Source organism: Musca domestica, unplaced genomic scaffold (assembly GCF_030504385.1).
Source record: "Musca domestica strain aabys unplaced genomic scaffold, Musca_domestica.polishedcontigs.V.1.1 10, whole genome shotgun sequence".
NCBI lineage: Eukaryota > Metazoa > Arthropoda > Insecta > Diptera > Muscidae > Musca > Musca domestica.
This window is the reverse complement of record NW_026712115.1, coordinates 6,172,061-6,303,508: the sequence shown is the minus strand read 5'-3', so window position 1 is coordinate 6,303,508 and position 131,448 is coordinate 6,172,061. Positions and strand designations below refer to the sequence as shown.

Below are 131,448 nucleotides of genomic sequence, written 5' to 3'. Positions count from 1 at the left end.
AAAACAAGTAAGCAAAGGCTACAGTCGAGCGGGGCCGATACCAATATTTCCCAAAGACCTATAATTTCTTAGAAGTGGCAAAAGATTAACATTTATTATTGGTTTTTGACTGAAACGCATCTATATGAGATACAGACATTTGACTATATTCGTTAACGAAATAGTCAGAAGTGCGTCTTTCCTGTATTTGTGAATTCTCGAAAAAGTCTCTGGAATGGACATTTTCGTATTTTGTCTACAAAAGTTGGCAAACTATTTCACACATTGAATATTTTTGGATGGCCATCCAAAACTGTTTGGCTTTTGCAATGTCCGGTAACCCCCTTTCAAATGAGAGTGATGATCGGGCGATAATTACGACCTGCAGACAATTTTGCAGTTTTTTGGTCCATTTCAACCCCTAAATATATGGCGATCATCTCCAAAAAGAGTAGGCTTCTATTCTGACCCTCATCTTATCCCCATGCAAAATTTCGTAAGGATCGGACCATAAATGCGATCTGTATATGATATTCTGATGTCAGAACTACTTAGTTTTGTTAGCTGTAGAAATATTATCAAATGTTTTATTCAAAATGAAAATATGCCAAAAATATGACAAAATTGAAAAAATATGAGAAAATGTTACAAAATCAATATTTTCATCTTTAGAGAGATATTTTTATGCGATTTTTTCAGACGTTTTTTCTTTCCTGCCAAGAGGCCATTCTGAATTAATGAGAACTGTCGAAATCAGTTCAGCCGTTCTCGACATATATGAGATCTTTCAAGCATATCTTCTTTGATAGACATATATGTCGCACATATTTTGCTATATATCCGATTTGTTGGATGTTAACATCAATGTAAAAATCAGAAGTAACCCTGTCATGGCTTTGTGATTTCGCCGGGATTTAAAATATTCGCGGTTTAATGAAAAATGTTGAATTTTTTTAACACAAAATATATGGTCTATTTTACCCGCTAAATATTATCCGATGGTCTATAATTGCGACCTGTATAGCTACTGCAAAATCCGACATTTTTTCAGTATTTGGTCCATTTCAACCCCTAAACATTTGGCGATCATCTCAAAAAGAAATAGGGTTCTATTCTGGCCCAACCCCGACCTCCATTCCAAATTTCGTGAAGATCGGGCCATAATTGCGACCTGCAGAGTGATTACAAATTAACATGGACAGACGGACAGACGGACGGACGGACATACATAGCTAGATCGACTCAGCTCGGCGAGCTAAGATGATCCATATATACTTTCCTATGTGGGAAACCAATATTTCGTGGTGTTACATAATTTTTGGCCCAATCAAACTTATAATACCCCCAACACATAGTGTTGTAGGGTATAAAAAAAATGGTTAAAATGTAAAATATACTTGAAGTCAGGTTGTACCTTTATACGGGGGTTATGAGCGATTTAAGGTATTTTGAAGTTTAGGAAGAATTTCTAGAATGATATAAATCCTTTTCTTACTAAATGTCCAATTCGCTCTACTATTTTTGCATCCTTTATATTCGGTATTTCACTGAGTGCAGTCCCAATGAATTTTGCATTTTGAGTTCTCATTGGACGGATTATTGTCATATGAAAGAAGTAGGTCCACGTTTCGAAATGGGCCCCAAAATGCTTTATCGGTCATTTTTCTTTGTTTAAATGTGTTCGCATTTCGCCATTTTACCTCAAATTGCGCACTCATTCAAAAAAAAGAAAAACAAATTGAAAAAAATCTTCAACTGGTTCGTTGATTTTTTACAGCAAATGTTTAAAGGTAATTACGAAGTTTGTCTATAGAATGTTGTATAATTTTGAAATTCGAATCCATTGAATTTTTTTTTTTCTATTTTTTCTCGATTTTAGAATTTTTGCAATGAGGTAGTCTCTTTTCGTTTTGATTTTTAGCGATTTTGTAAAAGTAATTATCCTTGGTGCAACCGCGTTAAATTATTTCGACATCATATATTCAGTTTCGCCACCACATGATTCCGTACTACACTTCTATATAACCCGCTTGCATTTTTAGTTCTCAAGTAATCGTGACAATTAAACAATGTTAATTGAATTGAAAAAATATTGATTTTTTTTCGTCCATAGCTTATCCTCTTCTGAAATGATTTTATTCGTGCAGTTTCACTTACCCAATAAATGCATAAAATGTATAAATACCAGTTTTGTCCGTTGCCGCTTTTAACTCCCCAAAAGACTACATATCATATTAAATGTTCTACACTACAAATGTTCATTTGAAAATAGTAAGTCAAAATGAAAAGAAATCATGCAAAATAAAACATTACTATTGTACATTTTATTTTCTGCCAAGTGACAATTCCGAATTTATTTATTTATTTTATGAATCGTTAAAATCAGATCAGCGGTTCTTGAATTATTAGTAACTTGAGTTAGTAACTATAACAACTTTCTTCTAGATTATATTTGGCGATTATCCCAAAATTTTGGGTATATTCGTCAACGAAATCAGCATAAACCAGTAAAGAAAGTCTTAAAGTCGGGCGGGGCCGACTTTATGATACCCTACACCACTTTGCTAATTTAGTAGAGCTCCACATAACAATTAAAAGTTTTTTATGGGAGAATTTAATCATACACGCTATGATTATAATTATAATTTAAAGTTCAAAGGACTAAATATGCCGAAGCATTTGTATCTTTTAAATTCGGAATTGTATTGCCCATTTGGTGCACAATTAACTTGAAATCGGATAAAGATATATATGTGAGCTATATACAAATCTGAACCGATCTCGATTAAATTTGGCAAAGATATTTCTTAGCTGTATTTGATATATTTCCCTGAATATCTTTGTTACGGAGTGCATATTACGGTTGTGGGTAACAAATATAACAAATCGGATGAATAATATATATGGAAGCTATAGCTATATCTGAACCGATCTTCACCAAATTTGACATACTAGCTTCTAGACTCAATTCGGTCGTAAATGCCAAATTCCATCCCATTTGGACCAATATTAGACGTTTGGTGCACAATAAAAAGTAAATCGGACGAAGTTATTTATGGGAGCTATATCCAAATCTGAACCGACCTCGATAAAATTTAGCAAATGTATTTCTGAGCTGTATTTGATATATTTCCCCAAATATTGTTGTTGCATAGTGCATATTACGGCGGCGGTGGACAAAAATAACAAATCGGATGAACAATATATATGGGAGCTATAGCTATATCTGAAATGATTTCGATCAAATTTGGCATAAATATTTTCAGGCCTAATTTGGGTGTATGTGCAAAATTCCATAAGATTCGGACTGATATTACACTTTTGGTGCACAATAAAAGGCAAATCGGACGAAGATATATATGGGAGCTATATCTTATCTCCAATTTCAATAGGGCTCGTCCTTGGGCCAAACAAAAGATCTTTGCACAATTTCATCTGGATCGGACAATAAATGCGACCAGTACTTTGTTTACAAAAACACATGGACAGACGGATGGACGGACATGCATAAATCGACTTAGAATGTGATTCTATGCAGATCATCAAAAGGAACTATGGGTCTATCTCGTTTCCTTCTGCCTGTTACAAACAAATGCACAAAGACATAATACCCTGACCACCTTGTGGTGTAGGGTATAAAAAACCAGAAGTTAGCCTTTTGTGTATTTTGGATTATTTTCAGCGTTTCTGTTGGTATTTTTTCACACAAAAGTTGTGGTCCGCAATACCCGCTGTCCTAAACTCAAATTTCATGCGAGATTTCGTGTCCGTTGGTTTTTATTTCTGACCTTTATAGCGGTTGCAAAATTAGGAACATTTTTAGTTGCTGGTCCATTTCAACCCCTAAATATATTGCGGACATCTTTAAAAACAATAGGACTAGCCATTCTGAGCTATATATCCGCTGAGCTATATATCCGCTGAGCTATATATCGCTATATATATCCGATATATTTACTATCGGCATCTACGTAACTGTCAGAATTGACCTTCTCGTCCATTTGTGATTTCGCCGGGATTTAAAATATTCGCGATTTAATAGAAAATTTGAATTTTATTTAACACAAATGTTATGGTCTATTTCCCACTAAATATTATCCGATGACCATCCAAATTGGAAGGCTTCTGTCCAGCCCTGAACTCTAGCCCCACGCTAACTTCCGCGTCGATTATCGGTCAAAAATTAGATATAGCTCCCATATATATCTTTGTCCGATTTGCCTTTTATTGTGCACCAAACGTGTGTTATCAACCCGAATGGTATGGAATTCAGCACGTGCGATCAGATTGGACCTGAAAATAAATATGCCAAATTTTATCGAAATCAGTTCAGATTTAGCTATAGCTCCCATATATATTTCATCCGTTATTTTTTTCCTCCGCAGTCGTAATATGTAACAACAATATTTGGGGAAATATATCAAATACAGCTCAGAAATACATTTGCTAAATTTTATCGAGGTCGGTTCAGATTTGGATATAGCTCCCATATATAATTTCGTCTGATTTACCTTTTTTGCACCAAACGTCTAATATTTGTCCAAATGGGATAGAATTTGGCGCTTACGAGTGGGTTGAAATTTGGCACTTATTGAGTCTAGTAGCTAGTATGTCAAATTTGATGAAGATCGGTTCAGATATAGCTATAGCTCCCATATATACCGTTCATCCGATTTGTTATATTTGTTACCCACAGCCGTAGTATGCACTCCATAACAACGATATTCAGGGAAATATATCAAATACAGCTAAGAAATATCTTTTTTTTACTGGTTTTTTGTGGTTAAAATCATCCGATACGTAAAATTCGCCAGCTGTGGTAGTAGTGTTACAAACTACAAATACGAAATTTCTTACAATTGCATTGGAAAATTTGACTAAAATTAAATAAATATCGAACATTAGGGTATTTAGATGGAGTGCTACAGAAAAACAACTGACGTATATAGACAACTTTCTGCCTAACACAAAATTTGAAACAATTCTCTTTGAAAATGAGACTTCAATCACCAAAATGATGAATATTGGGAGGTATATTTCTGTGGATGCTATACGAAATGGTGGATCGATATATCACATTTTTTGGCAGTTTTCATTTTGCAGACAACTTTATCTTTAAAATTACAGAATTTAAGTTTTACTATTCGCCAGCAAAGATCAATGTAAAAAACTGACCTCTCTATATGTAACCGTGTCTTACCCAGTTCTTATCTTGTAACGTTGGAAAAAGATTAAACAGATCTTACTTTACTGCAAAATAAATGGCTCAAACTATATTTTCTGTCGTTTATATCAAGGAAACTAAAGGAAAACGAAAAGAAGATGCTTCTGCAAACTTAAAATGCATTCTCAGATGATGACCACACCCCTTCTTCTATATTCTTACATACATGCATATGTATGACCAAATGAAGGAGGCATAACTTCGGCCCCTTACCATCTCCACATGATGTGGTTGACCTTCACGTTTGCCACCGGTCTCCACCAGTTTATTCACCCTAAAACACACCTTTACAGTTATAATTGAACTTGAAGAATCGCATTCAACTCGAATCGAAGCAACGTCTAAGATGAAGTTTGGCAACTGGATATGCCTCTTGTTGTGACTGCTTCGCAATGTCTTCCTGTTACACACGGGGTAAATAGTTTATAAATGCTTTCTGCTGGCGTGGATTTTACAAATCAAACATTCCGGTTCTGTTACTCTTGACCAATGAAAAATTATCTCCCTATAGAGAGTAACAAAAATATATAAAGACTTCAGAACCAAAAAGGACTTGCAGTTTATTTTGTAAATCCCAAGGAAACGGTTGAAGTTATCAAAAATGAAGTTCACTGTGAGTTTCAAGTTTCATATGCATCGTGTAAAATTTGTAAGGTTTAAAATTGTTATTCCTCTTGCAGATAATCGTATTTGTGTGCCTTTTGGCCTTTGCATTGGCCGGACACTATGAGAGCCATGGTCATCATGAAGATCACGGTCGTCACGATTACGGCCACGGTCACATTGATGACCATGGTCATGGTCATGAAAGTCATGGCCACCATGATGATCACGATGAACATCAAAATCAACATCAAGACGATCATGACGAACATGGACATCATGACTTCCACGGTCATCATGACGATCATGAACATCATGAGGTTCAAGGCCACGAATATGATCATGTCCATTTCGATGATCATGGCCATCACAAGGAGCATGTGGGTGATCTTAAGAAGTATGTTCGCGTCAGTCCAGTGGTTGATAAGAAGAAAGTTGATGTTGGTGCCGACAAACATGATTACCACGGCAAACACGGAAAACAAGCCTAGATGTCATCCACGCGGAGATGTCACCCACCGAGATTGATCTGATTCATATTTGACATTCAATTTATTTGTGATCTGAATAAAACAAAATGTAATGATCACAGACAATTTGTAAAGCTTATTAACATTTCTGGGTAGATAAAGGATAAAGAAGCTTATTTCTCGATAAAAAAAAATGTTGGATGGTGTGAGGTTCAGGATCAGATTGGGAGCATTTTGTTTCAAGGGTTTAAAATAGACCAAAATATTATTCGAAATGATGATTATTCGTAAAGAGGAGCAATTAGGTACAGCATTTGATTTTGTTATGCAGTAGATATGGGGAAATTCCCTAGGGGCATCTTCATTCTACTCAAAAGGGTTTCAGATCTGAAGAAACTTGTTGTACGATATCAAATGGTCGGTCGCGCCCGACTAGAGCCTTTGCTTACTTGTTTATTATTATTACTACTGTTATTACTAGGTTTAATGAAATGAAGTTGCTTACCAATTTCTCCTCTTGCCAACCTTTTATTTCATCGCTTCGTTGTGGCCCACCCTGTGCATGTGCAAATGTGACTTATTTCAAACTTTATGCAAATGAAGAATTTTATTGTTTTAACATGCATAATCGTGTCATAGCTTTGTTAGCAGTTATATATTCCTACTTATTGTCAACATGCCAATATTTTATTATCGTTTTTGCTGTTCAATATAATATGGAATTATGGCTTTAATGAATTAAACTGCATCTTCAAATAATCTGCATTTATAACAATACTAAGAATATGAAATCTGGCATTAATGTTTTTCAATAAAAAAAATGTACAAAGTACTAGCAAAATCAGGCGCACCTCACATCCGCAACTAAATTTAACTTGTTCTAAATGGTAATAGCGATTAATGTGTTTCATATTGAAGCTTATTAGATACAATCATATGTGAGGTAGGACTTCAAAATAAATAATAACAAATGTAACAAGTGCTTCTGTTAAAACGTCTTATTTCTTTTTTCAAAATTGGGAAAAATAAATGGAACGTTAACAATTTCATGTTAAAATTTTGCTTTATTCATTAGTGTTGAAATATCAGTGAGGTGCCATATATAGCGTTGTACTTTTATGAGGAAAATCCATCTGGTGCGATTTGGCCGATAAATTCCATATTCACATCAGATCTCTAGTTTAGAGAGATATTTAGATATACCAAGTTTGATAAGCATCGCTGACAAGTTATGAGAGATAACAAGTAAAAAACCAGTAAGTTCGGCCGGGCCGAACATTGAATACCCTGCACCATTTGGGACGAATTAGGAAATTTTCCAAAAAATAAAATCTATTGAAAATTCTGTTAAAATCTTCAAAATACCTAATTTCGAAAGGTGCCGATATATGGGGGGATATACGATATTGTGGACCTATATAGACAAATCTATGTCTGGTACTCACAAGCAACTCCTTGTGTGGACTTTCAGATAATATATTGGGAAATGTGGCTAAAATCATCAAAATACAATATCGTGGATCTATATATACAACTCTCTTTCAGGAAGTAAAGTACCCACAAAGAACTCCTTGTGTAGAATTTTTCCGTTGAAAAATGTGTCTAAAATAATCAAAATACCGAATATCGGGGGAATACCGTTATATGGGGGCTATACGATATCGTGGAGCTATATAGATAATTCTCTTCCAAGGGATAAAGCACCCACAAGGAACTCCTTGTGTGGACTATTAGACAATTCCGTTGAAAATGTGGCTAAAATCATCAAAATACCGAATACCGGGGGTTACCGTTATATGGGGGCTATCGATATCGTGGACCGATATAGCCCATCTTCGAACTTGACCTGCCTGCAAACAAAAGGGAGTTCTGTGCAAAATCTTAATTCGTTTAGGCTATAGCGTGATTACAACAGGGTCTAAAATGATTATTTCGATGAGTTACAAAATGAATGACGAACTTAATATACCCACCATACTATGTATGGTGGAGGGTATAAAAATACTGAAAATTGCGACAATTTGTGGGGGAGGTACCAGAAGAGGCAGGCCGATATCTATCATCTTCATACCAAGTCTTGTGTTAGTATAAATATTGGAATGCGCAAAGTTTAGAAGTAATGAGACGCTTGTTTAGAATTGAATGAGCAGTCTGGTTGTTCAAAATTGTAACCCCTTCACTTCTGTGGTAAAAATATTTGGATGTGTGATATTTAAATAGAATCAGATGCTTATTTCGCATTTTGAGAGGTTTGTTATTTAAATGTAAGGTACCAGAAGATCACACCAGTAAAATCATTTAGATGTGTGCAATTTAAAGAGAATCGGATGCTTATACCGGTTTTATGAGCGTTTTGTTATTCAAAATTTTGACAGCTTTGCAGGGAGGTATCAAAAGGCGTGGGCCGATATCTGTCATCATCAAACCAGATCTTGTGTCAGTATAAATATTGGAATGTGTGAAGTTTAGAATGAATCGGACGTTTCTTTCGCATTTTATGAGAGATAAATTTATTCAACATTCTGACACTTTGTTTGGGAGGGTCCACAAGGAGCACACCGATGTGTCCCCATCATCTTGAGTTGGTAGAACTATTAGAGAGTGCCAAGTTTTAAATTAATCGGATTTTAATTCCGCCCTTTATAAGCGTCGTGGTTATTCAAAATTTTGAGCCGTTGTGGGGGAGTTACCGGAAGGAGTAGTCCGATATAGTTCATCTTCATACCAGATCATGTGTTGATAAAAATGTTGAGATGCGCGAAACTTGAAGACAATCGCAACCTTTCAGACGTCATGAGAGTCATAATGATTCAATATGTTGACCCTTTGTGGGAAAGTTACTTTATGGAGTGTAAATTGACCACTGTAAAAAAAATATTGGGATATGCAAAATATGAGCAAAATCGAATGATCCTTTCTCTCTCTATGACATAAATTATTTTCTTCGGAAATTGTAAGGTAGTCCTAACACACATATTAGTACAATTTTATCAACTTAATATATTTCGTTTGGAAGCTAGAGTGATTTAGACAGATGGACAGAGAGATCGACGGACTGTCATCGCTGAATTTACAAAGAATTTTGTGGTGATATATACCTTCTGAGGTCTAAAATGTACATTTCGATGTGTTAAAAGGTGGAGGGTACACAAGGTAGGAATTACTTAGTAACTTTAAAAACAAATTATTAAAAATTATACCGTTATCCCATACATTTTTTAATTACTATTTTGCAAATCATATATTCGCAGAATAAAAATTGGTCTCTGCCAACTCATATTTTGTAATAAACATTCCCTTATTATCCTATCATAACTTATATGTTTTCAAATTGCCAATTTCGAAAATGAAACAAGTAAAAAAACATTAAGTTCGGCCGGGCCAAACTTTTAATACCCTCCACCTTAGGGTAAAAGAAACATTAGAAGAAATGTGGCAAAAACCATTAAAATGCCGAATATCCGGAGGTACCGTTATATGGGGGCTATACCAAATCATGGACCCATACATGCAATGTTTCGCCACCGAAGCTGGAACCCATTATGACCAACAAATACCAATTTTCAGACAAATCCGTGAAAAAATGTGGCAAAAACCATCAAAATACCGAATATCGGGAGGTACCGTTATATGGGGGCTATACCAAATCATGGACCCATACATGCAATGTTTCGCCACCGAAGCTGGAACCCATTATGACCAACAAATACCAATTTTCAGACAAATCCGTGAAAAAATGTGGCAAAAACCATCAAAATACCGAATATCGGGAGGTACCGTTATATGGGGGCTATACCAAATCATGGACCCATACATGCAATGTTTCGCCACCGGAGCTGGAAACCATTATGACCCACAAATACCAATTTTTAGATAAATCCGTGAATAAATGTGGCAAAAAAACTAAAATATCGAATATCGGGAGGTACCTTTATATGGGGGCTATACCACAACGTGGACCTATACATGCAATGTTTTGCCACACGCTCAGGGACCCGTTATACCAAATACCAATTTTCAGACAAATCCGTGAAAAAATGTGGCATAAATCATCGAAATACCGAATATCGGGAGGTACCGTTATATGGGGACTATACCAGAACGTGGACCGATATATCTCATTTTCAATACCAACCATCCTAGACACAATGCAAATAGCTCTGCCAAATTTTGGCGCTCTACGTCAAATAATGTGGGCTGTATCGTGATTTCAACAGACAGACAGACAGACGGACATCGTTAAATCGACTTAGAATTTTATGCTGATTATGAATATATATACTTTATGGGGTCTAAGACGAATATTTAAGAATGTTACAAACGGAATGACAAAGTTAATATACCCTCCTTTCCAAGGTGGAGGGTATAAAAAAACATTTAAATTTGCTACTTGAGATTTTCCATTATTTATTCATTTATTTATTGTTCAACATTTGGGTGATAACCGTGTTCATCAGCGGTATAGGTGACCTTGATGTGTTTACCATCCTTGGAAACATATTCGTATTCACCCTTGACGAGCCAATTGTCCTTATCTTGCAAGTGACCTTCTTGTTCGGCACGGATGTGGTTGGTCAATTCGAGGGCATATTTGAAATCTTCGGCATTGACTTCGGAGAATTCCTTGACAACTTCAGCTTCTTCGTTGGCATAGGCGAAAGCCAAAAGGCAGGCAAGGAGGACAATCTGGAATTAAAAAGAAAAACAATAGATTAGTATATTTTCCTTCTATCAAGGCCTTTTAATCTCAATACTCACAGCGAATTTCATTTTGTTATGTTTGATGATCACAAAACTAACTGATAATTATCGACTTTCTGTATTCCCTTTTTATATGCTGCCTAATTTCGAAATTTGTTTTCTAGTAGCAGCGATGATATATTTTGTTGCTTCTCCGTTAGCTTCTAGTTTAACAAGAATTAACGAACAAATCGGAAACTCATCAAAGCAAAGTGATAATTTCATAAGTAAATTGCATATTCATTTGAAATTCTAAATTTGCAAAATTATTGATATATGGGCAAATAGGGGCGTATATTTTAAACTTTTGAATTGACAAATTTTGTTTCCAAAATGCATACACAATTTGCATTGTGGGAGAGATAAGTTTTAATATATGTTAGACCCTAATTTTACGGTTATGTCCTCCCCCAGACGGTATATGTTTATAGGGGCTATACCAAAACGTGGACCTACTTGCCCCATTTTCCGTACCAAAAGTCCAAACGAAATGAAGTAGGATGATCAAATTGTACACAAATGTATTTGAATAAAACTCATAAATGAATGCAATACGTTCAATATTCGTTGGAATTTGACGCTCATCCGGTTTTCATACACTGCCAATCAATCTCATTTGATTTCCACATAAGCACCATCTGCGATATGGGGTTAAAACCCTGAAACACCCTTTGCTGTTCATCCGATTTCAGAGTTCACCACCCTTTTATAGGGGAGGTTATAAAGGTATGTTGTCCATCTCGTATCTGACCTAAGTCTGATATAAATATGCCACATTTGGGCTTTATCAACTACTTCATTCACCTTTAAATGAGAAATGCAATAATACTTGGAAAAATTAAGATATGTGCGTGAGATATCAGATATAGCGGACCAAAGTATTCCACTTCACCCAATACAGAAAACTATTAAAAAAGCAGTAAGTTCGTCCGGACCGAACTTTGAATACCCTCCACCATTTGGAACGAATTTGGAAATTCTCAAAAACAATAAAACCCGTTAAAAATTTTGTTAAAATCTTAAAAACTCCAAATGCAGCTGTTACGTTAGGTTTTATACGACGGCATGGACCTGCATCGGTAACTTTTGTCATAAGCCAATACAATATTCAAATGCGAAACTTGAAAAAACATCTGTGAATAATGTCGTTAAAATCATCAAAATACCGAATAACGGCAAGTGCCGTTATATGTACCTGGACAGACAAACGAAGGTGCACATTTTCAGCTGACCTCTTTGGCAAGTAAACACGATCATTTTGTTTGTTTACAAACTGCTGGACAACAAATGTTTTCTCATCGGAGAAAACCGAATTCGGCAGTTCACCACTTTCGGCCAAGCGAAGCAACACTTTAGCTCTTTTGAGTCTATTTTCTTTCTTTTACGGTGTAAGTTCTTGCACTTTTTTGAATTTCAATGGCTTTACCCCGAGCTCATTTTTCAATATTTGCCGAATGGAATATTGCGATATGTTCAACTCACGAGCCATTTTTCGGCCACTGCGACGGGGGATTCGATTAAGTCGCTTCTTTACTTTTCGAACCATTTCTGCTGATGTTGCTGCTTTCTTCCGTCCACTTCCTTGACGTCGGGCTACGCTTCCAGTATCACGGTAACGGGCGATGGTACGAGACACAAAAGATTTATTCTCATTTTAAATGCTGGAGTGCTCTAAGGTTAGCCACTTGTGGTTGTCCAGCCAAATATAAAGAAATAATACAATATCAGGCTTGAATTCCATCACGAATAACTTTTTTTCTGGAAAATTCTCACCAAAATGCTTTTATACGCTTGTAAAAAATATAATGAGCTGTCACTGGACTAATTTTAACAGCTCTCGGATGAGTGGCTTTGAAATGACAGCAGTCTGAAGTTAGTTGCAATTTTTTCATCTCATTCATCTCTCTATGTTTTGAGGGGTTACAAACGGAAAGACAAATGTAATATACCCTCCATACTATAGTGGGAGGTTCAAAATCTAATATTTATTTCCATGTTAATTCGAACAATTGATCAACATTTTAACCATTTGTGGGTAGGTACCAGAAGGAGTGAGCAGATGAATTCTATGTCCGTGTCAGATCTCATGTTACCTAGTTTTAAAAGAATCACTGAATTGTTTCGCAAATTATAAGAGATATAAATATTTAAAATTGTGAGCCTTTGTGGTTGGACTAATATCTATCATCTTCAATTTGAAGGGAATCCGATACTTTCTTCGCATAAATAAGCGTTTTGACCATTCAAAACTTTGACCTCTTGTGGGGGAGGTTCCAGAAAGAGTGGACCGATATATTTCATCTTCATACCAGGTCTTATGTTACTAGAAATATTGGGATGTGCCCAGTTTGAATGCTCATTTTCCTTTTTAAGAGCTTTATAGTTATTCAAAATTTTTGACAAAATTTTGGTGGAGTGGTCTGATATATGTCATCATCACACCTAATTATGTGATGATAAAAATATTGTATGAAATTTATAAAATTAAAAAAGGATACAAATTATAAAATATATAATTATTCAAAATGTTCGCCCTTTGTGGAGGAGGCACCAGAAGGAGTGGTCTGATATATTTCATGTGTGAATGTGTGAAATTATTCTCTTCAAATTTCATTTTCTGATTCTCATTTCGCAAATTATAATAAACTAGCTGAAGCCGGTGCGCTTCGCTACACCTTTTCCTTTTATATGCCTTCAAAATTTGATAAACGAATATAAGTTGGCTTAAAAAATAACACAAACTCAAAAATTAAAAAAAATCGTAATACTGTAATGCGTAAATAAACAAATAGCTCGGTCTACCAACGTGGAAAATGACAGGAACAGCTGACCATGAGAAATGCAGGAACACGTCAAATTTAGTCCGCATACACGAAGGGTTGGTCCTTCGGATTTATTAATTTCATAGCAAATGCCATGCGTGCAGGAATCTACATCTACATGCTTCCCCGTAATTATCGTATCCTCAAATTAATTGTTGTGTAGTTTTATACTGTTAGCCTAATACCATTGTAAAGGCGTTGTGGGTCAATGCTTCTTAATAAAATCGTATCCCCAATCTGAACCAATTTCAATATAATTTGACAAAATTTACTTTTACAGCAAATTCCGTTACACCTTAAATATTTCATTGAAATTAGTGCGTCAATTATACTTGAAATGGGTCGAAAATATATATTTGGATATATATATCCAAATCTTAACCGATTTCCAATTAATTGGTCAAATTTATTATCGTCCGAAAATATATATGGGATCTATATCCAAATCTGAACCGATTTCAATACAATTTCAAAAATGTATTTGTGAACCAAATTTAGGCACTCATGTCAAATTTCATTGGAGTCGGACATATGCGTACTAAATGATACTAAATTGAGTAGTGGGGGTAGTGATAGGGCTGGAATGCCAAAATTTGATATTGATGTCACTGTTGCTTTCTATGGCTTACATATGGAGGCGTTATCCTCCCAGGAAAGCTTCAAAATGGAAGATCTTAAATACTTTTTGGTGTAAAAGGTAACTTGTGTCCTATTGCTCCTTCGAAAAAAGGAAAGGAAATAGATAAACAAATAGATAACAAGTCAAAAAGCTGTAAGTTCGGCCGGGCCGAACTTTTAATACCCTCCACCATTTGGTACAAATTTGGCAATTTCCAAAAAAAAAAAAAAAAAACCGTTAAAAATTCTGTTAAAATCTTAAAAATACCGAATGCTTATACGACGACGTAGGCCTGCATAGGCAACTTTTGTCATAAATTAGTACAATATTTAAATGCGAAACTTGAAGAAAAATCTGTTTATAATGTAGCTAAAATCGTCAAAATACCGAATATGGGGGGTACCGTTATATGGGGGCTATACGAAGACGTGGACCTGCACAGACAATTTTCTGGCATGGGCTGAAGTATCCATTACGAACTTCACATACGAAATTTGAAACAATCCCTGTAAATAATGTCGCTAAAATCATTAAAATACCGAATATCGGGGGTACCGTTATATGGGGGCTATATGAAGACGTGGACCTACATGGCTCATTCTTTGACTTTGGATGAAGTATCCATTACGAACTTCAAATACCAAATTTGAAACGATTCCGGTAAACAATGTCGCTAAAATCATCAAAATACCGAATATCGGGGGGTACCGCTATATGGGGGCTATATGAAGACGTGGACCTACATGGCTCATTTTTTGATTTAGGATGTAGTATCCATTACGAACTTCAAATACCAAATTTGAAACGATTTCGGTAAACAATGTCGCTAAAATCATCAAAAAACCGAATATCGGGGGTACCGTTATATGGGGGCTACAGGAAGACGTGGACCTGCACAGATAATTTTCTGTCTTAGGCTGTAGCATCCATTGCAAACTTCAAATGCCAAATTTGAAATAATTCCGGTGAATAATGTCGCTAAAATCATCAAAATACCGAATATCGGGAGGTACCGTTATATGGGGGCTATATGATAACTTGGACCTACATGGCCCATTTACGAACTTAACCTGCCTACTGGGAAAAAATACATGTGTGCAAAATTTTAGCCTTCTATCTCAATTTGTTCGAAAGATAGCGTGATTACAACAGACAGACAGACAGACAGACGGACAGACAGACAGACAAACAGACAGACACACAGACAGACAGACGGACATGGCTAAATCGTCTTAGAATTTTACGCTGATCAAGAATATATATACTTTGTTGGGTCTGACATGAATATATCGAGGAGTTACAAACGGAATGACAAAATTAATATACCCTCCATAGTATGGTGGAGGGTATAAAAACTGTCAAACGTATCGTGTTTTGTGCATCAAATACATGAAATCGGCCGAAAATATATATGTGAGCTTTTCCAAATCTATAACGATTTCAATATAATTTGAGTAATCTATTTTCAAAACTTCTACACACATTCCAAATTTCATTGGAATTGCATCCTGTTTCATCCTATTCTGTGTTTAAGTCAGATGCAGCCTAGAAGCACCTCAGCCAAATTTTATCAAGATCGGTTCAGATAGCTCCCATATATATCTTCAGCCGATTTAGGGCTAATTGTGCACCACATGACCAATATCAGCCCAAAAGTCCTGAATTTTGGTATATCCGACCCAATTCAGTCTAAAAGCTAATACAACGAATTCGGAGAAAATTGGTTCAGATATAGCTATAGCTCCCATGTATATGTTTCATCCGATTTGGGGTTTAAGGTCCCTCATAAGCGTAAAATGCACTTCACAAGAATGATGTTTGGTATAAAATATCAGATACAGCTCAAAAATACCTCTGCCGAATCGTATCAAGATCGATGCAGATTTGGATGTAGTGAAAATCAGTTGAGATAAAGCTATAGCTCCCATATATATGTTTCATCCGATTTTGTGTTTAAGCCCCTCACATTCGTAATATGCATTCGACAACAATGATATTTGGTACCAGATATCTTATAGATTAGATTAGATAAGATTTGGATATAGGATATAATTGGTCCCTTTGAAACCAAACTATAACTGATCCAAATGTTGATTGGTGATATGTTCTACTTCAGAAAATTCTTTTGTTACGGGAGCTCTACTACATACGCATAGTGGTGTATGGTATATATAGTTTGCCCCTCCCGACTTTTGACTTTTCCTTACTGGTTTCTTGTTATATATTAACACTGCCATAGATTCCACCCAAATTAATTTTTAGGGTCAATATTTTTGTCATGTGCAAAAACAGTCCATTTTATCAAAAAATATTATATCTGAAAAATATAACCATCATTTTCGCGCTACAAAATAGTAACCATTTGTTTCAGTTGTGTTAAATGTTTGCAACATTTGGCAGCAACATATGTTTCATGTAATTTGACATCTAAGCAATCAAAGTGATATTTGGTACAAGCGTTCAAATACCGCGTGGAAATATATTTGCTCAATTTTGCAGAAATGAACTCAGATTTATATACAACTCCCGCTTGTACCGGATGCAGCTTGAATTTTGAAATGTTGTATTGGAGAACAGATAGTGTTTGGAATCTGAAATTTGTTTCATGCGGAGGTGGTTTCGGACTACTAATTGTAATTTTAGTTGATCTAATCTTACTAAATTTATTGTTGGGTGAAGAAATAGAGCGGAAACTCGATGTCAATGTTGGTGTCTGTGATTTAGAGAAGAAGATGGTTATGGAATATTTACTATAATTGCACTAAATGGTACTAAATTTGATAATGAGAAGAATTTCAAAGATGAAATCCTGAAATTTAATATGAGGGTCACTTTTGGTGATTTAGGTTGATATATGGAGATTATTTGGAAAGTGCGTACTATAGATGTTGGAAAGGTACTGCTAGTGAATTTGGTATTGGGTCTAGAGATAGAGCTGGAATCCTGAAATTTAATATGAATGTGATTGTTGGTGTCTTCAGTTTAGAAAAGGAGCTACTTTTGGAAATGTGTACTACAATTGTGCGGAAAATGCTGAATAGTATTGGTATTAGGTGCAGGGATAGAGCTGAGACCGTAATATAACTATTTTTAAGTCTGACATCAAATGGGCAATTGGGTGATATTCAGGTCTATGTTAGTATCTGAAGTTGAAATTAGAAGGTGGTCTTGCAAATGCGTACTATTATTGATGAAAAGTACAAAATGCTACTAATTTTGGATCTCTGATAGTATCTTGGATAGAGAGATATAGATGGTTTTGGATATGCGTACTAAATGTTACTAAATTGAGTAGTGGGGGAAGTGATAGGGCTGGAATGCCAAAATTTGATATTGATGTCACTGTTGATTTCTAGGGCTTACATATGGAGGCGTTATCCTCCCAGGAAAGCTTCAAAATGGAAGATCTTAAATACTTTTTGGTGTAAAAGGTAACTTGTGTCCTATTGCTCCTTATTGAACAAAAGATAAAACCATGAAGGTCTGAAAATTTAGTAGGTTATATGATTAAAAACTTTTATCAAACTGGTCGAATTGTGCATTTTGAGTATTAAAAATAGTAAAGAAAGTCTTGAATTCTGGCGGGGCCGACTTTATGATACCCTACACCACTATGCTAATTTAGCAGAGCTGCGCATAACAATTAAAAGTTTTTATGGGAGAATTCAATCATACACGCTATGATTATAATTATAATTTAAAGTTCAAAAGACTAAATATGCCGAAGCATTTGTATTTTTTAAATTCGGACTTGTATTGCCCATTTGATATATATATGGGAGCTATATCCAAATCTGAACCGATCTTGATAAAATTTGGCAAAGATATTTCTGAGCTGTATTTCATATATTTCCTTGACTGCATATTACGGCTGTGTGTAACAAATATAACAAATTGGATGAACAATATATATGGGAGCTATAGCTATATCTGAACCGATCTTCACCAAATTTGACATACTAGCTTCTAGACTCAAAGTGCCAAATTTCATCCCATTTGGACAAATATTAGTTTGGTGCACAATAAAAGGTAAATCGGACGAAGTTATATATGGAAGATATATCCATATCCGAACCGATCTCGATAAAATTTAGCAAATATATATCTGAGCTGTATCTATATATATAAAAATCAATTGTTGTTTGTTGGTAACGGAATCAGTTGAAAACGGCTGGACCAAATTGCATAATTTTTTGTAAAAACTTTTGTCATACCCCGAGTTAAAGAAAAAAATATTGACCACGCCCACTTTTGCGCCCACAATTTTGATTTATCTAAAATCCTTATATTTGCCGATATAGAGGAGATATCGGTTTGAAAATTATTGTACGAGATACTGTTGACTATCCATCCCCCTCTAAGTATTTATTTGTTTGTTTGTTTGTTTGTTTGTAATTTATGGACTCGAAAACCGCTGAATAGATTTTCCTGAAATTTTTCATATATACTGCAACATCGCCTGAAAGTAACATAGGCTATATACATTTTTGAATTTCCACTTGGAACTGGAGATATAGCATCAGAACCGGAGGTACCTCCCAAAAATTTAGATTTTATATGCACATATCTATTGATTGGTTGAAGATACAGTCTCCAAATTTGGAATACGTAACGGAATTTGGAACAAAAATAAGTTTGCCAAATTATATTGAAATCGGTTCAGATTTGGATATAGCTCCCATATATATTTTCGGCCGATTTCAAGCATTTGATGCACCAAACACGCTATGTATCCCCAATTTCAATGAAATTTGAAACGTGTGATAGATTTTATCTAAAAAATTGATTTCCCAAATTATATTGAAATCGGTTCAGATTTGGATATAGCTCCCATATACATTTTCGGCCGATTTCATTTATTTGGTGGACCAAACACGATATGTATTTCCAATTGTAATGAAATTTAAAATAAGTAACGGAATTGGGAGCCAAAATGAATTTGTCAAATTAAATTGAAATCGGTTCAGATTTGGATATAGCTCCAATATATATTTTCGACCGATTTCATGTATTTGATGCACCAAACACGCTATGTATCTCTAATTTCAATGAAATTTGGAATGTGTAGCGGAAATTAAAACAAATATACATTTGTGAGATTATATTAAAATCGGTTCAGATTTGGATATAGCTCTCATATATATTTTCGACCGATTCATGTATTTTATGCACCATACACGTTATGTATGTTCGATTCCAAAGGAATTTTGAATATGTAACGGGATTTGGATTTGAAGATAAATTAGTCAAATTATATTAAAATCGGTTCAGATTTGGATATAGCTCCCATATATATTTCCCGCCGATTTCACATATTTGTTGCACAAAACACGATACGTATTTCCGATTCCAATGAAATTCGGCATGAGTGGTTAAATTTGGTACAAAAATAAATTTGACAAATTATATTCAAATTTGATTATAGCTCCCATATTTATATACTCAGCCGATTTCACATATTTTAATGCACCCAAAGCGAGAGAAATCTGGCACCAGAAAAAAATTCCAAATTATATTGAAATTAGTTGAGGTTTGGGTGTAGCTAACATATATATTTCGGCCGATTTCATACATGTTATGCACCAAACACGATATATATGACCGATTCCAATGAAATTCAGAATGTGTGGCGGAATTTGGTTACAATAATAAATGTGACAAATTAATTGGAAATTAGTTAAAATTGGGATATAGCTCCCATATATATATTCTCGGCCGATTTCACATATTAGACGCACCAATTTCAATGAAATATGAAAGGTGTGGCGGAATTTGGTGTAAAAGTAATTTTTTTTTAAACTATATATAAATCGGATCAGATTGGGATGTGATTTTAATAAGAACCATTGACCCACAACGCCTTAGGCTAACACTAAAAAACAACACAACAATTAATTTGAAATACGCTTATTACGGCGAAGTATGTTGCTATCTCGAATTCACTAATTGCAATAGAAATGCCACTCAACTTTAAAAAATTGCAGTTTGCTGCACTCTTGGTATTTGCTATGAAATAAATCCGTGTATGTTACTGCTTTTCTAATGGTTTGGTTTACTTACGCATTAAAGTAGTGCAATATTTTTTTTTAATTTTTAAATTTGTTTTTTTTTTTAACCAACATATATTCGTAAAAATTTTTTGAATGCATATAAAATCAAAAGGGGTAGCGAAGCGCACCGGGTTCAGCTAGTTATATATAAAATTTAAGATCCGCTGGACTGATTTTAACGATTCATACAAATTCGGAATTTTCTTCTCTCCGAAAAGGATAATATCCAAAAAATCGCGTAAAAATGTGATATATTAACATTTTCATTTTGACTTTTGAAATGTACAATAGTAATGTTTTAATTTGCATGATTTTTTTCCATTTTGACTTACTTTTTTCTAATGTACATTTGTAGTGTTTTTTATATTTTATTTTTGAATTCAAATATTAATACCAATTTATTTAATTGACTTGATTTCTTGGGAAATGAAATTGATTGCGAGTTACATGGAAGTGTAGTACCGAATTATGTGGTGTCAAAACGGAATAGATGATGACAAACAATATAAGGATCTTTAATAATTTGCTGTAAAAATCCAGCGAAAATATTGAAGATTTTTTCAATGTGTTATTCTTTTTTTGTCAATTTTTTTTTCAATTTGTATTATCTAATTGAATCCAGTAAATTTTTTGTGAACAAAAAAAGGAATAATTTTTCACTATATACAATTTTCAAAAAAAAAAAAAAAAAATGAAATAAGTGTGAAATACGATGTTAACTGAAATACGGTGTCAGCTGGAAGATGCGAACACATTTGAACAAACAAAAATTACCGAAAAAACCTAATGGGGCTCATTTCAAAGCCTGGAACTACTTCTTTCCTGTCACAATAATCCGTCCAATGTACAATCAGAAAAATACCAAATATAAAGGGTGGAAAATAGTAGAGCGAATGGGACTCTTAGTAAGAAAAGGATTTCTATCCTTCCAGAAAATCTTCCCAAACATTCAAAATGCCTTAAATCGCTTCTGCAGGTCATGATATCGATCATAACTCACGGATAAGGGTACAACCCGATTTCATATTTATAAAACCATCGTATGATTTAAGCTATTTTTGGTGTCATGGCATCTTTGTTTCTAAGGAGGTAGAGAACCTCTTCGCATAAAGTTTGAAATTTTCAGAGTAGGGCCTATTTTGATCTTGACCACATTCATTAATTGATTTGGCTAAAAATTGTAGTTATGCTACTCTGGGGTAGGGAACCATCATACAGATAATTGCCACATAGGAATTTATTCAAGTAAAGTATCCCCAAGTCCACTTTCACATCTAATGTGTGGTCACAAAAGAAAATTTTGTTTTCTATTGAATTTGTAACCCCCAAGAGAATATTGGTTGGGCCACGTTTTGGTATAACTCTTATTTAAATGTATCCCTGATTTCAGCTGTGACCGTGGTCTTGGCCACGTTTTTCAACCGATTTGGCCATTATTTGCTGTATTTAGGCTACTTTGTGAGTAGAGAACCATCTTACAGCAAAATGTCAATATACGTAAATATTTTGGTACAGTCCCCATATAGTACCCAGGCTCGCCGATCTATAGCGATGTTTACCGATTGGCGGACAACAATGCGGGTATTGTTTAATCGTCATTGAATTTTACTATGAACAAGAACATAGACTTTTTGGGGATTCTAATGCGCAATTTGAGGTGCTATGGTAATGTGTATAAAAGCGTAATTAACTTTGACTATTCAGAAATTATTTTGCCCTCCTTCCATAGTTATTTATTTCTATTTAGTCGAATCAATATTTATATTAAAATTTGTTCACCTTTATGAGCTAGATTTGTGAAATATTATGCTATGCAAAATTTGCATTAAAGACTAAAACTACGGGCCGGCAACGCGGACCGGGCCAGCTAGTTTGATATATTTCCCCAAAGATTGTTGTTACAGAGTGCATATTATGGCTGCGGAGGACTAAAATAACAAATTGGATGAACAATATATATTGGAGCTATAGCTATATCTGAACCGATTTCGATTAAATTTGGCAAAATTCCATATTGGGGCTGATATAACACGTTTGCACGGACGGATGGACAGATGGACGGATATGGATAAATCGACTCAGTATGTTTCTATGCAGATCATCAAAAGGAACTATGGGTCTATCTGGTTTCATTTTGCCTTTTACAAACAAATGCACAAAGACATAATACCCTGTCCACCTTGTAGTATATATAAATACCTAACACAAACTGTTAGAACGAATCAAAAATTTTAAGGTAGATTTTTCGATGATGAAGTATAGGGTACTTGCTAGTAACTAGTTAGGGAAAATCTATGTCTGAACATATTTTAATAAAATTTTACAGAGCCATTTCTAGAGGTTATATGATGTTTGATACAGAAATGCATTGATACTGGGAGCATATTACAGCTTTCAGATAGCTTTCGACTGGCAATGGCTGGAACACCGCATTTGACCACATTCGATGATTTGGTCAATAAACGGCCGAGGATATGTATCGTAGATACAGTGTGAAATGAAAAACTGCAACAAACTTCAGACTGCTGTCATTGTCCGACAGACGTTAAAATTATTCCAGTGACAGATCATTATATTATTTACAAGCGTACAATGGCATTATAGTGAGAATTTTCCAGAAATAAAGTTATTCGTGATGAGCTTCAAGGCTTTAAAACCAGAAGTGGCTATCGTTAGAGCACTCCAGCATTTAAATAAGAATAAATCTTTTGTGTCTCGTACCATCGCTAGTTACCATGATACTGGTAGCGTAGCCCGACGTCGAGGAAGTGGACGGAAAAAACAGCAACTTTAGCACAAATGGTTCGAAAAGTAAAGAAGCGACTTGATCGAAACCCGCGTCGCAGTGGCCGGAAAATGGCTCGGCAAATATTAAAAAATGAGCTCGTGCTAGAGCCATTGAAATTCCAAAAAGTGCACGAACTTACACCGCAACAGAAAGAAAATAGACTCGAAAGAGCTAAAGCGTTGCTTCTCTTGGCAGAAAGCGGTGAACTGCCGAATTTGGTTTTCTTCGATGAGAAAACATTAGTTGTCCAGTTTGTAAACAAAAAAAAAATGCTCGTGTTTTCTTGCCAAAGAGTTCAGCAGAAAATGTGCGCCGGCCATAACAGCCGATGGTCGCTCTCCGCTCATATTAATCGACCGTGACATCAGAATAAATGCCGAATATAATTGCGAAAATATTCTGGAGGGCGTATTAAAGCCTTGGGCACGCAAACTCTATTTAACTGTACCATCGAGTATATAACTCTTTAGTGATTTTAGCCACATTTTCAAAGTAAGTATTTCAAAGTTGGTATTTTAAATTTGCAATATATGCCGATCACTTGTCTATATAGATCCTTTTTTTTGGGGGGGGAAAAATGATCGAAAGACTCTGACTACCTGCTTGCGCAAGGTGTGCGAGACTTTAGCACGCTAAAATAACCCCTTTATTCTGACCCACAATCCCAACGGTACCCCCGTACAAGCATTTCGTCGTGTAGGGTGGGAATGTTTTAAACAACACTGTTATTTCTCACATTTTTTGTCGTATATTCTTTTTTACGAAGCTCAATAATTACTTTCTTCACATATTCACAGATATGATCCCAGTTCTCCAAAGAGATCAGCATTAGGTTAAAGGATGCGCGGTTGTGAAAAACAACCACTCCACTCGGAGACCTTTTAGTCCATTGTGTTATCTGTGTTGAGATCAGCATTAACTCTATTATATTATCTATTTTATTACATGCCGCTCTCTATCTCTCTCTCAGTTGTTCTACACAGCTAATACAAGATGTATATATAGATCCTATCGATCGTCACATTTTAGCGTCTTCTTAGTTCCTTTAAGTTTTTCGTAAAGGGGTTTTATAACATAAATGCTTTTTTTTTAAATATTTAATTATTTAAGGGAAAATCCAATTTTTTTAAAAATGAACTTATTCGTCCCCTTTATTAATTTATTTCAGGTTTTATGGGGCAAAACTGCTACTTGATGCACCGAACTCCACAAAATAACTGGAAAGAAATCAAAATCTTGGGATTACAATTAAGATCTGTAAATCATATTTGGATTTTGTAAAATCCAAAACCTGTTCCCTTTCTTTTTTTGTGATTTACAGCACTTGTTAACTGAATCAAGTATGTGCGATGTCAACTTGATGAGAAAGCTGAAATAACTTGAAAAATATTGGGCTCAATTCACATTTATATATAAAACAAATCTATCACAGAAATATGTTAACTAAAGCAGTTGTTGACACTCCGACTCCAGAATCGATTGAAACCCGAATCTGGCAACAAAAGCTTGGAAAACTACTAAATTAAAAAAATGATCAGCCCAACGAAAACAATACAAAAACCAGTCAGTTTCCCGACAGATATGTCTACATGAAAAGCTTTTGGAAATTGTTAACAAATTCATAAAATTTTTTGCTGAAGTCTTTGAAACCCTTTATAATTTTTAACAGGATTACCCGAAAACCAAAAATGAAGGAAAACCTTATTTAAAAAAAGTTTTTAAGTAGAAGGCCTTGATAAAATTAATATTTAGTCGGAAAGTCTAGGAAATATTTAAAACAAGTAAACAAAGGCTATAGTCGTCCTATATAAAACAAATCTATCAAAAGCTATAGTCGTGCGGGGCCGACCATGTGATACCCTACAACACTACAATATGCTTTTGAAATTATGTCATAGAGCACTGCCCAGTTATTACCCTTTGCATTTTGACCAGGGACATTTGTCCAATATTTACGCACTCCGTCGTGTTGTTAGTTGTTGTGGTCCATTTTACAGCTACGTGTAATCCAATGGTCATGCAAAATGATAGAATTCTTCGATGTTCTTAACTCTCTTCTCAGCCGTGTCGATTGGCTTCAATTGTGTGATCAGGATTTTTTTTCTGTTTTTGGTTCATTTGAACTCCTAAATATTTTGCGAACATTACCAAAAGCAATAGATCCCTCTGGGTCTCCAAACTTAGACTCATATATATGATTTGCTTCTATACGATATTTGGCTATATTGTGTATTGTGTATATCGCCTTTTAGTAATGTTGGTATTTTTTCACACAAAAGTAGTGGTCTATTCTACTCGCTGTCCTAAACTCTAACTTCATGCGAGATTTCGTGTCCTTTGGATTCTATTTGTGACCTTTATAATGGCTGCAAAAGGAGGAATATTTTTAGTTAGCATTTTAGCTAACATCCCCTTCCTTTGCTTATATACATTGTATATATTTCGCTATATATATCCTATATATTTACTATCGGAACTTATCCGTCCCCTTGGAAGGCTTCTGCCCTTAAGCTCTAGCCCCATGCTAATTTCCGCGTCGATTGGTAAATAATTGCGACCTGTAGAGCAAATGCAAAATCAGGAAATTTTTCAGTTTTTGGTCCATTTCGACCCCTAAATATTACTCGATCACCTCCAAAAGAAATATTGTTCTATTCTGGTATTAACCCCACCTCCATTCTAAATTTCGTGAAGATCGGGACATAATTGCGACCTGTAGAGTGATTACAAATTAACATGGACAGACGGACGGACGGACATACATAGCTAGATCGACTCAGCTCGGCGAGATAGGAAGCAAAGACATAGAAGTGTAAAGATGGGACAAGACAGAGTCAAGATATGGCAACCCTGTGAAAATACCTCTGTTGTTATGATATCGTAACAACATAGTTAGCAATGTTAAGCGATTAAAACCGCTTGGGCAATATGCAATTAACTGGAAAAGTCTATGGAGTAAAATTTTGAAACCCAATTTTTGGATTTTTCAAATTTTTCATTTTTTTGCTATAAATGTGTTTTTTACATTAACATGGTCCTGCCATGAGCTGTTATTCTGGATAGTACAGACACAAACCATTTGCTAAAAATGCATTTTGTCTAGTCTTTACCATTTTAGGTCTTTGCTTATAATACCCCCAACACATAGTGTTGTAGGGTATAAAAAGATTCTTACTTAAGAAGCATTTAAATAACTCCAAAAAACTTGGAAAGAATTCTTTAAAAAAAAGTAATTTTATTTGCAAGAATCCAGCCACCCAAAAACTAAGAAAATCGTATCAGACTCGCTCTACGAATAGGAAATATTAAAAATGATGACCTGCACAATTTATTCTGGAGAGATTTCTCTCCAAAGCACTACTAAAAAAGACAATATCAATTTAAATGATTTTCTTTTTTATTTTTTTTTTTTGAAAATTTATTGTTCAACATTAGGGTGGTAACCGTGTTCATCGGCGGTGTAGGTAACCTTAACGTGTTTGCCCTCCTTGGAGACATATTCGTATTCACCCTTGACGAGCCAGTTGTCCTTATCTTGCAAATGACCTTCCTGTTCGGCACGGATGTGGTTGGTCAATTCGACGCCATATTTGAAATCTTCAGGATTGACTTCGGAGTATTCCTTGACAACTTCAGCTTCTTCGTTGGCATAAGCGAAAGCCAAAAGGCAGGCAAAGAGGACAATCTGAGAGATGAAAAATTAAGAAAGATGTCAAGTTAGATGTGCCGGACAAACTAGAATAATATATTAATTGTGAAAAGATTCTTACAGTGAATTTCATTTTGTATTGAATTGAGTTTAGCTACTGAGAAAGAATTACTGATTCACAATGGATAATGTTCTTTTATATGATTTTGTATTTCGGCTCAGTATAACATTTCGAATGTTTGGCTATAACATCTGGTCGAACAAGAATAGTAGCAGTCGGGTAGTTGTAGTTCCAGCCAGTTTTTGAAATTTAGGCAAATTTTATTCCCAATAAGCTGTCTGCAGAGATATTCCTTTTGCGGCTACTATAAATAATAATTAACTCGATTCTCCTCCACAGAAAAACTTGCCAAACAATGGGAATTTCACAAAGGCACCACCCAATGTCTATCATCGAGTTAATTAATTGGCGCTAGAATGCATTTAATTTGATTATATATTTCTGGAAGCAGGATGAAATTTATGACTATTTTATGTTAAAACGATTTGGGTGAATATGTTTGTTGTGAGATTATATAATAGATTGAAATTAATTTATGAGAAAAAAAAAATGGATCTTCCAATCGCAGTTATATCAGAATCATATTAACACTTTATGTACCCACTTTAAAACATGGAAGGGTAAAACAATTCGTCGGTGTGATGCCCAAGTGTTTCATAAGCAATTCGAATTTAGGGTTACAGTATATTTCAATGCAGGTCCATTTGTACCTGCTGATATAAGCTATTTCGCCAGTCATGGCCATAAACTAATTTTTATACCAAATTCCACCACACTTTCGGAATTTCATTGACATATATTGTGTTTGGTGCACAAAATACATGAAATCAGCCGAAATATATATGGGAGCTACATCCAAACCTTAACCGATTTGAATATATTTTGTCAAATTTATTTTTGTACCAAATACTGCCACACATTCCTAATTTCATTACAATCGTACATACAGGGTGATACAAAACACTGCAAAAAGTCAAACGTCATAATTTTTAATTTGTTTTTTAATTTTATTTAATGAAAGCAAAAATGTGGAAATAGCATCAAATTTTAGAATACTTTAAGATTTATTCAAACTGGTCACCTTTGGCACGAATTATGGCCTTTAAACGGCCAATGAAACCTTTATATGCTACCCGAATGTTGCTCTGCGGTATTTTGGCCCATTCACGGCGAAGCGCTTGCTTGAGGTGATCGACACTTTGGTGTTTTTTAGTGCCAACCTTTCTTTCCAAAATAGTCCAAAATGGCCATTGCTGGTTGGAAATGAAGCGAGGAACCTCATTTTGTAACCATTCTTGGGTGGCGCGTGCTGAGTGCGATGGTGCTGAGTCCTGTTGAAATGTCCAAGGTCTGCGGCCAAAATGTGTGCGTGCCCAAGGCTTTAATACACCCTCCAGAATATTTTTGCGATAATATTCGGCATTTATTCTTATTTATTCGGCAGTTCACCACTTTCGGCCAAGCGAAGCAACACTTTAGCTCTTTGAGGCTATTTGCTTTCTGTTGCGGTGTAAGTTCTTCCACTTTTTGGAATATCAATGGCTCTACCCCGAACTCATTTTTCAATATTTGCCGAATGGAATATTGTTATATGTTCGGCTGACGAGCCATTTTTTGTCCACTGCGAAGTGGTTTTCGATCAAGTCGCTTCTTTACGTTTCGAACCATTTCTGCTGATGTTGCGGTTTTCTTCCTCCCACTTCCTTGACGTCGGGCAACGCTACCAGTATTACGGTAACGAGCGATGGTACGAGACGCAAAAGATTTATTTATGCTTGAGTGCTCTAACGATAGCCACTTGTGGTTTTCCCGTCAAATATAAAGAAATCACACTATCACGCTTGAATTCCACCACAAATAACTTTCTTTTTTTTTGGAAAATTCGCACCAAAATGAGAGATTCTGTCCAAAACCAAATTTTATATTACATTCATGCATCGACTCGAAAAAAGGCCTAGAAAAATGTAATAACAAATGTAGGAAATATTTAAGAGTTTCTTGGCAATATTGATGGGAATATTTTTGTGGTGCATAATGGAAATAAATATTTTATTTTGTTTTTATTATTGTATAGATTTTATTATTATATATGGAATTTACTTAAAGTGTAGAATTAGCTTACTTAATAAAGATTATTTTGCGATGTAAACCTAAAAAACGGATACACGTGTCATTTATTTTAACCATACTTTAATTATTTAACTTTCTTGTAAATATTGAAACAATTGCATTTTGTCGCAACTTTTCCCTTCCCTCACACGAAACCTTTAGTTACAATAACTTATTGGAGCAACCAACTATAGGATAATGACTTTATCCTCGTTTACGGCACAACGTCTTAAGACATTTACTATTTTATTGAATTTTAATGATAATTTGTTTGTTGGGTCATCCGAAACGTGTTCGAAATATATAGGCATTGTAATTTCAAAGAAACGAAAATAAATATTATCTTATTAAATTCATAGTTAATAATAGCAATTGCATTTAATTTTAACCGGTTGGCCAATGGAATGGAATGGAAGTATAAAAGCTTGTGGCAGATATAACAGACATCAGTTATCTTGATACACTCCACGATAATAGAAAGACTTCGAAACAATCTTCAGTCATCTATGGCTCCATCATCTAAACATACAATAATTCTTGGTTATTTTTGGGTGCAGACATTCGTTGGCCAAAATATGTAGAAGAAGTCTTAATGCATATAATGGACCGCACCGATCTACCTTCCACTGAATCTATTTTTTAGCCTCCACCTTGGAAAGGAGGGTATATTAAATTTGTTATTCCCTTTTTAAAACCTCTTAATATTCGTCGTATACCCCATAAAGTATACATTATCATGGTCAGCATAAAATTGTAAGTCGATTTAACGGTTTCAGTCTGTCTGTCTGTCCGTCCGCCTGTTGAAATCATGATGCAGTTCACATTAACTGACGTAGAGCTTTTAAATTTGGCTCAATAGTTGGTATTGTGCATGGTTGGTATTGAAAATGAGATATGTCGTTCCATGATTTCGTATAGCCCCCATAATGATGATTTTAGTCACATTTGTTCACGGAATTGTTCCAAATAAGTTATTGTTTGTTCCACATCCGTTTGTAGAACACTTTCTGTTTAGGTCCACGTACTCCTGTAACGTCCATATAAGAGTACCTCCGATGTTCGATATTTTGATGATTTTATAACTGGTTCTAATTCTGGCGGCTGAATATAGTGTATTGTTCCACTTTTTACTATAGTCTTATATAAGGGTACTTTCCGATATTCGGTATTTTTCATTTCTAATAATCATCTTTGATCAGGAACTAAAAATATACGATATCTAAAAAGCATCAGTATTTCATTAAATCGCTTTAGCGAATTGAAACGTGTAATATCAGCCCGAATAGTATGGAATTTTGCACATACAACCAAATTAGGCCTGAGAATAAGTATGCCAAATTTGATCGAAATCGGTTCAGATATAGCTATAGCTCCCATATATATTGTTCATCCGATTTGTTATTTTTGTCCTCCGCAGCCGTAATATACACTCTGTAATAACAATATTTGGGGAAATATATCAAATGCAACTCAGAAATACCATTTCTAAATTTTATCGAGATCGGTTCAGATATAGCTATAGCTCCCATATATATTGTTCATCCGATTTGTTGTATTTGTTACCTACAGCTGTAGTATGCATGAAATATATCAAATAGAGCTCAGAAATATCTTTGCCAAATTTTATCGAGATCGGTTCAGATTTCAATATAGTTCCCATATATATCTTTATCCGATTTCAAATTAATTTTGCACCAAATGGGCAATACAAGTCCGAATTTTAAAGATTTTTTTACGGATTTTATTTTATTTTTTTTTTTTTGGAAAATTGCCAAAATTGTTCCAAATGGTGGACGGTATTCAAAGATCGGCCCGGCCGAACTTACTGCTTCTTTACTTGTATCATTTTTATACCCTACACCACAAGGTGGTCAGGGTGTTATGTCTTTGTGCATTTGTTTGTAACAGGCAAAGGGAAATGAGATAGACCCATAGTTCCTTTTGTTGATTTGCATAGAATCACTTTCTGAGTTGATTTATGCATGTCAGTCCGTCTGTCCGTCCGTCCGTCCGCCTGTCCATGTATTCTTGTGAACAAAATGCAGGTCGCATTTATTATCCGATTGAGATGAAATTTTGCAAACAAAATTTGTTTGACCCAAGGACGAACCCTATTGAAATTGGAGATAATCGGTAAAAATTTAGATATAGCTCCCATATATATCTTTGTCCGATTTGCCTTTTATTGTGCACCAAACGTGTAATATCAGTTCGAATAGTATGGAATTTCGCATGTACGATCAGATTGGACCTCAAAATAAGTATACCAAATTTCATTGAAATCGGTTCAGATATAGCTATAGCTCCCATATATATTGTTCATCCGATTTGTTATTTTTGTCCTCCGCAGGCGTAATATGCACTCTGTAACAACAATATTTGAGGAAATTTATCAAATATAGCTCAGAAATACATTTGCTAAATTTTATCGAGATCCGTTCAGATTTGGATATAGCTCCCACATATAACTTCGTCCGATTTACATTGGATTGTGCACCAAACGTCTAATATTTGCCCAAATTGGATGAAATTTGGCACTTACGACCGAATTGAGTCTAGAAGCTAGTATGTCAAATTTAGTGAAGATCGGTTCAGATATAGCTATAGCTCCCATATATACTGTTCATTCGATTTGTCATATTTGTTACCCACAGCCGTAATATGCACTCCGTAACAGGGTAATATATCAAATAGAGCTCAGAAATATCTTTGCCAAATTTTATCGAGATCGGTTCCGATTTGGATATAGTTCCCATATATATTTTTATCCGATTTCAAATTAATTTCGCACCAAATGGGCAATACAAGTCCGAATTTAAAAGATACAAATGCTTCGGAATATTTAGTCCTTTGCATTTTAAATTATAATTATAGTCATAGCGTGTATGATTGAATTCTCCCATAAAAACTTTTAATTATTAAGTGGAGCTCAACTAAATTAGCAAAGTGGTGTAGGGTATCATAAAATCGGCCCCGAGTCGATTAATCGGGTCGATTAAAACTCCTGTACCTACTCTGATATTGGCCGCCAAACCAATTATTATTTAAAGACATTTTCAGGTAATTTTCTAAAAAATTGATGTACTAATTTATTAACAGACAATATGCTACATTCTTATTCGGAATGTTCTACTTTGGGATGGTAACCGTAGTCATCGGCGGTGTAGGTCACTTTGACGTGTTTGCCATCCTTGGTGACGAATTCAAATTCACCCTTGACCAACCAGGTCTTCTCACCCTCCAAATGGCCTTCTTGGAAAGCACGGATTTTGTTGGTCAATTCGTAGCCATATTTAAAGTCCTCCTTGTTGACTTCACGGAATTCTTTGACAACATCAGCTTCTTCGTTGGCGAAGGCAACGGCGAAAAGGCAGGCAAGGAGAACAATCTGTAGAACAATTGGTTATTAAAATTTTATTTAGAAAGTGTTTCTCCACCCAATACTCACGGAGAATTTCATTTTGATTCTAGTTTGGTTCTCAAGTGAAATTTGAACTGATTAATCTAAAACTGAAATCTGAATTTATATGGGAAATTCGTGGAGTAGTTCAAATCTGAAAGTGATAGCGAAACCGGAATGTGAAATTTGATTTAGTATGTCGGTAACAGTTATTTTTGGAATAGTTTTCTAGTTTTTAATTAGGTTCTGTAGTAAATGCACATGTGTCTGTCATGTTTTGTCAATTCTTGCGTGCACTTGCATTCCAATATCTATTTATGAAATCCTTACTAAAACCAGGAAATTCCTATTGAGAGAAATGTTTCGTTTTCAAACAAGGTTAGTTGATTAATTTATGGTAAGGTATGCTATGTTACATATCGATTACTATACATATTTTGAAAATCTGTGATTTAAACCGTAATTTTGAAATATATTGCATCAAATTTCCGTACCTCACTTCATGGACGTAGTGAAGCCCTGTTGTCATTTATCATACGAAGAGAATATCCGTATTGAACAGTAAATTGGGTAACAAGTAAAGAAAATCTTAAAAAAAATAATAGTACTGGGATGTAATATTCGAGTCAGTTCTATTTTTGCAAGTAAAATCGGTTAGTAAAAAGTCTGAAAAAGCTAACGGTGTCGTTAAGTGTGAGCGGTTGTTATTTATTGCGAATTTCAAAATTCAAACAATTCTGTTGAAAACTGTAGCTACAATCACTAAAATACCAAATATGCCGAGTTACCGCTAGATGGAGGAGTAAAAAATCATGGATATATTCCGGCATATTCTCTCACAGAAGATAGAACCCATGGCGAACTCTACATACGAATTTTAAACGATTTCGCTAAATATTAAGACTTTAAATTAGCTGAATATAGAATATCGATTGGTATCGTTATAGTTGTCGTTTCATAAGCCCCACGGACATAATCCCCATTCCATTATGGGGTTATGGCCAAAAAAGGAAATAATTCCCATAATCTTCGTAAAAATCGGCCATAATCCCCAGAAACAGCGGACATAAACCCCAAAACGGCAAAGTAATTTTTTTCGTGGGGGAAATACCCGGTTGCACGGTTAGTCGATCCGAAAGTTCGGATACAAAATTCGGTTCTAGAAAATTGATATGTACAAAATGTATCATCCTTTCAAGGTACGATTTTCAAGCTTATGAAAATGCCTATCCAACAACTGGTCATACGATGGTTGTTTGAACCGGTTCCGGAGCAGTAAAAAAATGATTAATTTTGTATCTGGACTTTTTGAAAACTCCCTAAAAACGAAAATGGACCTATTATTGGGAATCAAGATCTACCTACTACATTATAGCCTATACCCCTGCTTTCCAAAATGGTGCAAAATGTGCTGATATCTCTTGTAGTTTTGAACATATCAGTTTTGTAGAATTGCATAAAATGCGAATTTGGTATACGAACTTTCGGGTCGAATAACCCCATATATCCCCCACGACAAAAATAACTATGCAGTTAAGCATGTTAAAACCAGTAGGGAAAGGTCGAACGTTGGACGGGGTCGACTATATGATACCCTAATCCACTATGCGTATTCTGAAGATCTCCCGTAACAAAAAAGTTTATGACTTCGATAAGGGTAATATTAAACAATTAAAAGCCATTAAGTTCGGCCGGGCCAAACTTTTAATAGGGGAAACGAAACATTAGAACCCATTGTGACCCACAAATACAAATTTTTAGACATATTCGTGGCAAAAATCATCAAAATACCGAATATCGGGAGGTACTATTATATGGGGGCTATGCCAAATCGTGGACCTTTACATGCAATGTTTCGCCACCACCATACAATATTCCACCACACGAACTAGGACCTATTATGACCTACAAATACCAATTTTAAGACAAATCCGTGAAATCATCAAAATACCGAATATCGGGAGGCACCGTTATATGGGGACTATACCAAAACGTGGACCGATATGTCAATATAAAGAGTTTTATCTAATTTGAGCTCACCTTACATAAATGGTGAAAAATAACCGTAAAATCGGATGAAGATGTATATCGAAGCTATATAAAAATCTCGATAAAATTTGGCACAGGTATTTTCGAACTGTATCTGATGTCTAGTATCAAATATGATTGTTGTGGAGTACATATTACGCATGTGAGGGACTTTAGCATCAAATCGGATGAAACGTATGTATGGGAGCTTTTTACGAAATTTGATGTATTTGCTTCTAGACTGAATTTGATCGGATGTGCCAAAAATTAGTTCTTTTGGACTGAAATTGGCCATTTGGTACACAATTAACCCGAAATCGGTTGAAGATATGGGAGATATATCTAAATTCGAACCGATTTTCACCAGTTTCAATAGGGTTCGTCCTTGGGCCAAACAAATGTTGTTTGGAAAATTTCATCTCAATCGACCTGCATTTTGTTTACAATAATACATGGACAGATCCTCAAAAGTAACTATGAGTCTACCTCGCTTTCTTTTCCATGTTGCAAACAAATGCACAAAGACGTAATACCCGACACTATGTGGTGTAGGGTATAAATACCTACGTAATTTATTTTCTTTTTAAGTTCAGGTCAATCCGAGCATAGGCCATAAACTCAACTTAAGCTTTATTTTCTTCTGAGGATTATGTTTGTAAAATTTTCGGACTTAACCAACAGCAGACAGTCATACTTTTCATGGGGATTATGTCCGGCCAGTTTGTGGGCCCAAAACATCCTTGGAAAGAACTGTCCATATAGGTCCAAGTATATAAAGTTTAATTGGATGATTTTTTCAACGAAATTTTCTAAACGTTGGCATTTGGAGTTTGCAATGTGATCTACCGTTTCTGGAAGATAACATTCCATATGTTTTAGCCGATGAAAATTTCAATCTTCTCAAAGTCATACCATGCGCTTTATTGCAGTGATTTTTGGCCCGAAAACATAAAAAAATATCTGCATCAAATTTGGTTTAAAGCGATTTAGTTTAAGACATGACATTCATACGTTAGTCCAATTTTTAATTTACACCGTTCTAAAGCCGTAACACGCTATCAACAACGATCATATTTTGCATCATTTACTTCATATAAATTCCGAATATAAACGTTAGTACATTATGATTAGCTGTACTATGCATCTTGGAGTTGGGTAATATAAAGTCAGCCCCGAACATCCTTTCTTTACTTGTTAAATTCAATTTTGTATCTGGCATATGCAATTTCTTATTTTCATACAAATGAAATATTATGTATAGCGGAGCATTCATCCTTATGCATATTGATGGTTTTGCCACAATGTTATACCCTCCACCATACTATGGAGGGTATATTAATTTTGTCATTCCGTTTGTAACTCCTCGAAATATTCATGTCAGACCCAACAAAGTATATATATTCTTGATCAGCGTAAAATTCTAAGACGATTTAGCCATGTCCGTCTGTCTGTCTGTCTGTCCGTCTGTCTGTCTGTCTGTTGTAATCACGCTATCTTTCGAACAAATTGAGATAGAAGGCTAAAATTTTGCACACATGTATTTTTTCCCAGTAGGCAGGTTAAGTTCGTAAATGGGCCATGTAGGTCCAAGTTATCATATAGCCCCCATATAACGGTACCTCCCGATATTCGGTATTTTGATGATTTTAGCGACATTATTCACCGGAATTATTTCAAATTTGGCATTAGAAGTTTGTAATGGATGCTACAGCCTAAGACAGAAAATTATCTGTGCAGGTCCACGTCTTCCTGTAGCCCCCATATAACGGTACCCCCGATATTCGGTTTTTTGATGATTTTAGCGACATTGTTTACCGAAATCGTTTCAAATTTGGTATTTGAAGTTCGTAATGGATACTACATCCTAAATCAAAAAATGAGCCATGTAGGTCCACGTCTTCATATAGCCCCCATATAACGGTACCCCCCGATATTTGGTATTTTGATGATTTTAGCGACATTGTTTACCGGAATCGTTTCAAATTTGGTATTTGAAGTTCGTAATGGATACTTCATCCAAAGTCAAAGAATGAGCCATGTAGGTCGACGTCTTCATATAGCCTCCATATAACGGTACCCCCGATATTCGGTACTTTAATGATTTTAGCGACATTATTTACAGGGATTGTTTCAAATTTCGTATGTGAAGTTCGTAATGGATACTTCAGCCCATGCCAGAAAATTATCTGTGCAGGTCCACGTCTTCGTATAGCCCCCATATAACGGTACCCCCCATATTCGGTATTTTGACGATTTTAGCTACATTATAAACAGATTTTTCTTCAAGTTTCGCATTTAAATATTGTAATAATTTATGACAAAAGTTGCCTATGCAAGCCCACGTCGTCGTATAAGCATTCGGTATTTTTAAGATTTTAACAGAGTTTTTAACGGTTTTTTTTTGGAAATTGCCAAATTTGTACCAAATGGTGGAGGGTATTAAAAGTTCGGCCCGGCCGAACTTACAGCTTTTTTACTTGTTTTGCACTCAAAGCATACTTTCGAAAAATGGAGGTAAAAATTTAGATTTAGCAATGGTATTGTTATTGCTACATGCAAATAAATTTAATTTTCCAAAAATTCTTATTTACCATGGAGATGTTACATAATTCTCTATTAAATGTATTTAATGTATGTATACATACTGATTTACTTGTTTGTGTTGTCTGCACTGTGTTTCATTAAAATATAAACATTATGACTCATATATTGAATGCGATTTAAATATATTTCAAATTTATGTTCGCCCGCCCACACAGTGTTTGTAGACAGTTTATGTATTTGCATTATGCATTTTTTAAAAAACCACAATCAGTTTGCTTCAAAATCATAATTGGAAGCGCAAAACTTGTTATCTAAACTATTTTTAAGCTCTAACAAACTATTGAAAATTTTAAATAAATGCCCATAAACATATCGTATTTTCTTATTGCATTTGATTAATAATTGCTGTATCATAATTATGCCATTCATACAGGGTGAGATGAAAAAACTGCAACTGCAAGATGAAAAAACTGCAAAACAAAATGATCGTGTTTACTTGGCAAAAAGGTCAGCTTTCGGTTGGCCACCAGAACTCAAGCGCCGGCCATGGTGATGGTGTAGGCCGCCATAACAGCCGATGGTCGCTCTCCGCTCGCATTAATCGGCCGTGGCATCAGAATAAATGCCGAATATTATCGCGAAAATATTCTGGATGGTTTATTAAAGCCTTGATCATGCAAACATCGGACATTCCAACAGGACTAAGCACCATCGCACTCAGCACGTGCCACTCAAGTATCGTTACAAAATGAGGTTCCTCGTTTCATTTCCAGCGGACAATGGTCACCAAATACCAATCCGTTGGAATATTGTGTCTGGAGTATTTTGGAAAGCAAGGTTGGCACTAAAAATACCCAAGTGTCGAATGGGCCAAAATACGGTAGTGCAAAATTCGGGCAGCGTGTGATGGTTTCATTGGCCGTTTGAAGTCTATAATTCGTGCCAAAGGTGACCAATTCGAAAAAATCTAAACTTATTCTAAAACTTGATGCCATTTCCGACATTTTTGCTTTCGTTCAATAAAATTAATAAAATCCAATTTCAGTGGCTTTACTACGAGCTCATTTTCAATATTTGCCCAATGGAATATTTCGATATGTTCAGCGATATGTTTTCGGCCACTGCGACGTGGGTTTCAATCAAGTCGCTTCTTTACTTTTCGAACCATTTCTGCTGATGTTGCTGTTTTCTTCCGTCCACTTCCTTGACGTCGGGCTACGCTACCAGTATCACGGTAACGAGCGATGGTACGAGACACAAAAGATTTATTTACATTTAAATGCTAGAGTGCCTTAACGATAGCTACTTTCGTTTTTCCAGCCAAATATAAAACAATCACACTATCACGCTTAAATTCCATCACGAATAACTTTTTTCTGAAAAGTTCTCAAACAAAATATTGAGGTGTCACTGGAAAAATTCTAACAGCTGGCGGACCAGTGGCTTAGAAATGACAGCAGTCTGAAGTTGGTTGCAGTTTTTTCATCTCACTCTGTAGGTTCGATTATAATAATTGGAAATTTTCAAATGAATGAATTTTGGAAATAAAATCCTTAAAAAAAGCTGTTACAATTAAAAAAAAAAATACCGAATATAGCCGTTATATTAGGGTCTATACGACGTGGACCTACATAGGCATTGTTTGTCATTCGAAACTTGAAATAAACGGTGAATAATTTAGATAAAATCATCAAAATATCCTATATGTGGAAGTACCGTTATATGGGGGCTATACGAAGACTTGCACAAACAATTTTCTGTCATAGGCTGTAGTATCCATTACGAACTTCAAATACCAAATTTGAAACAATTCGAATATCGGGAGGTACCGTTATATGGGGGCGTTTTCATGGCCCATTTATGAACTTAACCCGCCTACTGGGAAAAATAAACATGTGTGCAAAATTCTAGCTTTCTATCTCAATTCGTTCGAAAGATAGCGTGATTACAACAGACGGAGAGACAGACAGACGGATATCGCTAAATCGACTTAGAATTTTACGCTGATCAAGAATATATATACTTTGTTTGGCCTGACATGAGTATTTCGATGAGTTACAAACGGAATGACAAAGTTAATATACCCTCCATAGTATGGTGGAGGGTATAAAGAAACCCTTGCAAAATTAATTGATACAGATTTTGATATAAGACCTATATCTTTACTTGAATTCAAGTAGATTGCTCGTCTTGTGTAAAATTAGCCTGAATGGAATGAATTTAATAATAATGACGTAATATTGATTTTCAGTACAATATGTAAGAATCAGCCGGGAAATACTCTTGTAAAATTTTAACGACATCGGTTCTTATGTAGTTCTATCCCCCATGTATATCTTCGTTCACGAAATGTGTAACATTAGCGCAAATGGTATGAGATTTAGCTATAGCTCCCATTTTTATGTTTCATACTATTTTATAACTAAGTTCTTCAAATCCGTATTATACACTTAATAACAAGGATTTTCCTTACAAGATGTAAGGTTTCTTTGCCGAGTTTTGTCGAGATCCGTTCAGTTGTTCCACACGGATTTATTTTGAAGTATTCTCAAAGTCACAACATTCTTCCCGTAGCATTGATATTTGATTGGAATTTATTTAACTCTTGAAATAGTTTTATATTTGCGAACGCGATCATAAATGCTACTGAGTTGTCTGGAACATATGACATCATGGTAGATATCGCTATGAAATCATTATTCCTGTATCTTTGATTACACAACTACTCTCTTCCTCTCTCTCTACAACAACAATATAATTAGTGTTATATAAAACATGAAGCGAATCTTCCAAACTACTTTTTATGTCCCATTCCCACTAACCCATTAACACAGAATTGCCATACTAAATCAAATTATATTTGTACTGAACGAATTCCAGTTTGTGTTTTCAAAAACTAGAACTACAAAATAATGTCTTCGTATAAATACGGATTGCATTGTTACCAAAAAACAGTTCAGTTTAAGAAATCCACAAAAACTAAACATTTAGAACAAAATGAAATTCACCGTAAGTGTAGTGAAGGAAACGATTTTTCAAAAACATGTCTTATAAAAAATCTTATATTTGCAGATTGTTCTCCTTGCCTGCCTGTTCGCCGTTGCCTTCGCCAACGAAGAAGCCGATGTCGTTAAGGAATTCCGTGAAGTCAACAAGGAAGACTTCAAATATGGCTACGAATTGACAAACAAAATCCGTGCTTTCCAAGAAGGTCATTTGGAGGATGAAAAAACCTGGATTGTCAAGGGTGAATACGAGTTCGTCACCAAGGATGGCAAACACGTCAAAGTGACCTACACCGCCGATGACTACGGTTACCATCCCAAAGTAGAACATTCCGAATAAATTAGTAAACCAATATTTATTTATTAATTCATTTGCCGTAGAAATTGTTATAATATAACATTGAGAAATAAACATTACACAATTTATTGTGTTTAAATATTAAGAAATAATTTCGACGTTATAAATTTTTTAAAATCACAGGGTTAATGATTGAAAAAATATCAAAGAAAGGAGTGGAAAAAGGTGAAAAGAATAAAATGAACTTTTTATACACTTAACGTATATTTTCATTAAGGCTTCCAGAAATCATAACATTATCTCTATAGATATGACTAGCACTTGATTTTACATTCATTCAAAATTGATATGCGAATATTTGTTTGTTAAAAAAAAAAAAACAATTTAAAAAAAATTTAAAAAATGTAATTTTTGTAATACTTTAATGCGTAAACAAACAAAAAGCTCGATCTCCAAACGCATGAACATGCCAGGAACAGCTGACCATGAACATGACAAATTTAGTTTTCTTTCGGATTTATTAATTTCATAGCAAATGCCAAGCGTGCAAGAAACTGCAATCTTTTGAAGTTGAGTGGTATTTCTATTGCCATTAGTGAATTCGAGGTAACAACATACTTTCCCATAATAAGCGTATCTCAATTAAATTCTTGTGTAGATTTTTTAGGTCAGGGTATTATGTCTTTGTGCATTTGTTTGTAACAGGCAAAAGGAAACATGATAGACCCATAGTTACTTTTGATGATCTGCATAGAATCACATTCTGAGTCGATTTATACATGTCCGTCCGTCCGTATGTCCATGTATTTTTGTAAACAAAGTACAGTTCGCATTTATTGGGCTATCCAGATGAAATTTTGCACAAATCATTTGTTTGGCCCAAGGACGAACCCTATTGAAATTGGAGATAATCGGTAAAAATTTAGATATAGCTCCCATATATATCTTCGTCCGATTTGCCGTTTATTGTGCACCAAACGTGTAATATCAGTCCGAATAGTATGAAAATTTGCAAGTACGATCAGATTGGACCTGAAAATAAGTATGCCAAATTTGATCGAAATCGGTTCAGATATAGCTATAGCTCCTATATATATTGTTCTTCCGATTTGTTATTTTTGTCCTCCACAGCCGTAATATGCACTCTGTAACAACAATATTTGGGGAAATATATTAAATACAGCTCAGAAATACATTTGCTAAATTTGATAGAGATCGGTTCAGATTTGGATATAGCTCCCATATATAACTTCGTCCGATTTACCTTGATTGTGAACCAAACGTCTAATATTTGCCCAAATGGGATGATATTTTCCACTTACGACCGAATTTGGTCTAGAAGCTAGTATGTCAAATTTGGTGAAGATCGGTTCAGATATTCCTATAGCTCCCATATACTGTTAATCCGATTTGTTATATTTGTTACCCACAGCCGTAATATGCACTCCGTAACAACGATATTCACGGAAATATATCAAATACAGCTCAGTTTGCATTTGGATATAGGTTCCATATATATATATTTATATATATATATATATTTATCCGATTTCAAATTAATTGTGCACCAAATGGGCAATACAATTCCGAATTTAAAAGATACAAATGCTTCGGCATATTTAGTCATTTGAACTTTAAATTATAATTATAATCATAACGTGTATGATTGAATTCTCCCCTTAAAACTTTTAGTTGCTATGCGGAGCTCAACTAATTTAGCAAAGTGGTGTAGGGTATCATAAAGTCGGCCCGCCCGACTTTAAGACTTTCTTTACTGGTTTACTGTTAGCCTAATGTGGGTCAATGCTTCTCAATAAAATCATATTACAATCTGAACCAATTTAAATATAATTTGACACAATTTTTTTCACGCCAAATTCCGTCAATCCTTCCATATATCATTGACATTGGAGATACATACCGTGTTGGGTGCATCAAATGTGAGAAATCTGCCGAGAATACATATATGTAGCTATATCCAAATCTTAACTGATTTCTTATTAACTTTTCAAATTTATTATTGTAACCAAATGCCGCCCCACATTCTGAATTTTATTGGAATCGGACATACATATCGTGTTTGATATGTATACAATAGTATGGAGGGCAATTAAGTTTGTCATTCCGTTTGTAACACCTCGAAATATACATTTTAGACCCCGCAAAGTGTATATATTCTTGATCAGCATAAAATTCTATGTCGCTTTAGCAATCTGCGTTTGACTATCAGTCTGTCCTTCTGTGAAAATCCTCTAGATTCCGAATGAAGTAAGTTGTTAAAAAATTACTCAAATGTGTATTATGTCTGCAGGACTTTTGGTATTGAAAATGGACCATGTAGGTCCACGTCTTCGTATAGTCCCCATATATGGGTACCTCCCGATATGTGGTATTTTGGTGATTAAAGCGACATTATTTACCGGAATTGTTTCAAAATTGGTGTTTGAAGTTCGTAATAGATACTACAGCATAAGACAGAAAATGGGCCATGTAGGTTCACGTCTTGGTATAGCCCACACATAACGGTACCCCTGATATTCGGTATTTTGATGATTTTAGCGACATTTACCCGAATTGTTTCCAATTCGGTATTTGAAGTTCGTAATAGATACTACAGCATAAGAGAGAAAATGGGCCATATAGGTTCACGTCTTGGTATAGCCCCCATATAACGGTTCCTCCCGATATTGGGTATTTTGACGATTTTAGCGACATAATTTACCGGAATTGTTTCAAATTCCGCATTTGAAGTTCGTAATTGATACTACAGCCTATGCCAGAAAATTGTCTGTGCAGGTTCACGTTTTATAACCCCCATGGTACCTCCCCATATTTGGTATTTTGATGATTTTAGCTACAGTTTAAACAGATTTTTTTCAAGCTTCGAATTTGAATATTGTAATAGCTTATGACAAAAGGTGCCTATGCAGGTGCACGTCGTCGTATATACCCTAATATAAGACTACATTCGGTGTTTTAAAGATTTTAACAGGATTTTTAACGGATTTTATTTCTTTTGAAAATTGCCAAATTTGTACCAAATGGTGGGGTATTCAAAGTTTGCCCCGGCAGAACTTACAGCTTTTTTGATTTATTTATTTACTAGCTGGCCCGGTCCGCGTTGCCGGCCCGTAGTTTTAGTCTTTAATGCAAATTTTGCATAGCATAATATTTTACAAATCTACCTCATAAAGGTGAACAAATTTTAATATAAATATTGATTCGACGAAGTGGAAATAAATAACTATGGAAGGAGGGCAAAATAATTTCTGAATAGTCAAAGTTAATTACGCTTTTACACCCATTACCATAGCACATCAAATTGCGCATGAGAGTCCCCAAAAAGTATATTTTCTTGTTCATAGTAAAATTCAATGACGATTAAAAAATACCCGCGTTGTTGTCCGCCAATCGGTAAACATCACTATAGATCGGCAGGCCTGAGGACTATATGGGGACTGTACCAAAATATTTACGTATGTTGACATTTTTCTGTAAGATGGTTCTCTACTCAAAAAGTATCCTAAATACAGCAAATAATGGCCAAATCAGTTGAAAAGCGTGGCCAAGACCACGGTCACAGCTGAAATCAGGGATACATTTATATAAGGGTTATACCAAAACGTGGCCCAGTCAATATTCTCTTGGGGTTACAAATTCAATAGAAAACAAAATTTTCTTTTCTGACCACCAATTAGATGTGAAAGTGGACTTGGGGATACTCCAATGTGGGGACTTTACTTAAATAAATTCCTATGTGGCAATTATCTGTATGATGGTTCCCTACCCCAGGGGCATAAATACAATTTTTAGCCAAATCAATTAATGAATGTGGTCAAGACCAAAATGGGCCCTACTCTGAAAATTTCAAACTTTATGCGAAGAGGTTCTCTACCTCCTTAGAAACAAAGATGCCAAATAATGGCCAAAATATTAAAAAAGTGACCAAGTCACCAAAAATAGCTTAAATCATACGATGGTTATATAAATATGAAATCGGGTTGTACCCTTATACGTGAGTTATGATCATGACCTGCAAAAAAAATTATGATCATGACCTGCAAAAGCCATTTAAGGTATCTTAAAGTTTGGGAAGAATTTCTGGAAGGATAGAAATCCTTTTCTTACTAAGAATCCCATTCGCTCTACTATTTTCCACCCTTTATATTTGGTATTTTTCTGATTGTACATTGGACGGATTATTGTGACAGGAAATAAGTAGTTCCACGCTTTGAAATGAGCCCCATTAGGCTTTTTCGGTCATTTTTGTTTGTTTAAATGTGTTCGCATCTTCCAGCTGAACCACGATGTAGGCCCTGGAGTTGAAAGGTAGATGTCAGTTAACATCGTATTTCCCACTCATTTCATTTTTTTGTGAAAATTTGTATATAGTGAAAAATTATTCTTTATTTTGTTCACAAAAAAATTTACTGAATTCAATTGGATAATACAAATTGAAAAAAATGACAAAAGAAGAATAACACATTGAAAAAATCTTCAACTTGTTCGCTGATTTTTTACAGCAAATGTTTAAAGATCCTTATATAGTTTGTCAATAGAATGTACTTCTATTTTAAAATTCGATTCCATTAAATTATTTCGACATCATCTATTCCGTTTCGCCATCACATAATTTGGTACTACATTTCCATGTAACTCGCCATCAATTTCATTTCTCAAGAAATCAAGTCAATTAAATAATTTGGTATTAATATTTGAATTCAAAAATAAAAAATAAAAAACACTACAAATGTACATTAGAAAAAAGTAAGTCAAAATGGAAAAAATCATGCAAAATAAAACATTACTATTGTACATTTCAAAAGTCAAAATGAAAATGTTAAAATATCACATTTTTACGCGATTTTTTTTGGATATTATCCTTTTCGGAGAGGAGACAATTACGAATTTGTATGAATCGTTAAAATCAGTCCAGCGGTTCTTAAGTTAAAAGCGTAGTAACTAACACAACTTTCTTTTATATATATAAGACTAGCTGGCCCGGTCCGCGTTGCCGGCCCTTACTTTTAGTCTTTAATGCATATTTTTTTAAGCATTATAGAATTACTAGCTGGCCCGGTCCGCGTTGCCGGCCCTTACTTTTAGTCTTTAATGCATATTTTTTTAAGCATTATAGAATTATGAAAGCGGCACAATTTTTATTATAAGTAAAATAACTCCATAGTAATTTCTAAATAGAAATAAACATTCATGGGAAAAATTATAATAGATAATAATCTACCGTCGGTTTTAGATATTTTGAATAGCCTGATCTTATTTTTCAGCCTAAGGCTATAATTGAGTGTTAAAAACCTGTATGATATAGAACTTCCCCATGTGAAAACTCAGCTAAATTTTTGGTATTGAATTTCCAATGTTAAGAATACCGTGCTGCGTGGTATTTAGTTTTGTCCACCTCATAATTGAGGGCGGAATGATTTCAAAATAGTCAAAGATAATTGCTTTTTTACACCCATTACCGTGAAATATTAATTAATTTATTTTTGTCATTTAAATTGTGAGTTGGAGAACCCATAAAGTCCATATTTTTCATCATAGTATAATTCAATAACGAACAAAAAAATTAATATTCGTGATATTTTCATGTTTCTGCCACAATTTGATATTTCGGAGTTTATGGCATGTAAATGTTAATCCCACATCTACGTTCCCAACCAATATTCTCTTGGGAGTTTCAAATTCTATAGTATATCAAATTTTCTTTTCTGACCAAACATTGGTTAGGAAAGCGGATTTGTGGGTACACTAATGTGAGAACTATACTCGAATAAATGCCTATGTGGACAATTATCCGAGGGACGATTCTCTACCCCAGAGTTGCCTAAATACAATTTTTTAGCCAAATCAATTGATGAATGTGGTCAAGTCCAAGATGGACTCTACTCCGAAAATTGAAAATATTATGAGAAGAGGTTTTTTACACCCTTAGAAACAAAGATGCCAAATAAAGGCCTAAAGATGAAAAAAATGTCGAAGACCCCGAACATGGCTTAAATTATATGATGGTTATACCAAAACATGATCATATTTTGCGAGGATGGTTTCTTATCAAATTAAAATGAGTGTGAGAAAAATGTGGTTAAAATGTAAACAATACTTGAAATAGGGTTGTACCCTTATCCGGGGGTCATATATCATGACCTGCAAAAGCGATTTAAGACATCTTGAAAGTTTAGGAACAATTTCTTTCTTTTTTCCTAAATGTCCAATTCGCTCTACCATTTTGCACCCTTTATATTCGGTATTTCACTGACTGCAGTTCCAATGAATTGCATTTTGAGTTCTCATTGGGCGGATTATTGCCATATGAAAGATGTAGGACCACGTAGGTCACTCATTTTATTTTAAATATTATTCATTCAGATTTCAAGGCAAAAATGTTCACTTCAATATAGTATGTCAAATTGAAAAAAATCACACCAAAAAGAAATTTGTTATTAATATTTTTATTGGATACCATTCCAAAATTGTATGAATTGTCAAGCCGTTCTTTAGTTATACCTTATGTAATTTTTTCCCCGTTTTGAGAATTTTTGCAATGAGATCTCTTTTTTCAAGATTTTTAGAAATTTTGACTTAAATTTGGTGTGACCGCGTTAAATTATTTCGATAATATCTATTTCGTTTCGCCACCACATAATTTGGTACTACACTTCAATGTAACCCGGCTTCTATTTCAGTTCTCAAGAAATCGAGTCAAAATAAATTGGTATTAATATTCGAATCAAAAAGAAAAAAAAAATATTATAAAAAACACTACAAATGTACATTCGAAAAAAGTAAGTCAAAATAGAAAAAAAAACATACAAAATAAAACATTACGATTGTACATTTCAGAAGTCAAAATGAAAATGTTAATATATCGCATTTTTACGCGATTTTTTTGAATATTATCCTTTTCGGAAAAGAGACAATTCAGAATTTGTATGAATCGTTAAAATCGGATCAGCGGTTCTTGAGTTATAAGCGTAGTAACTAACACAACTTACATTTATATATATAGATTTAATTATTTTTTTTTTTTTGTACCGAATTTTATTTTTTTTTTGTGTGTCGGAATTTCATTGGAATCGGACATACATATCGCGTTGTGTGGATCAAATAAACCAAATCGATCGCAAATATAAATAGGAGCTATATCCAAATCTGAGCAGAGTTGAATGTAATTTGACAAATTTATTTTTGTAACAAATTTCGTCACTCATGCCGATTTTCATTGGAATCGGAATGTTTGGTGCATCAAATATTTGAAATAGGCCAAAAATATATATATGGGAGCTATATCCAAATCTGAACCGATTTAAATATAATTTGGCGAATTTATTTTTGTTCCACATTCCGTTATGCATTCCAATTTTGGAAAATCTGTGCAGCGGTTTTCGAGTCCATAAATTACAAACAAACAAACATACGAACATTTCCCTCTTTAATAGATATAGTAGATATGTGGTACGAAACAATTTCTACCGGAAGGCAACTAAATGTTGAATATTAAAATGAAACTCCAGTTGTTTGAACTTTTTTATTATTATATATTATTATTTTAGGTTATCTAAAATACACATATGAAAATTCATTTCGATCGAGATTTGTTCAATATTGAACGCAATAATTTATCGAAGAGTAAGATTTAGCCTCCATCAACAGATATGTTTCAACCGGTTTCAAATTTGAGTTTTGCCTTGTTAAGGCGAAGATCATATGTTTTATGATTTAAGTGTTTGTTTTCTCTTTCGAGACGAGCTTAATGATCTGAAATTTGCAGTGAAAAGGAATTTAGTTCGTACTGTATAAACGGTTAAAATGGATATGATTTAGTAATATTGGTGTAGAGTTTAACATTTTTGGAACAACCCGACGTTTGTTCTTTTCTTACTGGTTACATGCAAAAGGTTCTATATATATCTTTATTGTGCACAAAATTTTTTTATATAAGTCCGAATTGAAATATTAGGGCTGGAAGAAAGTGTGCAAATTAGTTGAAAATCAGTTCAGGTATAGCTATAGGTCGCATATATGTGTTTCATAAGATTTTGTATTTGAGTCCCTCGCTCCTTTCTTTACTGGTTATGTTATGTTTTTGCTCTTCCCTTTTTCATACAAAGGAAATACATTGATCGTCTTCGTTAGCTACAGCGAGTTACTGCTATTAATACGATATGAGCATCCTGAAATGTTCATGCTAGCAGTTTTTACTAGCAACTATTGGCTTTAATTTTAAATAATCATATTAATTTTTAGCAAAACTTGATTCAACAATTCTTAATTTTATTGCACAAAAACAAATTTGCACTAACCCATTAACATACTAAATCACATTTATTAATGTCTAACTAGTTTTTCCTATCAATAACTAGAACAACAATATACAAATTTCTCCATATAAATACCGGATGCTTTCACAGGAAAGACAGTTAAGTTCTGGAAACATAATCAAACTAAACGCATATTCAAAAAAATGAAATTCACCGTAAGTATTTCAAAATCGAAATTGCTCTTTAAATTCTAATTTGTTAATAAAAACAATATTTTTTCCAGATTGTTCTCCTTGCCTGCCTGTTCGCCGTTGCCTTTGCCAACGAAGAAGCCGATGTCGTTAAGGAATTCCGTGAAGTCAACAAGGAAGACTTCAAATACGGCTATGAATTGACCAACAAAATCCGTGCTTTCCAAGAAGGTCATTTGGAGGATGAAAAAACCTGGATTGTCAAGGGTGAATACGAGTTCGTCACCAAGGATGGCAAACACGTCAAAGTGACCTACACCGCCGATGACTACGGTTACCATCCCAAAGTAGAACATTCCGAATAAATTAGTAAATGTTTATTAACTTATTAGGATAATTAAATTGTTATAATATAACAATTATAAATAAATATAAAAATGGCTCGTAAGCTGAACATATCGCACTATTCCATTCGGCAAATATTGAAAAATGAGCTCGGGGTAAGGCCATTGAAATTCCGAAAAGTTCAAGAACTTACACCGCAGCAGAAAGAAAATATGAGCTAAAAAGTTGCTTCGCTTGGACGAAAGTTGTGGACTGCCGACTTTTGTTTTATCCGATGAGAAAACGTTCATTGTCCAGCAGTTTGTAAACAAACAAAATGATCGTGTTTACTTGCCAAAGAGGTCAGATGAAAATGTGCATCCTCAGTTGGCCACCAGAACTCAAGCTCCGACCATGGTGATGGTGTATCGCGAAAATATTCTGACTTAAAGCATTGGGCACGCAAACATTTTGCCGCAGACCTTGGACATTCCAACAGGACTCAGCACCATCGCACTCAGCACGCGCCACCCAAGAATGGTTACAAAATAAGGTTCCTCGGTTCATTTCCAGCGCACAATGGCCACCAAAATCTCCGGATACCAACCGTTGGGCTATTGTGTCTGGAGTATTTTGGCAAGCAAGCAAGCGCTTCTCCGGGGAATGGGCCAAAATACCGAAGAGCAACAATTGTAATGTTCAATAGTTATGTCATGTTTAAAATTGAATTATTTATTTTTCGAGTTCTATATAAAAAAAAAACAACCGTTGAAACTATGATTGTATTAGAAGATGTTAAAGTCCGTAAATTTTATATATGTTTAAAAGCGACGGTGGGAGCCATTTAATTTAGCTAGCAGTCGGGTATGGGGTGGGTTCTTGTCCTTCTAAACACAAGGAATACAATCAGCACATAAACAAATTATTTTATCAGACTCCCGAGGTAAAAACTGTGTTCTAACACATCAGACTAATTATTGAAGCTACGTTAGAAAATGGCAACATCCATGCAAAAAATAAAACCCCATTTGGATGTATATAAAAAAAAGTATCAATCACAACAACTCAATGTAAGCTATTTGGATCTGGTGTTATTGATCCACAGGCCTCTGTACCCTATCCCTTCCATGATCTTTTGGCCGTTTACTGTTAAATAAAAGATCCCATGCATAATTATGTTAATAACATTTCCAATCCTTACATTCCCCTTTAGAAATAAATGCCTTAAGCGTTCATGTTAAAATTCATGTAGATACAGAGTTTATTTCAGGGTTCTGTTAATGTATAAACTGGTTTCAAGAATATCGGTATGATTCGAACATCATACATGTTGCAATGCTTAACATCAAATATTATAATGTATATATATGTATATGCACTAATCTAACATAACTAAGCGAAAAATATTGATGCCCTTTGCTTAAGACATATTAGGGAACTTTTTGTATTTCATAATATAATTGCTTTCTTATATGCTAATATGCGTAATTATTTGGTAGTATATTATAATTTTCATCTATTTATGGGTTTGTATTATTTTTGTGGTGACAAAGAAAGTCAAATTGTCTAATACTTAATTATTTCTGCATTTTTTTAAGTACTTTAATTAAGAAGCGGGGCAAACAATTTTAGGCTGATAAACAAAATAAGTTTTAACACAATTTAGGTATGGATTACCTTTTGATTAAGTTTCTTTAAGGTAGCAATGAAATTATTTTAAAAATTATTTCTAATCAATTATCAAGCGAAATTATAAAGTATATCTCAGTTATATATCAATATTCATATATTGAGCAAAAACTCCACTTACCAAAATATTGTTGAGGGTTCTGCTGTCGACAAGGCCTTGTAGATCAGGATAGCTCAGCAATTTGAGGTTATGCATTAAACGTGATGTAACCTTTAAAATTATAATGAACGTAGTTGATAATGTTGCTGAAATATATGGGTATAATTTAGCTTGAATTCACAGAATTGTGATTTTTTTACATGTTGATTTTCTTTTCAAAGCTCCCAACGAAATTTTAGCTAAAATTGTTGCCGTTACTAAAACTAAATGTCACTGCTTCCACGACTTAGAGAGCAGTTTTGCGCTTGAAGATAGGATGACGTACAAATTGGTGATAAGAACCTCTGATTTTGATAATGATGGAGAAATATTCAAGGTAGCCAAGGAATAGTTCAGATGGTGGGTGAATTTAGACAATGATGAATCATGGACAGCAAGCTGGTGTTTTCATCTTTTTGAAGCGGGAGAGGATATCACGTTCTTATTGCCCAACTGTCTCCGATAATCTTGGAGAAACAAGGTTAGCTTAGGAACTACTTCTTTGTTCAGGCCACAATTCTTGGACGTAAAGTATAACGTTTTGAGCTGGTGACGTCTTTTATGCAAATTTCCTTTACTTATCGCAATTAAATTCAATTGTTTGAGATAACTTTTTCAATATTAAAATTTGTTAACACTTTACGTCACAATGTTTTTTTTTTTTTTTATATCAAAACGAATATCGACCAAAGTTTTCTGCGTGATTGTAGTGAACAGCTCAGGAGTAAAAAATGTAAAAAGAAAGATTTGCCAATGTTTAATGTATACGAAGCCGTTCTTGATCAAAGCAGACAAAATTCACCACTCATTTCAGATGAAGCTCTCGTACTACAAATTGATCTTAGCTACAAAAATAACATTACATTCCTCTTGCTACCCCTTCTACCTAATAAAAAGTGATGATATGCATTAGGCTGTTTTATGGATTAGCAGACAATCAGGTTTTTGGTTGTTGCTTGTAACATACAAAATGAGGCGATGGAATATTGGTATTGATCGACTAGTTTTTACCCCTGCGGTGCCCTTCTATTCTTTGATTATAAATTTTTATCGAGTTATTCGTGACTTTCCATAGATTCACCTTGCAATGTGGAAGGAGTTTTAATAATCTTATACTTAATCGATTTATAGTTCGTACAAATTTCTTATAAAATGTTGCGGTAAGAAGTTTACTGATGCAATTTTGTACGTAACTTTTGCAAGATGAAAGGCTAGATGTTCTTGATTCAAGCAATGAAATAGCGAACTGATTCTGCGTTTCTCATTTAAAAACCAAAAAAAAAAATAAATAAATAAAAAAAATAACCAAGATAAATCATTTTGCTTGAGGTAGGAATCGAACCGGGAACTTCTGAAGCCTGCGTCCGACGGCTATGCTCTAGGCTATACAGGTCTGTTAGTGGGTGGGCATAACTTATTAGTGATTACCTTTGTTTACATTCACACAGTCTTAACTCATAGGTTTAGTTTGCATATTCATCCATGCGGATTTCACCACTGACAAAAGAGGGGCAAAGACAAAATATGTGTAACAGCACGAATATGTCTGTCGGTTAATAACAGCGTCACAACTAATAACAGCTTTACAAGCTGTTACAAGAATGATACAGTGGGAACTCTATATTACAAACCTGGTAATATTCATAAATTTATGAAAATATTAACAGGAGATACATGTTATTAGGTCCTAATATCTTTGCCGTGATAGGTGCCTGTAGCCGTAGATTCTATATCCTGAAGTTTGTAGTAGTTATTTCCAATTTTGGATAGCACTTTAGCTTTAATGAACACTGGTGCTAACTTGGCGTTAAAATGATTTATAGCATTACTCTGGGCAAAGTTCCGACGATAAACAATTTGTCCCTCATTATAAGTTGTTGGTCTGGTTCTAAGATCGTAGTGCCTTTTATTGATATCATGGCCAACTAAGATGTTCTTCCTGATTTCTTTTCGTAGTAGTGCCAACTGGTCTTCCCTATTTAAAGATATAGTAGGTTCGTCTAACAGATTTACATTTCTCAACAACTTATATGAATCGCCATGGGTAATCATATGAAACCCAAAAGCGGCAAAATATGGGGAGCATTTAATAGTGCTGTGTAGTGAATTTCTTAGGGCGCAACTTATGGAGCTTATATGCTCGTCCCACATTTTATGGTCACTTTTCAGGTATGAACGAATGCCTGCAATAATAGAACGATTCACTCTTTCCGACGCGTTGGCTTGTGGTGAGTATAATGCAGTATACACATGCGTTATACCAAGTTTGGTAAGGAAAGAGTTGAAATCGTTCGATTTAAATTGGGAGCCATTGTCACTCACAATATATTCGGGCACCCCGAAAACATGAAAAATGTCTTTGAGTAGGAATTCTTGAATGGGCTTCGATGCAAACTTTTTCAACGGACATAACCAATGAAATTTGGTAAGATGGTCCAAAACTATTAACAAGCCAATGTAACCACTCTTTGACCTTGGGTATGGACCTAGGATATCCACATACATCCGTTGGAATGGTCGTACAATTCCTACAGGTTTTCCCATTTCCGGACGAAGGATAGTATTTGGGTGTTTGGACCCTTTGCATACTTCGCACTGCTCTACATATTTTCGGACGTCGGACACTAAACCAGGCCAGTAAAAATTACGCCGAATCAGATCGACGGTCTTACCCATTCCGCCATGGGCAGTGATTGGTGAAATATGCGCTCTAGAAATAACTGATTTTCTTAAATTAAGAGGTACCCACAATTTCCAAGATTTTTCTTCTTGTGAAGGGTCTCCAGAGTAGTGATCCGTTCTGATATAAATAAATTTATCCAAAATTTTAAGATCCGGATATTTTTGTATATTTTCATTAATTTTAGTTTTTAGATTAATATAGTCTGGATCATCAAAACAACTAGAAGATAAATCTATTTCTGGTTCCACCGATTCCACGTTAGATATCTCTTCAATTGGTATTCTCGACAATGCATCAGGCACTATATGATCCTTCCCTTTACGGTGGCTAATCGTAAAAGAATAGGGTTGTAATTTGAATACCCAACGGGCTAGCCTCCCAGTAAGATCGGACTGTTTCATAAGCCACTGAAGAGAAGCATGGTCAGTTACAACTTCAAACTCCTGCAACTCTAAGTAGCAACGGAACCGTTTTATAGCCTCAATTGCCGCTAAACACTCTCTCTCAGTAACGCTGTAGTTACGTTGAGAGGTATTTAATTTTTTTGACATGAAGGCAATGGGCCTTTCCTGTCCTTCATCGTCGATTTGGACCAGCACCGCTCCGATCCCAAAGTCAGAAGCGTCGCAATGTAAATAGAACTTTTTATGAAAATCGGGATTGGCTAGGACTGGGGCGGTGGTCAGCCGCTTCTTGACCTCATCAAAAGCCGCTTGAGCCTCCTTTGTCCAATTAAACTTTCTTTTTGAAGACAAAGTCTCTGTGATTGGAAAGGTCAATGTTGAGAAGTTTTCAATAAAACGCCTGTACCACCCAGCCAAACCTAAGAAACCTCGCACTTGTTTAATTGTTTTGGGTATGGGCCAATTTGTAATGGAGAGTACTTTATCTGGGTCAGTTTGTATACCCCCATGACCGATTACATACCCAAGGTATTTCACCTGGGTTACGCAAAATTGGCATTTATCGATATTGAGGGTTAGATTTGCCTTTCTAAACTCTTCAGCGATACGAACCATAATGGAGATGTGGGTAGGGAAGTCTTCAGATATGATTATCAAGTCGTCGAGATATCCAAAGACGCAATTCTTAAGGTCTGGCGGTATGATTCCATAAGACGGCACATTGTTTGTGGCGCGTTGCACAGACCAAAAGGCATTACGACAAACTGATACAACGGACGACCTGGTATCGTGAATGCCGTTAGGGCCTTCGATGTTTCTGACAAGCCTATTTGCCAATATGCGTCCTTCAAGTCCAATTTAGTTATAATATTGGCTTTGGGGAGGCGAGCAAAAATACCTTCGATGCTTGGTAGGGGGTAAGCATCTTTCTTTGTGGCTTGATTGAGACGTCTAGCATCCAAACAAAGCCGAACCTTATTTGGCTTCAGAACGAGACGCATCGGGGAGGACCATGAAGAAGATGCCGGTTCTATGACCCCTAGGGCCAACATCCGGTCAATCTCTTGAAACATCAGTTTCTCCACTGCGGGAGAAACTGGATAGAACCGTTGTTTAACTGGTCGAGAGTCTCCTACGTCAATATCGTGCTCTATCAGTTTAGTTCTTCCCAATCCTTGTTCAGAAAAATCGGGGAATAATTTTATAATGGCTCTTAACTGAGTGATTTGGGTAGATGTTAAGGGATATTTTACATTGTCATTATCGTTAATGGTACTTAGGTTGTCGAATTCTGAGTTGAATGCAATATTAGTGGCAGCAATTGTGGGGTTTGAAAGTATATCACCCTCCGATATGAATGCTGAATGGAAAACGTCGGCGGCTAAATTAAAGGCTTTCCAAAAATCTAGTCCTAAAATTACTCTTTGAGTAATTTTTGGAACTATTAGGAATTTTAAACGTTTTGTCTGATCTCGAAATGAGACCTCTACTTCTAGAAATCCGAGTGTTTGTTGGACAGTACCATCGGCTGTTTTAACGAACGATTTTGTGGGAAAAAATTGCTTAAAATTGGAAAAGTCAGTCAATGCTAGATTAGAACCAATACAGGATATATTGGCCCCTGTATCCAATAATCCGTATTCAGAAAAGTTCAAAAAAGTAATGAAAGCATAATACCTTTTGTCCTTGGAGTTATGTGTTATAGAAGAAATTACACATTTACGAGCTTCTTTACGTTTTTTATAATATTTTCTCAACCTGAGGGTTGATCTTTTAGGCCGTTTTTGTAATAGCTCACAAACTCCAAATAACTGCGTTCTTTTAAGAGCATATTCTTTCCATCTTTCATGATAAGGTTTAATAGGATATAACCTTTTAAGGACACCTGGGTTATCATCAGACTGACGAGGTAGTATTTCAACAGGACGAGTTATATTAGGAGTTACTGCATTTACAGGGAGTGCATCTGAGAGGGTTATTGACGATTCTGGGGGGGATTTTGACTCAATAAGTTTTTTGAAGTAGATAATTTTCTGTTTGCACAACGAGAACATTGAGGCTTGTAAACATTTTTTGTGCCGCAGCCATAGCAAAATATAGTGCGATCTCGCAAGCAATCGTCCCAAAAATGTCCAACCTCATCACAATTCCAGCATTTGGGTATGTTATTGTTGTGGCTGATAGCATGGATATTAGAATCTGTGTTCGATTCTGTAGTTATATCTGCCGGATTTTCGATATCCGCGATATTTCTACGAAAACCAGCATTAGCGGGATAATTTGTTTTATTTGGTATATTTTTACGATAATGTTCATCAGAAAAAAGCTTTTCACGTTTTTGAACCAAATTGCGTAGATGAGCAATGGTAAATACGGGAACATAAATGAGTTCATGGCGTATTTCTGGCCTCAAATTTCTCAACAGTATTTCCACCAATTCCTCTTCGGGCATTGGCTGCGAAAGTCTATCTACTAGCGTACTTACAGCATCGTAGAACATTTCAAATGTCTCTCCAGGTTTCATTTTCCTCGATCGAATTTCTTCCTTAATATCAAAACTCGATCTCATATCCTTGTATTGACATTTAAGAGCGGCACAGAAGGAATCCCAATGAATGGAGTCCACCTGTTTGTGGTATCTCCAATACCATTCTCTTGCCTTGCCAGTCAATAACACTGGAAGATTCTTGCAAATAATCTTAAAATTATTGTCGAGTTGTTCAGCAGTCAACGATTTTATTCTATATAGGAATTCGTCTACTGTGAGGCCTGAACTAGAACCGTCAAATTTGACATTCCAGTTTTGCACTATGGCTGTAATTTTTTCCGGACGCCAATTGGAGTCTGTATTATTGTGAATGGATACGTGTGAGGGGTTTCCTACAAGCGAAGGGGTTTCCTGACTTCTTCCGGGACATTGGGTATTTGGTTGCTGTGAATTTGACGATATTATTGGACCATTGGGTTGAGAATTTGATGATAAATTCAAATTCGCCAGAATTTTAGATATATTGCTCTCTATCATACTATTAATTCGAGAGTAATCAATTTCTATAGTATTTTGAACAGGTTGTTCTATTATGGTTTTGTTGTGTGAAGAAGAATAATCTCTCGGAGGTAATGGAGAACTTGGTATTCCAATGTCCAGCAAACTACGGTCATTCGAACAAGGCGTATTTCCCTGATTATTGAGGATGTTAGCAGATAAGGTTTTACTTATACTTCTTGTGTTTGGTCGGAAAGATAATGCTCCACGAATCTTTCCTCGTTTAGGCGGATTACGTGGTTTTTTAATAGGTTCATCTTGGTGGTTCTCGAATAAAGCATTTTCACTTTGATTGTATTTTCTTAAATCTGAAAGTTCGCATGGAATTTTGCAATGTGGACACTTCGAAGAGGAGGATAGCGATTGTTCCACACATTGCCGATGAAAAATATGATCACAAGTGGAAATAATATAACATTCTTGTGATTCATATAATAAAACTTGATCACAAATCGTACACTGATCTTCATTTGATGTGAAATTGAGGGACTGGGCTCCAAGCTCAGTAGCTACCGATGTAGGCGGAGTTCTCTGTGTCATTTTTCTGACTATAGGTTTATAACCACAAACGATTTTAAGTTTTTGACAGTATTGATTTATATTAGAGTAAAACTGACGTGTTTAATAAAAAACGTTGGGTGAATTGTTTTTTTTTTTTTTTTTTTTTTTTTTTTTTTTTATGAAAAAAAAAAATCACATTGGGGAATTTAGAGAGATGGAAATGTGTGACATTGAGTGGCCATTGAGATTGATATAATACAAAACTGGGCTATTGTATAGATATTTGTTTTTTTGGTAGAAAATAAGCTGCGCTCGTAAACCAGAATTATTTCTTCACCGCCTGAATTCTAGGGACTTTACAAGGCATCTGGGTGCTCTAATAAAGTGGTTCCACCAGAACCCAGGGAACTGATACCTAAACAAGCTACAATTTATGTTACTACTATGTATATTTAGTTGAGAAAATAAGTGAAGAAATGTTTCCAACTTCGAGCTATAATCATATAACAATATCTCGGTCATATATTCCGAAACCATCAGAATATTGAAAATCCAGAGATGGTTATATAAATATTCTCAAAATGTTGGGGTATTTCCCCAGATTTTTCCAAAAATTATTTAAATGAAATTTAAAAAAAAAAATTAATAATTTTGAAGCAAAAATATGCTGGAAATTTCCAACGAATTCTTGCCCCACGTTGGGCGCCAATTTATGTAATGTTCAATAGTTATGTCATGTTTAAAATTGAATTATTTATTTTTCGAGTTCTATATAAAAAAAAAACAACCGTTGAAACTATGATTGTATTAGAAGATGTTAAAGTCCGTAAATTTTATATATGTTTAAAAGCGACGGTGGGAGCCATTTAATTTAGCTAGCAGTCGGGTATGGGGTGGGTTCTTGTCCTTCTAAACACAAGGAATACAATCAGCACATAAACAAATTATTTTATCAGACTCCCGAGGTAAAAACTGTGTTCTAACACATCAGACTAATTATTGAAGCTACGTTAGAAAATGGCAACATCCATGCAAAAAATAAAACCCCATTTGGATGTATATAAAAAAAGTATCAATCACAACAACTCAATGTAAGCTATTTGGATCTGGTGTTATTGATCCACAGGCCTCTGTACCCTATCCCTTCCATGATCTTTTGGCCGTTTACTGTTAAATAAAAGATCCCATGCATAATTATGTTAATAACATTTCCAATCCTTACATTCCCCTTTAGAAATAAATGCCTTAAGCGTTCATGTTAAAATTCATGTAGATACAGAGTTTATTTCAGGGTTCTGTTAATGTATAAACTGGTTTCAAGAATATCGGTATGATTCGAACATCATACATGTTGCAATGCTTAACATCAAATATTATAATGTATATATATGTATATGCACTAATCTAACATAACTAAGCGAAAAATATTGATGCCCTTTGCTTAAGACATATTAGGGAACTTTTTGTATTTCATAATATAATTGCTTTCTTATATGCTAATATGCGTAATTATTTGGTAGTATATTATAATTTTCATCTATTTATGGGTTTGTATTATTTTTGTGGTGACAAAGAAAGTCAAATTGTCTAATACTTAATTATTTCTGCATTTTTTTAAGTACTTTAATTAAGAAGCGGGGCAAACAATTTTAGGCTGATAAACAAAATAAGTTTTAACACAATTTAGGTATGGATTACCTTTTGATTAAGTTTCTTTAAGGTAGCAATGAAATTAATTTAAAAATTATTTCTAATCAATTATCAAGCGAAATTATAAAGTATATCTCAGTTATTTATCAATATTCATATATTGAGCAAAAACTCCACTTACCAAAATATTGTTGAGGGTTCTGCTGTCGACAAGGCCTTGTAGATCAGGATAGCTCAGCAATTTGAGGTTATGCATTAAACGTGATGTAACCTTTAAAATTATAATGAACGTAGTTGATAATGTTGCTGAAATATATGGGTATAATTTAGCTTGAATTCACAGAATTGTGATTTTTTTACATGTTGATTTTCTTTTCAAAGCTCCCAACGAAATTTTAGCTAAAATTGTTGCCGTTACTAAAACTAAATGTCACTGCTTCCACGACTTAGAGAGCAGTTTTGCGCTTGAAGATAGGATGACGTACAAATTGGTGATAAGAACCTCTGATTTTGATAATGATGGAGAAATATTCAATGATGAATCATGGACAGCAAGCTGGTGTTTTCATCTTTTTGAAGCGGGAGAGGATATCACGTTCTTATTGCCCAACTGTCTCCGATAATCTTGGAGAAACAAGGTTAGCTTAGGAACTACTTCTTTGTTCAGGCCACAATTCTTGGACGTAAAGTATAACGTTTTGAGCTGGTGACGTCTTTTATGCAAATTTCCTTTACTTATCGCAATTAAATTCAATTGTTTGAGATAACTTTTTCAATATTAAAATTTGTTAACACTTTACGTCACAATGTTTTTTTTTTTTTTTTTTTATATCAAAACGAATATCGACCAAAGTTTTCTGCGTGATTGTAGTGAACAGCTCAGGAGTAAAAAATGTAAAAAGAAAGATTTGCCAATGTTTAATGTATACGAAGCCGTTCTTGATCAATGCAGACAAAATTCACCACTCATTTCAGATGAAGCTCTCGTACTACAAATTGATCTTAGCTACAAAAATAACATTACATTCCTCTTGCTACCCCTTCTACCTAATAAAAAGTGATGATATGCATTAGGCTGTTTTATGGATTAGCAGACAATCAGGTTTTTGGTTGTTGCTTGTAACATACAAAAATGAGGCGATGGAATATTGGTATTGATCGACTAGTTTTTACCCCTGCGGTGCCCTTCTATTCTTTGATTATAAATTTTTATCGAGTTATTCGTGACTTTCCATAGATTCACCTTGCAATGTGGAAGGAGTTTTAATAATCTTATACTTAATCGATTTATAGTTCGTACAAATTTCTTATAAAATGTTGCGGTAAGAAGTTTACTGATGCAATTTTGTACGTAACTTTTGCAAGATGAAAGGCTAGATGTTCTTGATTCAAGCAATGAAATAGCGAACTGATTCTGCGTTTCTCATTTAAAAACCAAAAAAAAAAAAAATAAATAAATAAAAAAAATAACCAAGATAAATAATTTTGCTTGAGGTAGGAATCGAACCGGGAACTTCTGAAGCCTGCGTCCGACGGCTATGCTCTAGGCTATACAGGTCTGTTAGTGGGTGGGCATAACTTATTAGTGATTACCTTTGTTTACATTCACACAGTCTTAACTCATAGGTTTAGTTTGCATATTCATCCATGCGGATTTCACCACTGACAAAAGAGGGGCAAAGACAAAATATGTGTAACAGCACGAATATGTCTGTCGGTTAATAACAGCGTCACAACTAATAACAGCTTTACAAGCTGTTACAAGAATGATACAGTGGGAACTCTATATTACACAATCGGGCAGGGTGTGACGGTTTCATTGGCCGTTTGAAGGCCATAATTCGTGCCAAAGGTGACTAATTCGAAACTTATTCTAAAATTTGATGCTATATTCTACCTTTTTTGCTTTCATTCAATAAAATTTTAAAAAGAAATGTAAAAATTATGGCTTTTGATTTTGTTGCAGTTTTTTATCTAACCCTGTATTCACTGAAGTGGTAAACTGCATTAAAATATAATGAAATAAAAAACGTGTTAGGTTCGGCAGGGACAAAGAAAAGTCCCCATTTTCAAATTTTCACTAGAATTGTGTTCTATCATTGAAAATATGAATTTAAAGTCACTGAAGTTGAAAGAACTAAGGACTAAGAGATTCAAAGTTACTAAAATTACAGCTAGAGAAGGTTTGTATTGAAACGTAGCCTTACTGTTTTATTATAGCAAATTTCCAATCCCATTGGATTGAAATAAGGCTCGTCTGGTCGGAGAGTGTTAGGAGATAACATTATATTATACATGTACCTAAACGAGAACGTGACCGATCATCTCCAAAAGCAAGAGGCCCCTCTGTATCTCCAACTTTAGACTCATCTATATGATTTGCTTTTCTACGATATTTCACTATATTTGTCAATTAAATCAGCATAAAAATCCCGAAATTCGCCGTTTGTGTATTTCGGATATCGCCTGAAAGTAATGCTGGATTTTTTCACACAAAGGTAGTGGTCCATTCTACCCGCTGCCCTAAACTCTAATTTAATGCGAGATTTCGTGTCCTTTCGTTTCTATTTGTGACCTTTATAACGGCTACAAAATCAGGAACATTTTAGTTGTTGGGCCATTGCAATACCTGAATATATTGCGGACATCTTCGAAAGCAATAGGGCTAGTCCTCCTGATCTTAACCCTGCTCTTGTAAAAATTTTCGTTTGGATCGGGCGATAATTGCAATCTATATATAATAACCCCAACCTGTGTTGTAAGGTAAAAAAATACTACAAAATATATACACTCCAATATTATAAATCAAATTGAAAAATTCGCATGCGATAAAAAATATGAAAAAATAAAAAAAATATCACAAAATAATACAAAATCTATATTAATATCATTATTGGCTTCATCTGGCGGACATATATAGCTAGATCGACTCAGCTCGGCGAGATAGGAAGATCCATATATACTTTCCAATGCGGAAAACCAATATTTCGAGGTGTTACATAATGTTTAACCCAATCAAACTTATAATACCCCCAACACATAGTGTAGTAGGGTATAAAAACAGAATCCGTTGGAGTTGGAGTTTAAAATCTTAAAAATTCCGAATATAGGGAAGTAACGTTATTCTGGGGTCTATACGAAGACAGACTGTAGTGCCCATTATGCACCTCAATTTTGAAACATATCCCATGAATAATGTCGCTTAAATCATAAAAATACCGAATATAAGGAGGTTCCGTTACATTGGGGCAATACGATGACTTGGGCCTGCATATACAATTTTCCGGCATAGACTGGACCCATTACGAACTTAAAATACCGTGAAAAATTAAAAACTAAAAGTTAAAATCATACAAATACCCAATATGGGGAGGTACCATTTTATGGGGGCTATATGAAGATCTGGACCTGCAAAAACCATTTTCTGTCACAGGTTGTAGCACCTAATACGAACTTTAAATACGAAAGTTAAAGTAATGCTGCCGAATAATGTCACTAAAATCATTAAAATACTGGATATAGGGAGGTACCATTATATATGGGCTGTATAAAGACGTGGACTCTGCAATTTTCTGTTATGATCTGCAATACCCATTAGGAACTTCCAATACAATTCCGGTAAACAATGTCGCTAAAGTCATCAAAATACCGAATTTTTGGAGGTACATATATATGGGGGCTATAACTAAACGTGGATTTTATAGCCTAGTTATCAGCCTATTTAAGTTTCATCGGAAGCTAGAGTGATTATATATTTCGAGGTGTTACAAACGAAATGACAAACTTAATATAACCATACCATAGTACCCGACACCATAGTTCCTGGCTTTTCACGAATCGTTTACCCTATAGATCCTATAGAATCCTCGATTGCCTATGTTTACGCGCGTATTAATAAAAGATGTTGCCGGCTTGGATGTTGGTTGAGTACTAATTTTATTTAAAAAATATTGTCCTTAAGAGCTACATATGTTATTCGAACTTAGCCTAATGCAACCTAATAATAATTCTTATCTCTTCTTTCTTAATCCAGTGATCTTCTCTACCTACTGTGTGCATAGATAAGTGCGTGCGTGGGTCACAACCTTTATTATCATAAAACTTATCGTATGCACCAGTGTACATGATCAATGAAGGTTACACATATGGATTTAATGGCTGGGAAACTCACATATGGATTTAATGGCTGGGAAACTCACATATGGATTTAATGACTTCTTGGAAATTGATAACATTGAAAATTCTATCTTAAGTACATAAAATTCATAGCAAATAAGCAATAACATTTATGACAGATCTACATTACAATTTATTATCTAAGACACTTAATTATTTTATTACTTCTTCTAAGCTAGACAAGATAAAAGAAAGATTCATGTTCATATTTTTATGAACATTCTCCCGGCCGGCAGATACTTTATTTAAACATTCGGCCTTCCTTGGAACTGAATTGCTGCTATCCGTCTCCTTATTATAATTTTCCTTATAAACTGAGTTAGCAATATTATAACTACTATGGTAACTAAAATAAATGACATGTGACCAGACCAATTATGAAATTCTAAACCTCTTAAATTTAGTTTCTGCTTCTTCAAATCGTCCACGAGCGTCTTTAGCTGGCTGATCTCATTGTGATGTTTCACCAATACGTTTCCAAGGGGTTTTATGGCTTCTTTGTCGGCTTCACTGACGTCCTTTAAAAGAATAGAGTGAAATTGAGTTGACATTTCATTTCTTACCCGATGGACCGCCACTAGAGTCACTTTGTCAATTCTAGCCGTGCAATCTGTATCAAGGGCTAGAATACCTTGTTGTGGAAGTTCTATGATGGATTGCTGCTTTTCGGAACACTTAATATGGGCCGTTGCATTCTTAAACGTCTTAAAAAGCCAATTTCCCTTTTGCCTCAGCTGTATCCAATAGGGACTGTTTTCAACTTCATCGTACGTGCAGTTTATCTCGATGCGCGGCCTCAGGGGTGACAGTTCGCAATTGTTGGTCGACGCATCTCGCCAGGGAAAATTTTCTTCGCATACAATCTCATCTCCCAATGTGTTTTTACATTCGTTCAACATGACTTGTGTCAGATAGTGGAACGAATCCAATTCAAAATTGTACACGATGTATGGCGACCTTATCCTTGCTATCAATACCGCACCGTCATGTTCAAATGGAATCGGGATTACTCTATAGAACTGCGATGACTGTCTGTTGAAAAGAGGTATCTTCAAGTCGATCACCAATTGTGTGCCGATATACATTCCACGTCCCCTCATCAAATGTAAAACCTCCTTAAGTTCTGTACCAGAAGATTTTCCGGGTAAAACATATTTCGTGGGCAGCTCATTTCGAATTTTAAATATTTCCGACTGCAATTTCTCCGGACTTATGAGCACAGGGTGTATATGACCATTATTAATGTCCAGTAACAGGTTAATGACTTCCTTTAGCACCTCGTCACATTCGTCTATGTATTCATGGATTTCTTTAGTTATAATAAAGAAACGAATAGATTCTCTATAAACGAAGTAATTTTCGTTCATGGTGGCGGTTATGTTATCAATTTTGCACTTTATCTCCACAAAGTGCGAATTGACTTCCTCCGTTGTTCTTTTTAGCAGATTGACCGTGGAATCAACTATCGATGTCTGCTTTTTTGACAATTCTTTTAAGTCGTACTGGTTGGCTAACAGATTTCTCATATTATTTTCCATCGCCACACGATCATCGTCGTCCATCACACCAAATGCCCAATGTTGAAAAGACCCTATGAACTTCAATGGGGCTCCTCTTCTTTGCCGTTTATCATCCCTCATGAAAAGCCGATTATTCGCCTTGATTTTGTTTACTTTATATTCCATATTGTTTATTACCGACCAGCACTGGTCTTCAAATGTTTGGAGCCTTGGACATATTTCTTTAGAGGCGTTGAGCAATGTGGATGCAAGATCCAGTGTTTCTAAGTACGTTTTCATTTCAAAATATACAATCATGTTCCATGAAGACGAGGCCATGTGGATTTGAGAGATTGGATCAAGATATATTGCCGTCGAACTATTTAATTCTTTTACTGATGAGGCCTTAGTCGTCATAATCAGACAAAGATTTATCATCATAGTCCATATCACAAAGGAATTTGCTGTTAATCTTGGTAACTTCTTTGTTGAGTTCACTTCGACCTCCTTTTTCTGCGTATCTTCTACCTTTTCCTCTTCAGGTCTCTCATCTTCGTGCTCTAATGGGCATAATTTATGTACTGGTCTTTTTATTTCTCCATTTTGTGTTTTCAACGTTACTACTCTCACTATTCCATCTTTGCCCGGTTGTACCTCAGTCACTCTCGCCAATGGCCAACGAGCTGGGTGAGTCTCTTCATTTCTGATCAGCACGATCTGTCCCACTTCCAGATTGCGATCTTCTTTTCTCCATTTTGGGCGATTTTGCAAAGTAGTCAAATATTCTTCTTTCCACTTTCTCCAAAAGTGGGTTTTTATTCGTAGCAGCAGTTTCCACCTGCTCACACATGCTAAACTTCCTTCATCGATCTTCGCCGGAGCTTCTAATAAAGGGCGTCCAACTATGAAATGCCCTGGCGTTAAGGTGTCGATATAGTCTGTGCCGCTTCCAAGATCATGCAACGGCCTTGAGTTTAAAACTGCTTCAATTTGAGCTAGAACCGTGCTTATCTCTTCATACGTTAATTTTATCTCGCCAATGATTCTTTTAAGATGGTATTTCATTGACTTAACTGCAGCTTCCCAAATTCCTCCGAAGTGAGGAGCTGCCGGGGGGATAAAATGCCATTTTATTTGTTCATTCTCCAGAATTGGCGCTAACGTATTGTTGCTTTTTATCGCCTCTATATAATCTTTATCTAGCTGCCTTGATGCCCCGACAAAGTTCGTTCCGTTGTCGGAATATAAATCGCTTGATTTTCCTCTCCTTGCGAAGAATCTTCTCAGCGCTGCTAAAAATGCTTCTGCCGTAAGCTCGCTAACTGCCTCTAAATGCACCGCTTTCGTCACCATGCACACAAATACTGCTACGTAACCCTTCATAGACTTGGTTCCTCTCGTTTTCGAACATCGTATTTGAAACGGACCCGCGTAGTCTATTCCGCAATGTTTAAAGGGTTGACTTATATTCACTCTACTCATTGGTAGATTTCCCATTAACTGATTTCGTACTTCTCCCCTATAGCGCGTACATCGTGGACAGCACCTGACGCAGAGTTTTATTCTATTTTTGGCTCCGATTATCCAATATTTGCGCCTTAAAACATTTTCCATCAGCCGATTTCCTCCATGCAATGTTTCCATATGAGCTCTCCTTATAATATTCGCAGCTAATCGTGATTTTTGAATCAGTATTGGATGTTTTTCGTTATAGGTTAGCTCTGACCAACCCAGTCTTCCTCCTACTCGCATAACCCCATATTCGTCGAGCTGCGGATGCAATGATGCTATATTGCTTCGATGATTTATTGCTCCTGAAGTTTTTAGCTGACTAATTTCCGCCGGCCATTCAATTTCTTGGTGCATTTTGATTAAAGCAATTTCGGCCTCTTCTATTTCTTCCGCAGTTAAGTGCTCACCTTTTACCTTATTTCCTCTCAGTTTTTTAATAAATCGTAGAATATAAGCCATGACTCGTAACTGCTTTTTAAATGATGACAACTTCATAAGTTGGTCATAGACGCTTTTTTCTACTGCCGCAATTTTTGTCGTTGCTGCCACTACTGTCGGATTTAACTTGGGCCATTCATTTTCATTTTTTATCAGCCATTCCGGCCCTTTCCACCATAATTGACAGTTGGCCAAAATCTCAGGAGCAACGCCTCTGGAGCCTAAGTCAGCTGGATTTTCTTTTGATCTTTTCTCTTCGCAGCCACGATTGCAATTTGAGAATCCACTTTTAGATAAACTACTGCCGCATATGCCTTTTCGGACGCATCAGCAAACCCGTGTAGCTCTACTCCACTGACTGGTGCTATTTGAAACCATCTTGGTATCTTCACGTTCTTTATTACGTGGAGACTATACGCAAATTTCTTCCAGTCATCACTCAATTTTCCATCCAACGGTATATCCCAATCTAATTGCTGGATCCATAACTGCTGAATAAATAGTTTTGCTGTTATGGTTACTGGTGTCAGCCAACCCAGTGGATCAAATATTTTCGCTAGACTTGATAACGCCATTCGTTTGGTCACCTTGTCTTCCTGTTTTACTTCCATACTGAATGTAAAGCAATCCATCAGTGGACTCCATTGCAATCCTAGCGTTTTCAAGCAGTTATCTTCTTGAATTTGCAATACTTCATTTTCTTCAGCCCGATTTACAGCTCTCAATATATCCGAAGAATTTGCTATCCATTTTCTTAAATGGAACCCATACATTTCCAGTTGTTGAGCTATATTCTCTTGTACTTCCATACATTCTAGTTTTGAATTCGCTCCTGTAAGTAAATCGTCCATGTATAAATCTTCTTTTATTCTTTTGGCTATATCTTGATTCTCGCATCGATTTGCAATTTCTATCAGCGTCCTTACAGCCAAAAACGGTGCTGATGCGGTGCCATATGTCACTGTGGTGAGTTTGAATTGTTGCACTGGCTCGCTCTTGTTATTTCTCCACAGGACATATTGGTATTCTTGATCTTCTTTGTCTATGTTTATTTGTCTAAACATTTTTTCTACATCGGCTGATATGACAAATCTCCAAGTTCTCCATTTGGTAATAATATCAAATATGTCCTTTTGCAACTTTGGACCTGTATGCATAATGTCATTCAGCGACTTTCCATTTGATGTTTTCGACGATGCATCAAACACCACTCTTACTTTTGTGGTTAAGCTGGTTTCACGTATCACTGCTTGATGCGGCATATAATATTTTCCTTGTTTTCTCTCTTCTACTTTCACCATGTGTTTAGTTGTAATTAGATCATCTATTGTTTTTATGTATTCTGCTTTCAATTTCGGACATCCTTCTAATCTTTTCTCTAGACTTAAAAATCTCGCCATTGCTCTTTTATATGATTCTCCCAAACGTCTGTCTTCAGCAAATGGCAATCGCACTACAAATCTTCCCGCTTGATCGACTCGTGTTGTTTCCTCATATAGTTTTAGACAGTAATCATCTTCTGCTATCGTTTCTTCATCTTCAATCTCTTCTATTTCCCAAAACCGTTCTATTGTCGTCGTCGCAGCTGATCTCACGTTATTTCCTCCGGATTTCATCTGAATTATTCCGGAAAGAATCCATCCTAGTTTTGTATTTTGTGCCACTATCTTCTCTTCATGGCGAACACCTTCTTCCAATATTTGTTGGAAAATGTCCGCGCCAATTACCAGATCGATTCTTTCGGAATTATAAAAATTTGGATCTGCTAGAGTTATGTTTTTCCATTTCTCCAAGTCGTAATGGAAATTGTTGTCAGGATGAGCTGATGCTAATTTCGGCAAGACTAGTGCTTCCGTTATAATTTTATTGTTGCTGAAAAATCTCGGCCTTATCTTCAGCAATACTTTAGATTTCGCAACGCCCACCATGGTATCTCCTAGACCTCGTAATCTCACCTCAGTCCTTGATCTTGGTAATTGTAGCAACTGCGCCGCATCTTCGGATACAGAAGTTATCTGTGATCCTTGATCTATCAAGGCTCTTAAAGTGATATATTCTCCATACCAAGATTTGACTCGAACTTGAGCTGTAGCAAGAAGAACATTTGTTGTTGCATGTGTGGTCATGGATTTTGTGTTGCTTGTTTTTTCCAAGTGGACTAATGTGTTATGCTGTAATCCACACTTCTGGCATTTGGAATCACTCAGGCATCTTTTGTCTTTCGAGTGCTTAATACATCTGAGGCACATTTGGGCTGCTTTCACCCAACTAAATCTATCGTTTGCCGGTTGTGCCGCAAATTTTCTACAAGCCACAACTTCATGTCCAATCAGCTTACAAAACCTGCATTGCCTCTTTTCCAACCCTCCGGATTTATCTTGATTTTTATACGTTGCTGAAACAGCATATTTTTTGCTCGTTGATGCTTCCAAGGCCTGGTATTGCTGTTCTAAGAAGTCCATTACATCTTCAAGTTTTTGGATCTCCTTTGATTTTTTGACGTTCTGCTCATATTGAATGAGTCCATCTTTATCCAATTTCCTTATTATTATTCTGGCTATTATAGGGTCCGCATGTTCCAACGGTATACCCATTGCTCTCAACGCGTGTATGCTTTCGTTAACGCTATCTACCAAATTTCGTATGCTTGCTGCAGATAGACTGTTTATATTCGGGTGATCCAAAATTTTATCAATCAATTTCGTGAATAAAATTCGTTTGTTGTCATAGCGTTTTTCTAATAGTTCCCACGCTGCTTTGTAGTTTGCGTTGGTCACTTGCAAATGTTGCACCAAACGAAACGCCTCTCCTCTCAGATTAGTTTTGAGGTAGTATAACTTTTGTACCTCGGATAGTTGAGCGTTCCTATCAACCAATTTCTTAAATAAATCGTGGAAGGAACTCCATTCCTCCATATTTCCATTGAAACATGGAATCTGTATTCTTTTTAACTCCACTGCCTGAGATTCTTCTTTTAGGCCACCTATCTTTAAAATAATATTATTTATTTTCGTATTCATTTTCCTTTCAATATCTTCCAATTCATCATCCACTTCCTCCATTCCATGTTCTGTTGTTAATTCTAAATGTAGCCGTTTTATGTCGTCGAATTGCTTTTCCCATGAAACCTTCATATTTTCCAGAGCATATTTACTTACTCCTGAAATATCTTCTTCTATGGAGTCTGAAAGCTTCAGGATCTTTCTTCTGAATTGGGAAAGCACTGCATTTTTCTTATCACTGCTAGCATGAGTGGTTACAATGGTTAGTTTTCCATCTCCTTCTTCGCCTCCTTTATTATTTCCATATGGATGTTGAAACTGCAGCATCTGCCTCATTTGCTCTTGTATAGATTTCTGCATTTGTTCCTGTTGTATCTTCATTTGCTCTTGTTGTTTTTGCCATTGTTCCTGCTGCAATTTGAACTGGCTTAGCATACTCTCCTGTAACGCTCGAAATTGTTGCTCCATTGCCTCATTGTTATTCTCGGTGTTCTTTACTGCCCCAAGATTTTCGAGCGCTTCTACTTTCCGACGGCCCTGTTCCACTATTCCCATCTCTGGCTTTTCGGGTTCATCTTTAATTTTTTGTATTAGCTCCTTGCATTCTTTGTAATAGCTCTCAATTCTGCCCCATATGTTCTCTTTAAAATATGGCTCATCTTTTTGTTCATATAATTCTAATTTCGCTTGATTTGTCCTAGCTTCCTGCATTTTGTTCTCCAGCGACTTTGAATTTGCTTCTAAAGCAACCTTCCTAGTCGTTCCCGATTTCAGCTTCTCTGAAATCTCTAATATTTCCTTGAGGATTTGATTTTGGGTTTTATATAAGGTATATCTTTCTGCTGACATTTTTATTTGCTTCTTTGGATTAATAATTGGTTTACTTTAATATTTGCCTTTAGGCCTCTCGGTTTTCTTAAATTTATTTCGTCTTAAAGTCTTTTTGACTAATTTCTCTTTCTACAGTTTATTATTCTTTAATAGTTTTACCTTTATTGATTTAAGCTCTTCTGTTTCCAATTTTCCGCTATATTCTGTATATATTCTAATTTCTTAGCCTCTTTGGCTTTTTAATTTTATGATTTTTTTTTTACTATAATATTTTTTTTTCTATTGGATAATATCCTTGTTTCTTAATTCGTCACTATTTTCTGTTTTTTTTTTTTTTGTATAATATTCTTTTCACTGTAACTTTCACAATTATTTTTTCAAATAGAATTCTTTCTTAAATTATATATATATATTTTTTTTTTGACAATATTCTTTTCAATGTGGCTTTCACAATTATTTTTTCAAATAGAATTCTTTCTTAAATTAGATTTTTTTTGATGTGCACACTTTTCCGGTCACTGATTCTTTTTTCTCTTTCGAAGGTCCACTGTTTACGCGCGTATTAATAAAAGATGTTGCCGGCTTGGATGTTGGTTGAGTACTAATTTTATTTAAAAAATATTGTCCTTAAGAGCTACATATGTTATTCGAACTTAGCCTAATGCAACCTAATAATAATTCTTATCTCTTCTTTCTTAATCCAGTGATCTTCTCTACCTACTGTGTGCATAGAAAAGTGCGTGCGTGGGTCACAACCTTTATTATCATAAAACTTATCGTATGCACCAGTGTACATGATCAATGAAGGTTACACATATGGATTTAATGGCTGGGAAACTCACATATGGATTTAATGGCTGGGAAACTCACATATGGATTTAATGACTTCTTGGAAATTGATAACATTGAAAATTCTATCTTAAGTACATAAAATTCATAGCAAATAAGCAATAACATTTATGACAGATCTACATTACAATTTATTATCTAAGACACTTAATTATTTTATTACTTCTTCTAAGCTAGACAAGATAAAAGAAAGATTCATGTTCATATTTTTATGAACAGCCTACGTGATATCGTTAATGTTAAATTCCCAATTATAATTTCAACAACACTGCTTTGAATTCCCGAACATCTCCGAAGTCCATTCGCCATCCCATATCCCAAATTCATCTTATCATGTTTCTACATGAGTAGATTGTAATTTGTTTTAGTAAAAATCAATAAAACGTCCGATTTTTACCTCCAGGAACGGGATAAATCTACACTTCTTATTTCAAAACGTTAAGTGGGTCCTTATGGAGATCCTGTGAGAGAAAACCACGTTACATTTTATACCAAATATTACATATCTAACACTATGCCTTCCTCAAATACCAAATTCAGTATTTTTCATGTTCTTAGTACGTTTACAAATAGCCACCCGCAAATCTCAAACCTACACACTAACAGGGAACCTTATGCCGAATTTCAAAGTTATTAAGCACAATAAGGTACTTTTCCTGTTCTTGTTTTTCGAATTTTCAAAAAAGGTTTATTTAAAAAAACCTTTGGTACATCTATCCTACATCCTCTTTGGATGTGCGTTTGTGGATTTCTTATGATTGTTCTTGCTCAAATTCAACGAAGTTTCAACAGAACAATATCTTCCGTCACACCACAATAGACACTTAGATTCTAGTTCAGCTTTTCATGTAATTTCTTTCAAAATAAATAAATTGCAAATTTCATTTCGTCCCAAAGGAGAAAAAACATATATTTAACCTATGTTTGTTTTAAATCTATCCCATGTCTCAAGTTTTAAGATAGGATCTCGTTGCCACACCTTTTTCTATGCCATTATTTCTTTCTCTAATGGATGACCCATATTGGATTTGAAATATTATTCGGATTTCCGTTTTTTAAATTATTTAAAACCTGATTTTTTTCAGATTTCAAAGCATAAACCAACTGCAGCAACTCATTAACATACTAAATCACAATTATTATTACCGAACTAGTTTTTGATATTAATAATAAGAACAACTACAAAACTTCTTCATATAAATGCATGCTGCAATCCTAAGCAAGTCAGTTAAGTTCTGGAGACATAATCAAACTAAACCCTAGATCAAAATGAAATTCACTGTGAGTATTCGTTGTCCTCCTTAAATATGAAACTAACAACACAAAATATTTTCTAGATTGTTCTCCTTGCCTGCCTTTTCGCTATTGCTTTCGCCAATGAGGAAGCCGATGTCATCAAAGAATTCCGTGAAGTTAACAAGGAAGATTTCAAATATGGCTACGAATTGACCAACAAAATCCGTGCCTTCCAAGAAGGTCATTTGGAGGGTGAGAAGACCTGGTTGGTCAAGGGTGAATACGAATTCGTCACCAAGGATGGCAAACACGTCAAAGTGACTTACACCGCCGACGACTACGGTTATCATCCCAAAGTAGAACATTCTGAATAATATAGTTCAATTTCGCTTTAGTTATATAAATATTTAATTGTTATTATATAACAAATAAAAAATAGAACAGTGTTTGGCTTGCTTGTTTGGGATACCATAGTATTTTGTTGTTGCAAAAATCGTCAGGCAAAATCCCATTATTGTTGTTTTTATAAAAACAACGTTTGTTTATGAGTGGAGAACGATAGTAATGTTTACCAGGGGGTAACGCAGGGAATACCTAGGTTTCGGAAAGAGCCACCAATCCTCATCAGTTCCCTATTCTCCCCAGAAGTTATTTTAAAAAAATAACTTCTATGACAAAAAACATTTTTTACCCATGTGACGAGATCGTAAGCTCAATAGAAGAGGAACAAAAGAATTATATAAAACTAAAATTCTTTTGGAAAATCTTCTAAATCTTACAATCGCACTTATAAACATTTACATCTTTCTCCACTTGTTATGCTTTCGTTCCACCTGAACGAAGTAACATAACCATGTAAGTTTGTTTTGTCTGTTACAACAAAAACCCCTTCGTCGACCGTGCCTGTGTCTATTAATAGAACAGTGTTTGGCTTGCTTGTTTGGGATACCATAGTATTTTGTTGTTGCAAAAATCGTCAGGCAAAATCCCATTATTGTTGTTTTTATAAAAACAACGTTTGTTTATGAGTTGAGAACGATAGTAATGTTTACCAGGGGGTAAGGCAGGGAATACCTAGGTTTCGGAAAGAGCCACCAATCCTCATCAATTCCCTATTCTCTTGCCTGACGATTTTTGCAACAACAAAATACTATGGTATCCCAAACAAGCAAGCCATTGTAAAAAAAATGATTATTCAGCATTTCGGAGACAACGCCACACTTTCCAGATAATGCCAACCGAGAGGGTGTTAGTAGTCTTGGGAAACCTGTAACATTTGCCGGTAAACAATTAAAAATATTATATTACTAGCTGGCCCGGTCCGCGTTGCCGGCCCGTAGTTTTTGTTTATTATGCATATTTTTAAAAGCATAATTATTCACAGATATGACTGATATAACTGTTCACGTACTGGTAGATTAAAAGTGTTTTAAAATATCTGTACCCATTTATAAGCCGTGGACTTCAATGTTTAAACCGTGTGCTTCAAATGTGTGGATGTGCTATACAAATCTATTAAAATGTGTATATGAATCTTATCCCCATGTAAGGGATCAAATTAATTTTTAGTATGGTTAAAATCGTAGCAAAATTTTACAGTCAAATGAGAAGCAATTTGGAATTTACTGTATTTTGTACACCTCATAATTGAGGGCTAAATGATTTAAGAATAGGCAAAGTAAATTACTTTTTTAACCCCATTAGCACCTTGGATTGTGCATTAGAGTCCTCATAAGTCCCCCTAACCATGTCGGTCTGTTTGTCCGCCAAAAGGTGGACTTGAGGGGATACTATTGCATGGAGAAAATTCTAAAATTTGTGAATATGTTGACATTTTTGTGTAAGATTTTTACCCCCCGAATACACATTTTTAGCCAAATCCTTTGAAATATGGTAAAATCAGGAGGTACATTTATATAGGCACTACTCCGAAACATCGACCTACTTTGAAAACTTTCTTCTACCCCTTATAATCCAATATGGCAAATAGAGGCCAACTCAAAATTATAGGTATTTCACACCCATTACCGTAAGATGGGAATTTTTTTATTTTCCATTTAAATTGTAAATTGGAGACCCCATAAAGTCCATATTTTTCATCATAGTATAATTCAATGTCGATTCAACAAATATTCGGTCCCGTACTACTTTCTTATATTTGTAATTTGTTCATGTTCCCACAATTTATTTCATATAGATGTACATTCCAAATCTACGTTCCCAACCAATATTCTCTTGTGAGTTGCAAATTCAATAGAATACAAAATTTTCCTTTCTGACCACACATTAGGTGTGAAAGTGGAATTGGGGATACTCCAATGTGGAGACTTTACTTAAATAATTCCTATGTGGCAATTATCTGTATGATGATTCCCTTCCCCAGGGTAGCATAACAAATTTGTTTAGCCAAATCAATTGATGAATGTGTTCAAGACCAATATGGGCCCTACTCTAAAAATTTCAAATTTTATGCGAAGAGGTTCTGTACCCCCTTAGACACAAAGATGCCTAATAAGGGCCAAAAAATAAAAAGGGACTAAGACCCCAAAAATAGCTTGAATCATACGATGGTTATCTATATATATAAAAGGAAGTTGTGTTAGTTACTACGCTTATAACTTAAGAACCGCTGGACAGATTTTAACGATTCAAACAAATTCGGAATTGTCTCTTTTCCGAAAAGGATAATATCCCAAAAAATCGCGTAAAAATGTGATATATTAACATTTTCATTTTGACTTTTGAATTGTACAATAGTAATGTTTTATTTTGCATGATTTTTTTCAATTTTGACTTACTTTTTTCTAATGTACATTTGTAGTGTTTTTTATATTTCATTTTTGAATTCGAATATTAATACAAATAAATTGATATTGACTTGATTTCTTGAGAACTGAAATTGATGGCGGGTTACATGGAAGTGTAGTACCGAATTATGCGGTGGCGAAACGGAATAGAGGATATCGAAATAATTAAACGCGGTCACACCAAAGTTAAAAGATAATTACTTTTTCAAAATCGCTAAAAACTCACGAAAAAAAGATCTCATTGCACAAATTTTGAAATCGGGGAAAATCGAAAAAAAAAATTTCAATGAAATCGAATTTTAAAATAATAGTACATTCTATTGACAAACTTTGTAAGGATCTTTAAGCAGTTGTTGTAAAAAATCAGGTAACAAGTTGAAGATTTTTACAATTTGTTATTATTCTTTTGTCAATTTTTTTTCAATTTGTATTATCATATTGAATTCAGTTGATTTTTTTTGAACAAAATAAAGAATAATTTTTCACTATATACAATTTTTCACCAAAATAAGTGCGAAATAAGATATAAACTGACATCTACCTTTCAACTCCAGGGCCTATATCGTGGTTCAGCTGGAAGATGCGGACACATTTAAATAATCAAAAATGACCGAAAAAGCCAAATGGGCCTCATCTCAAAGCGTGAACATACCTTTTTTATGTGACAATAAGCCGTCCAATGAGAGATCAAAATGCAAAATTCTTTGGGAGTACAATCAGGAAAATACCAAATATAAAAGGTGCAAAATAGTAGAGCGAATGGGACTTTTATTAAGAAAAGGATTTCTATCCTCCCAGAAATTTTTCCCAAACATTCAAGATACCTTAAATCGCTTTTGCAGGTCATGATATAGATCATAACTCACCGATAAGGGTACAACCCGATTTTATATATATATAACCATCGTATGATTCAAGCTATTTTTGGGGTCTTAGTCCCTTTTTATTTTTTGGCCCTTATTAGGCATCTTTGTGTCTAAGGGGGTACAGAACCTCTTCGCATAAAATTTGAAATTTTTAGAGTAGGGCCCATATTGGTCTTGAACACATTCATCAATTGATTTGGCTAAACAAATTTGTTATGCTACCCTGGGGAAGGGAATCATCATACAGATAATTGCCACATAGGAATTATTTAAGTAAAGTCTCCACATTGGAGTATCCCCAATTCCACTTTCACACCTAATGTGTGGTCAGAAAGGAAAATTTTGTATTCTATTGAATTTGCAACTCACAAGAGAATATTGGTTGGGAACGTAGATTTGGAATGTACATCTATATGAAATAAATTGTGGGAACATGAACAAATTACAAATATAAGAAAGTAGTACGGGACCGAATATTTGTTGAATCGACATTGAATTATACTATGATGAAAAATATGGACTTTATGGGGTCTCCAATTTACAATTTAAATGGAAAATAAAAAAATTCCCATCTTACGGTAATGGGTGTGAAATACCTATAATTTTGAGTTGGCCTCTATTTGCCATATTGGATTATAAGGGGTAGAAGAAAGTTTTCAAAGTAGGTCGATGTTTCGGAGTAGTGCCTATATAAATGTACCTCCTGATTTTACCATATTTCAAAGGATTTGGCTAAAAATGTGTATTCGGGGGGTAAAAATCTTACACAAAAATGTCAACATATTCACAAATTTTAGAATTTTCTCCATGCAATAGTATCCCCTCAAGTCCACCTTTTGGCGGACAAACAGACCGACATGGTTAGGGGGACTTATGAGGACTCTAATGCACAATCCAAGGTGCTAATGGGGTTAAAAAAGTAATTTACTTTGCCTATTCTTAAATCATTTAGCCCTCAATTATGAGGTGTACAAAATACAGTAAATTCCAAATTGCTTCTCATTTGACTGTAAAATTTTGCTACGATTTTAACCATACTAAAAATTAATTTGATCCCTTACATGGGGATAAGATTCATATACACATTTTAATAGATTTGTATAGCACATCCACACATTTGAAGCACACGGTTTAAACATTGAAGTCCACGGCTTATAAATGGGTACAGATATTTTAAAACACTTTTAATCTACCAGTACGTGAACAGTTATATCAGTCATATCTGTGAATAATTATGCTTTTAAAAATATGCATAATAAACAAAAACTACGGGCCGGCAACGCGGACCGGGCCAGCTAGTATATATATAAAATCGGGTTGTACCCTTATCGGTGAGTTATGATCTATATCATGACCTGCAAAAGCGATTTAAGGTATCTTGAATGTTTGGGAAAAATTTCTGGGAGGATAGAAATCCTTTTCTTAATAAAAGTCCCATTCGCTCTACTATTTTGCACCTTTTATATTTGGTATTTTCCTGATTGTACTCCCAAAGAATTTTGCATTTTGATCTCTCATTGGACGGCTTATTGTCACATAAAAAAGGTATGTTCACGCTTTGAGATGAGGCCCATTTGGCTTTTTCGGTCATTTTTGATTATTTAAATGTGTCCGCATCTTCCAGCTGAACCACGATATAGGCCCTGGAGTTGAAAGGTAGATGTCAGTTTATATCTTATTTCGCACTTATTTTGGTGAAAAATTGTATATAGTGAAAAATTATTCTTTATTTTGTTCAAAAAAAATCAACTGAATTCAATATGATAATACAAATTGAAAAAAAATTGACAAAAGAATAATAACAAATTGTAAAAATCTTCAACTTGTTACCTGATTTTTTACAACAACTGCTTAAAGATCCTTACAAAGTTTGTCAATAGAATGTACTATTATTTTAAAATTCGATTTCATTGAAATTTTTTTTTTCGATTTTCCCCGATTTCAAAATTTGTGCAATGAGATCTTTTTTTCGTGAGTTTTTAGCGATTTTGAAAAAGTAATTATCTTTTAACTTTGGTGTGACCGCGTTTAATTATTTCGATATCCTCTATTCCGTTTCGCCACCGCATAATTCGGTACTACACTTCCATGTAACCCGCCATCAATTTCAGTTCTCAAGAAATCAAGTCAATATCAATTTATTTGTATTAATATTCGAATTCAAAAATGAAATATAAAAAACACTACAAATGTACATTAGAAAAAAGTAAGTCAAAATTGAAAAAAATCATGCAAAATAAAACATTACTATTGTACAATTCAAAAGTCAAAATGAAAATGTTAATATATCACATTTTTACGCGATTTTTTGGGATATTATCCTTTTCGGAAAAGAGACAATTCCGAATTTGTTTGAATCGTTAAAATCTGTCCAGCGGTTCTTAAGTTATAAGCGTAGTAACTAACACAACTTCCTTTTATATATATAGATATCAGCTAAACTACATAAAACTAAACAACACAAAAATTAAGTCTGGCAACAGTTTTCCTTACTAATTACGTAGGATAGAGTTTTTTTATACCTTCCACCATAGTATGGAGGGTATATTCAATTTTTCATTCCATTTGTAACATCTGGAAATATACATTTTAGACCCCAAAAAGTATAAATATTCTTGGTCAGCATAAAATTCTATGTCGATTTAGCGACGTCCGTCCGTCTGTGGAAATCACTCTAGCATCCGAACGACATAAAGTAGGTTGAAAAAATTTTACTTACATATATATTATGTCGGCAAGACTTTTGGTATTGAAAACGACCATGTAGGTCCACGTAGTGGTATAGCCCCATATAACGGTACCCCCAGATATTAGTTACTTTGATGATTTTAACGACATTATTCCCTGGATTTTTTTCAAATTTGGCATTTGAAGTTCGTAGTGGAAACTACAGGCTTTGACAGGAAATTGTCTGTGCAGGTCCACGTCTTCGTATGGCCCCAATATAACAGTACCTCCCCATATTCGGTATTTTGATGATTTTAGCGACATTATTCACCGGAATTGTTTCAAATTTGGTGTTTGAAGTTCGTAGTGGAAACTACAGGCTTTGACAGGAAATTGTCTGTGCAGGTCCACGTCTTCGTATAGCCCCCATATAACGTTACCTCCCGATATTCGGTATTTTGATGATTTTAGCGACATTATTCACCGGAATTGTTTCAAATTTGGTGTTTGAAGTTCGTAGTGGAAACTACAGGCTTTGACAGGAAATTGTCTGTGCAGGTCCACGTCTTCGTATAGCCCCCATATAACGTTACCTCCCGATATTCGGTATTTTGATGATTTTAGCGACATTATTCACCGGAATTGTTTCAAATTTGGTGTTTGAAGTTCGTAGTGGAAACTACAGGCTTTGACAGGAAATTGTCTGTGCAGGTCCACGTCTTCGTATAGCCCCCATATAACGATACCACCCGATATTCGGTATTTTGATGATTTTAGCGACATTATTCACCGGAATTGTTTCAAATTTGGTGTTTGAAGTTCGTAGTGGAAACTACAGACTTTGACAGGAAATTGTCTGTGCAGGTCCACGTCTTCGTATAGCCCCCATATAACGTTACCTCCCGATATTCGGTATTTTGATGATTTTTTTTCTTCTTCTGTCATAGGCTGTAGTATTCATTACGAACTTCAAATACCAAATTTGAAACATTCCCGGTGAATAATGTCGTTTAAATCACTAAAATACTGAAAAAAGGGCGGTACCATTATATGGGGGCTATACCAAAACGTGGACCTACATGACCTATTTTCAATACCAAAAGTTCTGCAGACATAATATACATTTGAGTAAAATTTTATATACCTACATCATTTCATTCGGAGGGTATAAAAAGTTGGACAATGCCAACAACACACGGTATTCCCAAGCGGTCCTCCATCTAAAAACTAACCGCGCCCGACGCTACTAATTTCTAAACTAATTTCCACCTTTACTCGTTACTGGCTAAAACTAAACCAGTAAAGGAAGTCCTAAAGTCGGGCGGGGCCGACTAATTTAGTAGAGCTCCGCATAGTTTTTATGAGAGAATTCAATCATACAAAGTTCAAAGGACTAAATATGTCGAAGCATTTGTATCCTTTATATTCGGACTTGTATTGCCCATTCGGTGCAAAATTAATTTGATTAATCAGATAAAGATAATGATAATTAATCAGATAAAGATATAAATGGGAGCTATATCCAAATCTGAACCTATCGCGATAAAATTCGGCAAATATATTTCTGATATTGATATATTACCCTGGCTGTGGGTAACAAATACAACAAATCGGATGAACAATATATATGGGAGCTATAGCTATATCTGAACCTATCTTCACCAAATTAGGCGTACTACTTTCTAGACTCAATTCGGTCGTATGTGCCAAATTCCATCCCATTTGGGCAAATATTAGACGTTTGATGCACAATAAATAGTAAATCGGACGAAGTTATATATGGGTGCTATATCCGAATCTGAATCGATCTCGATAAAATTTAGCAAATATTTTTCTGAGCTGCATTTGATATATTTCCCCAAATATTGTTGTTACAGAGTGCATATTACGGCTGCGGAGGACAAAATTCCATACTATTCGGGCTGATATTACACGTTTGGTGCACAATAAAAGGTAAATCGGACGAAGATATATATGGGAGCTATATCTAAAATTTTACCGATTATCTCCAATTTCAATAGGGCTCGTCCTTGGGCCAAACAAATGTTGTTTGGAAAATTTCATCTCAATCGGTTAATAAATGCGACCTGCATTTTGTTCACAAGAATACATGCATGTCAGTCCATGCATAAATCAATTCTGACTGACATGCATAAATGATTCCATGAAGATCCTCAAAAGTAACTATGGGTCTATCTCGCTTCCTTCTCCATGTTATAAACAAATGCACCAAGACATAATACCCTTACCACTATGTGGTGTAGGGTATAAAAAATATTATATTTTGTAATATGTGGAATTTTTGACATCTGGAAGTTGTGCTGAATTGTGCTCATCTAGCACAATTTTTCGTCTATACATAAAGAATTTACACCTTTACTCGTTACTCGATAAAAATTAAAATAAATTCTATATACATGTAAAAATAGAGCTGGAATTATGTGCCTTGGTATTCGGGTCATTGTGTGTGTTGATAGGGGCAACATGTATTAATTTTAATCAAAGCAAACTTTCTTTAACGTTGGTTGTAAAACTAATTTAAGATTATTCTTGGAATACAGTTGAAAGCATTCCAGCATGGTAAAGTTCTGAAGTTGCGTTTATAAATATGCAGGCCAAAGATATTCTCTTACGACTGATGGAATAAGTCATTCCAACGCCTGAGGTCCTTCAAACTCCAACTCTTTCAAGAATATGCATTCTTGAAGTCATAAAAATCGAAATGTATATAATGAGGTCTGCCTGTTGAAATAGAAATAGAGCCACAGCTCCGAACGAACTTTAGGATTTTCGACGTTTTAAGGCACAAATTCGCACTTAATCAGATGAAGGCTCCGATCAGAAAAATTCTATCTCCAAACTTAAATTTTTTTATACAGATCCAGTATTTGTTACATCTTTACATAACGGTACCCCCTATTTTCGGTATTTTAACGGCATCTGCTTCAACTTCCAACAAATGTGGTGAACATTCGGTATTTAAGTAATTAGAAGGTCTCGTTTATGATTTTGCTAAAATTTTCTAGCCGAAGTAGATAGATCCGACAAAACCATAAGTCCAAATTGGGGATATTTGAAAAATTCAATCGCATTTTCAGCTGGGTGTACTAGAATTCAGTATTCTTACAGGTTTTGACATATTGCCAAACAAATTTTAGATATTTTTTTTTTGAAAATTGACTTTTCAATGATTTAAAGGGTGGAGGATGTAAAAAAAATGTACCGGCCAAAAAAGTAACAAAATGCTCAAAACACTATATTAAAGGCGTGATTGACCAATACGTTTTCGATGGAGATTCTGCAATTTATCCTCCAATTTGCCTAATTACAGACTGCTGTCATTTCCAAGCCACTCGCCCGACAGCTGTTAAAATTATTCCAATGACAGCTTATTATATTGTTTACAAGCGTACAAAAGCATTTTGGAGAGAATTTTCCAGAAAAAAGTTATTCGTGATGGTATTTAAGCGTGATAGTGTGATTTCTTTACATTTGGCTGTTAAACCACAAGTGGCTATCGTTAGAGTGCTCCAGCATTTAAATGTGAATAAATCTTTTGTGTCTCGTAACATCGCTCGTTACCGCGATACTGGTAGCGTAACCCGACGTCAAGGAAGTGGACGAAAAACAGCAACATCAGCAGAAATAGTTTGAAAAGTTCGAAACCCGCATTGTCCTGCAATTTGTAAACAAACACCTTCGGTTGGCCACCAGTACTCAAGCGCCGGCCATGGTGATGGTGTGGCCGCAGACCTTTTACATTCCAACAGGACTCAGCACCATCGTACTCAACACGCGCCACCCAAGAATGGTTACATAATGGAGTTCCCCGCTTCATTTCCAGCGCACAATGGCCACGATAATCTCCAGAAACCAATCCGTTGAACTATTGTGTGTGAAGTATTTGGAGTTTGGCACTAAAAAATACCCAAGTGTCGATCACCTCAAGCAGCGCTTTGCCGGGAATGGTTCAATATACCGCAGGGCAACATTCGGGCAGCATGTGACGGTTTCATTGGCGGTTTTAAGGCTATAATTCGTGCCAAAGGTGACCAATTCGAACAAATCTAAACGTATTCTAAAATTTGATACTATTTCCGACATTTTTTGCTTTCATTCAATAAAATGTAAAAATTATGTTGAAGTTTTTTTACCTCACACTGTATGCGTGTTGACCTGGGCTAAACAAAAAATCATGCCAATTATACCATGCTCGCAAATGCCTAGGACCAATTTATATATGTTTCAATTCTTGCTATTGTTATTTATTTGTTATATAATAACAATTAAATATTTATATAACTACTTAAACAAAATTCAACTAAATTACTCAGAATGTTCTACTTTGGGATGATAACCGTAGTCGTCGGCGGTGTAAGTCACTTTGACGTGTTTGCCATCCTTGGTGACGAATTCGTATTCACCCTTGACCAACCAGGTCTTTTCACCCTCCAAATGACCTTCTTGGAAGGCACGGATTTTGTTGGTCAATTCGTAGCCATATTTGAAATCTTCTTTGTTAACTTCACGGAATTCTTTGATGACATCGGCTTCTTCGTTGGCGAAGGCAACGGCGAAAAGGCAAGCAAGGAGAACAATCTAAGAAATATTCTTCATATTAATACAATTCCATATTAATTGAGGACAAAGAATACTCACAGTGAATTTCATTTTGATTTTGGGTTAACTTTAATTATGTTTCCAGAACTGAAGTGACTTTCCTAGGATGGCAGCATGCATTTATATGGAGAAATCTTTTAGTTGATCTAATTAATAATGATACGAAAAACTAGTTCGGCAATAATAATTGTGATTTAGTATTCTAATGGGTTAGTGCACATTCGCTAAACAAGTTTAGTACAAAAATAACAATTTTTTAGTGCTTAACTCAGGCCATTAGTTTTTAGAATATCCTACAAACTTTTGAAACGGAAATCCGATTAATAATTCTTATTCAAAAATCACAATATCTCTCTAATTTGAGCCATAACTTAAAGTGTGATTTTTTGCTAGAGATCGCATTTGTTATTGATGTATTCAAGATTGTGGCCAATCCAAAATCTCACATAAATTTATATAAAAAAAAACTATAACATGAAAGAGGAGAGCAACAGACTGACTCATCCAAAAGTCAATAAAGGTAAAAAAGAAAGAATTTACCGTCTTTCTGAAATTCCTATTTGTCATATAACATTATTATCAGCTTTCTGATATGATTTAAAGGTCGGCGTACTTCCTCGATGTACCTGGTCCATATCTTCTCCGTCAATATTACAAATATTGTTACATGAATTTTCCTCAAATTTAACAAGTAAGCTAACACAAAAGTCGAATGGGTGGGCCATTTTATACCCCATAACACTATAATTTACGAATTCCCCAAGATATTGGGATGCGTAATTGGACTACCCAAAAGATAATTCTAAATATCAGGTTTGGTTCTTAAGGGATTACAAATAATGTAATAAATTCCTGTTTTAAGGCCATTATTACAATACTCCGTTCGAATATGACCAGTGGCAGAAGACAATGCCAAATTCAATGACAATTGCATTATATAGGTTGAGATAAAAAACTGCAACAAAGTCAAGAGCCATAATTTTCACATTTCATTTCTAATTTTATTGAATTAAAGCAAAAAATGTGGAAAAAAACTTCAAATTTTAGAATAAGTTTAGATTTGTTCGAATTGGTCACCTTTGGCACGAAATATGAATGAAACCGTCACATGTTGCTCTGCGGTATTTTGGCCCATTCCCGGCGAAGCGCTTGCTTGAGGTGATCGACACTTTGGTGTTTTTTAGTGCCAACCTTGCTTCAGACATAATAGTCCAACGGATTGGTATCCGGAGATTTTGGTGGCCATTGTGCGCTGGAAATGAAGCGAGAAACTCCATTTTGTGTGGCGCGTGCTGAGTGCAATGGTGCTGAGTACCGTTGGAATGTCCAAGGTTTGCGGCCAAAATGTTTGCGTGCTCAAGGCTTTAGTACACCCTCTAGAATATTTTCGCGACAATCGGCTGTTATGGCGGCCCACACCATCACCATGGCCTGTGCTTGAGTTCCAGTGGCCAACCAAAGGTGCACATTTTCATCTGACCTCTTTGGCAAGTAAACGCGATAATTTTGTTTGTTTACAAACCTCTGGAGACCGAATGTTTTCTCATCGGAGAAAACCAAATTCGGCAGTTCACCGCTTTCGGCCAAGAGAAGCAACTCTATTTTCTTTCTGTTGCGGTGTAGGTTCTTGCACTTTTTGGAATTTCAATGGCTTTACCCCGAACTCATTTTTCAATATTAGCCGAATGGAATATTGCGATATGCTCAGCTCACGAGATATTTTTGGGCCACTGCGATGCGGGTTTCGATCAAGTCTCTTCTTTACTTTTCGAACCATTTCTGCTTATGTTGCTGATATATCCCACCCACTTTCTTGACGTTGGGGTACGCTACGAGCGATGGTACAAGACACAAAAGACTTATTCACAGTTAAATAGTGGAGTGATCTAACAATAACCCCATGAGGTTTTTCAGCCAAATATAAAGTAATCACATTATCATGCTTGAATTCCATCACGAATAACTTTTTTTCTGGAAAATTCTCACCAAAATGCCTTTGTACGCTTGTAAACAATATAATGAGCTGTCACTGGAATAATTTTAATAGTTGTGGCTTGAAAATGATAGCAGTCTGAAGTTGGTTGCAGTTTTTATACCCTACACCACATAGTGGTAAGGGTATTATGTCTTTGTGCATTTGTTTGTAACATGGAGAAGGAAACGAGATAGACCCATAGTTACTTTTGAAAACCTTCATAGAATCACTTTCTGAGTCGATTTATGCATGTCAGTCCGTCCGTCCGTCCGTCTGTCCATGTATTTTTGTGAACAAAATGCAGGTCGCATTTATTATTCGATTGAGATGAAATTTTCCAAACAATATTTTTTTGGCCCAAGGACGAACCCTATTGAAATTGGTGAGAATCGGATCAAATTTAGATATAGCTCCCATATATATCTTCATCCGATTTCGGGTTAAATGTGCACCAAATGTCCACTATCAGTCCAAATTACCTGAATTTTGGCACACCCAACCGAGTTCGGCCTAGAAGCAAGTATATCAAATTTGGAGAAAATCGGTTCAGATATAGCTATAGCTCCCATATATATCTTTCATCCGATTTGATCTTTAAGTCCCTCTCATTCCTACTATGCACTCCACAACCGTGATATTTGGTACCAGGTATTAGATGGAGCACAGAAATAGCTGTTTTAAATTTTATCGAAATCGGTTCAGATTTGGATATAGCTCCCATATATATCTTCATCCGATTTCGGGTTAATTGACCACCAAATGGCCAATATCAGCCCAAATCACCTGAATTTTCGTACATAAGACCGAATTCAGTCTAGAAGCTAATACGTAAAATTTGGAGAACCCCGGTTCAGAGATAGCTATAGAATTAGATAGAATTAGATAGATTTTGATTTTGTACCAAATATCTCATAGAGCTCTGAAATGCACTGTATAAACCTTTTTACGAGAGCTCTACTAAATATGCATAGTGGTGTAGGGTATCATATAGTCGGCCCCGCCCGACTTTTGAGCTTTCCTTACTGGTTTCATCTCACCCTGTACAGGTCGCAATTATAACTCATGACGCGGAATTTTGCATGGAGTTAGAGTTTATTGAACGGTCATCGGACAATATTTAGCGGGTAAAATATGTAAAAATACGAAAACTTTCTTTTAAATTGCGAATATTTTTTAACCCGGCCATATCACAAATACTTTAAAGAATCACTTCTGACCATTTCAGTAATGCTGATAGCCAAAATATCGGATATATAGGAAATTGGTACAATATATGTAAAAGAAATAGATCTTTATTTATTCGGCTTATAAGCTAAAAACCGCTAGACTGATTTCAAAATGCTCGGAATGGTCTCTTGCCAGAAAAGGATAAAATCTAAGAAAATCGCGTAAAATATGATAATAAAAAAGTGAAGATATTTTGTTAAATTATTTAAATTTCTGTCATATCTATGGCATGCCATTTTTTCAATTTGACTTAAAATTTTGTAAGTTTTCTAAAGTTTTTCTATACCCTGCAACACTATGTCTTGAGGATATTTTCGTCCAATCCTCATGAAATTTGGGATGGGTGTAGTGTAAGGGTTCAAAAGCTTTTTCTGATATTGCAGTCGATCTACAGGTCACAATTGAAAATAAATCGTCGGTATTTTGCATGAGAAGAGAGTTAAGGACAGGACAGAAGTCTGGCATTTTGAATGACCATTGGACTATATTTAGCTGCAAAGTGGACCACTGTTTTGACTGTTACTGTTTTGAATACCTAACAACACACTCTATGACCCTTAGCTTTTTTGCCGTAAATATTCGGCAAATGCCACTGGTCAAAAAGCTAAGTTTCATAGAGAACTATGACATCATTTCAAAAACAAAATCGTCCTTAATGGATTTAGAAATAAGGGGGCTTCCAACATATTGTAGTGTTGTAGGGTCACACATGGTCGGCCCCGGACCATAGCCGTTGGTTATTGTTTTTGTATTTGACATGTATAAATGAGTGTTTTTATGTTTTGAATATCTTCCATTTTATTAAAAAAAGTTCGTGCGTTAAAAAAGCAAACGCTAACTACAAACTAAACAAGTTAAAAAGCAGTAAGTTCAGCCGGGCCGAACTTTAATACCCTCCACCATTTGCAACGAATTTGGAACTTTTCAAAAAATAAAATCCTTAAAAAAATCTGTTAACATTTTAAAAATACCGAATATAGCCGTTATATTGAGGTGTATACGATGTAGGCCTAGATAGGCATTGTTTGTCATAAGCCATTACCATATTCAAATTCGAAACTTGAAATAAACGGTGAATAATGTAGCTAAAATCATCAAAATATCGTAGGAGGTGCCTTTAAATTGGAGCTGTGCGAAGACCTGGACCAGCATAGACAATTTTCTGTCATAGGCTGTAGCATCCATTACGAACTTCAAATACCACATCTCAAACAATTTCGGTGGGTATTGTACCTAAAATCGTCAAAATACCGAATATAGGGAGGTACTGATGGGGCCTATACGAAGACCTGGACCGGCACAGACAATTTTCTGTCACAGACTGTAGTTCCCATAACGAACTTCAAATACCAATTTTTAAACAATTCCGGTGAATAATGTCACTAAAATCATCAAAATACCGAATATAGGGAGATGCCGTTATATGGGGGCTATACGAAGACGTGGACCTGCACAGACAATTTTCTGTCTTAGGGTGTAGTATCCATTTTGAACTTCAAATAACACATTTTAAATTACTTCCGGGAAAAAGGTCGCTAAAATCGTCAAAATATCGAATATCGGGAGGTACCGTTATATGGGCTATATGAAAACGTGGACCTACATGGCCCATTCTCGAAAAAACTAAACATGTGTGCAAAATTTTAGCCATCTATCTCAATTTATTCGAAAGATAGCGTGATTACAACAGACAGACAGACAGACGGACATGGCTAAATCGTCTTAGAATTTTACGCTGATCAAGAATATATATACTTTGTTGGGTCTGACATGAGTATTTCGAGGAGTTACAAACGGAATGACAAAGTTAATATACCCTCCATAGTATGGTGGAGGGTATAAAAATAGTTGTTGATATTTGAGTAGATATTAAGGTTAGCTTAAGTTAGGTTGAAAAGAGGGGCGAAACAATTGTCACATATCCTGGTATACATAGACTAGGAAGTTTTTGAAAGAAGGCGTGAGTTTACAGTGTACTTAATTTAAAATTCAGTTGCCTTAACAAAATTCCTTAACTGTTTTATTCCATTTACCATGATCTCATTTAGATCTAGTATGGAGTCGTTCGAATTAGTATATGATATTTGCATACGCTGGGCATTGACTGAGAAAATGTTATAAAGTTTCATAATTTTCCCCCCACGCTGTTATCTGCACATCCTATCTTGTACAGATGATCTTGTAGGCCCAGGTGAGCCGTAAGGATTCGTGTTACCCCTCTAATCTCTTTCTTACCTATTAATAAAAGATTCTAATTTTTTGTCTCGTTGGGGTCGCCCCATAGGATTTTTGTTTTTTCCCCACGGCTTCGTTACCTGCAATTCTCGCATGACCTGGTACCCATATAAAACGTACTGGGCGTGTTGAGAATATATACCTGGATTTACTGTTTTGGTTGTTATAGCTTTTATAGCTATCCTACTGGACACCCGGACCTCTGTTTGAAGAAACGTAGTATGATCGGGCAAGCGGAAAGAGATTACGATATATGGTTATTCACGATATATTGTTATTCGCTCTCCCGCACTTAGCCATCTGTGAAACAACTTTTTCCAGTCGGCATTTTTAATAGGAATCCGTCGATCCACGAGTCTCTGGTGGAAATTAATGTTTCACGGAGGCAGCTACAATTGTTTCAGGTATCCAGTCCGATACAATTTTTCCGTTGTTACCTGAAAAAATGCCTACGATGGTCGCTTTATAAGTATCTGAATATCTATTGGGTGAACATATAAAATTATCCAAGCACTAGTTGGCGTTGTCCTCATTGCACCGCAGATATTTAAGCAGTACATTCGTTTGATTTTCTTTAATATTTTCGAATTACATTTTTTATCCAGAAAAGGTCTAATTACACTTTTGAATAGGCAGTGTGCCATCCTTGGATTGACACCCCATTTTGAGCCTACATCCATGTTACACGTTGCCCAGCATCTATGAGCTTTATTTGCTATTTCATGGATGAAGTCTCTCCAAATAATTTCCTATGTAGAATCACACCCAGATATTTAACCTTGTTGGAAATGTTGATTGTCTTGTTCAGGAAGTAATCGAAATCTCCCAGTTAAGACCTCCTGATCTGGCCATGTTGTATGCAAGTTTCAGACCAGACTCAGCCCTTCTGAACAACAAGTTTGGGTTCATTCCCCTCAGAAGAATTAATACGTCGCCTGCATAGTAGGCTGTTTAAATCCTTCGTCGGTTAAGATCTTTAAAAGGCTGTTTATGGTAGTAACCCACAGGAGAGGAGAAAAAATACCTCCCTGTGGCGTTCCAAACAACTCTGTCTTTATATTTACAAAAACAAAATTTATGCTATGTTCGGTTTAAAAATTTATTTCTGTCCTGATATCTCCTCTATTCTGGCTCTGCTTCTGACTCCAAGTTCAAAATGGAACCGACCTATATTGGTGGGCTCCATAGCGAAATGGAAATTAGGTGACTAGGTTTGGCCGGGCAGTTGAAGAGGCTCAGCGTGTTATGTGGACCTTTACGAAACGCTGGGCAGGTGTTCTGCTCACTGTTCAAACCTTTTTCCTGACAATGTGATTCTTATATGCACAAGATGAGAATCCGTAGTTTCTCGTCTTCCAGTAAAAAAAACACGGCGTTTTAAAGCAATTAGTCAAACTTTTTGTATTGGCTTGCGTTGACTTTAGCCAAACAAAAAATGGAGACCAATGTTTTGTGCTAATAATTGAAATTTAAAATTATTATACAATTTCTGCTATGTTTATTTATTTGTTATATAATAACAATTAAATATTTATGTAACTAAATAAAATTCAACTTAATTATTCAGAATGTTCTACTTTGGGATGATAACCGTAGTCATCGGCGGTGTAAGTCACTTTGACGTGTTTACCATCCTTGGTGACGAATTCGTATTCACCCTTGACCAACCAGGTCTTCTCACCCTCCAAATGACCTTCTTGGAAGGCACGGATTTTGTTGGTCAATTCGTAGCCATATTTGAAATCTTCCTTGTTAACTTCACGGAATTCTTTTATGACATCGGCTTCTTCGTTGGCGAAGGCAACGGCGAAAAGGCAGGCAAGGAGAACAATCTAGAAAATACGCTTAATATTCATAAAATTTCATTTAAGAAGGACTTTTATTCACACAACACTCACAGTGAATTTCATTTTGATTTTAGGTTTAGTTTGAGGATCTTTGTAGAACTTAACTGACTTTCCTAAGATTGCAGCATGCATTTATATGGAGAAATTTTTTAGTTGTTCTAATAATATGAAAAACTAGTTCGTCAATAATATTTGTGATTAAATATGTTAATGGGTTAGTTCGAATTCGCTTATGAAATAAAACTAGGGAGTGTTGAATAAGTTTTAAAATAAAAAATACTATTTTTATTTTTTAGTTTTGAGAACAAACTACAAACATTAAGAGACGGAAATTCAAATAATATTTCTAATTTAAATATCACAACATCACTTTAATTTGAGTCATAAATTAAGATGTGACATTCGTGCTAGGAAAAAGAAATGCCGTATATTTCAAGATTGTGGGTAATCCAAAAAAACACATTAAACTTTTTGAGAGAAATAATCCCATGAAACAGGATTCCGCAGACTGACTCATCCAAGTTCAGTCGAAACGGTTGAACCTATATAACTTGAAAGCCATTGGGGCGGGAAGAGGTGAGATTAGTTCATATTATACCATCCACCATACATACATGGAGGGTAATTGTCTGAGAATCTACACTAGAAGTTGCTTCTGAGTACTTTACCCCCTATAAGAGAATTGCCTATATAGATCCACGATATAGTATATACCCCACATAACGGTACATCCCGATATTTGGTATTTTGATGATTGTAACCATATTTTCCTATAGAATTGTCTGAAAATCCACAGAAGAAGTTCCTTGTGAGAACTTAACTTTATCCATATAGGTCCATGAAATTGTATAGCCCCCATAGAGCGGTACCCCCGATATTCGGTATTTTGATGATTTTAGCGACACGGAATTCTTTCAAACTTTGTATTTAGAGTTTGAAGCTCGTAATGGGTACAAAAAAATATGCCAGGCAATTATCCATGCAGGTCCTTGTCTTCGTATAGCCCACATATAACTGTACCTCCCTTATCCTGTATTTGAAGTTCGCAATCGATACTACGGCCTATGACAAAAATTGCTCATGCAGGTCAATGTCTTCATATATCCCCATATAACAGTTTTCATTTAAGTGGTATTTTTCGACGGATTTTTTTGACATTATTCAATATCCTTCAAAATGGTGGAGGGTATTAAAAGTTCGGCCAGGCCGAAACTTAACTGATTTTTATACCCTACTACACTATGTGTTGGGGGTATTATAAGTTTGATTGGGTTAAACATTATGTAACACCTCGAAATATTGGTTTTCCGCATTGGAAAGTATATATGGATCTTCCTATCTCGCCGAGCTGAGTCGATCTAGCTATAAATGTCCGTCCGTCTGTCCTTCTGTCCGTGTTCATTTGTAATTACGTACATGTCGCAATTACGGTCCGATCCTCACAAAATTGAAAATGGAGGTGGGGCAATGTTCAGAGTAGAAGCCTGTTGTTTCTGGAGATGATCGCAAAATATTTAAGCGTTGAAATGGAGCAAAAACTGAAAATTTTCCTGAATTTTCAGTTGCTTTACAGGTCGCGGAACTTAGCATGGGGCTAGAGCTTAGGGCTGGGCAGAAGTCTTTCAATTTTAATGGTCATCGGGTAATATTTAGTGGGTGAAATAGACTATAACATAGTCAAATTTTCCATTGAATCTCGAATATTTTAAATCCAAACGAAATCACAAATAGACGAAAAGGTCAATTCTGACCGTTACGTAGATGCCGATAGTAAAGATATCGGATATATATAGCGAAATATATACAATATGTATATACAAAGGAAGGGGATGTTAGCTAGAATGCTTATATCTCGAAAATGGCTGGACCGATTTTGACAAATTTTGTAAATTCAGAATGCCCTCGTGTCATAAAAGAATAAAATCTAACAGAATCGCATAAGAAGATGCCAATTATTATGTTAATATTGATTTTGCAGTATTTTGTGACATTTTTTTATTTTTTCGTATTTTATATAGCAGGCGATTTTTTATATTTGACTTATAGCCTGTTCACCAAACTTATTTTTCTTCCAATTGTAGGGCAAATGGCAGACAAATAGAATTTTTGGTTACCGTACGTTAATAAACAAAAAGAGCTTTTTTCTATAAATTTTGGTTCACCTAACTCCAACACAAACAAACCGAAATGCCAAAGTAGACAATCAAAAAATATCGACCGTTCATTCGGAAAATTTGAGCAAAGTAAAATATTGTGTTTGAAAATTGATATTTCATACAAAAGGTATGGTCCATTTCATCCGCTGTGCTGTGTCGACCCCAATAGGTTCGCTTCTTCCGTGGTCTCAACTCTAACCCCACGCAAAATTAGGCGCAAACTGACCTGAAAGACTACAAAATCGGAAAAATCTCTTGTTGGTCCATTGCAAGTCCTAAAGGTATTTATTCTGACCCTAACCCTGACTCAACGCCTAATTTCGAGAGGTTTGCGTCATAATTGTGACGTGTAGCGTGACTACAAATAAAAAAGTGACAGACGGACACACATACCTAAATCGACCTAGCTCGGAAATATAGGTAGATACATATGTAAAATCGTGGGTCTAGAACTAATATTTCGAGGTTTGTGGCGGATTAGGTTGATATTTCCGCCACCCCCATTTACACTTTTATTTGAAATGGAAAATCCAAACCGGCACCCGGATTTAATCCCCACGTTCTCAATCCCCATTGCAATTATGGGGATTATGACCTTTTTTCTGTGATAATCCCCATAATCCAAATAATAAAGTATGACCGTTTGCTGTGTGGACTACGTACAAAAATAATTAATTTTAGAAATCTTTGATTCGCGATAAACATATCCAGAGGGAAAGTCCTGGACATACCCATTATTATGGGAGTTATGTCCGCTAATTTCCAAAAAATTGCCCAAAAATTGACAATTGAACCTAAAATTTCATAATTCTTGTAAGTAGCCGGCCTTTGCCGGGGCTTGAAATCTTCTCCTCTGAGCGTGTTCTGCACCGGCTACCGCGAATCAAAGATTTCTAAACTTAATTAGTTTTGTAAGTAGTCCACACAGCAAAAGGTCATACTCCCCATGGAGTTGTGTCTGTGTTGGAAGCGGACACTATCCCCACATTATTATGGGGATTATGACCAAAAACAAACCGTGCATAATCTCCATAATTGCAATGGGGTTTATGTCCGTGAGGATTATGTCCGGGCACCGACACGCCACGTCTAAAACCAACGGACGTAACAATTTAAAAAAAAAATACAACAAATTTTCTTTTTGCAAACATAAACAATTTTTTGACAGTAGGGTAATGGGTAAAATGAGCTTTTACTCCCAAACGAAAAAAGAAAATGAACTGATATAAAAACTTGATTGTCTGGGTAGCAGTTGCTTGTCTGCCTTAAACAAAAGTTCTGTTAACATTCTATTAAGTTTTGCGAACGTGTGTATATTGCCAGTTGGCAGGTTAAGTTCGTAAATGGGCTATGTCGGTCCACGTTTTCATATATCTCCCATATAACGATACCTCCCGATATTTTTATGATTCTAGCGACATTATCCACCGAACTTGTTTCAAGTTTCGCATTTGAAGTTCGTAATGGGTACTACAACTTATAGCAGAAAATTGTCTATGGAGTTCCTCGTCTTTGTATAGCATACATATAATGGTACCTCCCTATATTCTGTATTTTGATGATTTTAGCGACATTATCCACCGAAATTGTTTTAAATTTCGTATTTGAAGTTCGGAATCGGTATTGCAGTATGTGGCTATTTATGTAGGTCCACGTCTTAGTATAGCTTCCATATAACGGGTTTTAAGTAAGTGGCATTTTTCGACGGATTTTTTTTTTTTTAATATTCCAAGTTCCTTCCAAATGGTTCGTCCCGGTCGAACTTAGTTGATTCTTAACTTGTTTTTTTTATCAGAATTCGGTATGATACGCTATGTTTACAATTTTGAGGAGTCCGGGGCCCCACCATTCACTGATCTTAATTCAGTAAACAAGACTGTCTGGTCCAGTTCAAACAATCTTTTTTATGAGAGTTCAAATTAGTTCCTTCGTGACCTATGCAACTCTACTCCGAAACAAATTGTTTCGTTGGTCACAAAGGGGCAATCCTGGCGTAAAGCTCTTTGTCATAAAAGCCGTACGGCTTATTTATAAAATATTTTCACTTATTTTGGTAATGCTCAGGTAAATTCGTTAACATTTGCAACTTATATTTCCTACCCATCTTTAAATATTAAAATTAAATAATAATATATTAATATATTTTATTGTCATTAATTACGCTATTATTCATTAATATTAGGTTTATTTTTTGAAACAACAGTTGACAACTTCAAAATCACCATATTGATATAATTAATGCAATTATAATTAACAGAGCTTGGATTTTTTAAATAAACTTTGAAAATAATTGTTTTCAATTTGTCAACAAAGACTACTTAATTTTAATAATCTGCCATCCCTTCGCTATTTATTGCCTTCCATTACCAATTAGTATTGAAAGTAAGAGTTGTAATATGATTTCAATTATATACATTTATATAAATTAAGGAAGCAATTTGGTGGCTCAAAAGTACTTAAATCGTAATGAAATAAGTGAGCCATGAGAAGATTAAATATTTTGAAGTAGGTCTCTAAAGCGGAGTATCACAAATGTGATGTTCAAAATAGATTTTTATTTAACCAACTTTTTTAAAAAACTTTGAAAATGTTGAGCTGACAAAAGTGTCAAATCATTCCAAATACATGTGACCTTTGATTGCTAGTGGAAAATTAATGTAAAAATTAGATGAAAAAAGGTCAACGGTCTATTGCTGTGAGCCCAAGACATTAAAAGTAAAATTTAAAATAAAGTCAAAAAGAAATATGAATACATTTCCATTAGTTATTGTGACATCCAGTTCTGAATACCGGTTCTACCGAATATTGTTGCATAAACATATGTACAACTTATATTTCTATGTTTCTTTGTTTTGAGAATCTCCAGCACACGCTTGGCATTGTCTCCATATTCTGGTTTTGAGGTGATAAATATCATGAATTTTTGTGAACCAACAAAAATCGGTGGTTGAAAACTTGTCAAGATGGTTTATTCCAAATAAAATACCACTTGAAAATATTCCTCAACAAATCAATATTAATGACGATAATTACCAAATATTGCCGTGAAAAGATATTAAATAGATAACAAAAAATAATTAAAAGTGCCGGTGAAGGAAGCACGTGTGTTGTTGTAGACTAAGCAACAATTCATGGTACTGAAATGTTGAATTCGATATCAGTGGCTCTTGATTTTGGAATATTTTATGGTCAGTAATCCATAACAAAATAATTATTATTGGGATATTTGGAACATGAAATGCAATAAACATTACTTCTGTTGAGTACAAAAGGTTTAAAGAAATACAAACCAGCTCAAAATGACAAATATTTGACTAAAGAAATTGGAGCTTCTTTGAAATAATAATTAATGTGTTTTATGTGGCTTGGTTTGGCACCAGATACCAAATTAGTCGTTTCGGGATGTCTTGAACAGCACAGTGTGTAGATTTGTTACGATACTGTGTTTTTTATTTAATAATGCCCTCCATAAGTTAATTGAATTTTAGGTAATTCTATTGTGAAGAGTAAACGAGTAAAAAAGCAGATTAGTTTGGCCGGGCCGAACTTTTAATACCCCCCACCACTTCAAAGGAACTTGAAGAATTTCAAAACAAAAAAAAAATCGAAAACTACCACGTAAATGAATGACGGCTATACGAAAACGTGAACTTTAAATACGAAATTTGAAATAATTGCGGTGAATAATGTCTCTAAAATCATGAAAATACCGAATTTCGGGAGGTAAGTTTATATGGGGACTATACGAAGATCTGAACATGTATACAAAAAATTTTACCATAGATTGTAGCACCCATTGGGATCTTTCAGTAAGAAATTTGAAACGATGTCGGTGAATAATTTTGCTGAAATCATCAAATTACCGAATATTGGGAGGTACCGTTATATGGTGGCTATACGAAGACTTGGACCTGCATACACAAATTTTTGTCATAGGCTGTAGTATCTACTAGGATCTTCCAGTACGAAATTTGAAAGGATTCCGGTGAATTATTTTGCTGAAATTATTAAAATACCGAATATCGGGAGGTCCCGTTATATGGGGGCTATACGAAGACTTGGACCCGCATACAAAACTTTTTGCCATAGGCTGTCGTACCCATTATTTATAGAACTTTAAATACGAAATTTGAAACAAATCCGGTAAATAATGTCGCTAAATTCATGAAAATACCGAATATCGGGAGGTACCATTATAAGGAGGCTATACGAAGACATGAACCTGTACACAAAACATTTTGGCATAGGCTGTAGCACTCACTAGGATCTATCAGTAGAAATTTGAAACGATTCCGGTGAATAATGTTGCTGAAATTATTAAAATACCGAATATCGGGAGGTAACGTTATATGCGGGCTATAAGAAGACTTGGACCTGCATACAATTTTTGTCATAGGCTGTAGTACCCATTACGAACTTCAAATATGAAATTTTAAATAATCCCGGTAAAAAATGTCGCTAAATTCATGAAAATGACGAATATCAGGAGGTACCGTTATATGGGGGCTATACGAAAACGTGGACCGACATTACCCATTTACAAACATAACCTGCCTACTTTTAAATTATGCATGTATGCAAAATTTTAGCCTTATATCTCAATTCGTTCGAAAGATGTCGTGATTACAACAGACGGACAGACCGACATCGCTAGATCGTCTTGGAATTTTACGCTGATCCAGAATATATATACTTTGTAGAATCTATTATAAATATTTCGTGGAGTTACAAACGGAATGACAAACTTAATATACCCTCCATAGAATGGTGGAGGGTATAAAAAATAATAATGAATATGCGGATATAACATACCGATGTTGGCTATTCCGGAATATAAGCTACCAAAAAAAAACTTTTACGACCTATTTTGAAAATAAAATACCAATGGTCAGAGAATTCCCTTTAAACAGTCTATCTAAGATTATCAAGATACAGAATATGGTAATGAAACATTCTTTAGAAAAACGGGGACCTATATAGATAATAATTTTTCAAGGAACTAGTACATATTACAAGCTTCAATTGTAAATATATAAAAACAATTTTCTGCTAAAGGGGTTATTACCCATTACGAAACTCGAATGCCCAATCTTAAACTATTCGATAGAAAAATGTGTCAAAAATCGGGCGGGGCCGACTATATGATACCCTACACCACTATGCATATTTAGTAGAGCTCCCGTAATAAAAGAATTTATTTTAAGTACAGGGTTGCCCATATTCGACGGACCTTTTGGGCCCTTTGGGCCCATTCCAATAGACGAGGCTTGTCCGCAGGCAACATTCTTTGCATCAATTGAATTTTGTACGGGAACAAATGCAAATCAATGCGAATAATCCGTTGTAAAGTGGACCGAGCCATGCCCAACTGCTGAGAACGGCGTTTTTGGGATGTTCTTGGGGACCTCTCAACACTGGCTCGTATGGCAGCGATATTCTTGGCCGATCGCCTTGGTCGACTTTTATATGGCCTCTTCGGATTAGAAAGAGCTTAATGGTGTTCTTAGAAGGAGCGCTTCTCATATTTTTTTTCACAATTGACTTCTTCTGTCGAATGTAAATTTCAACTATTTCAGAGCGCTCGCGTGGCGTGTATTGGTTCATGGTAAAAATCTGCTTGGACTGACGCTTCAAACGCGGTGTGTCATTAAGCGATGTGACATCTCTGTCAAAAGTTATGGCGTTGCCAGATAGGTCCGTCGAATATGGGCAACCCTGTAGATCATAGCACCTATCACGATTGAGCTTTACATCACTTATAGTTTGGTAACAGAGAGAACTAATATTAAAGAAGGCATATCCAATTTTGAATCGATTTCACTAAATTTAACAGAGACATTTTAATCTTTTATACCAAATAACATAGCTATAGAGTGCATGATATCACTTCGAGAAGGATTATATTAAAGTAACAACATATCAGAGCCGAGTTCCACAAAATGCAAACGTACGTCCCAAAATTCACTCCATTTGGGCTGATATTAGCCATTTGCAAAATAAACCTGAAATCGGATTAAGGATATATATGGGAGCTATATCCAAATCTTAGCCGTTCTCTATAAAATTTGGTAAAGGTATTTCTGAACTCTATAAGATATCTGGTACCAAATATCATTGTTGTCGAATACATATTACGAATATGAGGGGGAAACATATATATGGGAGCTATAGCTATATCTGAAATTTGATGTACTTGCTTCTAGACTGAATTCGGTCGGATGTAGCAAAATTTAGAGATTTTTGACAGATATTGGTCATTTGGTGCACAATAAACCTTATATCGGATAAAGATACATATGGAAGCTATATCCTAATCTGAACCGATCTCGATAAAATTTGACAGAGGTATTTTCGAGTAATATCTGATGTCCGGTACCAAATATCATTCTTGTGGAGTGCATATTACGCATGTGAGGGACTTAAAATCCCAAATCGGAAGAAACATATATATGGGGGCTACAGTTATATCCGAACCGATCTTGCCCAATTTTAATGTAATTGTTTCTAGACCTAATTCGGTGGGATGTGTTGAAATTCAGGTTATTAAAACTTATATTGGTAATTTGGTGCACAAGTAGTCCGAAATCGGTTGAAGACCACAAAAATGTCATCTCAATCGGATAATAAATGCGATCTGCATTTTGTCCACAAGAATACATGGATGGACGGACAGATGGACTGCATAAATCGACTCAGAAAGTGATTCTATGAAAATCCTCAAAAGTAACTATGGGCACATCTCGCTTCCTTCTCCCTGTTACAAACAAGTTTAGGTAAAGTCCCATTTAACATTACATCCCAATATTCGGTATTTTTATAATTTAAGTCACATTTACCATTTGGAGTTCATAATGTGTATCACTTCCAAGTTGGCATACCCCACGTTGGGCGCCATTGTGTTTTTTGGTTAACTAAGCATATATACTATGAATGGCCTTGGAAAGTCATATTGTTTCATTTGTAATTAAATTATTACGTCTAACATGATCTGTATTCTGGAAATTTTCATTCCATCATCTGCCTTGAAAGGCCTGACAATTGAAATCCGTTTTGGTTGAATCTAGACAACTTGACGGCTGAGGTTCCTAATCCGCTCACAATCCACGTAACTTTTTTAATTCTAGGTAAATCGGTACTATTAAACTAACATGCCCCACATTGCTCGCCATTTTGTTTATTGGGTGCCACATTGTTATGAAGACCTTGTAAACGATAAAGGACCTTGGAAAGCGATATTATTCCATCTTATGTACAACCAATATTGTTACAACCTTTCCCCAAATTTCGTATTTTGGAAAAAACTCATTATACCCTACAACACTATGTGTTGGGGGTATTATAAGTTTGATTGGGCCAGAATTTATGTAACACCTCGAAATATTGGTTTCCCATATAGGAAAGTATATATGGATCTTCCTAGCTCGCCGAGCTGAGTCGATCTAGCTATGTATGTCCGTCCGTCCGTCTGTCCGTCTGTCCATGTTAATTTGTAATCACTCTACAGGTCGCAATTATGGCCCGATCTTCACGAAATTTAGAATGTAGGTGGGGCTTGGACCAGAATAGAACACTATTGCTTTTGGAGATGATCGCCAAATGTTTAGGGGTTAAAATGGACCAAATACTGAAAAAATTTCGAATTTTGCAGTAGCTATACAGGTCGCAATTATAGACAAATCGACGCGGAATTTCGCATGTAGCTAGTGTTTAGGGCGGGGAAGAAGCCTACCAAATTGGGTGGTCATCGGATAATATTTAGCGGGTAAAATAGACCATATCTTTTGTGTTGAAAAAATTCAAAATTTTTCATTAAACCGCGACTATTTTAAATCCCGGCGAAATCACAAAGCCATGACAAGGTTACTTCTGATCTTTACATTGATGTTAACATCCAACAAATCGGATATATAGCAAAATATGTGTGATATATATGTCTATCAAAGAAGATATGCTTGAAAGATCTCTTATATGTCGAGAACGGCTGAACTGATTTCGACAGTTCTCATTAATTCAGAAACGTCTAAAAGATCGCATAAAAACATCTCTCTAAAGCTGAAAATATTGATTTTGTAAAATTTTCTCATATTTTTTCAATTTTGTCATATTTTTGGCATATTTTCATTTTGAATTAAACATTTGGTAATATTTCTACAGCTAACAGAACTAAGTAGTTAGGATATAAGGATATCATATACAGATCGCATTTATGGCCCGATCCTTACAAAATTTTGCATGGGGATAAGATGAGGGTCAGAATAGAAGCCTACTCTTTTTGGAGATGATCGCCATATATTTAGAGGTTGAAATGGACCAAAAAACTGCAAAATTGTCGGCAGGTCGTAATTATCGCCCGATCCTCACGCACATTTGAATGGGGGTTACCGCACATTGCAAAAGCCAAGCAGTTTCGGATGGCCATCCAAAAATATTCAATGTGTGAAATAGTTTGCCAACTTTTGTAGACAAAATACGAAAATGTACATTCCAGTGACTTTTTGGAGAATTCACAAATACAGGAAAGACGCACTTCTGACTATTTCGTTGAAGAATATAGTCAAATGTCTGTATCTCATATAGATGCGTTTCAGTCAAATGTTAATCTTTTGCCACTTCTGAGAGATTACAGGTCTTTGGGAAATATTGGTTCCGGATCTAGGAAGACCATTTAAGTGCAACATCTACCAATAAATTGGAAATGAGCAAATTAGTTTAAGTTGCTATTATTCCAAAATTAGAGAACGAAACCTGATGGTTTTCTTTTATTATTTGTCACAATATCTTGTGGAATTCTTTCGAGTATCTCGCCTATATAAACGGTATCGTTTATTATAGTGTTGTAGGGTATTCAACGGTCGGCCCCGCTCGACTGTAGCCTTTGCTTACTTGTTTTTCTTCTGTTATCGGCAAAATGTCAAAAAATAAACTCTCTCGTTTAACTATTTTTTTTCCTTCGAAAAAATTCAAGGTCAGCCTTATTAAATAATAAAACAACCACATAATCCGAAGAAGACACATTTGTGAACACACCTCTTGAAACTATCCAATTAATTTAGTCGAAAAGATAAGACAAATCGTTCGGTTATACTTGAATGCGTGTCCGGTGGGTTTCTTAGGAACCCGTAACAAAAAACATAGTCATAAATCATATTGATTTTGGCTAATATGCAAGATGATAATTAAAATATCACAACATGTGTGTGTATTTAACAACAAAAATAAAACATAAATGAATATTAAACATTTTAATGAAACAGATAATATTCGAACGAGTTTAACTTCTTTGAAGTGGAAAAAAATCACCGAAACACTTCAGACGACGAGGCATATAAATAGTTTGTTAACGATTCTGGTTGCGATCCGCTAAATTTTTGCACTAAAGAAAACATGTTGTCATATTCATATTTTTGGCAATTAACTAATAACCGTTTGATATTAAAGAAAATCTGGTTATTGTTAATAAATATTAAAAAATAAATGCTTAAAGAACTTTTTTTCAAAGCGTGTCAGTAAGCTTTATCTAAATGTTAGAGTTTTCATATTATTTTTAGAACAATTGGTAGGTGGAAAATATTTCCAGATAATTCTCATGGACACAAGAACTTGAATAATAAATTGATCAGTAATTATTCAATCATTTATACATTATTATTAATAATTTTATTAAATTTAAATATAAATTAGAACTAGAAAAAAAGCTGTAAGTTCCGCCGGGCCGAACTCTGAATACCCTCCACCGTTTGGTACAAATTTAGCAATTTTCAAAAATCTTAAAAATACCGAATGTAGCCGTATATTAGGGTCTATACGACGACGTGGATCTGCATGGGCAGCTTTTGTCACAAGCTATTACAATATTTAAATGCGAAACTTGAAAAAAAAACTTCTGTTTATAATGTAGCTAAAATCACCAAAATACCGCATATCGCGAGGTACCGTTATATGGGGGCTATACGGAGACATGGACCTATATGGCCCATTTTCAATGCCAAAAGTCCTGCAGACATAATACACATTGTATCAACCTACTTAATTTCGTTCGGAAGCTAGAGTGATTTTCATTTTCATGATTTTAGCAACATTATTTACCGGAGTTGTTTCAAAATTGGTCTTTAAAGTTCGTAATGGATACTGCAGCCTCAGACAGAAAATGAGCCATGTAGGTCCACGTCTTCATATAGCCCCCATATAACGGTACCCTCCGATATTCAGTATTTTGATGATTTTAGCAACATTATTTACCGGAATTGTTTCAAAATTTTTATTTAAAGTTCGTAATGGATACTACAGCCTAAGCCAGAAAATTGTCTGTGCAGGTCCACGTATGGTAGCTCCCTATATTCGGTATTTTATTTATTTTAGCTACATTATAAACAGATTTTTTCAAGTTTCGCTTTTGAATATTGTAATAGCTTATGACAAAAGTTACCTATATAGGTCCACGTCGTCGTATCGACCCTAATATATGGCTACATTCGGTATTTTTAAGATTTTAACAAAATTTTTAATGGATTTTATTTTTTTGAAAATTGTCAAATTTGTACCAAATGGTGGAGGGTATTCAAAGTTCGGCCCTGCCGAACTTACAACTTTTTACTTGTTAAACTTTACATCGCAAAGTAACGAAAATAGGGGAGCAAGTTTCTTCCCGCTCTGCAATTTTTGATATTTTCAGATTATGATTCCGATTATATGAATAATATGATATAATGAATATGTTAAAAATTTCTTCAAACGGGATCGTAGAAAGTGAAAATAATTTACAAGATTATTTGTCATGAAATACTATTACAGGTCCTTGAAGACGTCAAGAGTCTAAATTATACCTAAACGCCAAAAATTCATATATATGAAAAACACATTTTACGGATAAAGCCGTACTTTGTGTAAGTTTGAGCAAAAATCTCAAGCAAACCATCAATTTAGAAAGAAGACGTTGAGGCAAAACTATTCTTTATCAAAGAAGTCACCAACAAATCTGTTTTTGCAATGCATATAAAAATGTTTATATCAGTGTTCCGAAAAATCTCCGAAAACATTGCCTAATTTTTATACCCAACATCAGTATGTGTTGGGGGTATTATAAGTTTGATTGGACCAAAAATTATGTAACACCTCGAAATATTGGTTTTCCACATAGGAAAGTATATATGGATCTTCCTATCTCACCGAACTTAGTCGTTCTAGCTATATATGTCCGTCCGTCCGTCCGCCTATCCATATAAATTTGTAATGACTCTACAGGTCGCAATTATGGCCCGATCTTCACGAAATTTAAAATGGAGGTGGGGCTAGAGCCAGAATGGAACCCTATTGTTTTAGGAGATGATCGCATAATATTTTGGTTGAAATGGACTGTTAGCTAGATTGCTTATATCTCAAGAATGGTTGGACCGATTTTGACAAATTTTGTCAATTCAGAATGCCCTCTCAGCATAAAAGTATAAAATCTAAAAACATCGCATAAAAAGATACCTATAATGATGTTAATATAGATTTTGTAGTTTGTTTTTTTCGCATGCGATTTTTTCAATTTGACTTATAATATTGAAGTGTACATTTTGTAATATTTTTTTCACCTTATAATACAGGTTGAGGTTGTTTTATACAGATAGCAATTATCGTCCGATTCTCACAAAAATTGTCACAAGGGTAGGGTTAGGCACAGAAGGGTTGTTTTCAAAGATGTCCGCAATATATTTAGGGGTTGAAATGGACCAACAACTAAAACTACTTTTGCGTGAAAAAAATACCAACATTTCCATTCTACCGAAACGCTGAAAATAACTTGCATGCGAAATCAAAAATACCCAAAATACGAACTTCTGGCTTTTTACGCTGATTTCGTTGACCAATATAGGCAAATATCGTAGACAAGCAAATCATATAGATGAGACTAAATTTGGAGATACGGAGCAGCCTCTTGCTGTTGGAGATGATCGCAAAATATTTAGGAGTTCAAATGAACCAAAACGGATGGTCATTGGATTGTATTGGACCACAACTACTAACAGCACGACGGAGTGCGTAAATATTGGGCAAATGTCCCCAGTCAAAATGCTAAGGATAATATCTGGGCAGTTCTCCGTGACATAATTTCAAAAGCGAAATCTTTCTAAGTGGATTTGGACATAAGGGGGCTTCTAACATATTGTAGTGTTGTAGGGTATCACATGGTCGGCCCCGCATGGCTATAGCCTTTGCTTAATTGTTTTATCTACTTTTTTCAAAATGACGCTAGAGAGCACCATAAACTTTCGTTTTATGCAAAGGTGTCAAAAGAGGAACTATTAAGCACAACCTTTCAATATAAAACTCAGAATAAATCATATGTCTATGTGCAACAATTTTTGTGAAAATTACATTCAACATTTATTTAATAAATGTGAAAATTATGTGTTTGCTTGTCTTACTGTTAATTTAGCACGTAACAAAATAAAGTCAAAATCTCCTTTCATACTTCATTTTTGGGGAAGTGTCCAAGTAAGAATTATTCTAAATTTCATTGTGAGTTCGTGAACAAAAGAAATTTGTTTACTTAATATATACCATAACAAGTAAAAAAGCATCAGTCGACTTTGCCGACAGTTTTGCCCCTAGCCTTGAGATATGATCATTCAAACTGTTGACCCTTTATGGGGTAGGTTCCGAGGCATTTGGCCAATATTGAGCAATTCGTATCTGACCTAAAACTGATAAAAATATTGCAATGTACCAGATTTGTACTATATCTACTACTTCCTATACCTTATATGAGATATGTGCAAATTTTTGGAAAATGTGGAAATATGCGTGAGGCAGATATAGCGGAACGGGGTATTCCAATTTCATACTTCATCTAATACAGATAAAAATATTGGTATTTGCAAAATTTGAAGGAAATCGAACATTTATCATAAATTCCGATAAATTACATATTCATATCAGATTTTGGTTGAGAGAAATATTAAGATATAGCAAGTTGCGAAGAATCGCCGACTTTTTTCGCAAGGGTTGGCAGATATATAACATCTTGTGTTAGAAAAAATATTTGTGTGAGTGAAATTTGATGAGAGTTGGATGCTTATTTCGTTTTCTCTGAGTGTTTTGTTTTTCAAAAATCTTGAACGCTATGTTGAAAGAGGTACCAGAAGATATGGCCCGATATCTACCATACTTATAACAGACCTTGAGTTGAAGAACATTTTAAGATGTACCAAATCTGAATGGAATCGGATGTTAATTTCGCGTTTTATGAGCTTCTTGGATACTCAAAATGAGAGTGGACCGATATATCCCAACTTGACACCAGACCTTGGGTTAATGAAAATATTGTGATGTGTGTAATTTGAAGAGAACCGGACGAGATATGATCGTTTTGGTTATTCAAAAATTTGACCCTTTGTGGGGTAGGTACCAGATCCGACCTCTACTATCTTTTTAACAGATCTTATGTTAATAGAAATATTCAGATGTGCCAAGTTTGAATGGAATGGAATGTAAATTTCCTTTGTGGAGGAGTTACCAGTAGGGGTGGACCTATATATTCCGTCTAAACGCCAGATCTTAAGATAAGATATTGTGATATATGTAATTAAAGACAATCGGACTCTTACGTCACATATTATAAGAGTTATAATTATTCAAAATATTGATCCTTTGTGGGGGAGGTACTTGATGGCGTGGACCGATATTGTTGACATTTTCACACCTGACATAGCAGTGATGCAAATATTATGATTTGCAAAGTTGGATCAAAATCGGATTATCATTTTTCTTTAAGTGCAGTAAATTTTTTTTCTTTGAAAATATTGACATTTTGTGTGGCAGGTACCAGGGGGATTGAACCGATATAGACAAGTTTGTATAAAATCGGATACTCCCGTCGAGAGTTACCGTGTGCACCAGCCAGTCAGACGGACATCGCTAGATCGACTTCAAATATCCTGAAACGCATTTGGTCCAAAGAGACCTGGGGTCTAAAACCTTTATTTCGATGGGGGCACGTTTTGGCCGCATCAAATGATATATACCTTCTCTAGCCATATTTAAGGCCCTTAAATAGTTTTGACTATGTACAAAGGGACCTCTGTATTTTTTGATATATTTCACAATATTTAGATATTTGAAATTTGATAGAGGTCTTTGGATTGCATTCACAATCAGTAGAACAGAAGATTTCGAGAATCGAAACACTCCGATTTAAAAAAAATTACTTTTTTGTCATGTATTCCATTTAATTTTGCCTTATTTTAGCATTTTGAGTTTGTAATATGTAAAAACCATTCCAAAAAGAGGAACGATTTTTTGTACCAATGATTCTGTAGGCAATCCATACACCCCTATCATATTTCAAAAGCTATATCCTAAATATTGCGTAAAACATCTGCACATGGTCAAAACAAAAATGGTTGTATCTAGCGGGGGAAGTGGAGATGTGGAAAGGTAGAAAAAAACAGTGTTTAAATATGTCTGAGGATATAGGAAATCTCTATTTAAAATTATCTAATGTCAGCTATTAGTCTTTATTACCTACACCGCACTTTTAGCATATATATACGAATTCAGGGCGGAAAATTGTGTTTATATATAAAAATCCGATTTTGTATTTAAGTTCATCACACGTCTAAGATGCACTCCATAAAAAAATATTTGGTTGCAGGTATATGGTCCACCATAGAATTAATTCTGTTCAATTTTATTGAGATCGCTTCAGATTTGGTACAGTATATATTTAATATAAACTAAAATAGGAAGGATTTTGCTGGATATCTCCCACATGATAGTTCCTTCTGTTTTAAGTTATAACTTTTTTAAAACCATAACACACATTCCAAAACTATTATAGTTCGTATTACATAATTTTTGTACATTCCCCAAAAAAACGTTTATTTTCGGTAGCTCCACTGAATATACAAAGTGGCGCAGGGTATCATAAAGTAGGTCCCGTCAGACTTTTGGCCTTTCTAATTTTATTCGTTTCCATAGATTCATATTATATTTCCTATGACTTGGACCAATATTTCGATGTGTTTCATAATTTTTTGCCCAAACGAACTTATAATACCTCCAACATATAGTGTTGTAGGGTATAAAACTAAATATATCAAAGTAAAGATAAGGCAAAACAACGCTTTCGGAGTCAGCCAATGACATATTAATCTTTAATCTATATATTTTAAGAAAGTTGTGTTAGTTACTACGCTTATAAATCAAGAATCGCTGATCTGATTCTAACGATTCAGGCAAATTCGAAATAGTCCCTTGGCAGAAAAGGATAAAAACCCAAAAAATCGCATAAAAATGTTAAATTTGAACATTTTAATTTTGACTGTTGAAATGTAAAATAGTAATGTTTTATTTTGCATATTTTTTTCATTTTGACTTACTTTTTCGAATGAACATTTAATTCTAATTTGATGTGTAGTCTTTTTTTGGGAATTTAAAACGGCAACAGACAAAACTGGTTGTTATAGTCTTTATGTGTTTATTGAGTAAGTGGAACCATACGAATAAAATCATTTCAGGATAATTCAGGATAAAGGATAAGCTATTAACAAAACAATTGCAGGCGGGCTACACAGTAGTACCGAATAATCTGGTGGCGAAACTGAATATATGATGTCGAAATAATTTCACGCTGTCACGGCATAGTTAAAAGATAATTCGTTTTTCAAAATCGCTAAAAAAATCAAACAAAAAAAATTTTGCAAAAATTTTGAAATCGGGAAAAATCGACAAAATTTTTTCAATGGAATCTAATTTCAAAATTATGGTACATTCTATTGACAAACTTCGTAAGGACCTTTAAACATTTGCTGTGAAAAATCCGCGAACAAGTTAAAGATTTTATTTTCAATGTGTTTTTCTTTTTTCTTTTCATGTCTAAAATTGGCATCTAGCTTCCAACTCCAGGACAGTGCTTCAGCTGGAAGATGGAAATACATTTAAACAAGCAAAAATTACCGACAAAGCGTTATGGGACTCATTTCAAAACGTGGACCTACTTCGTTCACATGACAATAATCCGTCCAATGAGAACCCATGCGAGCTGTTACAAACGGAATGACTAACTTAATATACCCTCCATACTTCGTATAGCCACTATATAACATGTTTGGTGCACAATAAAAGGCAAATCGGACGGAGATATATATGGGAGCTATATCTAAATTTTTACCGATTATCTCCAATTTCAATGGGGCTCGTCCTTGGGTCAAGCAAATGCTTTGTGCAAAATTTCAGCTGGATACGAACTTTACTTTGTTTACAAAAATAAATGGACAGACGGACGGACGGACGGACGGACATGCATAAATCGACTCAGAATGTGATTTTATGCAGTTCATCAACAGGAACTATAGGTCTATCTCGTTTCCTTTTGCCTGTTACAAACAAATGCACAAAGACATAATACCCTGACCACCTTGTGGTGTAGGGTATAAAAAAACTACTTCGTTGCAAAAATTCTAAAATCGGGAAAAAATCGTGAAAAAAATTTTCAACAGAATCGAATTTCGAAATTATGGTACATTCTATTGACAAACTTCGCTGTACAAAGTCCGCGAATAAGTTAAAGATTTTCTTTTCAATATGTTTTTATTTTTTTTTTTAAACGAGTGCGCAATACGATATTAAATAGCGATCTTTCATATCTGAAATTGTCATCTAGCTTTCAACTCCTGACCTACATCTAGCTTCAGCTGGAAGATGCAAACATATTTAAACAAACAAAAATTACCGACAAAACGTTATAGGACTCATTTCAAAACGTGGACCTACTTTGTTCACATGACAATAATCCGTCCAATGAGAACCCAAAATGCAAAATGCATTGGGACTGCAATCAGTGAAACACCGACCTTTTGACGTTTTGCAGGTCATGATATGGGTCATATTTTTACATTTTAACCATATTTGTCATACTTATTTCGGCAAATGTTGGTAATTTGATCACGTTTTGGTATAACCACCATTTAAGCTATTTTCGGGGTCTTGGCCACTTTTTTGATTGTTTTGCCCTTATTAAGTATTTTTGTTTCTAAGGGGGTAGAAAAACTTTTCTCATTAGTTTTTGAATTTTCGGAGTAGGAGTAGATCTTGACCACATTCATCACTTTATTTGGTTAAAAATTGTATTTTGGCTACTCTGGGGTAAAGAACCATCTTACAGATAGTAGTCTATAGGAATTTATTTAAGTATAGCCCCACTTTAGTGTACCCCAAGTCCACTTTCCCAACCAATGTGAGGTCACAAAAGAAAATTTTGTATTCTATTGAATTTGTAACGCCCAAGAGAATATTGGTTGGGAACGTAGATTTGGGATGTACGTCATGAAAAAAATAACAAATAGTGGAAAGTTGCACGGGACCGAACATTTGTTTAATCGTCATTGAAAAATATGGACAATTTAAGTGACAACAAAATTAATTCCCATCTTGCGGCAATGGGTGTAAAAGAGTAATTATCTTTGACCATTCTGAAATCATTCTGCCCTCAATTATGAGGTGAACAAAACTAAATACCATGCAGAACGGTATTCTAAATATTGCAAATACAAATTCCAAATTACATCTCATTTTAATGGAAAATTTTGGGGCTATAATATATGAGTTCTATATCACATAGGTTTTTAACACTCCAACTAAAGCCTATGGCTGTAAAATAAGATTAGGCTATTCAAAATACCGAAAACCGAGGTGGGTGAATATCTATTATAATTTTTGCCATGAATATTTGTTTTTATTTAGAAATTATTTGACGCTTACATAAGTCAGATCTCTGATTTATTATGCTTTAAGAAATATGCATTAAAGACTAAAAGTACGGGCCTGCAACGTGAACCGGGCCAACTAGTTATAAATAAATGCCTTGCAGTATTCAGGGAAAAAATTCCTGAAGTGTATGATATTTCTTCCAGATAAATCCTCAATACAAATTCCCATTCAAAAATGGTTGTACCTAACGGGGCCATTTAGATGTGGAAGAGGAGAGTAAAAAGTCTTTAAATATGTCTGAGGATATGGGAAACCTCCATCTAAGGCAGATCAAACTTCTTTGGTCCACATAGTAGATAAATCAGTCTTTTTATTAATTTTATATATTTTATTTAAATCAAATTATGTATTTAAAATTATATCTTATTCATTGAGAATGTTCTATTTAGGTTGGTATTCATAATCATCGGCGCTATATGCAATTTTATGATACCAGGCAAAATTATGTCTCCAAATCCAATGTGTTCAGTAAATAGTACCAAACACCCTTCCTAAATCCAATTATAAAGACCTTACAACTAGTCTCAATGAGACCTCCTTCCGAAGTTCCTTACACAACTTTTAACAAAACATTCAGAACAAAAAAATCCTTCTTTACAATTTGCTTATATGAAATTCATGTATTTTTGTTATATTATAACAATTTAATACATACTAAATTTTGTGAAATTCTAAGTAATTTAATGAGAATGTTCTACTTTTGGATGGTAGCCGTATTCATCGGCACTGTAGGTGACTTTGATGTGTTTGCCATCCTTGGTGACGAATTCGTATTCGCCCTTGACGAGCCAAGTTTTTTCGTCTTGCAAATGACCCTCTTGGAAGGCACGGATTTTGTTGGTCAATTCAAAGCCATATTTGAAGTCTTCCTTGTTAACTTCACGGAACTCCTTAACAACATCGGCTTCTTCGTTGGCGAGGGCAACAGCGAAAAGGCAGGCAAGGAGAACAATCTGCAAAACCAATGGTTTTAAAAATAACAATATCTCCAATTGAATTATTGCTTTGCCAGACTACTCTTACACTGAATTTCATTTTGAATTTTTCCAATTGTGTGATTCGGTTTCCAAAACTGAACTAATTTCTCAAATTCTGGGATCTGCATTTATATGGCGAAATTATGCAATGATGATGCTATCCCGAAGAATATTCCATAAAAATACAAGAAAAGACAGGTATATAAAAATTTTGATTTAGCACTGGTCATGTGGCAATCGAATGCTACGTTTGGTTGGTAATATGAATATTTTATTGTAGTTGAGCATGCTGACATAAAATGTTCACACAATTCATAATGTACTTGATAATTAATTTACGGCTCTGTGAATGTGAAATTAGTTGTTACTCCTATTGTTTTGAGCATGTTGGTAAATACAAGCAATAATATATCAATACGAGGATTTCAGAATTTTATTTTGACAAAGAAAGAAGTTTTTTCAGCTCATTCGTTGGCCAAAAGTGTAATATCAAGCCTATATTTGCCTTTAGATTCCTTTGGTCCAGTTCCCTATATCTGACAACCAGCAATCGTAGGTAACATTATTTATGACGCATGATTTAACTCACTACATATGTAGTACTAACACAGTTTTAAATATTTATACCCTACACCACAAGGTGATCAGGGTATTATGTCTTTGTGCATTTGTTGGTAACAAGTAAAAGGAAACGAGATAGACCCATAGTTCCTTTGAAGATCTGCATAGAATCACCTTCTGAGCCGATTTGTGCATGTCCGTCCGTCTGTCCATGTATTTATGTAAACAAAGTACAGTTCGCATTTATTGCCCGATCGAGATACAATTTTGCACAAATCACTTGTTTGGCCCAAGGACGAACCTTATTGAAATTGGAGATAATAGGTAAAAATTTAGATATAGCTCCCATACATATCTTCGTCCGATTTGCCTTTTTGTTGTGCACAAATCGTGTAATATCAGCCCGAATAGTATGGAATTTTGCAAATACAACCAAATTAGACCTGAAAATAAGAATGCCAAATTTGATTGAAATCGGTTCAGATATAGCTATAACTCCCATATATATTGTTCATCCGATTTGTTCTTTTTGTCCTCCGCAGCCGTAATATGCACTCTGTAACAACAATATTTAAGGAAATATATCAAATGCAGCTCAGAAATACCTTTGCTAAATTTTATCGAGATCGGTTCAGATTCGTCCGATTTAGCTTTTATTGTGCACCAAACGTCTAATATTTGTCCAAATGTGATGGAATTTGGCACATACGACCGAATTGAGTCTAGAAGCTAGTATGTCAAATTTGGTGAATCGGTTCAGATATAGCCATAGCTCCCACATATACTGTCCATCCGATTTGTTTTATTTATTACCCATAGACGTAATATGCACTTCGTAACAACGATATTCAGGGAAATATATCAAATACAGCTCAGAAATATATTTGCCAAATTGTATCGAGATCGGTTCCGATTTGGATATAGCTCCAATATATATCTTTATCCGATTTCAAATTAATTGTGCACCAAATGGGAAATACAAGTCCGAATTTAAAAGATACAAATGCTTCGGTATATTTAGCCCTTTGAACTTTAAATTATAATTGTAATCATAGCGTGAATTCTCCCATAAAAGTTTTAATTGTTATGTAGAGCTCTACTAAAATTTCAGAGTGGTGTAGGGTATTATAAAGTCGGCCCGCCCGACATTAAGACTTTCTTTACTGGTTCAAATAACAAAACAGATCTCATCCAGAAAATATCCGGGAGTGGAATCCCGTTTTGTCATCGGAAGTAGAAACAAACCCAATTAGCATAATAATTGAACGTTAATGCTAAAATTCAAATAAACAACATTATTTCTCAACTACTTTAACAATAACCTATTTTATTTAGACTTTTGGTAAATAAAAAAATTAAATTCCTGTTTTTTCTTATTATTCGCCAGCATAATTTCACAATATAAATACAGATTGAAGACTTTGGGTAATTAGTTCAATTTTGGTAACAGAATCAAACTATTTAGAATAATCAAAATGAAATTTGCAGTAAGTATTCTGTGAAAATTATCACCAGTATTTTAAACGTATTTAAGTCGCCTTTCATTTTTACAGGTTGTTCTCCTTGCCTGCCTTTTCGCCGTTGCCATCGCCAACGAAGAGGCCGATGTTGTTAAAGAATTCCGTGAAGTTAACAAAGAAGACTTCAAATATGGTTTCGAATTGACCAACAAAATCCGTGCCTTCCAAGAGGGTCATTTGCAAGACGAAAAAACTTGGCTCGTCAAGGGTGAATACGAATTCGTCACCAAGGATGGCAAACACATCAAAGTCACCTACAGTGCCGATGAATACGGCTACCATCCTAAAGTAGAACATTCTCATTAAGTTAGTTATAATTTCACAAAACTAGTATGTATAGAGTTGTTATAATATAACAAAAATACATTCAGTTCTTATAAGCAGATAAAAGGAACTTTTATTTCAGATTCTAAACAGAGTATTGAGGCATGGATAGTAAAGTGTGAAGAAGTTGTATAAGGAACTTCTAAAGGAGGCATATAATTAGGGCGGGAGTTCTGTACTCATCATTTGAATCTCGTATAATATTATTTCCTATAAATTTCTGTCATAATCCACAAATGACAGAAAAAGTACTCTACATGTGCTACCTTATTCGCATTATATAATGTACTTTCAATGCCCGCTACTTCGTTATCGAAAAATCTACATCAGCAGAATATTCATTGGCTTTATATAAGGCTCATAATTGACAATTTTAAGATATTTTTGGGTACAGAAAAAAAATTTATATTGAAGTATCTTAATTCAACCGTGTTAACTACAACTACCAGTGAGACCTTTTGAATAATGCAGTGAAACTTTTCCAAAAAAAAAAAAAAAACATAAAGTGAGTAAGTCCGTTATATGGGGGGACGTACCAAAAAACGGTACCCACTTAGACAACTTTATACTACAAGGATAAAAATACCGAACATCAGTTTGTACCTTTATATTTCGGCTATAGGCAAACATGGACTTAGCGAAAACCCATTAAGAACTACAAATACAAATTTTTAGACGAATACGAGGATATACGAAAGCTTGGACTTATACATTCAATGTTCTGCCACCGGACCTAGAACTTTTTGTGACAATTTTTAAACAAATCCGTGGAAACATGTGGCAAAAATCATCGGGAGGTACCACAAAGACGTGGACCTATACAACATAAATGTTCCGCCACAGGAGCTAGAACCCAATTAGCTCTACAAATACCAATTTTTAAGCAAATCCGTGGAAAAATGCGGCAAAAATAACAAAAATACCCAATATCGGGAGGTACCGTTATTTGGCGGCTATACGAAAACGGGGGCCCATATTATTATGACCTACATATACCTCTTTTTAGACATTTTCGTGGAAAATGTGGCGAAAATCATCAACATACTGAATACCGGGAGGTACCGTTATGTGGGAACTATACCAAAACGTGGACCGATATATCTCATTTTCAATACCAACCATCCACAAAATACATATTGTTCTTCCAAAACTCTACGTCAAATAATATGGACTGTATCGCGATTTCAATAGACAGACGGAAATTGTTAAATCGACTTAGAATTCTATGGTGATCATGAATATATATTCTTTATGGGGTCTACGACGAATATTTAGATATGTTACAAACGGAATGACAAAGTTAATATTCCCAATTTTTCAAGGTGGAGGGTATAATAACTTTAGTTACTCTATTTGCTCTATGTTTACGACCTTTGTCATGCCGATAGGTGTTCAAAAAAGAATCACTCAAAAGTTGGGAGTCCATTTTACCCGCAATATATTATCCGATGGCCATCCAAAAAGCAAGGTATTTGTCCTGTTCAAAATAGTGATCTTATTCGATTGGTCTTTACTTGAATCGCTCTAATGCAAACTGAGGAATAGTATTTGGACAATTTCAAACCCTACATATTTTGTCATTATATTCAAAAAACTAACCTTACCCTATCTCATGAAAAGTTTTGAGACGATCGGGTGTAAAAATATGTAAAATTGAATGTTGTCAGTCAAATTGAAATAATCTTATGCGATAAAAAATATCGTAATACCGACCATTCGATACCTCTCAGTTTCTGCAGATCTAAAAGACTTTTGACTAGAATGAAGATTTCCCTAAGAAACATAACCATAAGTACTACTATGAAGGCAAATGTTGAACCTAATTTCTCCTCTTTTCTAATAATCATCATGGATCTGGAACTTATATCTTCCAAAAACATACGGCCTCTAAAAAAGCATCGGTATTTTGCGAAACATGAGTTCCCTACTACTTCAAATATATAATTTGCTCATTCGGAAGAACAGAACTTTCACATACAAAAAAATGTTTTCCATGCATACTTAATATTTTATGATTGTTTCATTTTTGGAATACTGTCTCATAGTCGTAGACCTATACCACGAGTCATGCAAATCTTCGTAGCATTTCCCTATATTTACGCCCCTACGTGTTAATAGGTATTCCAAACAATATTTGAAAATGTTTGATTACTATATATGATTTACTCTATATCCGATGTTTGGCTATATCCGTCAACGAAATCAGCATCAATGTAAAGGTCAGAGGTGCGCCTTTTGTGTATTTGTGATTTTGTTATTTTTTCAGACAAATTGCAGTCCATTTCACTTGTAGTCATTTTAACTAAATATTATTCGATGACCATCCAAAATACTAGGCTTCAGCGCTGTCCTAAACCCGAACCTCATGAAAAACGTCATGTCTATTGGTCCTTTGTTGAGAAATGCAGGGCGACTGCAAAATTTGGACAATATTTAGGTTATTTTACCATTTTAAACTCTAAATAATTTGCCAACATCTTCCGAAGCAATACGCTTTAATTCTGACCCTAAAATTACCTCCATGAAAAATATCGGGAAGGTCGGACTATAATGGCGACTTCGATATAATACCCCCAATACATAGTGTTGTAAGGTAAAAATTGAAAAAATCTCATGCGATAAAAAAATATGACTAAAAATAAAATATAACATAAAGTAACCTTTGAGCAACTGCAAAATGAAGACATTTTTATGTTTTTGGTCCATTTCAAACCCTAAATATTTTGCGATAATACCTACAAACAATAGGCTTACAGGGTGAGATGAGAAAAGAGCAAGCTGCTGTAATTTCTAAGCCACTCGTCCGACAGCTGTTAAAATTATTCCAGTGACATCTCATTATATTGTTTACAAGCGTACAAAAGCATTTTTGTGAACATTTTCCAGAAAAAAAAGTTATTCGTGATGGAATTCAAGCGTGATAGTGTGATTTCTTTATATTTGGCTAGAAAACCACAAGTACCTATCGTTTGAGCACTCCAGCATATAAATGTGAAAAAATAGTTCGTGCCATCGCTCGTTACCGTGATACTGGTAGCGTAGCCCGACGTTAAGGAAGTGGGCGGAAGAAAACAGCAACATCAGCAGAAATGGTTCGAAAAGTAAAGAAGCGACTTGATCGAAACCCTCGTCTCAATGGCTCGTGAGCTGAACATATCACAATATTCCATTCGTCAAATATTGAAAAATGAGCTCGGGGTAAAGCCATTGAAATTCCAAAACGTGCAAGAACATACTCCTCAACTGAAAGAAGACTCAAAGAGCTAAAGAGTTGCTTCGCATTCGAGAAAACATTTGTTGCCTACCAGTTTGTAAACAAACAAATCGGCCGCCATAACATCCGATGATCGTTCTCCGCTCGTATTAATCGACCGTGGCATCAGAATAAATGCCGAATATTATCGCGAAAATATTCTGGAGGGTGTATTAAAACCTTGGGCATGCAAACATTTTGTCCGCAGACCTTGGACATTCCAACAGGACTCAACACCATTGCAGCGCACAATGGTCACCAAAATATTCGGATACCAATCGTTGGACTATTGTGTCGGTATTATTTTGGAAAGCAAGGTTGGCACTAAAATTTACCAAATCATCTCAAGCAAGCGCTTCGCCGGGAATGGGCCAAAATACCGCAGAGCAACATTCGGGACGCGTGTGACTGTTTCATTGGCCATTTAAAGGCCATAATTCGTGCTAAAAGTGACCAGTTCGAACAAATCTAAACTTATTCTAAAATTTGCGACTTATTCTAAAAATTGCGACCTGTAGCATGATTACAATTTAATATGGACGGACGGGGGTACATACGTAGCTAGAACGATTCAGCTCTGAGGGATAGGAAAATCCACATATAACATCCTATTTCTTGGACAAATATTTCGAGGTAATACAAAACTTAAAATACCCCATATTGTTGTAGGGTATAAATACAGATTATCTACAATTGTCGGATTTACATCCCCACATGGAAAAAAATTCTTTAGGTATCAATAGGTATCAGATTCCTTCCAATTGATATATTTTCTTTTAAGTTCCATCAATAAATTTGTACAACGAGACACTTGGGTTTGACCATTTGACCGTACCGGATCAGTTATATTTTTTTAGAAACGGATGTATTAAAGTACATTGGTTTCATTGATTGGATATGAATTGATGGAGCTGTATCTGTGATATTTGATATTTAATAAAGTGATATTTAACAATAATTTCGTCTTTCAATTTCTCTGCATATAAAAATCTCCCTACGTGAAGTGTAAACAAATATTTAATAATTAAAATAATTAATTTAAAAGTAATCTTAACCTAAATGGTTATATTGAGGCTCCTTGTAAATAACTTAAAACAGTTAGCAGACTCCTCAAACCGAGTCAATTGTTTAAATAAGATCGGGCGCCAAATTTCCGTATTTGATATCGAATAAATTTTGTTCGTATGAAATTTACATTCTATATCTCGTAGTTTCTTCCTTCATTTTCCATTTAATCAAGCTAAAATTCACATATTAACCCATTACCGCCCACTGTCACCATATGAGGACACCTATTCAAAGGCTCATAACTCTGAGTTTAACCATTATGTTTCTTAATGTTAAATATACATATCACTTCCTTAGGCTCAATTGAGATTATAATTGCATTTTCTTGTGTTTTTAAAATTAATTAAAATAGAAACTTGTTCGTTATTGAATGGGAGAATTTGTTCCATATGTTACTTAATGTAGGAGACATATTAATATGGAAGTCAATCCATAGCACAGTTTAAGATCGTTCACATTGGGATTTTTTATAAAACACTATCCAAAATACATCCTTCACAGCACTTTCAACTTGTAAAAAAAATAAAAATTTCTGGACTTTATTTGTTCTCTTGTCGAGCTCATGAACAATAATAATTGCGCAAATAAATCTACTCTATGATACATCAAAAGCAAAACATTGTTCATACAAACAGATTCGAAATGTTGCCTTAATATCTAACATTGAATGCCAAAATTGTTTTGTACATATATATTTTTTAAACAATTCTTTATTCCCAAACAGGTTTTATTATACCCCTAAATATTAATTATCCATTGCGCTTTTAGTCCAATCAAAAAAAAAAAAAAAAAAACTTCCAAATACATCAGCAAAAAAGTTGAATCACGTGGATGACACAAGTGCCTATCACCGAAACAAGCCAAGGAAATTACAAAAAAAATATATCCAGTTATAATTTAAAGCTCAATAACAATAACCAAACAAAAGCCAATGAAACAATAAAAGATTAATATTTTCTTTTTTTGGCTGCTAACTTATTAATTAACCAACCAACCAGTCAGCCAACAACCATTTTTTGCTTAAAACCCCATTTTTCAGTTGGTGCCATCTGTGATGCTGTTCGAACAACTTTCATTCCAACGAAACTGAAAGTTACCTCGAAATCTCATTTCCCTGACATTGACACCATTTCGCTGGAACAAAGCAACAGAAACTAGGCTGCACGACCACGACGGATGGTCCAATGTGAAAGTTGAAACTGGTTTTGTTTTTATCTTCGTCTTCGTCTTCGTCTTGGTTCGACATGAGCGGGAGGAAAATTGAAACTTTCTTCGTGCGGTCGAATGAATGCGACTGCGATCACAAAAAGTGTGTCAAGAGGAGGTCGCTGAACTCGTTTGAATGCTTTGGTAGACAATTAACTATTGAATAATGTCGGTTGATCATATGCATACATATGTAGACAAATAGATTGAATTGTTTGATTTTTTATCTATCACTAACCGTTGAATTATGTCAGGCTTAATACAAGTGTTTTTTTGGAAATTTGAAGTTGTGTGGAAACTTGAAGATAGAAATTTCAAAACAAGTAAACTAAAGAAATCTGTTTAATATTTTAGGATCTTTGTGGAAAGATACACTGTTTTCAAAGATGGTTTTTGAACCTACATCGAATTTAACGTCATTATACCCTCAGCCATATGGCTAGAGAGGGAATATATCCTTTGATACGACCACATCGAAATAACTATTTTAGGCCCTAGGTCTCTTTGGACCAAATCGGTTTCAGGACATTTGGAGTCGATCTCAGGGTTTCCGTTCGTTTGCTTGCCTGACTAGTTGGTGCGCACGATAACCCTCGAAATGATTATCCGATTTGGTCCAAACTTTGTACATCGTAATATTATTATCAAACTTAGATCGAGTTGGGATATTTGCAATATCGGTCCACTCCTTCTGGTACCTCACCCACAAATGTTCAACAAAATATTTTACTGCACAGAAAGAAATTTTTTTCAAATTTTAATATTCATTAGTGCTACGTCAGATGTGAAAATATCGACAATATCGGTCTGGAGTACCTCCCCCACAAAGGGTCAATATTTTGAATAATTACAACTCTTATAAAATGAGATGTAAGAGTCCCGTTGTCTTCAAATTACTCACATTACAATACTTTTATTAACATAAAGTCTGGTGTAAAAATGTAATATATCAGTCCACTCCTTCTGGTACATCCCCCACAAAGGGTCAACATTTTGAATATCCATGAAGCTCGTAAAATTCGAAATTAACATCCGATTCCCTTTAGACACACAGACAAGATGATAATATATATCAGGTGCCTCACCCATAAAAGGTCACAATTTTCAATACTTTTATCTGTCATAACTTGCGAAAAAGTCAGAGATTCATTACAACTTCCTATATAAATATTAAACCTGAGGTAAATATGGAATTTATGTATACATATTGTCACATATCTCATATAAAGTGAGGGAAGTAACCAAACCTGGCACGTCGCAGTATTTATATCATAATGATTTAAGTGCGATACGAAATGGACAATATTGGCCCATTCCTTCAGAACCTACTCCATAGACCGTCAACAATTTGAATAATCATGACAGAAGTCAAAATATATTTAAATAATCGAACATTAGCTGAACATTAGCATCTGTCTACAAATCAACTGATACATTTTAACTTGTTTTTAATATATTTTATTTTTCAATATATTTAAGTTTTTAGTTCTTTTTAGTATGTTATGCATTTTAATATTTAAAATTTTTATACCCTACACCACATATTGGTAAGGGTATTATGTCTTTGTGCATTGGTTTGTAACATGAAGAGGGAAGAAAATAGACCCATAGTTACTTTTTCGGATCTTCATAAAATATCTTTGTGAAAAATGCAGGTCGCATTTATTGTCCGCATGAGTAAATAAAAATCTGAAGAAAATCATTTCAGGTATAGCTAAAGATTCCATATATATGATTCATCCGATTTGGTGGTTTAAGTCCCTCACATGCGTAATATGCACTCCAGAAGAATAATATTTGGTACCCGACATCAAATGCTGCTCGAAAATACCTCTGTCAAATTTTATGGAGATCGGTTAAGATATAGCTATAGCTCCCATATATATGTTTCATCCAAATTGCTGTTTAAGTCCCTCACATTCGTAACATGCTTTCGATAACAATGATATTTGGCACCAGATATCTTATAATGCTCAATATCTCTTTGAGGATGGATTTCCAAACACTATTAATGTACCAATATCCAAATGACAGTGCATTTCGAACCAATATGATAAATTTTGCCCTTCTGTCCTTTTAAGTAGTAATTAAATCAACCATATAATAAAATTCTACGTCATGGCTTTAGTGACTTATTTAGTACACACTAAGTTCGAACCAAATTATGTAGATCATGTAACATTACTTCTTAAATAATGCAGACAAGCTAGCACTCTCACATCATTATTATGAGCGCAAAACTGGTTTATCATCTTTCCTTTTGCTGTTCCGCAATTTTCTAATAAAAACAATATGAATTATTTAAGAAACCTTATAGCATTATTAAACATAAAATAATGGATACAAGCTCAAATATGTAAATATATCCCCTACCTAAAGCAGTTTCACCATTTGGAACGATTTTGGCAATTTTCAAACAATGGCAACTTTTTGCATAGGCAACTTTTGTCATAAACCATTACAATACTCAAATGCGAAACTTGAATAAAACAAGTAAAAAAGTATCGGTCGGTTTTGCCGACAGATGTATACCCTCAGCCCTCTTCACCCTCTATGGAGTGGGTTTTGAAATAATGGGTCAATATTGTTCATTTCGTATCGGACCTAAATAAATACGATATAAATATTATAATAGCAGATGGATAAATCAACTGTAAAGAATCGCTGAGTTGTTTCGCAATTTATGGCAGATAAAAATATTGAAAATTGTGTCCCTTTGTGGGTGAGGTACCAGCATGTGTTCGCAGATATATAGCATCTTCACAACAGATCTGGTGTTAGCAAAAATGCTTGTATGTGTGAAATTTGAAGAGAGTTGGATCCTTATTTCGCTTTCTTTGAGCGTTATGTCTTAAATTATATTATTGCTTACCTTTCTGTGCAGAAAATATATATTTTTAAAATTTCGACCATTTGTGGGGGAGGTACCAGAAGAAGTGGACCGATATACTCCATCTTTACACCAGACCTTGGACTAATAAAATGATTGGGATGTGTGAAATTTGAAGACAATCGGACTCGTACATCACATTTTATGAGAGTTGTAATTATTCAAAATTTTGACCATTTGTGGGGGAGGTACTTGAAGGAGTGAACCAATGTCGTCCATTTTCGTACCAGACCTAGCACTGATGCAAATATTACGACTTGCAAATTTGGAGCAAAATCGGATCATCGTTTCTCTTTCTGTGCAAAAAATATGTATTTTTTGAAAATTTCGACCATTTGTGGGGGAGGTACCAAAAGGAGTGGACGGATATATTCCATCTTAACACCAGACCTTGGTTTAATATAAATATTGGGATGTGTGAAATTTGAAGACAATCGGACTCGTACATCACATTTTATGAGAGTTGTAATTATTCAAAATTTTGACCATTTGTGGGGGAGGTACTTGATGTAGTGGACCGATATTGTCCATTTTCACACCTGATCGAGTACTGCCGCAAATATTAGGATTTGCAAAGTTGGAGCAAAATCGGATTATCCTTTCTCTTTCTGTGCAAAGAATAATTTTTTTGCAAATTCCAACTTTTTGTGGGGGAGGTACCAGAAGGAGTGGACCGATATTGCCCATCTCCGAACTCGATCTAAGTATGACAAAGATATTACGATGTACCAAGTTTGGACCAAATCGGATCCTCCCTTGGAGAGTTATCGTGCGCACCAGCCAGCCAGACAGACAGACAGACAGACAGACGGACGGACGGACGGACATCTCTAGATCGACTCCAAATGTTCTGAAACGGATTTGGTCCAAAGAGACCTAGGGTCTAAAACCATTATTTCGACTAGGCACGTTTTGACCGTATCAAATGATATATACCCTCTGTAGCCATATGGCTGAGGGTATAAAAATTCGGTGAATAATGTAGCTAATCATCAAAATACCGAATATAGATAAGTACAGTTATATTGGGGCTATACGAAGACGTGCACTTGCACAGACAATTTTCTGTCTGAGCTGTAGTATCCATTACGAACTTCAAACACCAAATTTGAAACAATCCCGGTGAATAATGTAGCTAAAATCATCAAATACCGAATATCGGGGAGGTACCGTTATATGGGGCTATACGAAAACGTGGACCTGCACAGGCAATCTTCTGTCATAGGCTGTAGTAACCATTACGAACATAAAATACAAATTGAGAAATATTTCCGTTGAATAATGTCGCTTAAATCACCAAAACGTGGACTTACATAGGCAATTTTCAACACAAAAAGTTCTGCAGACTAATAAGCATTTGATTAAAATTTTATCAACTTTATTTCGTTTGGAAGCTAGAGTGATTTGCACAGACGGACGGACATCGCTAAATCGACATAGAATTTTATACTGACCAAGAATATATATATTTTGTGGGGTCTAAAATGTATATTTCGAGGTGTTACAAACGGAGTTACCCTCCATGCTATGGTGGAGAGTATAAGAATAAAAGATTTTTCACTATACTGTACTACACTATAAAATTTTGCACTAATACATATACTTAAATACCATCCCGATTAAAATGACTTATCGAAAATAATTAACGACTTATTGTAGACTTGGGATATTGGAATCAATAAAAGTGCCCTCTATGGATAAATGATCATATTAAAATTAGTTTGCAAAGCTTTTTTACGATATATATTTACGAGATTTTTACGATATATTAATCTGTAAATTAAATATACAAAGTATACTTTAAGGCGGATGTTTTTAAGTACAAAGAACGACCATTATATCGACTGCATTTTGTAGAAATTGGTTTTAATACTGTCGTTATATATTAGTTGAAATGGATTTTATATTAATTTATGGCAATTATTGTTTTTATGCGGCTATGGCTCGGCTATACAACACTCACACTGGTGCGCAGTGCTGCCCGCAAGAAATTTACGTTTATATTGGGAATTTGAATAAAGTGAAGAGTACCAACCGTGGTAGATGCATCAACGGTTGGAAACATTGATGTGTCATTTTTCTAATGTTTTGTGAAAAATAAAAGATTCTTTTACTATGTGAATTTTTAAACAATTTTTCTTTAAACAAATTTCAATAAATTTTCATTCAACATTTTCAATTCCAAAATAGGTTTGACACTTTATTGTCCCAGCAGCTGTGTCGATGCGACTATCTGAATTCTTCTACCATGGTACCAACTATGATAGTTATCAAATAAAAATTACAACTTTAGAGTTCAATTTAAAATCGAATGGAACATTATATATCTTTCTCCTTAGTAAGGTTTTATAAATTTGGTTCACAATAAATTAGATATATAGGCGAACTATATGCAAATCTGAATATATTGCTATCAATTTAAACAGACTTCGACTTTAGGTTTTTCCCCTATCAGACAATAAAAGCGAAATGTGATTTTCTAACAAAAATACATGTACAGAGGGGATGATAAAATCGACGGAAATGATAATACCACGTACCAGGAAATGATAATACCCCGTACCAGGAAATGATAATACCCCGTACCAGGTCAGGGTATTATATCTTTGTGCATTTGTTTGTAACAGGCAAAAGGAAACGAGATAGACCCATAGTTCCTTTTGAAGATCTGCATAGAATCACATTCTGAGTCGACTAATGCGTATCATCCATTTATTGCTAGGTCCATGTGAAATTTTTCACAAATAATTTGGACGAAATTTAGATATAGCTCCCATATATATCTTCCTCCTATTTGCTTTTATTGTGCACCAAACGTGTGATACCAAATAGTATGGAATTTTGTACATACGACCAGATTAGGCCCGAAAATAAGTATGCCAAATTTTATCGAAATCGGTTCAGATAGACCTATAGCTCCCATATAAATTGTTCCTACGATTTGTTTTTTTGGCCTCCACAGACGTAATATGCACTTTGTAACAACGATATTTGGGGAAATATATCAAATACAGCTCAGAAATATCTTTGCTAATTTTTTTCGAGATCGGTTCGTATTTGGGTATAGCTACTATATATATCTTCGTCCGATTTGCCAAACGTGTAAAATTAGCCCCAATGGGATGGAATTTGGCACTTACGACCGAATTGAGTCAAGAAACAAGTATATCAATTTAGTAAAAATCGGTTCAGATATAGCTATAGCTCCTATATACATATTTTTTATCCGATTTGTTGAATTTGTCCTGCACAGCCGCAATATGCACTGCGTAGTAACGACATTCGGGGAAATATATCAAATACAGCTCTGAAATACATTTGCCAAATTTTGTCGAGATCGGTTCAGGTTTTCTCTTTATCTGATTTCAAGTTAATTGTGCAACAAGTGGGTAATAAAAGCCCAATTTGAGAAGGCACAAGTGCCTCGGCAAATTTAATAGAAATCGATTCAGAGGAGGATATTCATCTCATATATAAATTCCTTTTGGAATTATAACTATAGTCATAATTGGAATGATTTAGTTCTCACAAATAACCTTAAAAACTTTTTGTTATGTGAAGCTCTAATAAATATGCAAAGTGGGGTAGGGTATCATAAAGTCGCACCGCCCGACTTTAAGACTTTCTTTACTGGCTTCCTTTTTAGAGATAATTAAAATCTATAGGCAAATCAACTATCTTGTGGAAGGTAATGACGCAATTATATTCAGCTATAAAAAACTGGAAGTGTTGTTGCAGATGGTTATTGAGATGGGCTACATCAGTTCGCATTTACATTATCTTTATATAAGTGCTACGAAAGTGTGGACATACATTTTTACAAGAAGGCTTTCTAGTTGCCAACAACTCAAAATACCTGTATTTACCCTTGATTCGAGAGGAAAGCCAAAGCTCTCTATATAAATCTCTGCATTGAACATTGCGAAATATATCTCAAAAGATTGGAATCCATTCGTATATGTGTCAAGGCTATATAAAGGCCTTAAAATAGTTTGGCTCACAACCAGATAACCTTTTGGGGTTTGGATCTACAATCCGAGTACTGTTAAATGCGCATTTGCACAGTGAAATTGTAGGAAAATTTGAAACAAGTTACGAAAAAAAAACTAAATTTGTAAAAAATAAAAATGTCTTTTATCCAGATTTTGAGACAATTTTGTGGAACATAAAGTTTCAGAGACTTATTAACCAACCATCATAAACACAACATAAACTGTTGTGCTAATTTCGAAACTCTACGTCAAATAATTACAACATACCTATAATTTCAAGATCATGAATAAATAAACGTTATTATATTTGGAGTTGTTACACTCGGTATGACAAATTTCCCAAGTTGTGGGTATAAGTATGGCTAATTCGTAAAAATACTTGAAATCGCATATATATATGATAACGATATATATGTGGGACATCACAAAAGAGTCACTGATGCAATGGCCTTAACTATATTTCAAAGCTTGAAAAATTTAAACAGAATAACAGAATAAATACACTCTGAGATATATAGTAACATCTTAAACAACATGCCGCATACATCGAGTGTGTTGCAACTCTTGCATTCTGTAATGAAGTATGCAACATTAGATATTGGGATAGTCCTCCGGACTATTTCAGACTATTTCTTTTCGGCCTTCTTATGCCTGTTAAAATACTCCCTAACACTTTTTGGCTTTTGGAAAGCTCTTTTGGTTCATGGTAAAAATTATTATAATTATGTGTGACTCTTTGAAACATTTCCAAAAAGGATGATTAGATCTCAAAACAAAAGCTTAAATATAGTTTTTCGTAGCCGAGTTTAGTAAAAAATTTATTATTATTTAAAAATTATTATTTTTTAGAGAATGGAAAATCCTATCTAATCACAAAAGAATACTAATCATTCTATTGACTTAGAACTGTGGGTATATATAACTAGCAAGTGCCTGCTACTTCGTCAGCGAAAAGTCCACCTTCAATTTTAGATTCATTCCAACAGATCGTGTTAGGCCATTTTAGTACTCAAATTGCCCAAGTTGTTCAATTTGAAAACATTTTCAATCGAAACTTCTTACATCGAACAACAATTTCAGACTTTCAAGGCTTTCATTCCTTTTTCGGAAAGAATAATTTGAAAATTGTAAAATTTTACACCAAAAACTTTTGATAATAATTTATTTTGAAGTTTATCGAGTAGGATATAAATAAAACCATTGCACAATTGATCCATATCCAATTTTTCTATAAAAATCATTACATCCATCTGTAAACCCTCGAAACCAACAGTAACCACAATATCTAATTCCAGAATTTCAACTCTATCCATTCACTCAACACCAAATTTACATATCTGCAACCTAGACCACAACAGTGGTCCAAATTAGTACCATTTTGTACTTTTCAAACAATTATAGCACACGTTTCCAAAAACGCCTCAACATCTCAATTCCAGATACTAACTGAGACCTTTATATCAAATTTTGGGATTCCAACTACAAACATTCACTTAATAGCAAATCTAGTAAAATTTAATACTTGAATATACTATATCTTCACCATCCCAATACCCCATTTAGTACTTTTTGAACAACTATATTATGCATTTCTAAACCACCACCAAATCTCAAACATAGATACCATCAATAATCTAAATATCAAATTTCAGAATGTTATCTCTATCCCTTCAACCAATACCAAACGTAGTATATATTCCCGAAACTACCTGCATATGTCCAGGCTACGCGAGATCAGCGAACCTAATACCAAATTTCAGATTTCCGTCTATATCTTTTCGCCCAATACCAAATTGTACCAAATGTAATACAATTTTGTACAATATCCTATACAGTAACACTTAAGCCAAGTTTTGAATTTTAAGCAATATCAGCTCAATTCTATACCTATAACGAATTTCTAACCCCAGCTCTTTACCTTGAACCTACCCTCCAGCAGTTACTCCAATTCAAAATTTCAAATTTTCAGCTCCATCTGCACCAAACTGTTTCAAATCTAGTACCATTTACTAGTTCCAAAAGTTATCTAGCTTCAGACGATTCGACTGGCGTGGCGATGAATCAGTCAGTCAGTCATCTTTAACTCATTTTCATATATAGATAACTAAACTAATTTGTGGACTTACCCAATTATTGCCATGCAATCTTTAGGACGGAGGAACTTGATACCAACGCCGAAATTTACCCACAAGATATAATATTAAAATTCCGTTCAGTTTTTGCAGCCAGATTCCCAGAAGCTTATCCGAAATTATATTTTTTCTCCTTTTCGTATACATAAATTCTTTTCCTTATCAGAAAATTTAATGGCAAGTTTTGTTTGGAGTCTATTTAATAAATAATCTCTTCAAATTGTAAAATTTTAAATTTTCTGACAAACTAATTTTTTTATTTTTGTCCTACTCCTCATTCAAAAGCCCTGAATAGATGTATGCTATGCAGTTTAATTGTTAAAAGTACCAACTTGGCCAATTTATAATTTCGTCTTATCCGTCTTCTACATATTAACGCAAGTAGACAAATATCGGTAGAATTTTGATAATCAAAAAATATATATTTAGATCCAAATTGTGGTATAGTTGTCATATAAGAGCATTGTCGAAGGTATTTATATAGTCATATTTTTTATCTCAATGAATAGAAACCATTCCTGCAAGTTCCATGTTGGTAAAATTTCGTTTAGATCTCCAAGAAAACGGCTTGATTTAATGAATGGTGGGTGCACTTTGACATTTTAGTTTCTCAATAGACCAAATCGCTTTTGGTAAAAAAAAATTGTGTGAACTTTTTGGAAAACACCATTGAAGTTGTCAGAAATGTATGTTGAACCATTTGGAGCCCAAATAGACAAAATTTTACTTTTTTTGATGAAAATTGTTCAGACCCCACAAAATTCTCCCATAGAACTGAAATAAAGGCATAACTTTTGGTTATGGTGATTTGTGTCACACTTTTTAGCAAAAATGTTTCAAATTTGGAATTTGATGTTTCTATTGGGTCTACATACTATGGCAGAAAATTGCTGGGGCGTTTATATCCTTCATATAATGGTAACTCCCTGTTCTCAGTACAGGGTCATTATTCACCGGAATTTATTCAAGGAATCGATTGATTGATTGATTGATTCAGATCCAATATGACGGTAACTCCCTATATTTGACTACAGACTGCTGTCATTTCTAAGCCACTCGTCCGACAGCTGTTAAAATTATGGCAGTGACAGCTCATTATACTGTTTACAAGCGTACAAAAGCATTTTGGTGAGAATTTTCCGGAAAAAGAGTTATTCGTGATGGAATTTAAGCGGGATAGTGTGACTTCTTTATATTTGACTAGAAAACCACAAGTGGCTATCGTTAGAGCACATCAGCATTTAAATGTGAATAAATCTTTTGTGTTTCATACCATCGCTCGTTACTGGTAACACTGGTAGCGTAGCCCGACGTCAAGGAAGTGGACGGAACAAAACAGCAACATCAACATCAACATTGCAAGAATTTACACCGCAACGGAAATAAAATAGACTCAAAAGAGCTAAAGAGTTGCTTAGCTTGGCCGGAAGTGCTGAACTGCCCAATTTTCTCCGATGAGAAAAAATTCGTTGTCCAGCAGTTTGTTAACAAACAAAATGATCGTGTTTACTTGCTAAAGAGGTCAGCTGAAAATGAGCACCTTTGGTTGGCCACCAGAACTCAAGCGCTGGCCATGGTGATGGTGTGGTCCGCCATAACACCCGATCAATCGACCGTGGCATCAGAATAAATGCCTCAAGCAAGCGCTTCGCCGGGAATGGGCCAAAATACCGCAGAGCAACAATCGGGCAACGTGTGACGGTTTCATTGGCTGTTTGAAGGCAATAATTCGTGCCAAAGGTGACCAATTCGAACAAATCTAAACTCATTCTAAAATTTGAAGCTATTTCCGACATTTTTTGCTTTCATTCAATAAAATTTAATAAAAAATGTAAAATTTATGGCGTTTGACTTAGTTGCAGTTTTTTTATCTCACCCTGTAATTATTGCCGTGTGTCAAATTGGAACTATTATTAAAAAATGTAAACTTTTGTCGAGGGAGGGAACACGAGTTAAATGTGGCAAAAATGTTTCGAAATTTGTAGTGTACACTAACCAGACAGACAGATTTGACTATATCGACCCCAATGGTTCTGAAATGGATTTCAGACCTACACTGTTATTTCGACATACCCTCTGCTGCCATAAGGCTGAGGATATGAGGAAACGTAATTCCCATCTATTTAGCTTTATTCAAATCATGTACCCTCATGACAACGGCATCAGACTGTATATCGGTAATAATTTTGCAAATCGTAATTTGAGCAGAATACATCCAACAATTCGACGTAATAGAATGGCTAATCATCAGTAATATGATCACATCATTAGCAACTCAATTGGATCAGATTAGCTTTATATGAACTGACTCGTCAATTTAATTTCCCGTCAAACACAATGGAATCAAACTACATATTTTTACAAGTAAAAAAAAGCAAAAAATACAAATTTGTTTTATTTCTTTATAATTACATTATGTTTTTGTTGTTGGGGTTGTTATCATTATACAATTAATAAAATTTGACTATGTGTATTGTTGTTGTGTTTTTGTTGGTGATGTTTCTGTGTTGATTTTGTGTTTGTTGTGTGTATATAT

At 35.0% G+C, this 131,448-nt stretch overlaps 13 protein-coding genes across 13 annotated transcripts in view; 5 read left to right on the top strand and 8 right to left on the bottom strand.

Annotated features, from left to right (window-relative positions):
* Positions 1 to 5,804: 5,804 nt before the first annotated feature.
* Positions 5,805 to 6,297, top strand: LOC105262295 (antifungal protein). The gene is made up of 2 exons (XM_011296923.3): positions 5,805 to 5,816; positions 5,884 to 6,297. Exons 1-2 carry the CDS (start codon positions 5,805 to 5,807, stop codon positions 6,295 to 6,297), a joined length of 426 nt encoding a protein of 141 aa, XP_011295225.1.
* Positions 6,298 to 10,652: 4,355 nt separating this feature from the next.
* On the bottom strand, positions 10,653 to 11,193 carry LOC131803507 (larval cuticle protein 9-like). The gene is made up of 2 exons (XM_059124861.1): positions 11,035 to 11,193; positions 10,653 to 10,962 (listed from the first exon to the last, which is right to left on the bottom strand). Exons 1-2 carry the CDS (start codon positions 11,044 to 11,046, stop codon positions 10,696 to 10,698), a joined length of 279 nt encoding a protein of 92 aa, XP_058980844.1. The 5' UTR covers positions 11,047 to 11,193; the 3' UTR covers positions 10,653 to 10,695.
* Positions 11,194 to 26,682: 15,489 nt separating this feature from the next.
* Positions 26,683 to 27,225, bottom strand: LOC101891894 (larval cuticle protein 9). The gene is made up of 2 exons (XM_005190158.4): positions 27,066 to 27,225; positions 26,683 to 26,980 (listed from the first exon to the last, which is right to left on the bottom strand). The coding sequence occupies exons 1-2, from the start codon at positions 27,075 to 27,077 to the stop codon at positions 26,714 to 26,716; spliced, it is 279 nt and encodes a 92-aa protein (XP_005190215.1). The 5' UTR covers positions 27,078 to 27,225; the 3' UTR covers positions 26,683 to 26,713.
* Positions 27,226 to 32,175: 4,950 nt separating this feature from the next.
* Positions 32,176 to 32,626, bottom strand: LOC101892244 (larval cuticle protein 9). The gene is made up of 2 exons (XM_005190160.4): positions 32,563 to 32,626; positions 32,176 to 32,502 (listed from the first exon to the last, which is right to left on the bottom strand). Exons 1-2 carry the CDS (start codon positions 32,572 to 32,574, stop codon positions 32,230 to 32,232), a joined length of 285 nt encoding a protein of 94 aa, XP_005190217.1. The 5' UTR covers positions 32,575 to 32,626; the 3' UTR covers positions 32,176 to 32,229.
* Positions 32,627 to 40,030: 7,404 nt separating this feature from the next.
* Positions 40,031 to 40,431, top strand: LOC101892415 (larval cuticle protein 9). Its single transcript, XM_011296922.3, has 2 exons — positions 40,031 to 40,095; positions 40,159 to 40,431. Exons 1-2 carry the CDS (start codon positions 40,084 to 40,086, stop codon positions 40,429 to 40,431), a joined length of 285 nt encoding a protein of 94 aa, XP_011295224.1. The 5' UTR covers positions 40,031 to 40,083.
* Positions 40,432 to 48,868: 8,437 nt separating this feature from the next.
* LOC105262294 (larval cuticle protein 9-like) lies at positions 48,869 to 49,221 on the top strand. Its single transcript, XM_059127556.1, has 2 exons — positions 48,869 to 48,880; positions 48,949 to 49,221. The coding sequence occupies exons 1-2, from the start codon at positions 48,869 to 48,871 to the stop codon at positions 49,219 to 49,221; spliced, it is 285 nt and encodes a 94-aa protein (XP_058983539.1).
* A 13,983-nt stretch (positions 49,222 to 63,204) lies between these two features.
* Positions 63,205 to 66,662, bottom strand: LOC131803910 (uncharacterized). The gene is made up of 2 exons (XM_059125814.1): positions 64,100 to 66,662; positions 63,205 to 63,986 (listed from the first exon to the last, which is right to left on the bottom strand). The coding sequence occupies exons 1-2, from the start codon at positions 66,609 to 66,611 to the stop codon at positions 63,976 to 63,978; spliced, it is 2,523 nt and encodes an 840-aa protein (XP_058981797.1). The 5' UTR covers positions 66,612 to 66,662; the 3' UTR covers positions 63,205 to 63,975.
* Positions 66,663 to 67,138: 476 nt separating this feature from the next.
* On the bottom strand, positions 67,139 to 70,768 carry LOC101894066 (uncharacterized). The gene has a single exon (XM_005191861.2). The coding sequence runs from the start codon at positions 70,766 to 70,768 to the stop codon at positions 67,139 to 67,141; it is 3,630 nt and encodes a 1,209-aa protein (XP_005191918.2).
* Positions 70,769 to 72,868: 2,100 nt separating this feature from the next.
* On the top strand, positions 72,869 to 73,209 carry LOC131804538 (larval cuticle protein 9-like). Its single transcript, XM_059127545.1, has 2 exons — positions 72,869 to 72,880; positions 72,937 to 73,209. Exons 1-2 carry the CDS (start codon positions 72,869 to 72,871, stop codon positions 73,207 to 73,209), a joined length of 285 nt encoding a protein of 94 aa, XP_058983528.1.
* Positions 73,210 to 90,791: 17,582 nt separating this feature from the next.
* On the bottom strand, positions 90,792 to 91,211 carry LOC101891069 (larval cuticle protein 9-like). The gene is made up of 2 exons (XM_005186904.4): positions 91,131 to 91,211; positions 90,792 to 91,064 (listed from the first exon to the last, which is right to left on the bottom strand). The coding sequence occupies exons 1-2, from the start codon at positions 91,209 to 91,211 to the stop codon at positions 90,792 to 90,794; spliced, it is 354 nt and encodes a 117-aa protein (XP_005186961.2).
* Positions 91,212 to 111,584: 20,373 nt separating this feature from the next.
* LOC131803483 (larval cuticle protein 9-like) lies at positions 111,585 to 112,117 on the bottom strand. Its single transcript, XM_059124846.1, has 2 exons — positions 112,013 to 112,117; positions 111,585 to 111,942 (listed from the first exon to the last, which is right to left on the bottom strand). The coding sequence occupies exons 1-2, from the start codon at positions 112,022 to 112,024 to the stop codon at positions 111,670 to 111,672; spliced, it is 285 nt and encodes a 94-aa protein (XP_058980829.1). The 5' UTR covers positions 112,025 to 112,117; the 3' UTR covers positions 111,585 to 111,669.
* A 1,810-nt stretch (positions 112,118 to 113,927) lies between these two features.
* Positions 113,928 to 114,424, top strand: LOC101890380 (larval cuticle protein 9-like). The gene is made up of 2 exons (XM_005186900.3): positions 113,928 to 114,014; positions 114,081 to 114,424. Exons 1-2 carry the CDS (start codon positions 114,003 to 114,005, stop codon positions 114,351 to 114,353), a joined length of 285 nt encoding a protein of 94 aa, XP_005186957.1. The 5' UTR covers positions 113,928 to 114,002; the 3' UTR covers positions 114,354 to 114,424.
* A 16,843-nt stretch (positions 114,425 to 131,267) lies between these two features.
* LOC131800558 (troponin C-like) overlaps positions 131,268 to 131,448 on the bottom strand; it is a 5,854-nt gene continuing 5,673 nt past the window's right edge. The window contains exon 3 of the mRNA XM_059125810.1: positions 131,268 to 131,448. This exon is cut by the window's right edge and continues 86 nt beyond it. The gene's annotated coding sequence lies outside the window, so the exon portion shown is untranslated.

Excerpts from the sequence above, each read along its gene's own strand:
- LOC131803910 (XM_059125814.1), bottom strand. The coding sequence starts at position 66,611 with ATGGAAACATTGCATGGAGGAAATCGGCTGATGGAAAATGTTTTAAGG.
- LOC101891069 (XM_005186904.4), bottom strand. The coding sequence starts at position 91,211 with ATGCATGCTGCAATCTTAGGAAAGTCAGTTAAGTTCTACAAAGATCCT. Across the intron at positions 91,065-91,130 it reads AAATCAAAATGAAATTCACT|ATTGTTCTCCTTGCCTGCCT; the intron begins GTGAGTGTTGTG and ends CGTATTTTCTAG.
- LOC101894066 (XM_005191861.2), bottom strand. The coding sequence starts at position 70,768 with ATGTCAGCAGAAAGATATACCTTATATAAAACCCAAAATCAAATCCTC.